Source organism: Lytechinus variegatus, chromosome 3 (genome assembly GCF_018143015.1).
Source record: "Lytechinus variegatus isolate NC3 chromosome 3, Lvar_3.0, whole genome shotgun sequence".
Lineage (NCBI taxonomy): Eukaryota > Metazoa > Echinodermata > Echinoidea > Temnopleuroida > Toxopneustidae > Lytechinus > Lytechinus variegatus.
This window is the reverse complement of record NC_054742.1, coordinates 56,356,873-56,501,051: the sequence shown is the minus strand read 5'-3', so window position 1 is coordinate 56,501,051 and position 144,179 is coordinate 56,356,873. Positions and strand designations below refer to the sequence as shown.

The following is a 144,179-nucleotide window of genomic DNA, read 5'->3' as shown; positions in this document are numbered from 1 at the left end:
CAGTTCTGGACCCAGTGACACAAAGAGTTCAGTCAACTACACCTTTCAAACAACAATTCTGATTGGATGGTAATGGTAATGTCAAACAAAGTCAATATTCAACTGCAAATTTGATTGGCCATAGCGAGTTCTTGAAAATATCTTAAAACATCAGGGCTGAATACTTGGTAAGCTCATACTTTTTTTTCTAATTATACTGACTTTATCACTTCTTTCAATTCATCATTATTGTTGTTATTACTATCATTGTAGTTATCTACACCAACAAGAAGATTGGTTGAAAAGCCAACGCTGGCCTGTCTTTGATGCTGTTGAAAACAGATCTTAGGAATTTGAATCAACACAAAGGGGAGGAGCCGTGGAATGAATACGACAAAGGAGACTATTTTGATTTGACCATTGTTTCCTTGGAAGTGGGGATGAGAGAGTAGGAAAGGTTGCATTCAAGACTTGTTGACGAAAAGACAGTCCAAGCATGACACAAAAAGAACAAAAAAATCTTCCTGTTTATTTCCAATATTTTTTGCAGCAAGAAAGAAAACATGTTTTGCTTGAAAAGAGAGGCTATGGCCATTTCACACTTCATAAAGCAATCATAATTGTCTTGCTATATAAGAAGCGAAACGAAATGATATGTAGTAAAGCTATTTCTGCAAAGCATGCAGAGAGAAGTAAGCTTACAAGGAAGAGAAAAATTTGCAAATATAATGAAAAATTCTGACAATTTTCATTTGAATGTTGGTGCTCCATTCATTCTCTAAACAACTATATGGAATATTACTTATATTTTCTAGAAACACACAATAAAAGGACAGCTTATACTTCCATGCATGTTATGCCACCATGATGTGATGGTCTTATACATAATTTAGCATGCTAGATGCGTTATGCAGTGCTATATACCCAACTCCGTCAGGGCCACTTTCCAAAGCTAATACAGCGATCATCTCCTGGACTATCTCGGACGTAACAATTGTTGAGTTGGGGGAGCTCTCAGGGAATGATCACGTCCCGAATGAAAGCGAGTCATACGGAGGTCATATTCATGATCACCAATTCGAGGGAGAGAAGGATCTTGGTGGATACGAGGGATGCGGGGTAATAGGGAGATGACAAGAAAAAGATTGGCATGGCCCCCTTAATGAAACCCAATGGATTCGGTAATGAAGGATGAAGTTTGCTGGAAAACAAGGAAGACAATTGCAGAAACGGGAGGGAACGCATTGGGGGTACCTGCTGACTCCATATTGAAAGAGAGGACGTTTGGTACGAAAACAAAGACGGGTGCATTATTAAAGACAATTTGTTTGATGATGATTTGCTGAAAATAACCACTAATTATGGTCAGATTCACTGATTCATAATGCTGGGAAACAATGGACACTTTTTGGACAGGTATATTGCATAATCACATGGATGAGAAATACAATCAACATTGTGCCAATGTTAATGGTGTAATATGATTTTTTTAAAGTTGATTTATTAGATTAATATGTGTTTTCTTCATAAGAGAGCCCATACAAAGAGAGCAAACTGCGCAATGAGTGATTTCATGAACTTTAAATACCAATACAAGAACCCAAGTCAAATATATTGCGTTTGAAGCTTTTTCCAATTCAATTCATGAGCTGAATGTGAATTCGTTCTACAAGTTAAATGCATCAATATTTAGGCCCATCTCTTAAAATTTTGAAAATCATTGAATCTAAAAGCAGTCCGTTTCATCCTTGCGAAATCCTTATAAAGATGTGAATGACATTGATCAGAACAGTCTTTCTTTTTCAACATATCAAAGTAAAAAAAAGACAACAAAACACAAAAAGAAACATCATCTTCTCCCCCCCCAAAAAAAAAAAAACATAATAATAACTAAATAAAAATAATAAAATAAATAAATAGATAACTAATAAATGAATAAATAAGAATAATAAATAAACATACCCAAGTAAATTGAATTAAATTTAACACAAAAAAAAAAAAATAGACAAATTAATAAAACAACTTGAGCCAGCCAAAGTTCATTTCAAGGAAATACCTTCAAGGAGACTAAAGGAAACAAAGAAGTAAAAATAAGATTTGAAACAAAATGTAAAAGCATGCATCAAGTGATTACCAGCCTTTGCATCAAAGATGAAGTTTAATCAAATATTGTTTTTCAGCCAATAAAAATGCCATCTATTGTATTGGAGAAAAGGTTAAGATCCCCTCTGGCATGCGTGGCTTGAATATTGAGAAGGCTGGTTGGAAACTGATTGCATGGAATCTTATTTTAGAGCTCTCTTTTTTTGGTTTGAGGGTGGTGGAACAAGAACATATGCTGTATCTGTATCATCCACCTTTCTTATATCACAATAAAATTCTTAAATTGAATGTATAAATAACTTTTAAATTCATGCCTGTAGCTACTGATATGAAGATGATGGATCTGAAAACAAAGGAAATAGTCTCAACAGAGATAAACTAAGCAAATAATAGAATATTAAATATGAAAAAATATGATATGATAAATTTGGATTTAAGATTTTGAGTAAAAAAGATTTATTACTGAGAAGCTGCTGCAACTACAGTACTACATGTAATAGAGCTTTTTCTGAAATAATGAGGAAACTCAGGTAACTGTGTCTGTGATGCAGGCATCCATGTCCAATATCAAAATTAATTGTATAATGATAAGAAATGAAATAAAATGAAACTTTTTTGTCATTATTACTGGTGGATTAAGAGATGCATAGGCCTTTATGATGGGTAAGAATGCAAAGCGAGAAAGCATTCTGCACAACAAAACTATTTCACAAAGATATAAATCACCCATGATCTAATATCTGACAGGTAAAGCTGGACAGCAATAATAGAATATATTCAAACGAAAGATATGAACAAATAGATAATAAAGCAAAGTCAAGAGCATTGCAAATTTGGCGATGGCTGGGTCAATATGATAAATCGGCCGGGACAGGGTGTTTCGAGCCTCGGACATCCATATTTCAATCACCTACAGGCGTTTAAAAAGATGATGGACATGTATCGAGAGGGTTCTGGAGAGCTGGGTGTTGTGTCCTGGCCAATTATTCATGAAGTGGCAATAATATGCTTTGTGTTGCTAATCTGCTTTGATTGACACCTCTACAGTGTGAATCCTTACTAGTAATGACATGTGCATATATCATAAAGGACTGTCCTCACTGCTTCTTCGCTGTGTTCTGTAGCAGATCACATAACGGCCTTCAGAGCAATTACTGCGCAAAGTATTTACTTGACATTACGAAAAGGGAATGTCGAAAAAACAGTGAGAAAGAGTGACAACTTCTAATACAACCCCGTTCCAACACTGTGATGGATGTCATTTGCAGCAGTGCAAACAGATCAGAGTCTGACCAGTACAAATCTCTTCATATCAGGTCTATCAAAGCCACTAAATTTTACCTAACACCTTAATGTCCCAGGGATATATTCAACGCCAACCTTCATCCCTCTTCTCCATTTCTTTCTTTTGCCTTCCTTTCGCCTTCTCCAATCCACCATAAACCTTCAGCAGCGCCAATAGCTGCAGTGGCCAGCTGCTGGCCGATCAAGTCCATTACGACCCCACAGTGGACAAAGGAAGACGGACACTAATTACAGGCCATTACCACTATCCCTCGGCTAAGCCTATAATAGCTTCCCACATTGGACAAAGCATAATAGGCTGTCTGAATACTGTTTGGATTGTTTCTCCATTATGCACAGTATATATTTATGCAAATTAGGATTTATGGTCAAGAAGCTTTTGTTTATACTTTATTTACGTATAATGTGGATGTGATATAAGTGAGAGTTAATAGGCTGTGGTTATCTGTCAATCAAACAAAAACATAAACTTTTGATTAAAGGTTTCCTTCACCATCATTTAAGTATTAGGATCTTTTGATTGACATGTCTTTGAACGGCATAACCACAAAGAAAACAATGTTGCATATGCTTTTGAGTCATTTATACTATGATTCATGGAATATTATTGTCCAGTCTTCAATTGCAAAACCAAAACAATGGAGAGCTTCAAGACAAATGCTAATCAAGAACCAACTATCCCTCTCAAGATATATTAAAAAAAAACTAAAAAAAGATAATGATTGTGCATAATGTGAATTGCAAACCAAATAAAATGCTGAAAGCTAATCAAAATGATGAAATAAGGTGAACATTTAAAAAAATACTAATATTTCGTACTGTAATGTTACATCATGCTTGGGGCTTTCCTTTAAATTTTTTGCTAGGCAATCATTTGGCACATTCTTTTTTTTTCATTCTTAATGCTAGTTAATTTCTGTCATCTCAAAGTCAATTCTTTTTTAATATTTGAATTTACATTTTTTTTTCAACCAGAACCGACATAGAAAACTATGTTATAGTTATCTTATTTTTATTTCATATATTACACTTACCTGTATTGACAAGTTGGGACCCATACATCAAGGAATAAGGCAACATGAAAGAGAAAATATAAAAAATAAAAATTTTATTAGAACTTGTGATAATCCAATCAAACAAACATCTTGAATTCAAATATCAAAACCAATTCAGAAAGCGCCAACTTTCAACAATGGCTCGTTTTCAAAATGATATATTAAATATATAAACATGCATGTAGGCCTACATTACCTTAGCATTAGATTAGTAGCATTCACTACAAAAATAATGAAAACACAGCGACAATACAATCTCCAGTCCAACCCTCAACACATAAAGATGATTCAATTTAATAAGGTAACAAAATTCTGTTGATAAATAATCTTAGTGCATTCCTCTTGCAAATTTTGAAAAAAGAAATCCATCAAGCAAGTAATTGAAATTGATGACAATTCTGGAATAGTGGCATTACCTCCACTTTACAACAGACTCAGTTCTCAATGGACACAAAAGTAAAGACAAAAGAAACCAAACTTCTCTTCCTCAAAAGAATTGACTTTGCGGAATCCATGAAGATGCGTTATCCCCAAATCGGCACTTTGCGATCAATAAATTTATCTAATTTCATCTTGGCTGGATGATCAATTCCACCAGGGGTGCGACCCCAAGATGATGCCCACGGTGCTGGGCTAAGCATGGCTCCTGATCGATCTTCATGTGATGTGATGAGAATAAATGTTTGGATTAAAATGCACAGAGGAACACATCCCCTCTAAATGTTTGCATGGCATTGCGAAAGGCTGACATACATGAGCAAATCAATACCCAGCTCTAGAGCAATGATTCTCTTCCATTATTGCTTTTCTTTTTCCAAGAGTATGTGGCCGATAAAGACTCACGTCAGGTGAAAGCGAGAGGTGTTGTGCCTTGGGCTTCATGGCTATTCTTGCCGTTTATCACAAATCTATTCATAATTCATATTGGGAATGAGAATTTTATCATGTTAACTCACAAAAGAGACATTCTTATACATCGCAAGCAGAAAAACCTGGGCGGATAGTGTCATACAGAATGTGCGATGTATGAAGATATTTTAATGAAAAATATATGGGCCTATATTAAAATCTGGAGAATAAAAAATACAATTCTTTCAACTCCCTTGTGTAATAGAATACAAATCAATTTATTCCATCTTTATTCCAATGAGAAACACAATGCAATGTTGAATATGTGGCACAAGAAAATAAAACATTGAACGACTGATTTTTTGCACCCAAACAGTATCCACACACAAGCCGAGCAAGATGCAAAGTGTATACCATCACGCTTCCATTGCTGCAAAGTGGTGGTGTCCATCCAACTCCAAGACCGTGAAATATGACCATGGATTTATGAGGATGCACCATAGAAGACAGAGCCCTTGGATGCTGATGATTGATGATGCACTTTGTCTGTGAGAGCACTGTCTTGCCATCATGTCATTATTGAAGATCTCCATAAAAATTGGACGTTGACTTGCTCAGCAGCATCATCAAATGCTTCCAGAGAGGTCCCTGATTTTAAAGACTTTTTTTCAATTTTCAAAAAGAGTAAGATTGCTTAAAAAGCAGAAAGTTTTACTCTAATAGGTAAAAAAAAAAACATTTTACAGTATTTTTTTTAGGGAATTAAACCTGTAATAAACAGGTCTTTACCTTTGACCCTACGTATGACTGCAACACACAATTAATTTTTGTGGAAGTTTATATAATAAGATGTGCAATCAAATCATCAAGTTCACCAAAACAGAAATAATAAAGAGACAAATATCAAGTGAGCTGAAGACTGGAAAGACTGGAAATCTTAGGGGGCTTCTTTTTCTTCTCTTGTTCACTAAATCAAGATGATTCAGTATATGAAAGTTGGGTTATAATTATAAATGAAAAATGATTTTCCTTGATATTATACCTTAGCAACACCATATGCATATAGAATTATCTACATAGATAGCGCCAGTAGCGAAAAGGACATCATAAGACTTTAAAAAGAACAAACATCCTTCTAGCTCTCTCATCATTCGCTCTCACCTTTATTGAATTCTAGGCCACTTACAAAATATCTCTTGACGACACAGTTCTCTAAATATATATAATTCAAGATTACCCCAAAGGAACAGGTTTTTCAATTAAGCACCACCAAGAACGGAGAAATCCAAGCAGAGTATCAAAGTATGCTTCGAAAGACCCTTCAAAAGCTGGCGGTTGGATGCAAGGAATAACAGAGCGGAAATCAAGAGCTACTGACTGATTCTCAGAGGAGCAGGGCTCGCCTCACAAATTGTACAAAAATAAACAGGAATATGCCCCAGATTCTTTATAATTGGCCAAACAAGAAAATTTAGACTCGGGAGTATATGGCAATGCCTATATACTCTGTAGAAGAAATCGGGTCCCCATTACATAAAGCTTAACAATTGATCATGGAGCTGATTTTGTTATGATTTATCACACAAAATACTCAATGTAATTAACTAGAGAACAGCCCATCAATTAATTACTGTTACAGGGACTGGATGATATTGTTGATAATACACCTTAGACACGTTAGAGGGTGGGACTTTGAATATCAGTATTCAAGTGATTCCAACAGAGGGAGGAAGTAAAAAATTAGTAAAAACCCATTTCTTCACAAAAAATTGTTTGGTTTAACATGAAAAGAGACTAAATGAGCAAGATCACCTAATAGTATATGAATAAATAATGTTTACTAAGTAATTACTGACAAACAATTCTAAAGCAACAGAATATGCAAGGGCACGAATAGAACCTGACTTACCCCAGGATGGGGAGGGCCGACGTCTCCAAATCAATTTGCAGTTAGGCCTACTACTCGTTTCTTGAGAGATTCAATGACATGCCCTCACACATCCTTTGCGTTTGTCTGTCTGTATCTGTTGCACTTTGGTGTAATTATGTTTTGGTGCCATGGAATTAGAGCGAGGGAATAAGCCCCTGCCTCTGCATGGGGCTGCTGCGGACTGTTTAAATCAAGGCGGCTCAATTACAACAGGACAAGAAGGATACAGCGAAGCAACTGATCCGGTGGCGATGGTTGGTTGGAAAGGGTATGTTTGGACTACCTCTTGTCAGGGTGTTTATTAGAACCTTACAACTTCGGAATGGCTACACTTTGATTCACACATGATGAACGTGGGGCCTTGAACTATCAAAGCAGATCGTAAAATCAAAATCTTTCAACATCTGAAATCAAAACATTTTATGCGTGATACGTAAGGTGATTTCATTTTTTTTTCTCAATTACATTAAATCAATTTAATTAATCAATTATTAATTTTGTGTAGAAAAGGGATCAGCTGGCAAGGTATCCCCCAAAATATACATTTCTATTCATTATCATTAATATTCAAACTCTATAAAAAGAATGAGAACCCAAGAATGTATTTTTATCAGTATATGAGCTTTAAATTTTTTATCTTTACATGATTCACAAATGTTATGCATACATGACTTTATCAAGTTCAGACAAAGATTGGGGCTTCTTGCAATATAATTAATTTGAAAAAAATTGCTCTCAAGGCATAACTTCACATCACTGGTCATCAAGTCCCACAGCATGGAATTAACCAACAACCCAAGTTACAGGTACATAACGATATACCTTCCCATTTCTGACAGAGAACTTGTGTCATCAGCAAACATTTCATCAATCTTAATTAGCACTGCCTGCACAAGCAAAACTCAAGGATGGTGATGTCCGTGGTACCTTTCGGCAAGTAGAGGCAAAGGCGCCTTTGTGGGATGTCAATTTGCACCATCTGAAAATTCCATTCCCAGTTCTCTGACTTGCGAGAATGGAGCCAGTCCACCTGTTCTCCATCGCACCCTATTACACCCGGATAATTTGAATTCGCTGGTAAATGAATCAAAGTCTCACCGCAATATGCACAGTCTAATATCCGTGCCGTAGCCCCCCTAATTGGGCATTTCGTAATCATGGCAGCATACAAGCTGTGGAATCGCGAGTGCAGACCAGTGTCATGTCATCGAGGCGTTTAAGATTCAAGACGTCCTTCCCTGATCCTTGGCAACAGACAAGGGGGTCAACGTGAATACTGTACCTTTGTCAAGTGCCGACACTAGAGCAAAATTACACAGAGGTTGAAAGGATGTGAAACATGCAAGCGGACACATTTATTGCTGCTTAAGATGACGGATGCTCTCCTGACATCCATCCAATTACAATGCCAGAATGAATTATAGGTGCACAGAGCAATTGCAAATTTGATTCCTTTCAGCAGTATAGAGGAACCCTACATAGCAGGTAATAAGCAAAACTGTCACGTAAATGTGGCATCCAACAACATAACCTTGTAATGATACAAAAGTACATGGCCACAACACTCTCTCTAATCTAATTAAAACAAAATTGAGTATTTCTTTGATCACAGTATTAAGAGCATAGACTGTACATTACTTTTCTTCTTTTTTTAAGTATGTGACTATTCTTGGGTCCTTTACAGACCAATCAAATAATGCCTTGTAAAAGTCAAGGTTCAAAACAAGTTGTTCATATATTTCAGGGTGCTCTTTTGTATGATTGCTTTGGCTACATCTTCCAATGAAATATCTCACTGATCTCTTTTTTTATATCTTACTTACTGTATTTACACACAACTTGCACAGAATCTTTTTCTGTCTAATCAGGTGAGTTTGTAAATGAGTGCTAATTGGTCTTTGCTGATAGCCAATGAACCTGACATTTTATATTAAAAAAAACCTAATCAATTCTTGTGTTCAGTTCTATCCAGTTCAGTTTGTTCGAAGAACTTCCATTCAGTTCAGCAGGTCAGCTATACAGCACAAGTTTGAATCCATGATCTTCAATACATTCTGGCCCAACAAACCACCCAACACAAAGACGAACAGAGGCATCTAAATTGTCCACAAGGAACACTTGCTGAACAAGTCTCAAAGATACTGCAGAGGATAACATATCCCTTGAGCATCCCAACTCTTGCACAATGCACATATTAGGAGCCTCTCTCTTGTAACGAGGGCCAATCAAAAATGTATGAAGAGGGTTGATTGAGAATATTTAGAAGCATTGGAATTTAGGATGCATTTAAGAGATGTCATATTCATGGGGGCACTAACCCTTCAAGTCCAGAATGCAGGTCAATTGTAAACGATTTGGAGTCGATTTACAATATTGGAATAGGGTCAGAATACTACACACATATATTTTCATTTGGACCATGAATAGTTATTACCTTATTACCTGTGCAATAAAGTTCATAATTTGTTCGGAAATGCATATAGTTTCTGCCCTCTTGCTTTTATGGCCAGGTTGATTTACTTGATGAAGAGTACACTGCTCAATAATCCAAACTATAATAATCATAGTTTTCTGTTTACTACAAGTCCTTTTCAACAACAAAAAGATACCATACTCCATGAAGCAAAAAAAAAAAAAAGAGACAGAGAGAGGGAGAGAAAAGGTGGTTTCAGACTGCCTTGAAGTTCGTCAGTTCCAGGTATTTTCTGATCGGGAAATTTACCCCGATCAGAAAATACCAGGTAATATTGGCAATGTATAAGCAAATTACGCATAATCTCCCCGAAAGAAAATACCTACTCAATAGTAGGTAGGCCTACTTGTCAAAATTACGAGAACTTTCACAGGGATTTTTCGAAGGTTGCCTGTATTTTGGCAATGTGAAAGCAATTTACGGGAACTATTAGCCCGGTATGTATTTAGCCGTGGGCGCTGGCTGAGCTGAGGATTTAGAATATCGCGCTTAGCTTGCTTATCAGACCATACTGCGCATGCTCGTAACTTCAAGAACTTATCCCAAAGGCTATGTTTTAGGGCGATGTGAATGCTGGACTACTTGATGGGCATTTTTTAGCCAAAAAAAGTTCTCGTAATTTAACAGGGATTCTTGTGATTGAGGCGGTTTGAAAGCACCTAATGAGACAAAAAGCCCCAATTATCTCATATTGTATTGTATTCTACACAATATTTGACACAATGGGTAGAAAATATTACCCTCTTCCTCTTTCCTCTAATTGTATCAAAATCGTGCAGCTTTTTTTTCAAACAGATTTGCGTATCCCAAATTTTCCCACAAGAACCAAACTCATCTAAGCATGTATGACATGATCAAACCCACCCTACAAATGAATAAACTCCTGATATCAGTTCTCTTGAAAAAAAAAAATCACTCGCTTGCAAATGTATCTTTCCATCACAGATGTTCACAGTTGAAAATTGACACGCATCACATACATATACACTAAAAAATGTCACAAAATTAAAACAAGATTACCATCTTGTGATTTATTTCTCAGAACACATTTCTGAAACATGATATCTGAATAGAATTGTAGATGGAAGGAGTTCATTTATGCTATCACATGATGCAAATGAATGCGACTGAACACAATTACATTGTGAGAAGAAAAAAGCAAGACAGATACACAGATTTCACACCCGTGACACGTGTACATTTTATAGCCTGTCAAAGAAATTGAAATAAAAAAAAATCAGAAAAAAGCAGATGCTACACATTAAATTCAAGCATGAATAATGCGTCCACTTTAGAGTTTGAATAAAAATACAGTGACGAGAGAATAATCATGTAAACTTTTTACACGTGTTCATTGAATGAGAAGTGTAGACAATAGAATGTGAAGAGTAAGTAAAACTGCAGACATATGAGGTAATGAGGAATGTATTTAATTTTTTTGTTCATGCCCAAAGCTTTCTATTTCATTTAAATTTGGGGAAAATATAACGTGTACTCGCAGCCCTGGCGAAATACCTCTTGGCCATATTCATTACGATGCTGAGAATTTCAAAAGAGGAAGATCATCACCATCAAAAGATGAAACTTGAACGGGAAAGGGCACTAATTTCCCATCTTTTTTCCAAAGAATGTAGCACACTAACTATCATCGAAGAAGAAAAAGAATATTAGTATGATGATGAGTCATCATCCATTACAATTACCCTCCCTCCGAATCCGACGATCCCCCCTTTTTCCGACAAAAAGACAATAATTGCTAAAACATAGTGACAATCTATCTGTGGACCAATTTCAGGACCCAATGACAAAATTGATATTCTGCCGTGTCCCTCTTCTCAAAATTACAGCTCATCATCTTCTCCGGGAAGAAAAAAAAATAGCAATTGGAAATCATATTTGCATGCACTTCTATTCAAATTACGAGAGATAATGTCGTCCTAATGAGGCATAGAATGAGAGTCACGCACAGACAGGGACGCATGGCCTCACACAAGGGACAGACCCAATGTCACGTTCCTTCACTGATATCTTAATATAACAAAAATTGCCCTTTTTTCTTTTCTTTTCATTTTGATTGCAAGGGAAGCCATAAATTGCAGGTCACATGAATGAAGATGAACTGGGAATCTTTTGATTGTTCCTGACAGCAAGCAATAATTCGGTGAGCCAAGGGGGAGAGTTTTCTGTTATTGCTGGGAGGAAAATTTTTATTACCAACAACTGTCAAACCTCGCAATCTGTCCCCGAGTTGAAAGCATACTGTAATCGAATGTTCATATTACTTATTCGTTCATTTGAAGCAAAAGACAAAAAAATAATATTTCATGTGGTATATCTGTGTCATTTGCAAATTTATGTACAGCTACTGCACTCCAGTATAATTTAATATCTATTTTATAATAGAATAGAAATACACACATAAGAAATTAGATTTAGATATCAATTCTTAGAGTTGTAAAAACCTATCTGAATTGAAGAATTCACAAATCATTTTTTTTCAATCTGCAACGGATTCCATGAACTTAAAGTTAATTTTTCCTTCTTTTTTTAATTTTAATATCAGACTATCCCATTTATGTCTATACAACATCTCAACAGTCTTATATATTATTTATGATATTATTATTAATATTATTTATTATATTTTAAGATATATCATACACCAGATAGGGTAGGAAGGCTCAAAATACATGAAAATGATGAAATTCACAAATTCCCAACACCAGAACATGCCACCTCAATAAATAACATTTATAATATGATGGAAATTGAATTAAAACCTAACTTTATTACACTATCAAATGTAATTGACAATGTAACTGATACTGAGTGAAACTAGTGAAACACTCCCAATCTCACCAGTGAAACATGTCACCTCACTAAAACAATACTCATCACTTATACATGTAAATGTCTTTAATAAGATGGAAATTGAATTAAAACCTAACCTCATTACACTGTCACGTGTAATTAACAATGTAACTCATATTGATTGAAACTAGTGAAACCAGCGCATGTAATTCATTAATATTTCATTATCAGATGACGGCTTTGAAAATTGTACAAAAGTTCACTTTCAAAGGTTTTAAACAAAATAATGAAATTCAAAGCGACAAGGGCATATTGCCAATTAATTACGCAGGAAAAAAATTGTGAAAATATCCAATATCACATCTAAGTCTTTTGGAGCCAGTGCATGCAATGTGGCCATTGTTTCAATTGTTTCACGCAAAATAATACAATTGAACTTATTTGGAGTGCCCCATATACCATAGAAAAGAAAACAAAGCAATTGATTGGATAGCGTTATTTCTTACGACCAGATAGGAATGAAAAGACACCGAACAATGGGATGAGACAATCGTCTGGGGGTTGTTCGCAGCTAATCAAACACAATCACCCAAAATTGTATTAGACAATACATCACAATGTAATGGATTATTGTGAATTAGACCACATTTTGAGGGTGTATAGTTCAATTCACAGAAAAAGATCATGTTAGAGAACAAAAGCATTTTCATTTAACACAGGCTCCAAACAATTCTATCCACAGTATGCAAACTTCACAATTCTCAGCCCACTTTGATCTTTAATGACAAGGTTACATTACAAAGTTGGAATGTAAAACATCATCAAAGACTTGACATTTTTGTCGACATTTACAATTCATTCCAAAACACAAACATTGTTACAAACACTACTGCAAACATTCCAAACTGTCTTGGAGCCAATGTGAATTTTATTCTATTCCTATATCCCTGACCTCCAAAAATAAAAAAACTAACCTGCTCAGCTCACATTTTTCAAACGTCAAATGGGGTTTCAAAGGCAATTTTCTCAAATTGTACCCAAGTCATTGTCTCAAATAACGACTTGATTTCAGATCATAACAAGAAGATAAAGTTCGTTCACTGACCTGCCACTGACACAAATACTTCGGGTGCAATTAAACGCTCCAACCACACGACAACAACAACAATTATTGTCTATGTATTGTGGACAAAAGTCAGGATGTCTAAAAACCATAAAATGAAACTATGGCAGAGTTATGATATTTGTGGTTTGTAATTACTGTGAATGGTGGTTTGGGCATGGACCCTATGGTTACGGTATGCATGGTATCAAATTTAAAGGTTGGGATGGGTAGTGGAGGGATGGTAATGCCCTCTATTATGAACCCATTTATAGGTATAGGCTCCACAGAGCTCTTTGGAGAATGAGACTACTTATTTCATAATTGGAGAGAGAAAAATATCACCATCCATATAAATAAACAGGAAAGGGAAGGAAACAAGAAATTATAGCAATGTGAGAGTAAAAAAAAAGATCAAATGCAAACATTTTGTAAGGATCACAACAGGCATTTTGAATAGAACACTTTACAAAATACAGACTATGAAAGGAACTTTGGCCCATCAAAGGAATATGTTTTCAATCATGATGGTTTTATTTTCACAGATTTCATGGTACCCATCATCACCTATAAATTATATATAACCCAAAATATTGTCTTAATACACAAAGTTGTTTGAGGAGATCCAAATACCCACTGCTTTTGCCTCAATCAAGACACCAATTTGAATTTGCCACACTTCAGCCTGGTAAGTGAATGTCAATGAGCACAAAGCAGGAATAGATATCTTTAAAGTAATTGTTGAACATTTCTGTTCAGCTTTTTAAAAGCCAATTATGAATGTTACAGCCAGGCTTAACTGTTGCATATACAGCAAGGTTCCTGTCAGCTACCCTAAACCCTGATCTACATGTATCACCTCAAGTCTGGTTAGGCTCCCTCTCATGTCCCTGGCTGTACCTGCACCCTGAGGAGCAGAGACCAGAGTCCAAAGTTGTTGCTGATACTGCTACTGCTGCTTTTTAATTTTCTACCTTTTTAACTACCTTTTTTAATTATGAGAAGTGCCAATGACTGGTCTTTGGAAATTTTCTTTTAAAAATAGCTTGCCTTTAAAGTATACTGATATTATGTAATTAATGTCATGTAAAGGTATGATGTGGTAAATGCTTGTTCGGTAAATTTCGTATTAACATGCATTAATGCTAAGAAAGAATTTAAAGGGTTGAGATGATAATATAAATATGTATAAATTTGTTAAAGATTTCGAAACACTTCTTGTTCATCCCTTTCAACTTTAATTTGATACTGAAAACTTTGAATGAAGATTTCAGCATTCTCTACAAGTCAAATTCACTCATTAAGTGGTAATATGAATCAAAGATCAAGGCAACATCAAAATTAAAAGATGTCATAAAAGGACTGACAATAAAAGAGGAAATGGCAGAGGAACGTATAACAAATCAGAGTATTGCTTCAGAGACAACTAGTCTGGTCTCCCTCCAAAGCTATATCATCAATCGATTCAAATCATGCGAAAATTGTGAAGAGAAGAGGAAAGGGACCTTGCTCGGTTCAACCAAATTGGAGATTAAAAACCAATCGCTGGCTGCAAAGAAGAGCTGTCGAGGAGACAAGCTGGCTACATTGACTTTTATTCAACATCTACGGAAGGGTCAGCAAGGTTGCGCCTCAATGTCATCATCATTGCTTCTGCCCAATTAAGTGGCATAATATGATATGAAAAGATAGCACAAGCCACACGTTACTAACTACGAGATCTGACAGAGGACCAGCTTGCCAGGGGAAAATGGTTTTGTCTATTCCGTCTCTCAGCAGATGTCAACATCCTGGATTTGGTGTGCTGCTGCATTTTTAATATTGATTTTTTGGGAGGCAGGTTGCAAGCCCATTTCCTTCAAGAATTGTTGGAAAATCACTTTTCTCTCTTCTAAAATATAGCCTAATTTGCCACATGACAGTAAATGACACATGCCCAAACAAAAAGCAAATGCTACCCTCTACATCATGTAATGTGTCCAAAGTCGAGTCTTCTCATGTTGCATTTTAGGGTGGGATTTTTCATGAACAAAATGAGAAAAACGTGAGATACAAGCACAAATATTATCTGGATGAAGGTGGATAAAATTCAGAAGAAGCAATCCGGTGGGTCCACAGGTCTTCCGCCAAAAATTTGGATTGCGATTGTTCCTTCCTTTGAATGAATCATCAATTCAACTCTCATCAAGCCATGGGCTTCCTGAATCAACCATGACTGTTCATGTTCATAAGAAATCTAACCCACAAATACTTGGGGAAATGCTACCTTGATTGAATTAATCAAGGGTACAGACTGGAAGAAACATCACAGGTACATTTCTTTTGGGGGAATAAAGGCATGAATAAAGCATAACTAATGCACTCAAACTCTGTCGAATGGTTCTTGGCAAATATGTATACACTGGCCTACATGTTACTTACTTCTAATAAAAACCAAAAAAAATACCAATTCTTGTTACATTTACATAATTTTGACACGATTCAACCAAGTATTACTCGATAGGCCTTACTTTCCATCTTTGCACAAACTCTCAATTCTCTTAAAATAAGGTAATATGAAAAAGGTATAAAAATATCTCAACATCAAAATTCAAAATCCAGGAGAATGTTTTTTACTGCCTTCAAATAATTTAACCTCCCAATTCTATTAAACATGTGTAGAAAACTGAATCTGATCCAAATTAAAACAAAGTTGAATTTATTTCTACACCTCAATCTGCCCTCATCTTCACCTCTAGCATCTAGAGAAAGAAACCCCAGGTACATGACCCTAGTGGCTTCATGCTGTATTGACATCATCCCTTTGCACTATATGGTGTTGATGGGTGGACAATAACAGCATTGTTTGACCCCACAATGGCCAGGTGAAAGGTTTTCCCATTCTTCTCACATTTGGTGGATATACTGTTTCTAGGTGGTTGTGCAACGGTTTTGCATCCACTTATGGCATAATGCATGATCAACACAGAATTCTATGATAACGATACCATGGACCTATTACGAATAGGCCTGTTGAAAAATAAAGAGCACTATAGTGTCTATTATGTAGCTGTTTGCTGTACAGGGTATACTTTGTAAAATGTACTAAAAAGCATCAAAAAGTACACTCAGCTCAGGTGAGGCAAATGGGGAGGCCTACACCTGGCAGGAATCAATTTATTGAAATGAAAATCAAAAGATTGCAAAAGACCGCAATGCTATAGCAAGGGTCATAACATCCAAGTTCTTAAAAAGGATACTGAAATGTGATCACTTCAGTGCAGAAACACCCTTTCACTAAATTTGTGCTTTCACTAATGCATAAGGCCGAGTTTTTTAGGCCTACATTCAGTTGTGGTTTGTATCAGAGAAAGGTGTTGGATTCCAAATTTCTTTATCCAGAAACTCTATCATTTCTTAAATTTGGGAATTAAAGTACGGGCCTCAAAATTTACATATATCTTTACAATATAAACAATCTTTGGCTGTGAATCATGATGGTAAAATAGAACGCAAGGGTATGTAATCCAAATAATCCAACTTAAAAGTAAAACCAGAAAGAGAGCATCTTTCATGAAAAGATTTGTGATTTTCACTAACAAATTTGCTCTCAGCCAAACAGAGGCAATGACTTGCAGTAGCTTAACAATAGTCAGTGAAACACCAATGTTTGTTTCATGAAAAGCTCCCAAAATCAAAATCGGTCCATGACTAGATTTACCAATCATCTCTGTCATATCTCATACAGATATCGCCAACCAGAGAGAGATGCATGCTCTGAAAGCAACATCTCCAGCTTTTAATGAATACCAGCTACATGTAGGAATAACTTACCCAAATGTCCAGCAAAGGAACAAATTGTTGTATAGAGTTATTCAGTTGATAAGAACCAAACAAAAATCCTTCGGGGATGGGGTCAATGTTAAAAAGGCTGCAGTATTATCCAAATTAGGCAGTGCAAAATAATCACACTGAAGTGAAGATACTCCATTCAATTTCCAGCTATATGCTAGCTCTTGAATCACAGACCGAAAGCTGTTTAAAAACCTCCTGGCCTGGCACCCGTGGTAGTAAGCCTGGTGATGCCTGACAGAGCGCAAGATGGTGTTATGATCAAGCTCTGATAGATGCCGCAAGATTTTCCTCCTTCAGTAAACCAGAGTAAAACAGCACTGGTGAGAGTTCCTCCCAAAGGGCCTCGGAGGGAACACCCTGTTTGACTACAATGAAGTCAGCCCAGGTTTTCGCCTCAGTTGGGCGCACAGCTGGAGACACTGGTTTCGCCAGTGTGTGAAAAATACACGGACTAATCCATTTGACTTTAGGGAGGTTTCCACCACTGACTTTCCAAGAGAGGGATAAAATCCCTGAGTCAATATATGGAGTTTCATTTTAATTGCAGCCCCAGGTAGGGTTTACTAGATGTGCAGTCAGAGTCGAGATCAAACGAAAATAGGCACACATGTGGAAAACATACTCCAGGAATGAAAAGTGCATCTCGACCATTTCATCACTCCTTTCTCAAGTTCAAGAGTAGAAACACAGCAAAGGAAAAATTCCAATCAATGAGGCACAGTTAACAGAGTGATACCATGGAGGTTTATTTTTACTACATGGTGATAAAACAAATTGGGAAAATTTTATACAACATTGGCAGAAACACAAAGATCAAAAGAACTTTATATCCATAGTACTCAACATTAAGTTGTTGGTCTTTCCTAATTTACAATGCATTTGCTAATTCATTCTGCTAATTCATACAGATCTTGTGCAGTATAAAAGCACTGCTATACACTCCTTGAGATATCAATTTGACAATTAGCCCACATATATTTCCATCTTTATCCTCTGGAGATTCAATAAAAAAAATCACAATCAACGGTTTCCCGTTTTGTCAAAGAACAGATCTGACTTGTCCCGCAGGAAATAATTTCACAGTTGGGGAGCTACTACAAAGCCTGAATCCCAATGAGATTTAAGTTCTCACCAAACCACACAATGGCAAACAAAGAAAAAGTCAGGAAAGAAAAGAAATAGAAATCAAAAGAAGGAAATGCCAGCCCAAAGAAAGAATTAATAATGAATTAAGGAATGGTATTTGGAGATGACCACGATTCATGAAAAAAAAATATTGGATGAGGTGGAATGAAGGAGCTACGAGAAATCAAGGCAAGTATAACAGATAATTTGTGGTTGGTGTTTTATTCAATGATTTTTTACAATGATTTTAATAAATTTGCTGCATGAAGAGGATCTTTAGTTTCAGACAGACAGTTATTGATATGACATTAAGCAGGCATTTACCACAAGGAACGAGTGGAATGAACCATATATGAATAGACAGTTCATCATCAGCCCAAGCTTCCTCAATATCAAGATTCTAGCTTAATCAGTACTCCTTTGATGTTCTTGAACTGACTTGGATTCACAAAAATACCTGTAAATTTACAAGAGCTTGTTCAGGTCTCAAAATACGCAATTAATATTTCCAAATTCTTACCCACCCAAATCAGACCTTTTAGGGTTGGAGTAGCAGATGAGCCAAGCACCTCAATATCACTTTGCACTTCTCTTGATCAGATAAACCTATTCATAATCATATAAGGGAAAACTGAATGGATCTTCATCTTTAATCAATAAAAATAAAACCATATATGCATTTTTAAATAGGACTTAATTCATCCAGGATTGAAATCTAGACAAAGAAATGGTCCACTAATCATCTTTTTTCAAACTTGTTCTAACCATGCGAGCATGCTAGATCAGAAATAACAGGACGATTCCAAAACTCAAACTTAGGCTGATGTCGACGAGACCTAATGAGGGGAAGTAGCGGTACAGTACAGGGAATGATAACACATCCATCATTTCTGACAACATTTCACCACCTGCTCAGCTTGGGAATTCAATTCAATTTTTAAAATGGAACCACATAATTAGCAGGTTACAGCAACTCCATAACACCTGAAATTATCATTGCCTTTTATTCAGCATAATTGGGACAATACACCAATATTTATAGTCTGATTGCAGAAAAATGCACAACTTTTTAGATTTTCATTTAATACAAAAGGCTGACATTCCACTGGATGCAATAAATTAATAAATATAACTGTATCAAATGTCTTAATCAAAACACAAAAAGTGGTAACTGTCGTGGTAATTTTAAAAAAGAATTGTTGCATTTCCTGTAGGCATTCCGCTAAATACAATAAAACAAATATAATTCCAAAGAAAAATAAGATTTCCTAGTTATGTCTGAAATTGATGTTTGCTTGGTTTTGAGGGAAGGAGGGCAATTTTTTTTTTTCTTTCCCTCATTCCTTTTTCTCTCATCCATGTACTGAGTTTTTCTCATATAATTAGGGCAGTTCATTAAGTTTAGTGTAATAAAAGATGCTCTTTTGCAAAGAGGCAGCAAAGCCTTATGGCATTCCAGTGATAGAGTTATTAAGATTGCTACTGTGAGACTCGCCTGATTTCGTGTTTTTGTCTTTTTAAAAGGGAGAAAAACAAAATAAATGGCATGAAATTTATGTCGCAATAGTTGGTACTTGATAACATGCGTAAAATTATAATCACTGAATGGCAAGTGTTTTCTTCTTTTCTTAATAAGGAATATGGGGATAAGATAAACACCCTAGAAAATTTATGATTGCTCCATTTGGGCCACAAAAATTTTTAATAATCATATATATATATTTTTTCATAATGGTGGTAGATGTCTTTTTTTGTATGTAAAATCAGGGATATGGAACTGTAAAATCATGTGTAAAGTTCTGTGTACCTTGGAAACAGCTTTACAAACCGCCACCCAAGAATGATTAACTTGAAGCAACACCTGCGATGACCACATAAATAAAACCATCCATCTCCACATTTATGACCAGTGGTCATTACAGTAAATCAACCATCATAAAAGTGGTTTGACAATGGACTTTAAAACTGGACATCAAAACCCCCATGACCTTTTGTGATGAGCCACCATTAGCATCGTTCACATATCGTTGAGGTGAAGCAGAGGTTGGTTAGTGTTAAGATTATCGGTTGAGAGCTTTGACGAGTGATACGATGAGAAATGAACCTCTGATGTTTGGAGAAAGGGGGTGGACATACATGTCTGAATGATGTATCATCACACTGTATACCTACATGTATAAATTCATAGGAGGTTAAGTAGATGTATGTAATTCTCAAATAGAAACACTAGCCACAAAGACTCTGAAAACTCTGGGGGTAAAGCACTGTACTTCAGTTTCGAATTGCACCTTTTTCTTTCCTATTTTTCAGCTTATTTCTCAATACTCCATCTATTCCCTCTGTCCAATATACATAGACCTATATCTAAAATAATCCAAAAATGATCATCCTAAGAGAGGCAAAATTACAAAACCGACCTCAATATAGAAAGGGTCCTGATTTACCAACTGCCTTAACAGGCATTCTGTGAGTTTGCGTCATCTAGTTCAAAATTGAAGTAAAAATATCAACAATATCTAGCCACTTTGTTCAATCTCGAAGATACGCACTAATTGCCCTCTGAATGACAATAGGTGCTTCAGGTGTGTATGCACAAGTAAAGTACACTTGTTCATTGATTCTTTAACTATCAAGAGAACTCTGGGTATATCTCGAGGTCATCAAGTATCTGTTAAGTTACAAACACAAAAGAAGCCAATTTGCGGTCTACAACTTATTCCTTGATACAGTCGTGCCTATTCAATAGTCTCATATGAATAAGGCATGGCATTCAAAATGAATTCGAAATCTGGATAAAACAAATTATTTTTTCAGGACTACCTTTTCAGCTTTTGCAGTTTTTTTCTCAGTTTCTACAGTTTTGTGTCAGTTTCTGCAGTTTTGTTTCAGTTTGAAGGTAAATGCCAGTTTTGGTAACGATATCAAAATGAGTTCGTACAGAATCCAATGAAATTACCACCAAAGTGTCTGTTTGTATAAATAAAGAATATGTGACAAAGGATTCTGGAAGAAATTGTGTAATTGCTGAGAAATTAGCAAATAAGCACAGGATTCGGGTCAAGCGTTGGGCACGACATTCAAAGCAATAATAATACACTGTCCCACATGCACTTATCTGTGTTGGTGATCTTCAGTGTGAATATTTTTCAGCGTAGATTTCAAGATTTCACAAAGTTCAGTTCACGTGACTGTACCAGATCTACATGTAGATCCTAGATATACTGACAATTAAGCCTGGTTTTACAGACTTTCTCATGAAATCAGTGTTTACTGCAACTACTGGCATTTCTCTTTAAGCTCATCCCCATAATAATAAATTAGTAATAATGTTTTATTTACCAAGGGTAGCCACTTCAGTTAGGAAACTGCTCTACCAGCGGGCCCTGCATAACATAATATTACCCTTCTCCAATCTAAATGCTGAGCACCTAGTAAGAAGACAGAAGGTCCCATTTTTATAAGTCTTTGATACGACTCAGCCCATCGAACCTACGACGATGAGTCGGATGCACTCCCACCGAGCCACCATTCCCGGTGTTGGAAGAAGAAAAAATGTTATAGAACAAATTTAAATGAATCATGAAGAATGGCAACCACAACAAAAAATGAAAAATTAAATCATGAATAAATTATCAAATTTCTTACGCCACAGAGAAACTCGTCACATCTGCTTTCTCCATACCCAGGTTCCCTGCAGCCTCAAACTAATAACACCCCGGAGAAACAGGCATCATTCTCCCATCATACCCCCATCAGACTACAACATAATTCCTATTTAGAGCACCCCTCGTCCTTAATTCCTCCTGATTAATGCAATTTACCTTGTCTTCTTAACCGTCTTCTGCATGTATATAGATCTACAAAGGGACTACATGCACTTATAAGGAATATATTCTAATGATGGAAACAGCCACAAGAAAGATGTTCCCTCAGTCGCACTCATAAACCAATATTGGCCTTCATGATACAACATGAGACAAACTCATTCCTGAAACATTATAATATAATTGAAATAACATGCAAGCGGAAGACATCCTGCAAGTACACTGAGCTAATATTTTAGCCTCTTTTTTTATTCATATTAGTACAAACTTTCCAATTACACAGGCCTATATATCGTCCTGTTTCTTTTTTCTTTTAATGAAATAAGCCTCCCAACCTACAGGCTAATTGTATATACCTACATCAAACTATACAAAATAATCATTAACCCAATGTAAAATATCACCAAATAGGCAGGGCTCGACATTAGCAGTGGCCCAAAAATGAGAGTCGGGCCACCAAAAATTTGTAAAAGCCAACACTTGGTGGCCCGGTTGGGCTACCAAAGTTTTGATAAATTGTAATGTTTTCTATTGTTTTAGGGCCACCAAAAATATGAAATTGATGATTTTGGTAGATTGTTTGGGCCACCAAGAAAAAAAGTTAGTGTGGAGCCTTGAAATAGGTCAGAATAATTAAAAGGATTGTTTTTACATGTAAATCTATATATTCTGAAACTTCCTGATCAATCTAAATTTTCTTTATTTTTCTTTTCTATCTTTGTTTATGAATGATTTATTGAAAAAAATATTCTTAAAGAAAAGCTGCCTTGCATCTCTCATCTCCCAGAAATAACTGGTGAAATCTTTCTTGGTCAGATTTAATTTCCTCTGTACCTTATCATTGCAAATTCATAATTGGAACACTGGGCTTTTCCACCCCGGTCAGATTTGGATCAAATAATTGAAGAAACAAAATAAGAAAGAGATACACTCCATCCTACAATCAGCTAATATTAAAGGGGAACGAAACCTTTGTGTAGAACCAGAAAAATCAAACAATAAGAATAAAGAAAGTTTGAGATAAATCGGACAAATAGTGAGAAAGTTATGAGCATTTGAATATTGCAATCACTAATGCTATGGTGATCCTCACATTGGCAATGCGACAAGGATGTGTGATGTCACTGATGAACAACTTTCCCTTTGGTGGACTATAAAATACCCTCAAAATGTCTATTTGTGCTTTTTCTTATGATGATACAAACTCTTTATCCATGATGTATTCTTAAATGTATTACATGCCCTCATGAAAACAGAACACATTATTTATGAATAGATGTGATAAAAGAGGCAATTCTAGTGAAATATATACTAAAGTAATGGGAGAGTTGTTCACAAGTGACATCACACATCTTTGTCGCATTGCCAATTTGCTATCTCCATAGCATTAGTGATCGCAATATTCAAATGCTCATAACTTTCTCATTATTTGTCTGATTTTTCTCAAACTTTCGCTGATCTGTTTCTTTGATTTTTCTGTTTTCACACAAGCTATCTTGTTCCAATGGTTTCATTCTCCTTTAAAGTATGAAATCATGTAATTCTAAAAATTGAAAAATTACTTGAAAAATATTCTGATTTTATTTGAAATCATACCACCACACACTGCCATAATGAAAATCACTGATAAAATTGGAATATCTAACTTTGATAACAATTTATGATAATTATAACCCAAAACAAAATAGATTCATGAACTGAACATATCTATATTACACCTAATTCACTTACAGTTTCTATCTTCCAAAATAATGCATAACTTGTAACATGAATGGTCCCAGGTAACAAAAAGAAATTACTAAAAATATTGTAACAATCCTTTGAAAGGACACAGATGTCCTTGCCTGCATCATTACACATGTATAAATTATTCTAATTGCAGGCGATATGCTTTGATAGAAAACACCCCTTGAATTCCCGCCCTTTCCACAATTCTTACAACACTTTCTGAATGAATCAACGACAATACTACAATAACATTGATTTTACAAGCACTATGCCATAGAAATGAATGAAAAAGAAGGTTCAACGCAATGAATAGTTTAGATGATGTCATGAAGAGCTCATTGTAGATGGTGTGAAAAAATGATAATAGAATGCATCTATACTTTATCCTCAAATTCATTTCAGTGACAAAATTACAAAAAAATCAATTTGAGCATCAAATACAAAACAGCAATGTACTAGTGAGAGACTTCTTTGTGGGGTCACAATTTTATGGTAATACAAAGTTTTTCTTAGGCCAAGTTATTTGTTAAAATAAATTGAAAATCATGTAATAACTACATGTATCTGACAATGGCAAATCTTTGAAATTAAGTATTATAAAATATAAGAATGATTGTTAATTAAGCAAATAAAACAACATTAAAGACAGAAATTAAAGCAAACTGTGTGAAAATACCTTGAAATTAGTGTTGGTCAGAAGCAGTTTCAAACATGACACATTAAATGAAGTTCCAATGCTTCCTACTACCAAGAAGCTTTCAAAGGTCCTTGCGGTTACAAATTTTTGGATACTCTGTGCATGTACATGTTTGATGGAAATTATAACAGGTATAAACTGCTATTTCAAAATGTAAATATACACATGTATAAGTCTATAAATTATATACAATATAAATTTTGAATATACGTGTAATATAAATATTGTATGTAATTACATACATTTTTAATTCAGTTGTTAATATGGAAGCTACATGTATGTCAAGACCATCAATATGGTGACTCTTACTAGACTTCAACATAATGGTTATAGCTCGACTGAATGAAGATTAGCCATCAATGAACTTGGCCCTCTATCTAGATACAATCTTTAATACATAAGTAGGCAAGTCAAAGTGACATGATTCACCAACCCAGACAGATATTTGAATCATCACTCAACTCTAACTTATCAAAAGAATAGCCACATGCCGCTGTACTTCCCATCAATTTGCTAGCAAAACAATTAGATTACGACTCTCAACCGGAAAAGCAGGAGAATTCCCGAGCCCATAACAAATTCAATTAATTACAAAATGAGTGCAGAACTACTTGGGTATATATACATTCATGAATTACGGTGAAAATTTGCATGGCTTTATGATCAAGATGATGTGTACCTGCCTGTTTCCTCCTCGTTTGGGTTGCGTGGGGGAAAGAGGTCCAAGCCGAGTGTTGATAAATGAATGAGAGTTCCCAAACTCGGAGGGACTAATGGATTATTTAATGGGGCAAAGGGACGTGTTGCGATGGCGCAAGTCCTAGATTCCATTCACAATGTAGTACTAGCTCTTCATCTGATTCTCCGCTGTGACCAATCTCAATGAAAATTCATAAAAGTGGTTCATTCAGGTCAAATTAGGCAACAGGAGAATAGACGTCTCCTCTGTACTTTGGTATACCTCCAAAGTGCACGCAACTTCTGACATGTTGTAAGCAAAATTTGTGAATTAAGTTTGAGATTGAACAATGGACAAACCTTTCAGCACCACTGTATGATAAAAAGAACGTAACAAATGGATCAATAAGCGAGTGAATGCAATTGATGAGGGGAATAAAGACAATACTCCAATCATCTTCAATGTTGTCGGAGAGCTCAGCTGGAAATGTCCTCTTAATGTTGCAAGTCTCAGAGGAAATCAAAAGTAACTCATGTTCAGAGTCCCTTCGGAAATCAGCTCTGCAGCCATAACTCCACACCACTCCCGCCAATTATCCTAATGTCAAATTCATTGCAGCATGTACCCGTTTGGTATTTTCCAATCAAGAAACAAATTGCATTCCTTGTCATCCACTATTAGTGAAGTCTTACTTTATACTATTACAAAATGTGAATCGCTGATGCGTGGATTCACCTTCATTTCACACCTACATGTATTTGCTCGTACGCGAGAAGGTAAGACATGAAATATTGATACAGAGCAAAGTGGGCCAAAGAATGTGTCAATGTTTGAGAAATATGTTTTATTTGCATAGCTGTTGGAATCCATCCAGAAAATGGCATTGAAAATGGGAAATCAATCAGTGTTCAGTCAAGCGTGGATCGAAATGGCAATATTACATGGTCTCAGTGTACGACCTACGAAATCCCTGGTTAACAGCCTTTTTCTTGGTAATCATACCCTATTTCATACTTTCAGAGCTGTTCACATTACAGTAAGCTTTATAACTCTTGTTCAAACATATAATCTGACCTTCATGTACTGTACAGCAGTATGAAAAGATTGCTATTTGTGAAATGCCAAATCTAAACAAACACAAAAGTGAAGTACCAGTATTATGTATGTTTCTCTGAATAAAAATAGCTTTCTTACATTTTCTTTACCACATTTTATGTAAACATTAAAATTATACCTTGATTTATTCAAAAGTGAGCTCAAATGATGAGATTACTTTTGGCAGGATACAAGATAGGACAGGAGCCGCGAAACCAGGGGGGGCTCTTCTTTCAGTAAACATGTAACTACCGGATTGTAATTTTCAGTCCCCCCCCCCCTTTCAAAAACATTCCACAGCCCTTGACTGCATTGGGTCTGCATATAGAGGTTACAAGAAAAAAGATATTGACCATGAATTCTTAGAGTATTTTCTGACTTTTGAAATCTAATGATACAATTTTGCCTTCATATAGTATTTTAATATTCATGCATGGCTCATCATATTAATTTCAATTTTTTTTAAACAGAATTGCAGTTAATTAGTGTACCGGAAGACTGTGACAGAAATATTGCTCAAACCCTTTTAATGTTTTTTTTTAATGTGATCGCAGTTTGATTTAAAGGGAAATTTTAGATAATTTGGAAATGAAAATTAGATATAAAAGATATGACTGAAAGATTGAAGACTCTGCACTTTGACTGCATGCAAATACAAAAAGATCATTATTACTAAAAATACTAGAACACCACACTTACACCCTTCTGTCAGGCATCCTGATTATGATTAGGCCCGTTTCGGGTACACGTGTACACATGTACACGCACGGTCAAGTCAGTGCACGTGTACTAAATTCCATCACCGTGTACACGGTAGCATCTGCATAAAGCTTGCATGGGGCTACAAAGTAAGTGAACAAGCTCACAGCCTCACATTAAATCTTAGTTCTCAGACAATGCACATGTTTTAATTACTAATATGTCAATATATTTCAATTAATCCAGAGTGAGTTCACTTCCAAAATCGCCAATTTAATCCACATTTTTTCTGGAGACTCATGTTTTTGTACCATGAAATGGGTCTGCTCCGGTCTCGAAAGCTTGAAAGCGTTGCTCAATCACACTCAGAGTCAATTTGAGAATCACCAATTGCGATAGCGATCATCGCTACAACTTACGTGTTACACGCTCGCACACATGTGCTACAAGCCTACAAACAAACTCTCTTCAAATTGGCAACATAAAAATGAAAATCAATCGATAACTTCAGTTACACTTATTCTGCAGCGATCTGTGCATGCATGTACGGTACAGTATACAAAATGCGCATCCAACGAGCGTCGGCGCTAGCTAGGGCCCTGCACTGATTTTCTTTTGCATTCTTTATTAATTTAATGCGCTGCTAAGCCGAGTAAACTTTTAATTTGCACCAATTTTTGTGGATTGATACTTCAAACTTCTCAGGTAAGCTTTAAAACCGTGACTTAGGCCATATAGACCCCTTTTTATGACATGTTGATGCGGGTCCGTGTCGACATGAAAACAGAACTCGCTCTCACAGTGTTTACAACGTGTACACGTGTACACGACCGAAAAACACGCCGTGTACACGTGCATCAAAAATGGACTTTCAAAACGGGCCTACCTGAGATCTCTCTGAATTATTCCAATCTTCCACTTGCATCCCACCTTGACCTAAGCTGGGGACACATTCAGCCTTATCCTCGGGATCAATATAAATTAGATAATACTTGTAATGATGGCCCAGTTTAATTGGTACATGTCTCCAAAGGGGTCTGTAATTTCTTTACATGGTGGGGGAGGGGTTTCAACCTCTCCACAGGGCATGGGCCGATTACCACCAGCCAGAATATTTTTTTAAAAATCTGACAGGACACCTGTCAATTTTGATCAGGGCTAACAAACCTGAACAAAACTTAGTCAAGTTGAATATTTTGCAATGAAACTGAAACTGGCACACTGTTTCATGGGTTTATATTTGAAAAAAATAAAAGGCAAAGTTAATAGTATCAGACTGTTTGCTAATTTGCTCAATCATAGCATAAAAATGATGAGTATTGTGTAGGATAGGTAGATATTGACCTTCCCATAAATAGGACTTAAATTTATAATTTGAATGAAAAATACCAATAAAAAGGGGCAATCTGTAAATAGATCCATATCTCCAACTCCAGTTTAATTTCTCAACTATTTAAAAAAAATCAAACAATTCATCAAAGATGATTTCAGTCTATCAGCAAGATGTAACACAGTGACTGAGCTAGCTGCTCAAGTCAATGCCCACACTAGTCTCGGAATAATTTTAGAAGTCCTGACAGAAAATTAAAACCATGTCACTGATGTCAGCATTCAGGTATCATCTTCAAGTTCAATAACATATCTTGATCTGTTTTCCAAATAAACACCACCACGACCACACTCTGAGCATGTTGCCAATTTCATTGTTCACCGAATTTCAATCCCAAATGAGATTACAAACAACGCACAGCTAGGGCACTGGTTCCAGATTAATCAAGGCAGAGAGAAAAAAAGAGGATTATTATTGAACAAGACCTTGTCTTGGTGACATGCTGTCTGCGTGTACCCCTATCATATATTTTTACAGTATATGCATCAGAAATATGACACTTTTTAGAATACGTACTATTCCTATACATATGTATCCTTTCTCATTTTCTTCTTTAATTATACCAGCCAAGTGTGGATGGGAGTTGATTAGCCGTGGCCAGACAGCTAATTTCATTGAAGAGTAGATTGCACGAAAATAAGACGTCTCATCACCGTCGAATGGACATATTTTAAGCCTGGACGTGGCGTCGCTGAATGCCATCTGCAGCACCAATGATGGAGATTATAACTACAGCTTAGCATCTTTAGTGCCACTGATTTGGATGAACACATTATTTTACAACAGAACTTGATATCACAGATTTTTAATTGTAGGCCTACATATTCACTTTCATGCATAATTCACATTCATACTCCACGGGCCAGTTTAACACAAAACTTAGCAATCATCATAGAAGAATATCTTTATGATTGATTCCATTGACTACTGTGTACGATCAATCATGAAAATCAAGCATACAATCAATTGCTAACCTTTGTGTTACAGGACCTAGGAGTAAAGATCATTTATTTTTATACTGTCAAGCAAACTTTTAATTAACCAAGGTAAGAATATTGTGCCCTACTGACAATCATAAAGGCCCACCATCCCATAAATTTGTTTTGTTTGTTAACAGATTACATGCATTTAATTGTGTCCATAGGCTTACCTACATCCCCATTCTCCTCTAAAATTACCAATCGTTCATAATCAATTATCTCATGAAAACTCACACAATAACACAAGGAAAAATCACTTAACAAGCAACAAGCTCTTGTTAATAGTGCACACTAATTTGTTTTTCTATTTGACGAGAAGACACAAACAGCGCTTTTACTGCGGCACACATTCTTAAAGAAGTGACGTAATAGGAAATGCTTAAGGGAATGTAACACTCCCAGGTCAATCATAAGGGTTCTATCAACAAAAAAACTCCAAGGATGTTTAATTGGATACTAATACTTAATTACCAATTCAAAGAGAAGTTTGTTATGAACACTAAGTAGATGATTGTAAATCCAAATCTTTAAGTGTTTAGAGATCTATATTAAATCCCTTGGAATTACATGTGTTTTGTTGAATGAGATCTTCTAAAAATGTATATTTCTTTTCGTTTTGTTCGTTTTGGGAATGAGGGGGGGGGGGTGGGCTGATTAAATTCATTCTAAGTTAGTTTGAGAGGAAACATCAAAGCAACCTTATGAAAAAATAAAAGTTCTCATCCATGATATTCTTGGATTTTTATCAAAAAATAATGTGAAATTTACAATATTTTCAATAAATATCAACTAATCATTTATGAATAAATGTTCACTGAATTTAACGAAAAATTACTTATTTTCTTTGTCTAAAGAAACGTAAATGTTTTTTAAAACTGGAAAAAACATGAATGAAAATATAATAAACATTGTAAGGACCATGAACCCCACTTAGGACCAAGCACTTGCTCCATCCCCCCCCCCCCCCTTCTGTTATGCACAGTCTGCAATCTTACATTCTAAAGACAATTGATATTATATATAATTTTTTAATTGTTCAATTAAGGGTTGCCAAGCAGTTTAGCTCAGCTTATAGTGGCAACCTCTGCAACCTTCTTCAATTGACATGTCAAAGAAAATACAACTTTATTTATTTTTTAGCTTCATCAGCTTGTCAAATATTACTACATGTACATACATGTGAATTCTTTTTATTGTATTTTCTTTGTTAATTTGTAAATGAAAATGTTGCAGAAATCATTAAACAAAATGAGTTGAAATTAAGATTTATATGGCGTATTCTATGTATAGTGACCATGATTATTGTATGGGAGTGTATTAAATCTGTAGATGTGACAACTGATGACGTCAATCGAGGAACAAAGTTCTCTTTCTTTTCTTCCATGATTTCTCATAGGAATGGATGTTGTTACATTGGGGACTTTATATCTAACGAGGTTGTTCTGAGAGTCAGAGATAGGGATTCCTTTTCGTACTGTTAATATATATGGTGTCCAGGTAAATGAATCTGTCTACACCTTTATAGAGAAGAAACCTGTCATTACAGCTACAGTGCTTTAAAACATACTTATTCTTCATTGTTAGGAATTCCATTTCAATATACCCCACAGACTAATGGTATGATTTTATTCCCTCGACTATTCATTTGTTCATCTTTCTTTTAAAGACCCATACCAGAGCAACAAAGGAAATCAACAAATGGTAAGCTACAAAGTACAACTAAACTTTTAAGCATATCCAACGCTTGACAGCAGAGTATTTTGTGTAAGAAAACTCAAATTAACAAGTTTTGGCGAATAAGCTTTATCAAGCTTTATCAACCTGAATCATGTGATGTCCCACTGTGCCGGGAGGGTTGGGATTCATTAAATTGGTACATAGAAATTTTTTTTTTTAAATTTCCAGATTATGAATTCAATTTCTCCTTCGATTTGCAGAGAAGAAAGGCATCAAAAATTATTCAGTGGTCAGATCGATAGAAGCCTGCAACTCTTCACCAAGCTTTTTACAATGTCTTTGTTTGCCTGTTCTTGGGCTATGTCAGGAGAGGAGAGGGGGGTAGATTCCACACGTCCTTCAAATCATAACAAGGTGGAATTTCTAATAGAATAGGTATAAAATTATATTCCCATCCATAAGAAGGCAGATATGCTTTTACCAATCCAAAATGTTTTAGATATGATGCTATATTTTTCTCTCTTCCCCCCCCCCCCCCTCTCTCTCTTTGCTTAGCTTTTTGCTTTTACATGTAGATTAACACTAGCTGGCTTGTAATAACAATTTAGAGCTTGCATGAATTTCCACATCATGTTTACTGTACTACCGTTTAGCTTTAAATATCTCTCTTATCAAGACATTATCCGAGATTCTATCTTAATGGATCAGTTGGTCACTAAGCACAGGTCTTTATTCTTATACTGAGCAGTTTAGTTGATGCCACATAACGCAATGTCACCCACAGACCTTTTCATTAGGGCATAAACACACAATATTTCCATGTGACTTTGATTTTATTTTCAATAGAACATGGAGAAATCAAGTGAAAATATGTATGCTTTTTCCATTTTTTTTTTTTTTTGGGGGGGGCACATAAAACATGTATCTTTGTTAACAGTAAAACCTCCAATCATATTCATTCATAATGGACCCAATGGCTATAGAAGTCTAGTTTTCATAAATTTACAAACTATGATTTGTATAAGGTATAAGCAATGGACATTCCTCAGGATATGACAACCACAGGACAAATTCCTCATAAAATAGCTGATACCTCTACAAGTTCACATACTTCATTTCTGAACATAGATTCACCTAAACAAAGCTTGCCAAAAGAGGGGGTATAACCATAAGATGAAATTTTCACTTTCACTGCAGCTTGGTGGGATGTTTCAGTGAATCACAAAATCTCTCCAGCCGAGATTAACAAGTTAGAGATACGTTTTGAACATTTTCACAACACTGAAAATTATGGGTAACACTTGCATTTATTCATATTACTTGCATTATTTTTTTTTTCATTTTCATTTAACATATATCATGCACTGCCATAAAGGTCACTTGATATGAAATTTGGAGACAAAGCAAATGTTTGTTTAGTGAAACATCAAATAGATTCCCCAGAATTGATTGCTAATTGTGCACAGAGAATTATCTTGATCAAACACGGCCTTGCCAGTAATACATGTACTTCTACACGTATTTACTGATGAAGTAAGACAAACAATGGACTTTGAAAATAATTTTGGTTAGCTTGTCAGTGTCAATATGTACCCCAAATCAAGAAATCACATATTTCCCGAGATATTCAAAGAATTAAGTATGAAGTGCATGATATCAAGTACATACTAGTTGTGATTCAATTCAATACAGGTCTTGTATTCATGTGAATGTACATGTATTTATGAATTAATCTGTTTTCATTCACAAGTCAACAGCACCTAAATTTGTTTCTATCCATTTTTCTATATTTGCAATTAAATTGATTAATACCATTTTTATTTCCTTTCAAAGAAACATCCGATTCTCATCTGACAACCACAAAAAGATCCGCAAACATCTCTGACATCGAGTACTTGCAAATAATGTCAACGGCCAAGGAGACGTAAGAGACATATCCGTCATATATTTACAGGGATTAAGGGCAATTATTCCCTTCAGAACAACCCAAATTACAAGAATGCCCTTTAAAATCACTGATATTAGAAGCAAATAATAGGTTCATCAGAACTGCATTTACAAGGTTTAATTGAAGGCGGGGAGACAGTTTTAGGTCCTTTTGGGCATGTAAGCCCCCTTCATAAAGGACAACTAATAGGTTTCCCACGAGGGAACTCAACCATACCAAGGCTTCCCCTTCCAAACAGTACTTGCTAAATCCTTCAAAATACAATACTCGAATAAACAATATCATATTCTCCTTTTTACCTCTTTGAATTTTATTGTCAATCTCATGACAAAGGTCTTTATTGATCTAATAATTTCCCAAAGAAGTGGATTAGCAATCAAGTGTGACCATAGGCCAGTGGGATATCTTTACCTAACCTCATCACCCTTCACTTAAAAATCATTTTCAGCAATTTACTGCCTTGACAAAAATGTTAGAGAAATTCTAGTACAATGTGTAATGAAATCATTAATCTTTGAGAATAAATGTGATTACCAACTACCAAGGAGTACATGTTTGATGAACTAATTTCAATATTAGCCTTACATGTATGTCCTAGTTTCATGAACTACATGTAGACTTACTGTTTAATTTATGATGTCATATCATTTAAAAAAACTTAACCTTCGATTAAGATTTCAATGCTGACGCTGCCGCCGATACCGTCAGAAAAGAGGCACCTACAGTCTCGTTCTGCTATGCAGGCAAGACAATAAAATGAATTACTAAGATATTAAGCATTAGACAAGTGTGCGTTTCAACTATAGGCCCATACTCCTATTTAATTGTATGACATATCTATCCTCTATTGTGTTATCTAATAGCACACAGTTCAACAATTATCGTCAATACTACATGTAGTAGTAGTTATCAACTGAAAATGTTAACATAATTTGGAAAGTGCAGTTTATTTCCAATAAATTACATGGGTATCTGATTTTAGGTATCTCATACAATATCAATTATGGTTTTATTCATTCTATTTGCAAGTTCAATTACAAACATGCATTAAATCAATATTACTGATATACTATTTCAAAACATGCTACTAGTTTCTTCTAATTCATATTAGTGCAGTACTAAAACCAGGAGTTCCCTTCTCTAGTATATAAGTGGTGGTTAAAACTGATTATTATTATTGTTGAATTTAATTGTATGAATAAAAAATTGGGGGGGGGCATACCGTGGAATAATCTAATAATTAAAATTGTTGAGAGTTGCCTCTTTTTCATTCACAAAGTTTAAGTTTCACCAACGAGGCTTCTATTCTGATTCACTGATGAAAATAATTATCTGGTAATTATTGAATTGAATGGCTTTCCTGGAGGTCTATACAATGCCCCACACAAAGTTGTAATTATATTAAAAGTGATTTATTTTGCCTACATCTAGATTCATGGTGCATACAGCACAAAAATGGGATAAGAAGTACTCAGCAATAATGCAATTTATGCATACATGTATATGATTGTGATAGTGACATTTTTTTCTTTAATTGGCATATTAAAAGGCAAGTCTACCCTGACATCCATTTGGTTATAATAAATGATGAAGATTTAATGAAAGAAACATATGAACGTTTCATGAAAATCAATTAAAAAATTTTAAGTTATAGATTTTGTATGCTTGGATATTGTAACATCATGCAAGCAGCTGCCACAAGTATACACATGTACATGTACTATCATGTAAAAGAAATAAATATAATAATTATGTTCATGGTTCAAGGTGACTAAAATCAATTTTATCAAATGCACAAATAAAACAATTATAGAATTGTATAACATGGAAAATGGAGGAGCTACTCAAATTAGATGCCATGAAGTGAAATCTTGAAATACAACCGTATATTATCTTATGCATTTTTGCCAAACCTCACATTTTATTTTGTATTTCTGCTCTTTGTCAAGACCAAGTTGACATCATGTTGGAATCCACTTTAATAGAAATAAAATAATGAGTCAAAGTAATTGAGACAGATAATTTGTGAACCCCTGCTAAGATACCTTTGTTAGATAGGATAATCCAGGCCATTTCAAAACCAACAAACCCCCCCCCCCTTCCCGGTGAAAATTTTACAATAATGCTGATAATTCAAGATAAAAAAAATAGCAATAAAATGTACAAATTTATTCAATTTATTATTCAAAGTCTATAATCAACAAAATTAGAAGTAGAACTGTAATATAAGTATCATCTTTTTGACCAAAGAGGTTGATGTAAAAAAAAGGGGGCCTTTCAAAAATGACACAATTTTATGCATTTACATTTGGACAATGACCTAAAGGCAACATCATTCCTGTTTTTTTTTCTCAATTGAATAAAAGCGATCATACATGCAGGGTGCTACATAATTTTTTACAAGTGCTTGCCTGGTTGGGCAAGTAAATTTTTAAATAGTTGGAATATACTTGCCCAAAAATCTATTTCACTTGCCTGAAAAAAATCCTTGAAATTTTTTTTACCTCTTCAAAAGAAAGTTTTGCCATTTTTTAAACCATTGACCTTTTTCTCTGTTTTGACATGAAATGATCTACCATGTTATTGCATTTCTTTTTCCAAAGTGATTTTATCTGCAATGACCAAAATTAGGGTCAATATCATATCAACCCTAATTTTGGTCATTCTACTGTGAGAATTTGCTTTCTACTGTGTGAATCTTGTTTGCCCAATTCCGGCAAGTACATGTAGTTTTGTTCTTTATATCAAAACATTTGCCTGACTTTAGTAACTTTTACTTGCCTCGGGCAATCGGACAAGTGCTTATGTAGAACCCTGTACATGAGTGTAACGCAACCAAACTCTGTTTTCTATCTACATGTATTCATTTATTAAATTCATCTTTCTTTCTGGTTTTCTTCTTTTTCTTCAAGACTGGAAACAATCACAGAAGATAAAAAGTATGTACTTGGAGCAAAGTCTGCTTGAAAAAAAAATACATACATTACAAGCATTTGCAGGCTGAAAAGGGAACACTCAAATACCCTTTTTAGACAGGCTAAAATTTCCTTAACCCCGTACTATTGGTGGGGCTAAATGGCAATTTAGCCCCACCTATAGTACGGGGTTAAGCTTAGCCCACTTTCGTTTTACACAGCGTTTTTGCAAAGTGGGCTAACCCCACCTATAGTACGGGATTATTTGGCCCTGCAAAAAAAGCAGGGTTATCCCACCAATTGCGGTGCTAAGAGCAATAGTACGGGGTTAAGATCGCATGTGTAAAACGAAAGTGGGCTAAGCTTAACCCCGTACTATAGGTGGGGCTAAATGGCAATTTGGCCCTACCTATAGTACGGGGTTAAGGAAATTGTAGCGTGTGTAAAAAGTGTACGAGTGAAGCACTTGTACTACGAATGATCGACAAAAACCACTAGTCCGGGGTTAGCGAGTTTCGTGTGTAAAAAGCAAGCATTCCTTATCCGGGGTTAGCAATAACAATTTGGCATGTGTGAAAAGGAAAAAAAATAGTACGGGGTTAAGGATAGTACGGGGTTAGCGATAGTCCGGGGTTAAGAAAATCCTGTGTAAAAAGGGCAATAGTAATTCCATTCTCTGGGTAAAATTTGCTCAAGATTTATGGAGATATCTGGGATGTGAAAAGTGCCATGCCCAATTTATCACAGATCATTTTTCGAGTAGTATTCACAAGGTCAAAAAATGAAAATGAAATCTATCTGAATGGAAGCAATCCTGAGATACATCATTGTAATGGAGAATGCTTCATTACACACCACACACAAACAAAGACTTCCTACAATAGCACTGCTTTACATCTTTTCTTCCTTTATTTCCATCCAGTCCAATACCTCTTTTCTGAACAATATGCCAGGATTGGCACTTTTGTCTACTTCACTTCTTCCAACATCAGCAGGACATCAGCAGGGTATCATAACAAATCAACGTGCCATTCTTTCATTTAGAATAGATATTCGCACCTTTTGAAGTCTAATTAGTAGTGGGTCATTTCACAGATCCTGAGATGTATAATTGGGATTGCATTTAAAATCCAAGGAACTGGACTGGGACTGGTGCAAGGTACATCTAGTATACTACATTTACACATATAAATCTATTTTCATTTTTTAGAAATCATTTATATTATATACAGAATAAAAAACACATTAGTTTCACTTGCAAATTGCATTATGTATAGTTGAAAAACTTTATGGCCTATGTACTTCTGCCATAGTTCTTCTATTCAGCGGATTGTCTCTCATCTATTCAATTTACCCCCCCCCCTTCTTATTTACAGGTAATTTCTGTTGCTGTTCTGTGCAGTTTGAGGAAAAATATTTTTTCCATGATTTTGCGTTTGAAAAGCCACTTTCAAAAGGCTGTTTCCGTGAATTCCGTGAAATCACGGAAAATCACTGTGTCCCTACATAATAGCAGGTATTATCGACAACGAGAGAATGGTTATCAACATTGCTAAGTGGCAAAAAACAAGCGATTATTGACAAGACTAGCAATAAAGACGTTATCGATAACAGCCCTAGTCCACACCCAGTCTGCACCCACTAATTATTAATGAAAGGGGGATATGTATACCCAAGTATGCATTATAACTTCCCAATTCCCAGTTCCTTTCATAAGATGTACAAAGCTCTAATTGAGTGATCAAAGCTGCCTACCTCCAATAATGCAGTGCAAGGCCAGGGCACTTGTCGCCACACTTCATGCACGGCTGGCCGCGGTCTGCATCATGGACCAGAGCGTTCTGTTACAAGGAAGAATAAATTGAAAGAAAATATATAAGAAACATCTCTGAGTATTAGATTTCATAACTGCAAGTGTCATAGTACATGTACATGACTTAAGGTTAAATACATTTTACTTTAATACTGCAAACAACCCAGCACCTTTACATGCTAATTGTTCATTCCAAGCAAAAGTGGACATTTTCAATAGCTTTACACAATATTGACTCTATTTCAAATCAAAATCAAACTTGTGAATCGAAACTAATAAGGAAGTTTATAAGCACAATATAGTTTACCATTACCACTCAAAAATACAAAATTCTTATACATGGTAAATTCTAACCATACAAAACATATGGGAATATACAATTTTTTTTTAAAACATACTATGAAATTTTTCTGAAATGGTGTAAAAAAAATTGCCCTACCCCACCCCCCCCCCCCCCCTTTCATGTCACCTTTTAAATGAATGAGTTTTTCGTCAAAAGTGGCAGACAATTCCAAAACACCATACTCTACACTAAATTTTGAAGATTTGAATCTTATTGATCCATAGCTTATTTTGACTCTGTGACCCCCTTTTTCACATAGTTACCCTTTTTACATTATATGCAAAGATAATTGCAAAAGCACAATGTATGTATGAACAAACTCTGAAGATCAGATAATTTTTGGTAATGACATGTGAACAAAATGCATAAAGCAATCTTAAATTTTTCATTATAATGCATCTGATTTAGCATATATGTTTTGCGATAGTGGAATTGTCATAATGGTCAGAAGTTGATTCTATATATTGCTATTAAAGATAACCACTATGCACACTTTCAGCCTGAACATCTTACATGTAAAATGTGATTTTTCAGACATACAGTCAATCTGAATGGTGTAACTTCATATCATGCCATGGCAAATGTTTGCACTCCCGATTTCTTTTACTTTATAATCAGATAATAAGAAAAAATGAAAGCTTGTGACATTTGATATTTTTTTTTTTTTTTACTTTCCCCACAATAAAATTTTTTCACTTTGTCGAACAAGTAGATACATGTACATGTAGTCTCCATAAAAACATCTTTCACAGAATAGGGACAGGATACAGTACTATGTTTAATGTTTGTTGGCCTTATAAACCATTACTATAACCCTGCATCACACCATAAAAGATGTGGGACTTGTTTGAATACTCTCTCACTACAAACATTGACATCACACTAAAGTATGGTCTTGTTCAACCAATTAGAGCTCTACCATCATTTGCTCAGCATAAAATAATCATAAGAGAGCGCTATCGAGCAAACAATGGTGGAAGGGCGCCATTGTGTCCTCCATTTAACGATATTATCACAAGCATAACCTTGAATTTGAATCAACACTATTCCAAACCAATCCATGATTGCCCGTGTGTCTCATACATGTTCTGTAACTTACAATCCTGGAAAAAAAATCATCTGTGCAAATATCTGTGACTGAGAGATAAATTTTGTGGGTGTTTATTTCTTATTCATTGGTGTTTACAGACACTACATATTCTATTTACATACACTGCATATGTTATCAAACAACTTTACAATGACAAAAAAATCATGAAGAAAACATATTTAGTTAATTATGGTGATGCCACCGTTTAAAAGAAATTCACATCAAACATATATCAGCAAAAATCATGCTGATAAAGGCAAAAGCCTCAATTTCTGCTGAATACATGCTATAGGCATACCGTACATAGTAATAAGAATCAAATCTTACAAAACTCATTAATGACAAAAGTTTGAAAGAAAGAAAATGAGATCACATGAAATTTGGCAAACTTAATAATGAGAAAGAAAATTTATAACATTGTATTCCTGGTTTTGTGTTTGAACCATATGTACTCCTGTACAGTACGTAGGTTATGCTCCCCTCTTTTTATAAATCTTACAAAACTCATTAATGAAAAAAGATTGAAAAAAAGAAAGAAATTAAATCACAAGAAATTTGGCAAACTTAATAATGAGAAAGAAAAATTATAACATTGTATTCCTGGTTTTGTGGTTGAACCATATGTACATGTACTCTTGCACAGTATATAGGTTATGCTCTTCTCTTTTTTCACTTAAAGGGGAATCCAACCAATGTAAAGTTGCTTTTGTTAAATATAGAAAAAAGAAAAATCAGACAAGCAGATGGCAGAAACGACATTGGACAAATTATAATAAAGAACTAGAATTTTAATTCGTCATGAGGACGAATTAGGTGATCTGTCTCTGATTTTATGAACACGAAGACAATCAGCATGTTTATTGAGATAAATATGATCATCATGATGAAAACTGAACTTTTCTTACGAAAAGAATATGTTGAATACTCTTGAAAAAGAGGGAATGAGAATATGTGAAATACATGTAGGTGTAGGCGATACACATTGTACATGTTATAGGCTTATTAAAACGATTTTAATCTACTTAATTGTGCGATATTTGAACTTATATACCTTGTAATGGTGATTAAGGAACATTTGCGAAATGTTGAAAAGAAAAAAAATTTATGTCCATTTTGGGGTTCGAACGGGGACCCTAAGGACACAAGTCTGATGCCTTACCCATTGAGCTACACGCTTCCCATAGACTTAACACATAAGCAAAACGAGAAGATCTGAAATCCAATTTTGCAAGTGAAATACGGGCATGATCCCGGCATCTGATCGGAAAATGGAGACCACACTAGCGATAGCTTACAATCTCAGCTACAACATACTCAAAGCTCAGAGAAAACCAACAAACAGAAATGGAGATATGGCTCACGAAATAGAGGAATGTAAAATCCAGTTTTGAGAAAAAGTCATTTCCCATAGAGATTGCACACAAAATGAGCGAAAATGACATGCCACTATAACTTGCCATTTTTCAGGATGATCCATTCCTTTAAAAGTGAATAAAGGCATCAAATTAGAAAGAGTATGTCCTCAGCTACAACATATTGAAAACTGAGCGAAAATTGACCAATATTTACAGAGTTAAAGTCAAATTTGCATAATTATGATGACGTCATAAGTAGCAAAATGGGAATTTTGAGTTCCGACGCCATTTTGATGACGTCATGATATAATTTCGGGTCAAATGCGACATGAAATCACATCTCCCATCCATACTCTATTCGAATATGAAAAAAAAAATGGGGGTCACCGTACTACTTTAAAAGCTATAATGAATTTTGTATAGGCATGTTTTTGCACATATATTGTCTATGGTAAGTGCGCGCGCGCGCGCGTGCTGTAAACTTTGATGGAGGCTAATTCCTTTATTACTTGTCGTAGAAGGTTGATCAAGGTATCAAATTGTTCAGAATTTTATTATCGGTGCATTGATATGAAAAACATGGCGATCCTATGTTGTATAGTGCCGTTACGCGCGAGAACGCGCGCGTAACCGTGCGCGCGCGCAAATTTTTGAAATGCTTAAAATCACCTGAAACGTACTCTGTTTTGGTCAAAAAGCGATTTTGAGCATTTTAAAATTTTGACGCGCGCGTACGCGCACGTCGTGACCTTTACATGACCTTTGATGACATGGACAGTTGACCCTTGACCTGAAGTTAATGTGATGTAAATATGATTAATTTTTGATAATTGATAATGGAGATATGATTGATAATGTGAATTTACAAAATGGCGTCTAGATGACGTCATGATGACCTTTTGACCTTGAACTTGTTTCGTTCACATGACATGATAAGTCCCCATATCTGATGATATTTTGAAGATAATTGATAATGTACATTTGGAGATTTTATGGTAACAAGAAAAGGGTGGAAAAATAAAAATTAAGAAATAAATAAATAAATAATAAAAAGAAAATTCTTACGAAATTAATAGTTGATCTGTCGATTGACAGATCACCTAAAAATATGGAAAAGTTATAATCACAAAACTTATAGAGACTTCATTTTCAACATTAGAGATGTCACTGTGATATACTTTGAGACTACTCTCACATTTTGCCCCACTTCACAAACAGCTTAAGGTAATCTTCTTTATAAATATTTTACTTCTTTCCTTTCATGAGTACATGTATGTAAGACAATAAGTTATATTTGGATTGCTACCTCATGTTAATAGAAGCCACAAATTCATGGTGATTGAATATATGTAACCTATGGGGATGCTGTTCCTATTACTTGTCACTATTTACTTACAAAATTACCAGTTTATTTACAAATCTACATTCATAGTGAATAAGTGATCTCATTTTTAAAAGAAACATAATTTCCCTTAGCCGATTTCTTCCAAACTTTCATGATTCTGTTCTTTTTTCTATCTCTTCTATCTCACACATCTTTTTATACCCAAAGTTCCCTGTAGGAATAATCTCCTTTACGCATATTTTCTGTTCCGGATTTCCCCAACAATTAAACTAAGATAAACAGATATACAGTCTGCTTGCACGTATCAGCAAAAAAAAATATATAATGTATCAGATAATGTACATTTTCATGTGCATGCACAGGTACTGTATGTTCTTGAGCAAAGTCCATAGATTTCAAGATAAAAGTGTGCTGCATTTATCACTTTGTCATCAACTAATATGTGTACATAATGTAAAAAAAAAAACGCATACAAAATTACAAGCCGTATTTACACTAACTGTGATTTAATCTTTTTCACAGTGAAACATTGGGATGACGAAGGAATAAAGACAGTGTTATCAAATGACTGATAATACACTCTACAATGTGTGATATTCAAGTTTAAACAATGGATTTGTGTAGCATTTTAGAATGCTAATCATGTGACATACTGTACTCTTCTGAGTAGATCTGAGCTATTGGTCTAATTCTCTGACACTTGATATGGAATTTGACTGATGACTAAAAACATCAAGTGTTTTGCATTCATAAGTGCAAGAAGGCAGAGAGGTCAACCTCCCAGACCACTAATCAGTAATGCTGAAGCAAAATATCACTAAATATCAGTGCTTTGGGGTCAAATTCAGTAATTTTATGCCATTCATAAAACTAGATCCATGGATTCTCATCTGCACACATTTGTAATTGTCTCTGTCACCGCAAGATCAAGAAGTATTACATAACCTAACAAGTTTACAACTGATTATTTTTAATTAGTTGTAAAATACCAAGGAAGTGGGGAATACTACCTAAAATACACTTTTTGCTTCATCCTCCATTCTCTACAGACGCGGCGACTGTAACGTGAGCAATCAGCAATGACAAACAAGATGTTGGCGTAAAAATTTGGGCAAGTCTCCCCCGTCTTTTCATAATATTTTTCTCATTTTTTCAATGAATTCTTGATTAAAAATGAAATTGATAGCGTAGAATGTCAGAAATGGAAGTTGTATCACATTTACATGAATTAGGGCTAGAGTAACTGCGTCTGTGCGCGGCCGTGGGTTAAAGTGTGGCCGTTCAGCAGACTCAGCAATATTCTACTGAAATCACACTCTCGACATGTACACTACACATTCACTAACTCACTCCCACACTACAAAATCATCCAGCAACATAGGCAAAATCTTGAATAAAAAGTGAAATTTTCATATCTAAATCACCATATCTCACATAAAAAATATCACCATCGGTACTTCTTAACAAGGTAGTTAAAAATAAAAAAATAAAAAAGTGGATTTTTCAAGGTTTTCCCAATGTTTTGGGATTTTGAAAACATGTCCTCACTAAAAACTGGCACTTTCAAGAGCCAATGTCGGCCGCAATTTTTTCCGGAAGTCAATGCTACAGTGTAAGATCGAAAAAATAATAAACAACATGAAAAAACGACAACACCTCAAAATGTAGCACCCTAAGTGCGGCTATTGCGTGTACGTTCACTATTTTCACATGCGTTTGCAATGGAACTGCGCACCTACATGTAGCAGCATTCCCGCGCCGTTTAGAGGTGAATTGCAGCTGCCTCATGGAGCTTGTAGGAGTGTACATCGTAACGCACACTGGAGACAGGGTGGCCGCACACAGAAGAATGCTATCGCGGTCAGAAGTGGTGGTCAATCTTGACCACCGCGATTACTATCGGCCAATTAAGGCGATAAAAAGGTAAGTACCATCAGCCCATTTTATATACATGTATGTATAGATTAAAAGACATGTAGTTTGTTCAAAATAGTTACAGGATGGTAAAACCCCTTAACTTAAGCGGCTTTCACACCAGCGTAGGTATTCTAGATCTTTAAAGAAGTAGAAATCCTGGGGGTGAAAGTTTGAGGTTTTTGACAGTACACGCAGATGAATGGAATGGAACATCCCTGGCTCCGTGGAGAGCAAGCCTACATTTTAAATGATTTTACTAATTAATTTTTACTCTCTAGGAGCCTTCTGGATAAGTGAAGTGGAGCCTACACGAACATCACTTGCTTGAGGTACCGGTAGCCAGGCGGCTTCTCGAGAGTAAAAATCATTTATTGTACAACGCCTACTTGGCTTGTTGTATGTGAGAAAATGGGAGGCTGAATGTCACACATTCGTACCGTTGCACACAAAACGTACCATCTGAAAATGTACCATTGCACGCCTTTAGGAGGTGACGTCACAATGCGATTTCATTGATTAAAATGCTCATACAGCTCGCTGGCTAAATGCGCAATGCTGTCAAGGATCATGTGCGCTTGTGGGCCCGGCTTGTGGGATTTTGCTTTTCGCTTTCAATATTTTTGCTCCCTTTTCATAGATTACTGCAGGGAAAAACTTTTTTTTTCATTTTTTCGCTAGATTCCGAGGCGTTGTACAACACAAATACAAATATTCTTATTCGTGTAATGGTGCGAGATTTCGCATTCGGTGAAAGAAACGCTCTATTCAACTCGGCTAACGCCTCGTTGAATAGAGCATCTTTCTTTCACCTCATGCGAAATCTTGCACCATCGCACTCATGCCTATACGCTATTTGTATAGACGTAGGCTACAGGTGTTCCTTCCAATTCATGTGCGTGTACCGCCAAAAAACCTGAAACTTTCGCCCCGAGATTTCTACTTTCCTTCTAAAAGATCTAGCCCTAAATCATGTACATGGGATACAAATTCATTTCAGACATTTCTGCGGCATCGATTTTATTTTTTTCACAAGAATTTAATGCTGTAACCGATTTTTATTCCAATTCCCGATCCGATCCGATTTTCCCCTTTTTTCTACATTTTTCCGAACTCCGATTTTTGACCAGTGGGGAAAAAATCGGATCGGAAAAACCAAAACATAACAAGACAAAAAAAAAAAAACACGTGGCGACATGTTTGCCGTCAAAATGCGCTGGTGATTTGTTGTGATCTCAGACAAAAGCGGTGGGAGGAAAAGAAGATAAAGGGGAAGAAAATTATGATTTGTTTTTATCTCCGATATTAGCGGAAAGGCAGGTGGAGAAGAAGATTATGATTTGTTTAGATCTCCTACATAATCGGGGAAGAACAAAACGATGATGATGATAATTGGTGATAATTTGTTTTGATCTCCGACAAGAATGGAGGAAGAAAAACAGCGAAAAGACGATATGTTTTGATCTTAAGCGGAGGCAAATAAGATTTAGTTGAACACGCTGACATGCGCGGTAATATTTACGACTATCTGACTATACGTCCTCTAAGAGTTTACGATTACCTCCGCTATCACTACGATGTTGTAGAGAAGGTGAAAATCATGGTAAACAACTCTGGGTAATAATGCGTCTTTTTCGGGAGGTCATGCGACCTTTCAGAGTTTACGATTACCTCCGCCATACGATGTTGTAGAGAAGGTGAATATCATGGTAACCAACTCTGGGTAATAATGCGTCTTTTTCGGAAGGTCATGCGACCTTTCAGAGTTTACGATTACCTCCGCCATCACTACGATGTTGTAGAGAAGGTGAATATCATGGTTAACCACTCTGGATAATAATGCGTCTTTTTCGGGAGGTCATGCGACCTTTAAGAGTTTACGATTACCTCCGCCATCACTACGATGTTGTAGAGAAGGTGAATATCACGGTAAACAACTCTTGATAATAATGCGTCTTTTTCGGGAGGTCATGCGACCTTTTTGAAATTACGATTACCTCCGCCATCACTACGATGTTGTAGAGAAGGTGAATATCATCGTAAACAACTTTGGATAATAGTGCGTCTTTTTCGGTAAGTAATGCGGCCTCTAAAAGTTCACGACGGACTCCGCCATCACCACGATGATTATAGAGAAGAGGCCTATCGTTGATCGGCGGTAGTGTCGCGCGCTGGAATGTCATTATCTTATTTTCCTTCCTCCGATTATGTAGGGAGATCAAAACAACTCATCATCTTCTTCCTCCGCTTTTGTCGGAGATCAAAACAAAATTCTGCCATCAGTGTAGCGTGCCGCATTTGTCCACGCGCCGGCCACATACAAATTTTAATGTATTTTTTTGTTTTTGAATATCTTCCGATCCGATATCCGAACCGATTCCGATTTTGGAGCAAAAATTTTAGGAGCCAAACCGAACGAACTCGATCCCGTAATTGCTCTAACTTACAACAATACAAGAATTCATCAAAAAAATTAGAAAACTATTATGAAAAGACTTGCCCGTGATTCCTATGGTTCTTCGCCAACATTACAGACACGTGCGTCACGTAACGTTGGCGAAGAAACAACAGACAAAGCCAAGGCAAAGTTTTGCAAAGGCAAAATCATTTCGCATCAATTCTTTTGAAAATGCTGAAGGTTTCTTTAGTTTAGTTATTGTCATAATTGTGCAGTGAAATTGAAAGGAGGTACAAATTTGATTTGGTAACCAGTTCCCAAAAGCACGGAATGGCCTGTCGTAATACAGCCTTATTGCACTGGCACTGAACACAACTTTCACAAGTGCATGATTTTAAATTTAATGCAAGTGCAATGACTTTCCTGAACGTGACCATGCAATGGTCGCACTATCGACTTCGTGGTTTCCGCTGCAGCCGAAACCTCCGGCGTCGGTGCTCGGTATGAAGGGTCTCACTCAAGCGTAAACAAGGACTTATGCAAGCATTTGTAGTAGTATACGTACCATATCCCTCTTTTCTTTCTTTCTACCGCCGCTGCCTGTCCTGGCTAACATTTTTTGATAGACTACTGATGTACTTCTTAAAGAATAATACTCAAATAATGCCTTGAATCTTTGTTTCCTAAATCAGCTCAGTCCGTCCGCACAGGGCGTCTAGTCAGCCATGGCAATTTGACAAATGACAAGGCGAAGTAATTTAAATATGAGCTAGTCGTGTAATGCGGCGCTCACATTGTAAACAAAAAGTTGCTTTTCAAAGTTGAACGTTCGCGTCTCGCATGTAGTTCTAACATTGATTAGTGTATAAAACCCCAAAGACCTTATTACTTTACGAATTGTTGTTTAGCAAGAAGTATATATCCCAGTAATCGACGACCGAGCAACCAATCAGATGACTATTGTAAAAGTTAGTTGTCATGACAAAATGGAACCATGCACCCCCGCCCCAATCAATTTTTTTTTCCATACAGAGTTTGGCAACTTCAGAAGTCACCCCATCTGTAGGCATATATCCTAGTTTTGGTATACAAAACACTGCTTTTCATCTCTACTTTTTTGTTGGTTCATGATTATTTCGAGGGTCCTTACTTTATTATCACTCTGAGTTAATAAACAATACAACAAAACCCATTTCAGATAAAGTGATTCGAAAAGTGTTTATATTAATTGGAGATGATTAGGGGCCTATATGGATCATGCATGGATGATAAGTTTCTCGCTGCTCGAAAATATTCACTTAATTTTAAATAAGGGCGTCCATATTCAGATTATGAACAGTATATAGGGGCTGGGCAGTGGCGGCACCAGGATTTTCAAAGTGGGGGGGCAAATGGGGGGCAAAGAAAATATTGGGGGGGCAAGGGCAGTCAAAAAAATTTTTTGCATGTGTGGAAAAATCGAGCGCGAAGCGCGAGTTTTAGTGGCCCCAAAAAACATTTTTTTGTTACACTTGATATATAAACAGAAATTTTTGTAAAATCAGGTAATGCTTAATGGAGCAAAGTTATTGATCAAAACTAGATCATGAACTGAACATTTACATATATGTAATCTTAAGGCGTAGACCTATTCTACTTTTACATTTTTGTATCACATCAGAAAAAATGCACAATATTCCATGAAATTTCAACGCATTCTCTGGCTGCCATCTTCAGTAGATAGTCAATACGTAAACACTGACACGTACAGCCACGTGTGTAGTTCAGTAGTTTAGCCACATTTCACTCTTGACTAGCCTTCATCACAAACTGTATGTACCATTGAAGAATGCTGATCGCATTGTAAAAGACTTCAATATTTAATTTCTGTTCTCTTTTTCATATCTTATTTTTTTCATACATAGGCCTAATAATTTTCTTCCGAAGACAGGAAAGTTTTTAATACACAGGGTAAAGTTTATTTTCAAATATACTATAGTTGGGTGTCTTGTTATGAGAATATAGCCTAATAAATACAGACATTCCCCTCGTGGAAAGGTCGAAAATTTAAGAGGGAGGGGACAGAACACCCATCGCAGATTGCACATCTTTACATAGCCTATTTACTTTTTCACTAAAAACCATGACGGTGACAAATTATGAACGAATAGTTCAAGCATTCTTATTTGTTAATGAAGCAAATCGATGAGTTTAATCCAAATTTTACATGAGTAGATGCATATTTATTTCAAGGAAGGGGGCAGACTTTGAGTATTTGTCCTCCACGCCCCCCCCCCCCAAAGAATAAACATTGCTGACGACAGAATACACGCCATGTACTGTAGTTTAACACTTACATTAGCTTGTGTATCACACATTGAAATGTCTGCCTTAATGCAAGATATAACAAGCGATATAAACTTATTACAAACTAATAGTGTGCGAGGAAGCCAACAGCGACTAAGTGAGAAAATTTTCAAGTTTTGAAGAGCAGAAAATGGTATTTTAGAGCACTTCACAGCTGAGCTTGAATATGTAGTACGACAGCATCTACTTATTTACAAATTACTGTATAATTTTCTTTTAAGTCCTCAAAATTTCTGGGGGGGCAACTGGGGGGGCAAAGCTTCTGAGTGGGGGGGCAAATGCCCCCCCATGCCCCCCTTGGTGCCGCCACTGGGGCTGGGGAACTAAAAAGCGAGGGATACATTTGGAAAGGATTGGGCCCTCCTCCCTTGGACTCTCTAAAGTTTATAACCATTCTTTTACCATCGAAGGTATGCCGTATATGCACTATGTAGGCCTACGATTAATTCGATTTTCAAGCTCAAAGCGCGCGAAGTGCAAGACATTTGGCTCTCAGGTTTTCAGAAATGTGTTTGATCCAAAAATTCAGGGGATATAATAACATTTCACCACACGCTTTTAAAATGTGAGAGAGGGACACGGGACACCTCCCCTCCCCCATCTGTTTACGCCCATAGACTTCACCTGAATAAGATTTATTCTTATTATTTTATGTATTTATTGAATATGAGATGAGAATTTAAATACTTTACTCACCGTATCTACTCTCAAGGAAATAGTTCGATGACCTGCCTTGTATCCCAGAGTATGATAATACCATGGAGATAAACGTCTGTTTTCACCGTAATACATTCTGATTCTCAAATCGTCTGTATATGACTGCATTCGTTACTACAAAAACGAATGCTCTGATCTAAAAGTCTGCTTCCACTTTGAATAAGTTTTGAATTCTGTCGCAAAATTTACCTATTTGCAATCAGTTTTTTTCCCCAGTTTTTTGTTTCCTTCTTCCTTTTTTTTCCTTAATCCGGATTTACTTGGATAGGCCTACTTGAAGATCGATTATCTGCTTGTCCGAGTCTTTTGTACCAAGTTTAATCCCATCCTAACAATCGAAGGCATTTAGACCTCTTATTTCTTCAAGTTGCCGTTTTCTTTGGAGCAGTAAACAAATTAGAATTGCACCTTTCGCCTATTTGTCTAAAAAAAAACCTACTTATTGATTTTCACAGAGACGAAAATAAAGACGTCACAATGAGTTCTATGAATTTAAAGCGCCGATTTGAAGAGTTGTCCCATCCTTTAACCTTTCAGCCATGCCGCTCTCTGTGAATGCACAGCGGGACCCATTCTGCACTTTTTCGAGACAGACAAGGAAGAATGCTTTGAATAACAAAATACAAAATGAGAGCAAAACAGCTAGATCAAACAAACCGAAATTTAAAAGGAAAAGGCGCCTTATTTTCTTAATTGCTTCGCCAAAGGGCCATTTTGAAGAAAAAGGTGTCGAACCAATGCCAATGGCACTCTGCATTTATACTGGAAGTCTTTTTTCTATTATTTTTTTTTCAGAAAGGGACAGTGAGACACGCTGGAAGGTAAGAACAGAAGATGAGTATAGAAAAAAACGAATGAGAGAAAAGACCTTATTTCTACATACGAATGACGATTAAACACGAAGATGGAGGAGAAAAGAAGATGAAGAAGATAGAGTAGGATCCTGAAGAAGAAAAAGAGAAGAGGAGGAAGAAGGAGAAGAAGAAAAAAGAAGAAAGAAGAAGAGGAGGAGGAAGGAGAAGAAGAAAAAAGAAGAAGAAAAAGAATGACAAAAAGATGAAGAATGAAAAGTGGAAAAGAATTAAGAAGATGAAGCAAAAAGGGGAGAAGAAAGGGATGGACAAGAAGAGGAAAGAAAAAGAGAAGAGGGAGACTGAGGAGTGGAGAATATGATAGGAGGAAGGTAAACAGGACAATAACAATATTTTTGAAAGTTATAAAGAGAAGAAGTATTATTAGCAAGAATGAGGTGTGGGAGGAGGTGGTAATTATATAGAAAAAAAAGAGGATAAAAGAAAAATAAGGAGAAAAGAGAGAAGGAAGAAAAGGAAGAGAAGACAATGAAGAACCCGGACTGGTGTTCATGAAAGTAGTCATCACTGACTAAATTATGAGCTTTGACAATATCAGTGAAATCCTTGGTTTTGATTGGATGATAAGTTATGGTCATATCTGACATTTTAGTCAGTGCTGAATACTTTCATAAAACACCGCCAGAACCTTATGGATTAAACCCCCATTCCACAGAGAACAAGACCGCTGAAAGACCTTTAAAAGATTCTGGTTGATCTTTCAGAGGTCTCTCAGTGAACCTACAATGGTCTTTGAGGTCTTTCACGAGTCCTGACCAATCTTTCAGTGGTCTTCGTGGGCTCCCAAACTTTTTGAAACGGTTCAAAACAGTCTTACAACGGTCTAACAGGAAAATGGTCTTTCAGTGGTCTTTCGATGAACTTTCAAAGGTCTTAATAGTCTTTCACTGATCTTTCGGCAGTCTCTCAAGATTTTTGTAGAGATCACTGTAAGACTCATGAGAGATCATTGAAAGACAAGGGAAAGTCCATGGAAAGAATTCTGAAAGATCCCTTGTTTCATACTAGATCCCTGAAAGACCATTGAAAGATCTTTATAGGACTACTCTAAGACCAGTAAGGCAAGAAATATCCATCAGTCTTTCAGAGTTCTTTGAGGGGTCTTTTTGAGCCATTCCACAGAGATGATAAATTTCAGTGATCTTGAAGACCGCTGTAAGACCTCACCAATTTTAAGTCTTTCAGTGGTCTTGCAATGGTCTCCATTCTGTGGAATGGAGTTGGTCCAAGCTGATGTAGTGATATGAATAACAGGTGCAGGCATAGCGTTTCGTTAGATTTTTCGTCCATAGCAGCACCACTTCATGATATATTACCTCCAACTGTGAAAGGAAAGTCTAACAAACCTAAACAATCCTTCTGTTGGACGAAAGAGGCTCAAAGAGCATTTGATGAGTTGAAAGTAAGACTGGCAAATGTTCCAGTGTTGAAATACCCAGATTTTTCAAGGCCATTTATTTTAGAGATTGATGCCTCTTTGAAGGGACTAGGTGCATGTTTGTTACAAGAAGATAATCAAGGTGCCCCACATCCCATAGCTTATGCAAGTCGAGGATTGAGAGGGGCTGAGAAGAATTATCCCGATTACAGTTCCTTTAAACTTGAACTCCTCGCATTGAAATGGGCAGTTGTTGATAAGTTTCGCGACTATTTGATCGGAGGTTCGTTCACGGTTCTGACAGATAATAACCCGCTTGCCCATATTCACACTGCTAAGTTAGATGCTTGCGCAATGAGATGGGTTGCCCAGTTAGCAGCGTTTAATTTTGATATTAAGTTTCGTTCTGGTAAGAATAACAAATGTGCGGATGCCTTGAGCAGGTATCCCGAACATTTCTGTGCAGTAGAAGTAGAGCAGGTAATGTGTGCAGTACTTGGTACCACAGGAACAGGTATTACTAGAGCTGAACCTTGTGTTGCAGCTGTGAATCAAGGAACTTGTAACATTCCTCCAGACAAATCTTCTCCAGGGATTTTCCCATCTCTATCTCCAAGTCAGGTGACAGCATTACAAAGGTCAGACCCCGTCCTTAAGTATGTTTGGAAACGTTGGGATAAAGGCTTAGAGCCAACAGATGTAGTTAGTGGTATCAGAGAGCCACCAGAAGTTAGACGATGGTTGTGGCAGTGGTCAAGGATTGTTGAGAAGGATGGCGTTCTCTGTAGGCATGTAAATGATCCTATACACGGTGAAATCTTTCAGTACTTACTACCAGAGTGTCTTCGTGTAAGGGTTTTAGAAGGAGCCCATGATGGTTGGGGTCATCAAGGGGTCACTAGGACCTTTTCTCTTCTTAGAAGGCGTGTTTATTGGCCAAGGATGTCAGCATCAGTGCATAAGCATGTTAGTAATTGCACACGGTGTGTAATAGCTAAGGCCTCCCAACCACGCACCAGAACGCCAATGAGACATCTAATAGCTTTTCGACCACTAGAGGTAGTGGCAATTGACTTTGTGAAAATTGATAAAGGACTAGGCGGTGTAGAAGATGTGTTGGTAATCACTGATGTGTATACCAAATTTACCCAAGCAGTGGCTTGTAGGGACCAACATGCTGTAACAGTTGCAAAGGTACTTAGAGATCATTGGTTTACAAAGTTTGGTATTCCTAACAGAATACACAGTGACCAAGGCAGAAATTTTGAAGGGGGGTGGTTAAGGAGCTTTGCAAATTGTATGGGATAAGAAAGACTCACACGTCCCCATATCATCCAGAAGGAAATGGTCAAACAGAAAGATTTAATCGTACATTATTTGGATTGATTAAATCCTTAGATCCCAAGGCAAGGCATAGGTGGCCAGATATGTTGTCTCATTCATGCAACCATGTGCCAGTATGCCTATACATTGAAGAAAAAAAAATGCATATCAATTTGTAATTGTCAAAAAAAAAAGAGAAGAAAAAATTCCTGAAATTTATTGATCAACATTATTTGTTTGCATGTTTGACTTCACCATTATTCCATTTTGAAGTTATAGGAAGCAGTGTCTATATTTGAAGTTGAAGCTTTGTAATGTTGGGAAAAAAAAGAAAAAAAAAGTCACTCAGTTTTTCACTATTCCAAACATTTATGGATTAATAGATTACTTTTCTAATTTTACAACAACACAAAAAGAGGTCATAACACCTGTGAAAAATAATCAAACCATGCTACAATATTGAAAGTGTATGTACTATTAAATATTGTAGATTATTATGAATCATATTTCTTGTAATCTCCAGGAGGAGATTATTATAAAGTAGGGAGAATTGTAGTGATATGAATAACAGGTGCAGGCATAACTCTTGGAAATAGAGCCTGAAGTGAATGATGGAAAGTTACAGGTCAGCCTGTATTGTGCCTGCACCTGTATGCCTGCACCTTGTAGGCAAGGTGCTTAGAATGAATAGAAACAATTTTTGGTTTGGTTGCTAGGGCGTGTCCTGCATGAACAGGACCATTGATACATGTATTATTGAGAGAGTAGACAACATTTTTACCATGCTAAGAAACCTGGCAGTTGACTCTTCATGCTCTTCAACCTTGTACATGTACATGTAGTTTGTCTGAGAGCTGAGTATTTGTGAATTCTGAAGACCATTAAAAGTTAAAAGCTGAATAAAGTGAATATCCAAATGATTTTCTGCTTTCTACACCTGCATCGTTATTTTGTACCCTGTATGTTTCACTGATGTTACTGGCACAACAACGAAACCAACTCCAAACCGACCATTGAAAATGGTGTAATAACTTTGATTGGTCTGGAGTCGCTAAATTGGTGTGCCGACTGTAGCATTATTGAAGAGATACATTACTAGTTTATCTCTATGGTTTCCTATAGTGCCCATACACAGAACATCATCCAATTCACCTCAACAAAATAATTGAAAAATAAAATAAGCACAAGTTTTAATAATATATTCAAGCTTTTATTGAATGATTATCTTCTTGCATCATTCTTCATTTGACATTGAAGGCAAAAATCATATTAGACAATTTTTGAAGACATTTCTCATTGACAATGATAGCAAAAATTATATGAAAACAATATTTGAAGACATTGATTCCAGTGCAATTACAGACAGGCAAGATGTGGCAGTGCATTCAACAAAGAGCATGTACATTAATGTATATCAAGAATAAAGAAGAATAACATCATAATTGTAGCACTACTGGAATGGTATTATGATTCTTAGCACTGTTTGAATGAAGATAATGAGCTTTGTGAGACATTTCTTATTTTTGAGCATGCGCCATGAGCACCCAGCAGAGGCGGATACAGGCACCATGCAAGAACCCATCATCATGATCATGTATCGATCGCATTGTAAGAAAAATTTGTAATGTTTTGAAGTATACTTAAAACTTGAATTGTCTGATAAAAGGCAAGAGAGGGTAGCATTTAAAAAGTTTACATCTAAAAATATTCCCTCTAAATTAATGTGTCATTAATTTCACAAATCAGAATCTATGGACGTTCATAAAACCATAAGCTGGTTTACAACTTTAATTTAATACCCAAGTCTCTATTTAAATAACTGACAACTTTTCAAAAATATATCAGTAAAACCATACATTATTATACATTTCTCCACAAATAATCTTCTCTAGAACATTCATATGGTAATGATGTTGACTTGTGAGTTGCTTGCAATAACATTTTACACAGTACATTTAAGTGTTAACTAGGATATTATATATACTTCATGAATTTGGGCCCTGATTTTTCTAATACAAAAAAAGAAAACAATTCTTGCAATTTCACATTGAGATTTTTAAAGTCAAAATATGGCATGAATTTGGCACCTCACAAATTAAAGAGAAATTCCAGTAGTTGCAGTAAACACTGATTTCATGAGAAAGTCTGTAAAACAAGGCTTAATTGTCAGTATATCGAGGATCTAGATATGGTACAGTTACATTAACTGAACTTTGTGAAATCTTGAAATCTACGCTGAAAAATGTTCACACCGAAGTTCCCCAACACAGATAAGCGCACGTGGGACAATGTATAGTTATCGCTTAGAGCGTCGGGCCCGACGCTCTACCCTATCCAATCCTGTGCTTATTTGCTGATTTCTCAGCAATTACACAATTTCTTCCAGAATCCTTTGGCACATGCGTTTTATTTATACAAACAGACACTTTGGTGGTCATTTCATTGGATTCTGTACAAACTCATTTTGATATCGTTACCAAAAATAGCATTTACCTTTAAATCAGAGAGAGAAGGGGGCAAAACAGACTTCATTTTAGGTATAAATGGGGGACACAATTACAATTTATCAATAATACATATTTGAAAAAAAAGTCATAGAAATAAATAATGCATAAGAAACATGATCAAAACCATGACATGAAGCTATTTCAGAAACAACAGAATATATTGCCAAGAATAAAAACAAAATGTTGTTCTTCATAATGAATGACAAATATTGAGAAACCAAAGCCAAAGAAAACTGATTTTTTTTTAATGAATACTTAACCAGAATTGCAGCATGCAAAGAACTAGCAACTTAACAATATTGGTACCTTTCAAGATACTATTCAAAACGATAATACTTTGCCTAGTAAGCTCACTAAAAATTTTCTGCAGATTGACAATCAGTATAAATTTGAGTGAACAGGATACACAAATATGTGTTGGCATACTTATATGTCACTGATAAGGTCAGTGCATTGTTAGCATCTTAAAGAGCAAGTTCACCCTGACGGTATTAAGTTGGTTGTAAGAAAAGCAGAAAAAATAAAAAAAATGAGGGAAATGGTAAAAAAAAGAAATCCATCAACCATGGAGTTACGTTTTTTTTTAAACACTGTTGAGAAGAACACAGGCCACAGTTTGTATCCATGCCAGATGAATATACAGTGCAGTGTTGTAGTCAAGGCTCAAACCTCCAAGGCCGAGGCCAAGGCCAAGGCTTTAATACCCAAGGCCAAGGCTTCAATAACCAAGGCTGAGGCCAAGGCATGGAAACCCAAGGCCAAGGCCAAGGCCTGAAAACCTCAAGGCTAAGGCCAAGGCCAAGGCATTTTCAAATTTTCAATATATGTAACATAATGGGACAACAATTCTTAGGCGGCAGACATGACGCACAAGACAAAGTGTATAAAAGGTGTGAGCGAGTGAAAATTTTGACCCTTGTACATAAATGAAAATAATTTCATGATAGATTTAGACATATGTTACTAAAATAATGATCCTTTGTTCATTCAATTATTTTTCTAGGCGATTTACATTGCATTGATTATTATTACCAAAGTGATCTGATCCTGCCATCCTGGCATGACCAATCTCAACATATGTCTTTCTCTACTCCCTGAGACAGGAGAGGCAGAACGTATTTTTGTTTGGGGGAGGGGTCAAAGCTAAAAAATAGCATTTAGTGCAAACAGATATTTTCAAATGAGATTAACAACTGCATGAAGAAGTTGTGTGTTTTGTAGAATTTCAGTTCAGCAAAGCCTTTTTAGGTGATTTCTAATTGATATTACAGATATTTTGACTTAGGCTTTACTTTTCTGCAAGAAAGCATAGCGAGCAAGCGGTTTTGAAAAAAACAAATCAATTCTGAAGTTGTAAAACTTGATTTTTGGTCAATTATTGCGATAATCACTGTTAAAAGCTAGGGCAGCCTTGCGAGATGTTGCCAGCACAAATCACAAGCTCAAACTTCTGGACATTTCGTGTAATAAGAAATGAAAATGAAATATTCTGAGCTGTTATTGTAATCATGAAAAAGATGTGCATCTTACTAAAGAATTGAGCGTGAGCTTAAATTTTTAGTGACCAGAAAGGAAGCTGTTCTTGACTACATTCAGTGACTCATAAATAGGATACTTATTTCACCAATCAAATTATGCGAGCGCTAAGCGCGAGCTCCAAAATTTACAAATTTGATAATTCCAACCTGAAAACTGGACATTCTTAGCGTTTTTTGTGTGTGAACAGGAACAGAAAGAGAACCTTACTTTAAATAATTTATGCGTCCGAGCGCGATCCAAAAATTTGGTGATTTTGTAACCTAAAATGTATCATGTTTTACTATAAAAAAATGTATTTCTTTTTTAAAAAGGGCATATATAATTTGGGAAAAAAGGTATTTTTGATTTTGGAAAATAAGCATTTTTTTCCTACAGAGAATTTTCCGGGGGGGGGGGGGGGCAAGAGAGCACAAAGCACAAGTTGAAATGTTCAAATGCTGACCTGAAAACGAGTCATTTTTAGGAATCTTGTCAGTTTTGTTTGTTTATTTCCGTGAAACTAGTGAAATGAAATTCACTGTCAAACCATATGATTAAAAATAAGTAGCTTTTCTTTATTATTTTGTTTTGTCAATCTGAGACACTAGACCCAAAACAAAATATAAACAATTCAATTAGATGTACTGTCAATCAACATATTAACCGATTTTGCAGTATTTTCTGCCAAACCAGCCCCCCCCCTTCTCCTCTCTATCTCTCTTCCCATTCCTCTTTCTTGCCTGTTTAATAAATAACAGGACCCCCCCCCCCCCCCCGAAAATAAGAGCGAGACAAGAAGTTCCACCACCAAGAATAAATTTTAAAAAGAAATTGATATCATTTTCTGAACATATTGTCACAATATATCACAAAATTAGCTTTTCTAATAGTATAAGGGTGAAAAATTGTGCTCGCTTCAATCGCTTTCAACTTTTTGGGGCAGAAATTTTGCTCTAGATGCCATGCTTAGCCTCTCAAAATTTTGGCTCATCATGCCATTGACATATCCTATTTGGAAATGACAAAATTAAAGATTGTGTTCAAGTTTACAAAATCTTTTCAGATAATCATTAAGACTTAAAACATTCTTGTTGGTCAAAGAAAATAATACAAGGAAAATCCTAATGGAATAGAAATCAACCTTGTTATCATTCTTTAGAGTTAGCTATTTTTAAAGTCTGAAAATTGTCGAAATTGCAGTCGGATCTGTTACAATTATTCCTGTCATAAAATCACTATAATCTTTATCATAATCATTATTATCATTATTATTAATATTGTCATTATCATCATTGGTCATGATATTACCAATAAATAATGTTATTTTCATCACTTCTCTTTGTTATATAATTATGTGATGATAATTCTTGATAATGGTGATAATCACAATTGATGGCCCTGCTAGTATATTACTACTACAGCTGCTACTACTGCTGACTGGTAGTATTGACCATTTGTGTCATTAGATATACAGAACAATTCAAACATTTATACTTACTTTTAAAAAAGCAAATAAAAGTAAAAAATACAAAATGCCTTGAAAAAGCCTTGAAAATGCCTTGAAATTTCAAGGCTCGAAATCCTCAAGGCCAAGGCCAAGGCCCTCTTAAGGCCAAGGCTTGAATGTTCAAGGCCAAGGCTTTGAAAAAGTAGGCCTTAAGGCGCCTTAAGGCCAAGGCCGAGCATCAAGGCACTACAACACTGATACAGTGCATCCCAGAAAAAAGGAAACAAGGATTTCCACATCTTTTTTCTTCAAAGGCAAATTCATGAGATTTAATTTACGCCATCATACAATTCAATTATTCCTCTACATATTGATACCTATTGTGTGACAAACACTTCACGCATTGATGAGCAAGACAAGTTTGAAATTTTAAAATCAAAATCAGATTGCGCGGAAATATTGGACAAGATTGGTTTGTGATATGACAACCATGCTAATTCAACGATTGACTCATTAGCATTTCCTTTGTATTCTTTAAGTTTCTCTCACTGATCCCTGAAATGAGAGTCGATTTAGATTCTGACAAGAGTTTCTGCGCAAATTATTTCTGATAGGCCTCAATATTCATTGTTTGTACCCTGTCATGCGTAAATGATTTGCTAAGCTGTTGGTCTCAAATTAAACGTGAGATTTCACTCTTACCATAAGTATAGAATTCATTATCATAGTAAAACATGTTTAATAATTGTGAAATTTATTTCTGAAAACGGGTTTCCTTTTTTGTGAGACGCACTGTATATGCACCTTACTGCAGATTTGTGTTTCCAAGGATTTTTCAAACAATATCAATTTTATGAATATCATAATGTACTGATTTACAAATCTTCCAAACAAGTTCATGCACTTAAAACAGAGCACTTTATTATAAAAAATCATTGATGTTCAATGCTTGAATGCTTTTACAAGAATAAAAAAGTACTGCATCTACTCATTAAAACACATATTTTAAATCAATACTGAATTCATCTTGTGGATCTAACTAGATCATCTTTCTCAATCATATAATTTTCATTCATGTAAGTTTTTAGAAGAACTGCATTTTTTCATCAATTAAGTACAAGTAAAATGTAAATGTTAAATCTTTGGTTTTACTGTTTCAACAAACAAAATCTACATCCGATCAATGACCAATTAATAGTCCTGTTTTTTGGGTCTAACTTCCCAGAATAAGGAAAGGCTGAGCAGGGTAATAAAAAATGCCAGTAAAGTGATAGGTTTCCCAATAACCCAGTTGGAAGATGTAGCTTACAAAGCAGTCTTGGATAAGCTACATAGTATCATCAGAGACGATGTGTGTTTTTGGTGTGGAGCTTTTGTAATGTGTTCATTAGTATGGTATGGTGTGGATGGGTTTTTGTGTTTTTGTAGTGTGATGTGTTGTGATTGTTCAATGTCGAACCGGGGCCCATGGATGTGTTGGACCGGCACCGTGCTTGGGGCGTTTCCCCCCTCCGCACCAGGTAAAGTTCCAGTGCAGCTGCCCTTGCAACGTATCATATTGTTTTGGGTTAGCATTAGGTCACTGTGTAATTTTTGCTTTGTATATCATTTAATGCCATTGTTCTTTGTACACCAACAGCCGGAATATGATTTTTATGCCAATGTAATTTCTTTTTATTTTGAGCATGACAATAAATTTTGAATATCTGAATATATCTGTTAAATGAGCCTTTGTTGGATCATTTTTTGGTCTCAGTTTTCAATAATTTTAGTACATTTTTATACATACAAGTAACTTATGTAATGTACATCAATCTAAAAGTTTATCTATTTTAAAAAACACAATGAATACGTGCAAATAAAACCAGAGAAAAGGAGGCATATCAACAACCACACAAGATCTTGAAAGCCGAAGTCCTCCTACAGAGAACATGTGTACGTTATAATCTTGTAATGATAATTGTTTTAAAAGTAACAAATACTCATATTTTCTAGAAAAGAAAAAGAACAGTGTGTATGAATTGGAACATGAAAAAATCTCACATTATATTATGCTTGCCTTATAAATGCATTGTGCATTTGAGTAACGGTATATTTTTCATACTTCATAATTGGTTTTAAAGAATGGTTCAAAGTTCAAACATAGTTAAACTATTCAGTTTAACTACTGCACTTCTGTGAGATTAGCATGTCAGATGATACTTTTGCATCATTCACATTATTTATTGAATCTTTTGCCAGGCTTTAAAGGTCCAAATCATGCAATTTGACAATGATTTTTTTAATATACACGATGGCAGACAGCCAGGAAGACTATTATTTCAACAGAATATTTGAATTAAAATCTGGTTTTAGCTATATTAGTTGTCAATCTTCTTAATCAGAATGGCAGTGAAAATTGCCGGTAACCTGACTGGTGAGCGCATTGTTCTTGAAATGTTATCTCTGCACAGCTTAGGCACTGAACTATAGTTGAATTCGATTAGAATTCAGTAATACATGTGATATCATTTACACTTGAAAGCAAAATAAGCTATAAAAAAAAAGTAACCTTTAAATAACAAAAATATAATTCTTGTTTACAAAGTTTACTAGCTCTTAACCCACTGGGGGAAAATAGTAACTGTTAGAAATCCACACTAGTTTTGGCAATGAGGCTTAGCTAACGTTCACGTAGGTTTCATACTTAGTCTCTATTCAGCCTCTTGATGTTTATATGAAACATCAGACACAGAACCCTGTACTGTCTTATATGATAAGAAATATTTTAATAATAAATATGCCTTGTATTATCTAGAGGCTACATTTACCTGTAATGTCTTATATGATAAGAAATATTTTAATAATAAATATACCTTGTATTATCTAGAGGCTACATTTCTATAATATAACCCCCTCATAAAAAGTTCCGCAACTCAAGTTTGAGTGCTAATAAATTTCTTAGTGTGCCATCATCATATGTAAAAGTGGTATCATTGGAAAGTATGATTATTCCTCTTTACGATCATGATAAATATGCAGCAATGCAAAAAATGAAATGTTGCAAAATTCGTTGCCATGTCATGTTTGAGTTCTGCAACTCAAACTGCAAGTTTGAGTGCTAATAAATTTCTTAATGTGCCATCATCATGTGTAAAAGTGATATCTTTAGAAAGCATGATTATCCTTCTTTACAATCATGTGTCGTTTGTAATGCTAGTGTTATCATGAAATACACAGACATGATAATACGCAGCAATGTTAGACATGAAATGTTGCAAAATGCGTCGTTTGCAATAGCGAATTTACAATTGTTTCGAGGATGGACCGAGTGCATTCACTGTCACCTGCATGGTGGAAATTCTATAGAAATGGAGACTCTTGTTGGAAATCAATGCATTTTGCAACATTTCACTTCTGACTTTTCTCAATGTTCAGGGTGATTGCATATTCCATGATTACATAATCACAGCAAATGGCATGTCATTGTAAAGAAGAATAATTCAGCTTTCCAACGAAACCAGTTTATCTTTCAAACTTCATTAACCAAAAAGATATCATCCCAAAACTGAGTTGCAAAACTTTTTTTGAGGGGTTTATATGCAGTGAATTAGGTCTCGAACTCAGGAAATAATTTTGCATAACAAATCTGATTGGCATTTTGGTCATAAGAGAAAATATCTCAACTACAAAGTTCTGCACCTTTTGTGCAGCAGCTTGTGATACAATACAAAGAGAACTATCCCCTAAAACTGATCTAAAAATAATTCATTTTCATTTACAGTACTGTATTTTACTTGAGTTGTTAATGTAACACTGACATTGTACTGAACACATTGAAATTGGTACAATAAAGAAATTGGATAAACATTCAATGATATTATCATGTTAGCATAGCACCATCTTCTAAAATTACAAGATGGATTTTCAAAATTTAACAGTATCAAAATTAATCTTTGCAAGATCAAAAATATATGGCTATCAAACTTTAAAACACTTTATTTAAAAAATAAATCTGACATTTTCATATTTAAAAGAAGATGTAAAAAGCTTTACAACACATTACTAAATTAAATAAGATTCATAAAAAGACAATTGCACTTAAAAGTAAAAGAAGCAAAACATTAACCCATAAATGATGTAAACATAATACCATTCTTTAAGAGTAAACAGTAAACTTGAAATAAGATACTTCTTGGTAAAAGTATTTGGATCTCTTGCTTACAAAGTTAAGTTAGACTGCAACTTTCTTCCTGATTTTGTCTGGTTGGCTTGCTTGTCTAATTATACCATATTGATTAATTAAACTATTATATATCAAATTGAGGGTAAATTCTAATTTGGTACATACTTTGTTTAAACAGCGATTGCACCTAAGTTTACTTTCCCTTCCATGCAAGGGATTGAATCCAGGGCCCTGTTGCATAAAAGTTTTTATTATGGTAACTTTGCAATCCAATGGTAGCTACCATAGAAACAATGCTCATCAACCAATCAAAATCAAGGATTCCATGAAAGTTTCAATATGATGGCAAAGTTACTGAATAGTAACTTTTATGCAAAGGGGCCCAGGCAAGTTCCAATTTGTGTTCTTCATTATTATACAGTGCGTATCAAAAAAAGTTTACATTTAGAAAAAATCCTGTAAAATTATACATTTGTAATATCCTTAAGATTTTTCCACATGTTAGCATTGGTACAGATCCATGTAAGCAAATGACGATATAACTGTCAAAAAATATTTCTGCTTGAGTGAGCACCACTTACTTTTGAAAAGTGAGTGAAAAATTATTTGCGCAGAACTTTGAAATAGTTATGCGAAATAAAGTAGAACTTAATCATGAAGAACACATGGAATTTAGCTTGTAAAATTGATTTGAAGATATATTTTACCTTTTTAAAACTTGTTTTACTTGTTTTCTTGCCCAAAACACTTCAAAGTGTGCAATGCACCCCACCCCACTCCCCCACACACCGAGGCCATTGTGACGATATTTGCTTTACACTGAGCTGTGATTTACATGAAATGATTTAGGCTTGATTTTTATTTTGATAATCATTGTCAAGCTTGGGAAAAGTGTGGAAAAACAAGTATTAAATGTAAAATGAAATGTTACCCCACTTTAAATGATAAAAACTTAGTGAAAACATGCTGGAGATGTATGATATAAACTTTTGTTCAGATTCAATTATGACTTCAGATCCAGTTGGCACAAAAATGGAAAAGGTTGTGATTACCAAGTGTTAAAATTTCAATTTGGGTGGCAAAATTGTTACAAAATGCTTGAATGTATCCATTTTATTACAATTGACTAAAAGTGCAAGAGAAAATGTATGAGAAATGTTTGACAGGGTAAGTTTGATTTCGCCCTTTCCCTTGACACAGCGTGAAAATGAGCATTTCTGCGCAAACAGATTTCTGCGACCTTTACGAAAAAAAAGACAGTGCTCACTCAAGTGTAGCATTCTGTCAAAACATTTACTTTCATTGGATACATGAGACCCAAACCCAAGATTATATGTGAAAAATTACCCACATGTTGTATATTTTTTAATTCCCAGGGCTTTTTCAAAGTGTAAACTTTTTTTGATACGCACTGTATGTATGCACACAAGTTGCACTATTAGATCAATCAACATCAGTGTACTGAACACAATGCATCATTTACCCATTCCTCTTCAAAAGTTTTGACAAACCTCATTTAACCTTAAAAGTTTTCCTGGGATATGACATCACTTGTAATTTTACTGATTTATCCGTATTCTCCCCTGCACCATTCCTGTTAGAGAGAGGACGCCTCTTGTTGCCACATAAATGATGATCAGACATACGCATGGGCTGTGATACTGTAAGAGTATGACAAGCCATCTCCTCTCATTCATTCCTTCTGTTTCTCCTGCACAAGGTGGTTCACCTTCGGAGGCCAACGCTCATCTTTGATGCAATAATTCCAGACGATATGATTTATCAAAGTCAGGCTACACGGCATCAGCCCCATGCAACCTGCAAAGATGAATGCCATCTGATAGCTGTTGGTCTGGTCTAAAATGTACCCTGTGATGGAAAGACAGACACAGAGAGAGAGATGGGGGATATGATCAAGCAACAACTCAACTACAGCTATGAACCAGCATAAGAGTTACTGGAGGGCAACACAAAATTTTGACCTCATTACAGCCAAAATCAACTCTAAAATTCCCCCAAATTGAGCTTTTTGGGGCAACCATCTTTTCTTTAGTTGCCCAAGATCTGTGATAATCAATATTCAAGAGTAATTATAATATTATCAATAGTCTAAATATAGCAGAACACTGATCTGCCTTTACCATGTAACTGCTTGATGCACACAAGAAAGAAGCCCTTCAAATTGAATAAATACATAAATTCAGGTATAACTATTGTTTCCTCATTTGGCATTTCATATACCTGTCATTTGAAAGCTATGCTGAAATACTGATGACTTCTACTGTTCACAAGTCTTCTAATATAGCTACACCTAGCTGAAATATCTACAAGCAACACAACACTGAATATACTGATGAGGTTGAATAATTTGAATGGATATTATGTTGATAAAAGTTGTTAAAAAGAGAAAAGAATTATTTGAACAAGAATAACCTTCATGACTTATGTCCACTAGCTTTATCAAAATCAAATATTTGGATTATATCAATAAACCGAGTAGGGTAAACATAAAGCTGTACATGATCATTATTTGTATGGAAGGAATTGTTCCGGGTTCTGATCCACAGTAACATCTACATTTCAAATTGTTTTTGTGCAACATTAAAGGAGAATGAAACCATTGGAACAAGATAGCTTGTGTGAAAACAGAAAAATCAAAGAAACAGATCAACAAAAGTTTGAGAAAAATCGGACAAATAATGAGAAAGTTATGAGCAATTGAATATTGCGATCACTATTGCTATGGAGATAGCAAATTGGCAATAGGACAAAGATGTGTGATGTCACTTGTGAACAACTCTCCCCATTACTTTAGTATATATTTCACTTGAATTGCCTCTTTTATCACATCTATCCATAGATCATGGGTTCTTTCTACATGAGGGCATGTAATACATATTTTTTAAGAATACATCATGGATAAAGAGTTTGTATCATCATAAGAAAAAGCAAAAAGAGACATTTTGAGGGTATTTTATAGTCCACCAAAGGGAAAGTTGTTCATCAGTGACATCAGACATCCTTGACGCATTGGCAATGGGAGGATCTCCATAGCATTAGTGATTGCAATATTAAAATGCTCATAACTTTTTCATTATTTGTCCGATTTTTCTCAAACTTTCTTTATTCTTATTCTTTGATTTTTCTGTTTCTACACAAGCCTATTTGTTCCAAAGGTTTCATTCCCCTTTAAGTATTCAATGATTTAGAAGCTGATGACCTCCTGAGCCAAAGCCAAAATGTACTGAATATATATTTGTACAACATTATTGAGAATTTGAAATACTGTATTCAGGGTCATTGCAGCACAGCAAAGGAGTTTCTGACATTCTTACCTGACACAGTTGAGCTGGTCATAATCCCGATGCAAACCGTTAAAAGCACCATTCCAATCCCACCAGGAAACCGATGCTTTGGAACCATATGATGAACCAGAACAATCTGAAGAGGAATGTATATACCAGACCCAATGCCAACACCCGACGCACAGGCAACCATCACAGCATAGCTATCAGTACTTGGAACAACGAAGACGGATGCTGCTGAAAGGCCATATGCGAAAGCTGACAAAAAGACCTGATGCACGCGCCCTGTGTTGAGAAGCATTCCGTGCGTTGCCCGTGCAATCATGTTTGTCAGTCCAACGATAGAGACTAAGGACGCTGCCTCAATCTTGGGGATGCCTTTCTGAACAGCGCAGGATACAGCATGAGCCAGAAAGGTCCCAAACACAGCACCTCCTGTTGATGATATTGGTAGGTAACAGGCAAATATGCGATTTTCCCATAAGAGAGATAGTCCTGTAGATTGCACGCACGATGTCTTCACACCCTTGCCAACGATCGAGGCATGTCGACTCATCCGACGGACCATCGTAAGGCGCTGAGTGGATGCATTCGGTTCGACGCCATTGATTTCATCATATGGCTCTGCAATCTCCTCTTCAGGTTCATCTAATTCCTTAAAATCCACCACTTGAATTTTGTCCTCCTGTCCTTTCACTCCTCCGCATTCTATCACAATTCCATCATCACTGTCATCATCATCACGGGAAGACAGATCCACTGCATATGTCACGACATCATTGTGATTCAGCTCTGCCTCTGAAACGAGCTGTCTCAGACCAATCTGTTCTGTTTCTGTCAGCTTCATATGCCCCTGCTTGTCCGTCTTTTTGGAATGCCTTGTCATCATCAGTGCCAGTGGTACTAGGTGAAGCTGCATCCCCCCTACGATCATCATAGCACCCCTCCAGGAGTATTGGTCAACCAGGAGCTGAAAGATGATTGGCCATACTACCATGCCGATTCCACATCCAGATGATGCTACTCCATTCAAGAGGGTATAATTCCTCTTAAAGTTTTGAGAAATGCAGACTAAACAGCCAGAATATGCCATGCTGCTACCAAGACCTAGGCATAAAAATAAAACAAAATGTTTACAAACAAGAAGTTGAAATATCTCCCGATGCGCAACTTTTTCTATTGGAAATTTGAGACCTTCACCATTGGGGGGGGGGTGAACCACACAAAATGAAAACTACTGTGATTAATATGCCTGACTCCAGAATACCTCAATCCCATGATCAGATTGGATTCCAGTAACGTTATTCCCACTTTTGTGTTTTGGCAAAACAAGTGACAGCAGCACTAAGAACATTCTATCTGAAAGTGAATGGCTTGGTATTCACTTTCATTGTAGTTATCTCACAATATACTGACAATCAGATTCAAAACTTATATCAATGAAATTTAATGACAAATTAATTTTTTTTTTCAAAATCCATGAAAATTCATATTTTGTTGCTCGAAAAAGACATGAAATGAAATACTCTGAATATTTGCTTTGCCCAATTGATCGTGAGCCCAGCAGCCACTGTGCAGTCCCAGATCGACGAAGCTCTATCCCTTTAATCGTTGAACACCAAACTGGATAGCAGCAACTCCTATCTTTTAACATCTTTTGGTTTGACACGGCCAGGATTCGAACTCCCAACCTCCCGGTTGTGAGATGGACGCTCTACCAACTGAGCCAACAAACACACAGGTATTAACTCTGGTAGTGCGACTGACAAGTCATATTTTCATCAGTTTCATCTTCCGTGAAGAATGTCCGTGGTTGCCATTGTTTGATGCATGCTTTTTTGGTACAAGCGATCTCAGTGTAGTTGATCCACTGAGCTAAATGGAGAGATTTCTCTCAATTTAGCTCAAGGTCCCAATTCATAAAGACTTGATAAAATAATGATAACTGCATAATTTCAACAAGTGGAATGCCTCTGGCCGTCTCACCTGCATCACGCGATTCAACATAGCAGCAGTGCTGACTTTGAAAACTACTATAACTCACACAAGATGTTCAGTGATACTTGGTTACTCTTATTTCCACGTTTTATGAATTAGACCAATACACTTACAGAGATAGGATGGTAATTCAACAAATACCCCCAATGCGGCAAAAGTTCATTGATCTCACATGACCTTTGACCTTGATCATGTGACCTGAAACTTGCACAGGATATTCAGTGATACTTGATTACTCTTATGTCCAAGTTTCAAAAGTCAGGTCAATAAACTTGCAAAGTTATGATGGTAATTCAACAGATACCCCCATTATGGCCAAAGTTCATTGACCTTTGACCTTGGTCATGTGACCTAAAATGCGCACAGGATGTTCAGTGATACTTAATTACTCTTATGTCCAAGTTTTATGAACTAGACCAACATACTTCCAAAGTTATGATGGTAATTCAACAAATACTCCCAATTCGGCCAAAGTTCATTGACCCTAAATGACCTTTGACCTTGATCATGTGACCTGAAACTTGCACAGGATGTTCAGTGATACTTGATTACTATTATGTCCAAGTTTCATGAATCAGATCCAAAAACTTTTAAAGTTTTGATTGTAATTCAACAGATACCCCCAAATTGGCCAAAGTTCATTGACCCTAAATGACCTTTGACCTTGGTCATATGACGTGAAACTCATGCAGGATGTTTGGTGATACTTGATTAACCTTATGTCCAAGTTTAATGAACTAGGTCCATATATTTTCTAAGTTATGATGACATTTCAAAAACTTAACCTTAGGTTAAGATTTGATGTTGACGCCGCCGTTGGAAAAGCGGCGCCTATAGTCTCACTCTGCTATGCAGGTGAGACAATAAAAACTCTGTCAATCTGATTTAGTGTTTTCAGTTACTTTTAACTGTAGACTTGTCAGCTAAGTATAGTGTATAACACATTTTATGAAATGGGCCCCTGATCATGACTCTGCAGTAATCAAATTATATTGCAAGCAGTACTGTTATTGTAATGCATCTCAATGTATTATCATAAAAACTCAAGATGAAATAAAAACTCTGTAATGAAAGAATGTTCATGAATTTCATTAGAGAGTTTTTATTTCATCTTGACATTATATCTATGTAGTTTCACGTATTGGCTTTATACAGTGAAAACAAACCCAAAGCTGCCTATCAAATCATTATTCAAAATTACTCAAATTTTTTACATTCCCTACGCATCCTCAGCCAGCAACGTCTATCTGAGGATGCGCCCTCTTATTATGATTGATCTGATCATTGTCATTTACTCCTGATTAAGACATAGGGTACATAAAATATTTGACTACCTTTAATTAATACACATTATTCATATAGGCCTATTTCTCAAGATATGACATTATTTTCAATAAATCTTTAAAATGATTCAAAATAAAAAACATATATGCACACACACAGAAAAATGTTTGAGAAAGTGAAGTTACATATATTTAAATGGCATTGATAATATTCTTGACTCTAGCCTATGAGTGAAAAATCTTGGATATAAGACAGATGTAGGCCTACCAATGATTCCAGGAATATTGTTATTCATACTTGTGTTTTTAAAAAGAATGCAATAGTCCTACTTGCTAATGATAATTTTAAGAAGATGTATAAGTTGTAAATTTAGAAGCTAAAAATCTATTGTTTTATCACCATGGTTCACATAAAAAAAAAATTTGTTAGGAGAATGTGAAGGTAAGTCTCAAACATGCACCTAAAATGTAAACATTTCCTATATCCATCAAAACCTTGGGTACACAGGAAACATTTAATCTGTTTTATTGAGCTTTTAAACTTTACACTGATTTTGAATGACAATATTCAAACCATGTTCTGGCCTCATAAGTTAAAAAAAGTAACCTGAGATACAAATCACATTACAAATTACACAAACTGACAGATAGTCTTACCAGATAGGAATGGAATAGTAATGAAGAGTATGGTTATGTTGTGAGCATATGAAGCAGCAACAAAGCCAGAAGCTGAAAGGATAGCACCGGCAACCATTACACCACAAACACCAAAATGTCTGACGAGTGCACCGGCCAGAGGAGCTTGATAGCAGATATGAGTGGAGAAAGGAGAGATACAATTTGTTTCATAAATGGAATCATTAAAACAATGTTGATTGTTAAAAGAACAAAGCAAAAAAAAATAAAATAAGTTCTCAAGAAAGTTCCTTTCGATGTGATGAATCTACACAATCACACCAGCCAATCACAATCACCCTGATAGTAAAATATTGTATGATGTCCATGAAACGTCCCAAAAATATCAAATTTGAACTGCAAGAAATTCATAAAAGACTTCAAATTCAAACATGGAGAGCTATCGTAGGAAACCATCCTCACATCGACGCACCAAAACTCAACCAAAGTTGAATCGATCAGAATTACAAAATGAAACAGTTGATACTCTATCAAATTTTGTAATAATATAATAATATGTCCATTTATATAGCGCAGTTACTATGTGCATATACTCAACTGCGCTTTGATACTTGGTATCATATTATCCTGGCTGTAGCTGAGCCGCCATATTAATAGGCGCTAAAGCGTTCAAGGAAAAATCCTACCAGGTACCCATTCACCTCACCTGGGTCGAGTGCAGCACAATGTGGATAAATTTCTTGCTGAAGGAAATTACGCCATGGCTGGGATTCGAACCCACGACCCTCTGTTTCAAAGTCCGGAGACTAATCCACTGGGCCCTCAACCCAATGGAACGACCCAGGATACCCAAACACTTACATGTAGCAAGAAGAATGGTCAACACAGATGTAGCAAGCCAGCTTATCAAGGCGGCTTGCTCTTCAAACTCCCTCTTCCACTCTCCATAGAACACCCCCATGGAGGTGGACAATCCGTGTGTGAATCCTTGGGCCAAAAGGTTGCAGACCACCACCATGGTCCCACTCAGAGTAAGCTTCATGACAATTCTCTGGGTTGTCACCTATGGTCAATCATCTGAAACCGTCTGCTAGATTGTATTCCAGACACGCAAGATGATCCACCTGCATATATAAGAAATAGTTGTGAATGATTTTTTGCTTGAAGGCTGATTTATTGATTATTCACTGATTTTATTTGCAAAGTCACCATAAACCTTACAATTAATTTCAAATATCTGAGAATAAACTCAGTTGACTTGAACAGGATAAGTCACAAAAGCTTGAAAGCTTATTTCCTGTGAGGCCAACATACTTTGAAAAGGACCCAATTAAATGAAAACGAGGAAACATTTAACCAGAAAGACTAGATTGGTTGAAAAATATGATATAAAAGATGGATCATAAAACAAAGTATTATTAATAAAGATAGCACCAGTCTTATTAAAATAAAAGATAATTTACCAGACGGAGTATTGAGTGGGAGTGTGTGGTTTATTAACAACACGGCCAAGAGGCCGGATAATCGGATATCTGCGCACTGTACAATGTAGCGACAATGCATTCATAATCAACACATTGGCGCGACTCATTTTTCCTTCATATTATCTTCTCCCTCAATATCTAAACTATCCAATCATAGTAACAAAAACAACTCTTCTAAATCTAACATAACACAATTCTATGTATCACCAACTAATCCTTTAACAAATCAAAAATTGTTAAGCAAATCTCATTTGTTTTACTTTCTCTTTACAGCATAAGATATTAAATTGCCTTTCAACACTTTAAATCATCTACAAACTAAAAACCGATCAAATGTTTTTCAACATACAAATCATTACTACTTGCATATAACTTGCATATAAAAAAATCCCATTAAACTTCAGCAATCATCCAAAAATACACATTACAAATCCTCACTATTATTAAGTAGTTTTAACAAACACATAAGTCATTTAACATTTTATCTTAATCTCCTTAATATACTGTACATTCAAAAATGGTGAATGAGGTAAGTCTGCTAAAATAATAAAACACAGCAATAAAATACAATGACACTCTAAAAAGATCTAAAAAGATCACCACATCACCTGAAGCACTGGCAGCACCTGACACAGCACAACCCTCTCCAGGACAGCGTGTACGCTTTTTTGGGAGAGTACTTCAAGGTTCAACTCTTTCTCCTCAATGTTCTCCTGGTTCTGGTTCATGGATATCATTTTCTTCCTCTTTTTGCAAAATATGTTTTTTCACCCTTTTTTTATTCAATTTCTGAACATTTAGATTTCTGAATTATTATTATGAACAATTTACCTTTTCTGGCTACAACTATGCATTTCTTTATTTTTAATTTTCACCAGATTTTCCTCCAGTCCTCCTCCCTCTATGTTGTTTGATAGGAACACAAATACAAATTACAAGGACACTAAGAACAAGAAGAATATGCATCGAACCTAGAAGTAGAACTGATCGCTACAGGAACAGCCCAGTCCCCTTCTTTACGAGACTTTTAAACTCCCATGGACTGTGAAGAACTATGTCTATATACCTTTGTTTTATTGTAGCTTCTCTTAAACTGTAACTGACTTTTGAAAGATTTTTCTTATTGTTAATTTCTGCAGTAATCAACTTTCTCTTCCGAAAAATCACTGGCTAATCATGTTATAACCCACTTCACATTCATATTTATATTTTTGTTCAGATCATATTACTTCCACGTCCTCTTATTTTTAACCTAAATTCCTTTTGAGATAATTCATTCATTACTCCGATTCCTTCAACTATTATTATTACCATCAACACAGTGTTTATTTCGAATCATTATCTAGCATATCGAGAACAATCCCAACCCAAATTACTGTTTCATCTATAATGTTTATACATGTTTTCCTCCTTCAATTTCACCCAAATAGCTTTATTTTTTTTTCTTTTCTACAAAGCAAGTATTATTTCATACAATCCACTCTTCAAAGTTCAACCTACATGTATTGTTATTCATTCAAAATTGGTTAAATATATATTTATGTTAAAATGTGCATTATGTTAAAGGTATATACATTTAGTCTACTCCTAACCTTTCCCCATTCCTGTATTTGACATTACTTCTCCCTCTGTATACTTTTCTTTTTGTATCCCCTTTCCAGTATTATACTGTAACGATCCCGCAACAAGGATCGTGACGTAAACAATCAGCCCTGCGCATGACTATTGTTTACTCATTATTCATAGCTGTCGCGAGAACTCATTCAGCCGTGAGTATTATGTCTTTCGGTTATTATTAGAAATTACTTGTGATTTCATATTCCAAAATGATTAATGTATTAGCTAGTTTGTAAATGAGGCCTGAGTTTTTAATGAAGAAATGTTAGGAGATAAGTTGATTTGCAGTTTTTATGATCGAATTGGTGTAGATATAGATTGAATAATTCATCGCTGGCTGTGTTTATGAACGTACATAATTCGCATAAGAGCACAGCCGGCGTATTTGCATAAGTGCGGATGAGCGTTTGGAATGCACAGTACGTCCGATCGCAGCGCTGGTCGATTTTGATAGATTTTTGACTATTTCATATCTTTTTGATTATTGATATGAATTGTTCTGTATATATTTCAGTGCAAAAAGATATATCCTTTTGGAAATGTATCGACTTATTGAATGTTTTGTAGTAATAAACGAGAAATTGTGAATAAACTGGCTTCGATAAAGCACAGTTCGAGTTCTCTGTACATTATACGCTGCGCGTAGACGTGTGTGTGCTATCCAAACCCGCTCGGCGCACCGTTTTCACCTACGTCCGCAATTTGTCCATATAAATAAGATACGTTTAGTCGCCGGGGCTGGCACAAACAACGGAAATCTGACTGCGGAAGGCTTGCCACGGGGAAGACTTGGAAAACTTGGAAAGGTAAACAGACGCAGGAAACAAGCCTATAGCCAAGGCATATAGACGCTGGAAACCTCGATATGAATTAAGTCCCTATATTGACCTGTATGTTTGAATATGAGAATTCCCCAATAGAGGTCCAGATTAATAAAAGTATAGATCTTGCTATGATATAAATTTTCTTAATAATTATTTTGGGCGAGCGACCTGAAGTAAATAGTCTAGGAATCAATCTCTTCGTATATATCGACGCCGGAATTAACAGACGTGGAAACGAATGTCGAGACTGGGAAGCTGGAAATAGAAGTTTTTCTCTTAAGCTAGACGCCGGTTATAGATCTGGAAAATTCTTATACTTGGATGCCCGAAATAAAAGTTTAATAATTAGCCCTTATTTCTCTGATAACAAAAATATCTTAGAGCTTATCTAAATATTAGACATTGTTTACCTGTAACAGTGGCGAGTAAAGTACATGTATATATATATTTATGTAATTTGAATAATAAAGTGCACCATTTTTCTTTTTGCCATTGAAACTAAAATCTGAGTCACAAACCCCTGTGTCTTAATTTCTTTGCTGTGTACCCCCATAGTCATATATTTTGACGAAACGACCCTTAATTGCAAATAAACTATAGCGAGCCGCTCTAGCATTTTCTTCCACTCTTATTATAATTATCTTGGAAACTGCATGCTCGGAAAATATTGAGATAGACAAAAATGGAAATAGAGAAAAGCTCAGGTGATCCACCACAGACTGAACACCATCCTGACGTAGAGGTCGGAATGGAAGAAATAAGCGAGAGCGGCGGCTGCTACAATACTTTAGTATACTTTGTTTTTTTTTAGTTTCGCTTGTTTGTTTACTAAAATTTTACTATGTACAAATTCATGTAATTCAGCCTTTAACTGCTAATTGAATTTTTATCACAATAAATACCATTTATCTATCTATCTCTTCTAATTCTTCTTCTCCACCTCTTTCTCCACTTCTATTTCTCCTCCTCCACTACTCTTCTTCTTCTCCTCCTCCATATTTCTTCCTCTCATTCTCAATCATGTTTGTTTTTATCATCCTCATGGTCATGCATCATCTTCTCCGATCTCCTCCTTTATTTTTGGTACTTTTAATATGTTAATTACCATCAAACTAGTCTGCACTCTAACTCTACGAAACTCCGAGAGAGAGAAAAGAACACAGGTCAGACCTGGCGGTCGACGGTCGACGGTCCGGCCCGCTCAGCTCAGCAGACTGGTGGCAGCTCCAGCTCATTGCGAGAGTTGACGACTGTCGACTGTCTTGCGCAGGTTGCGGTCTGTATGCCCGGTCTGTGTGACTGTGAATAATGTGAGTGATGTTATTGTACTGTCAGTAGTACTGATGGCAGTTCCGACTGGTCATGTCGATGGGTCCATATATAAGACCACAAGAATTCCAAATGTAACCTTTCAAAATTTGAAGTAATTTTCAAAATTGATTTTATAAGGAAAATTCACAAAAATGTGCAGCCGACGTCGTCGTTGCCGAAGACTGTCTTGACTATGGCACGCCAAATGGGCCGCGCCTGAGCTGACGTCATAATTCTCCGTCACAATTCAGGCATATTTTTATTTGAAAAAAAAAAATGTATACCTCTATGTCACACTTCTCCGAGCTCGTAATGATTTTGTGAATAACACTCGTGGTTATTCAAATCTTCACAAAACTCCCAGAAGAGGCCAGCAAGTCGCTCACTTGTGTTATTAACGGGTTACAACCCCCCCTCCAAAAAAAACCTGCCATACTAATCAACATGAAGATGGAAGTGTGGCTCTTCGAGGTACTTTCAAGCACTGGCGTAAATCCCGGGGAGATAGGGGGATATATATCCCCCACAATTTTCGAGGAGGGGGGATGGCCTATACAAACACCCCCCACTTTTTTACGAAAGAAATGAAGAAAAAACCACAAGAGATTATTTTATTGGTGAAATTACACCGCTTAACAAATAAAACAATATTATTGAATCACAAAATGCAAATAAAGAGCCAGTTCACCGGGGGGGGGGGTCTTATTTTTATTTGGCAACCAGTCAATTTGAATATTTTCGCCATAGTATATATCATATTATTAACGTTTGTTTTCTTAAAATGGAAAAAAGTAAAATTCAAATATTTCTTTTTCCTTTATTTTTTCTTTTTCTTTTCTATGCTTTTTTTTATTTCTTTTTTATTTATTTTTTTTTAGGATACTAGGATTTAAAGTCGAGTAGGTGTGTCTCACCATTTCCAAACGAAATAGCCTTCTTATGTCCTTATTATAACATTGAAGAGAAACCCCGTTTCTTCCAATTCATCAATGTTGGGGTCTTTGGGAAGGGAATAAGATGGAATGTTATTTTTTTTAATGTAATCTCTAATAAAACTATTAAACCATCATGGGTAAAAAGATATTGGAGGGGTATTTTCCATACGGACATACAGTGGCGTATCTACGGGGGGCATAGGGGCACATGCCCCCCTCCCCCATCGGCTGACCAAAAAAAAACGGGGATAAGGAGAAAAGAGTAAGAAAGGAAGAGAAACGTAGTGGGGAAAAAGAAAATAATTTTATATTATAATTATGTTATGTTACATTACATAAGAAACATTTTTATCATAATACTTTATGAAACATAATTTGCCCAGGGCCTACGTCTTCATTGTTCCTGGTGCTCGCATTTTTGGTTTAACGAGATTTATTGAATTGAATTGAATTGAAGGTTTTATTATCATTTCATCGCAGCCAGTGGCTGAATTGAGAAAGATTTACAAAGTAAAAGCATAATATATAAACATAAACAGTGAAATATTTGATGTAAATCATAACCGCAACAACATTGATAATAAACAAATGTTTTTTTAAGAACGCGAAATAAGGAAATGATAGGGCATGAAAAGAGCGGTTTTAATTAATTCCTTAAAACCGCTCTTTTCATGCCCTATCATTTCCAGTTTTCCTTATTTCGCGTTCTTATCCCTTCTAAAAGTGCATATTTAAATAATAAAAATCCTTTTGAAATGTTCCTCTCGCCCCTTTAACCCTATAAATGCCCTCGGAGGCCCCCCTTCCCCTCAACGAGTCGCGCGATATTTTCGTCGCGCAAATTTTTTTGACCGCGCTGCTCGCTGACTTTTTACTTTCAAGTTTTGCGCAACTATTGAGACCAATTTTGCGTCACCCGGGGAGCGTTTCATGAAAGGACTTGTCGGACGTTTTATCCGACAAGTACCACTATATCCGACAGTTACCATAGGAACAGTGCCTCTCAGCCAATCAGAATCAAGGAAAGATGTCAGATCTGACAACTTGTCGGACGAAAATATTGATGAAACGCTCCCCAGGTTACGCGGTTCCGAAGTTACACAATGTTATGTAAGTGCATGTCAGACCAAAAATTGCTAAAAAAAAACGTGATTTCGTGTACAAAGTCAATGTAAATTGTGTTTTCAACCAAAAATCATAAATGTATGATTATTTTTAAGTTTACTGGCCTAAATGCCTGTATTTTATGCTGTTTACAGGGTGACCAGACGTCCCGTATTTCCGGGATTGTCCCGTATTTTGCTCCTGTGTCCCGGCGTCCCGACAAACCCTTCCCGGGACGCCTATTTGTCCCGTATTTCAGAATATTGAACAAAATGTAGTTAACTTAATACATTTAAAAGTGACGAATTTTCATTAAATAACCAACAGCTGACGAAGCAGGGACAACAATTAAATCGATAACTGTAAACCTTTGCAAGTTCTGATTTCTGGCTAACCCAATACATTGCAAACGAACTGGCCTCCTGCCTGTGTGTGGCAGGCTACTAGCTAGGCATGTAGGATCGAAGCAAATTCTCAATGGTGAAAACAATCTCACATGATAAACAGTTTTTCCACCAAAATAATCACAAAATTGGCGGGAAATTCTTATGATTATACTATGGATTCTCAGATTAATGATTTGGAGATGTAATCGGAGGAACAAGTTATTGACTTTTTATAGATCTAGTTGTTTCAGCTTTCGTTTTGAGTCTTGGTGTGCACGATGCCGCGATGTTTCATCTAATTTTTAAGTTTGACAATATATTTCACTTTGAAATTTTATTCATTTCTAAAACATTTTATTTTTTAGATTTTAAAAGTACATTTAAAAAAACACCACATGAAATTATGATTTTGATTAGATGATTGGATTGTTTTGTTTAGTTGAAGTTTGAACTTTTCCCTTTTTCTTTCTTTTATATATACCATATCCTTTCTGCTTGCCCTTTTTTGTTTCATCTATCTTTATTTCCAATACCATACTTTATCCGTATCAGTGGCGTAACTACGGGGGGGGGCACTTGCCCCCCCCATCGGCTGGCAAAAAACGGGGAAAAGGAGAAAGAGAGGGAAAAGAAACGTAGTGGGGAAAGAAGAAATTATTGTTCATTATAATGTTATGTTATGTTATACATGTTATGTTACATAGGAAGCATTTTTTCATAATTTTATAAAACATTATTTGCTTCATTGTGTATTCATTGTTCGTGTTGTTCCTGGTGCTCGCATAGACTGTTTAACTATATATTAATCCTGTTGTACTAAAACATCCCGTTTTCAAACCAATATACAACAAATACATTTCCTCGTAATTCGAGTTATTATTGTTTTATGTAGTGACATATTCTTCTTTTTAATGACTTCATGTCATTGCCCTAATTTAAGGTCTTAATATAAAACATTTCTTGTCCGTGCTAACGTTCGCATAAGTAGATTGGTGAGATTTCTGCTCTTCACGAACTTAAATCAGTCCTTAAAACGTCAATTTTTCTGATCTGAATTTAAAAAATGTTCAGCTCGCGCTTTGCTCTCGCATCACTTGGTTAGTGAAATACGTAGGGTCTTAGTGAATTTCTACAAAATAAGCCTTAGAATGCCCCTCTCCAGGTCTGAATTTCCTACATAATTTTTCAGCTCGGGCTTCGCGCTCGCAGTATTTGATTAGTGAGATGCGTATGATAATCATGATTACAATTACTTCAAAAAGTACTTCATGTATTTAGATGTAATTCTAACAAAATCAGCAAAGGATGGCACTAGCATTAGATGACTATGGTGCGATATTTATACTCCCAATGGATCCTGAAATATAGTCCTTAAAATTTCCCTGTTTAGGGTCAATATATATACAAATATATATTTTAGCTCGCGCTTCGCGCTCGCACTGTTTGTTTAGCGAGACAGTTCCGTATCGTGATTGAAACAAAATTGCTTATAATGTCCCTTTTTAGCTCTGAATATCAAAAATTGCATGTCCATTATCTCTGTTAGGATAGTATACCTGACAACTGAGCGCGCTTCGCGTGGTCCCTAAGTGACTAAAATTTTTTTGCTGGTGCCCCCGCCCGCCCCATGCCGTGACCCACGGTACGCCACTTATCCGTATTATTTTTTTTGTAGTTATCTGTGTTATTGTTTGAATATTTTATGTGTCTTTATTACCTTGTGAATACATCGCACTTCGGCCTTATCCGCGATGATGCCTTGATTTTTATTGATAAACCATTTATCTATCTATTTCCTATCTTTTTTCCTAGACATTTCTTTTCCTCTCTCTCTCTCTTTTTTTTCTTTCTTTCCTTCTTTCTCTTACTTTTATTCTTTATCAAATATCCTTTTTCATTTCTTTCATTCTTCCTTTCCTTATAATTACCTTGGCTTCCTTCTTTCTTCGTCTCCTGTTTCTTTTCGTTCTTTCTCTCCTTCCATTATTTTCTCCTTTTTTTCGTTCTCTCCTCCCTTCATTCTTCCCTTCCACTGTTTCTTCCTTTCTTTATTTTTTCCCTTCTTATTCTTTTCCCTTATTCTTTCTTTTGTTTCTTTCTTTCCCTTCCTTCCAGTTTTCTTGTTCTTACCTTTTCGATCTCCCCTTTAATTTTCTCCTTTATTTTGTCTTTCAGACATTTATTCATCTTCCCTTCCTTTCTTTCTTTCTTTCTATATTCATTTCAAAGAGTGGCGGAAACCTTTTTTTTATTATTTTTATTATTTCTTTCATCCTTCTTTTATTCTAACTTTCTGTTATTTTTTCTGTTTTCCTTTATTTTTCTTTCCTTCTCAATCTTCTCTTTTCTTTCTCTCCTTCATTCTTTCGTTCACCTTCCCTTCCAATTCTTTATATTTTTTTCACAAGTATAACACTGTGTAGCCTTCTTTGTTGATCTTCGTTTGTCAATTGTCCCGTATTTCATTTTGTGAAATCTGGTCACCCTGGCTGTTTATGATCTAAGAAGAGTCCCCAACGATTTTCCTTTAAAAAACAATAAAAAACAAAAGATCCAAAAGACAAAGAAATACACAAGAAATTGCAAAAAAAATAATACATAAGAAATTGATTTGATATCACATTTTTTTTCATGTACACTTGCTAAGTACATCACAAAAGGTTTCTAGGCCAAAAATTAGAACATTTGGAGCTTTATTTATGGAATTAGAGGAGAAAGTATGATTTCGCATACTAATTTAGCATAATTACGTAATAACGATTTGCATGAAATAAATTACTATACAATTTTGTAGGTTATATCCCAGACAACATGCGTGCCAATTTTCGGTGCGATCGCGCGATCGACAGCCGAGATCTCAAGGGGGCCTTGGAGCCCCCCCCCCCGGACATATGAACTCCAAAAATACCCTGGCCTAGATAGGGTTAAGTTGCCCCTTTTCAGAATGAAATTCTTCTTCTGGAGTGTGTACATTTTCACCTTTGATCAAGTGCCCCATATGAATATTCTGATAAATGCCCCTTCTCTTCTGGTTTGTTCAAATGTCCATTTGCTAATATAAGGTATATGTATTTGCAAGTAGCGTCCTTTCTTTTATGCAGGGGCATCTGAGCCGAGGGAGGGGGGCACTTGCCCCCTTAAGAAATTTGACCTCGTTCCATGGACCCCAAAAGTTTTCAAGACCAAGAAAAAGAAAAGAAGATAAAGGAAAGAAAAGTAGTGAAACATGATAGTGTTCTCTATGTCAAAATCTATCACAAATGTTTTTTTTCATTAAAATTTTCAAAATTTTGCTCGCTCGCAGCTTTAAAGAAATTTTGCCCCATACGCCATGTTTGCCACCCTCAGTCAATTTGCTCATTTCCCTACTAGGGTACATATACTAAATTGTTTTTAAAAAAGTTTTTTGTTTCAAGTGCCCTTATCAAAAGAGGAAGTGCCCTTTTTCGCTGTGCCCTCCCCTCCCCCTATCAATTTTGCTCTGCCGACCCATGCTGGTAGTCTCCTTTTCCAGACCCAATGCGACCTTACCCTACAAGATGAAGGTTATTAGTCTACTTTTTAATACTCAGTCTTGGCCATATATTCTTCCAAACAACAGGATTAACGCTGTACGTTGTTGTTGTTGTTGTTTTAGCTTATACGGCGCGTGTCATTCAGTAGTGAATATTTGCGCCAAACCTGGACGTGGACTAGCTAAGCGTAGTCTTTACTCAAAACCCGGTGGTTAAAAAGAGAAATAAACTTTAAAACTTAGACCTCACCATCTTCTAAACCATTGCCATGTAATCAAGCATATTGATATAGAGTTATTATTTTCTCCAGACCCTGTCATTTGAATAATAAAAATCAAGAATCTTCGAAACTTCAATCCCGTCATCTTCAATACTAAGACCCTAAAAGCTCCATGATTATACAGTGGGAGTACAGTGTACAGTGTGATTTTTTTAATAAATGGGTATGGAGTAAAGGCTATGCTATAGGTACCCGTGCTTTGTTGTAGACTGTTAGTTTGGAAGATGATGGGGTCTTAGTATTTAAGTTTTATTAATCACCAGGTTTGGAGTAAAGACTACACTCTATATCCATTTTTCCCACAGAGATGAGACGGTGGGTTTGTCAAATTGAAGATCTCCTATTTTTTTTAATAACAGCGTCTGGGGTAAAAAAAAAAAAACACCCGCGTCTGGGGTAAAAAAAAAAACACCCGCGACATGGAAAATTGGCCAAAATAGGGCAAAATAATTTTTTTCCAGAATTGCCCCCGAAACCCCCCCAGAGCAGCCGTCTTCGCTCCCTGGGATGTTTTAGCATCCTAACCGATTATTATAGCGAGAATCAAGAAGATCCGGGGAGTTTGAATTTTCGACCCTCTCGCCCCACCCGCGACATGGAAAATTGGCCAAAATAGGGCAAAATAATTTTTTTCCAGAATTGCCCCCGAAACCCCAACAGAGCAGCCGTCTTTGCTCCCTGGGATGTTTTAGCATCCTAACCGATTATTATAGCGAGAATCAAGAAGATCCGAGGAGTTTGAATTTTCGACCCTCTCGCCCCACCCGCGACATGGAAAATTGGCCAAAATAGGGCAAAGTAATTTTTTCCAGAATTGCCCCCGAAACGCCCCCCCCCCCCAGAGCAGCCATCTTCGCTCCCTGGGATGTTTTAGCATCCTAACCGATTATTATAGCGAGAATCAAGAAGATCCGAGGAGTTTGAATTTTCGACCCTCTCGCCCCACCCGCGACATGGAAAATTGGCCAAAATAGGGCAAAGTAATTTTTTCCAGAATTGCCCCCAAAACGCCCCCCCCCCGAGCAGCCATCTTCGCTCCCTGGGATGTTTTAGCATCCTACCCAATTATTATAGCGAGAATCAAGAAGATCCGGGGAGTTTGAATTTTCGACCCTCTCGCCCCACCCGCGACATGGAAAATTGGCCAAAATTGGGCAAAATAATTTTTTTCCAGAATTGCCCCCGAAACCCCCCCAGAGCAGCCGTCTTCGCTCCCTGGGATGTTTTGGCATCCTACCCGATTATTATAGCGAGAATCAGGAAGATCCGGGGAGTTTGAATTTTCGACCCTCTCGCCCCACCCGCGACATGGAAAATTGGCCAAAATAGGGCAAAATAATTTTTTCCAGAATTGCCCCCGAAACGCCCCCCCCCCCGGGCAGCCATCTTCGCTCCCTGGGATGTTTTAGCATCCTACCTGATTATTATAGCGAGAATCAAGAAGATCCGGGGAGTTTGAATTTTCGACCCTCTCGCCCCACCCGCGACATGGAAAATTGGCCAAAATTGGGCAAAATAATTTTTTTCCAGAATTGCCCCCGAAACCCCCCAGAGCAGCCGTCTTCGCTCCCTGGGATGTTTTGGCATCCTACCCGATTATTATAGCGAGAATCAAGAAGATCCGGGGAGTTTGAATTTTCGACCCTCTCGCCCCACCCGCGACATGGAAAATTGGCCAAAATAGGGCAAAATAATTTTTTCCAGAATTGCCCCCAAAACCCCCACAGAGCAGCCGTCTTAGCTCCCTGGGATGTTTTAGCATCCTAACCGATTATTATAGCAAGAATCAAGAAGATCCGGGGAGTTTGAATTTTCGACCCTCTCGCCCCACCCGCGACATGGAAAATTGGCCAAAATAGGGCAAAGTAATTTTTTTCCAGAATTGCCCCCGAAACCCCCCCAGAGCAGCCGTCTTCGCTCCCTGGGATGTTTTAGCATCCTAACCGATTATTATAGCGAGAATCAAGAAGATCGGGGGAGTTGAATTTTTGACCCTCTCGCCCCACCCGCGACATGGAAAATTGGCCAAAATAGGGCAAAATAATTTTTTTCCAGAATTGCCCCCAAAACCCCCCCAGAGCAGCCGTCTTTGCTCCCTGGGATGTTTTAGCATCCTAACCGATTATTATAGCGAGAATCAAGAAGATCCAGGGAGTTTGAATTTTCGACCCTCTCGCCCCACCCGCGACATGGAAAATTGGCCAAAATAGGGCAAAATAATTTTTTCCAGAATTGCCCCCGAAACCCCCCCAGAGCAGCCGTCTTCGCTCCCTGGGTTGTTTTAGCATCCTAACCGATTATTATAGCGAGAATCAAGAAGATCCGGGGAGTTTGAATTTTCGACCCTCTCGCCCCACCCGCGACATGGAAAATTGGCCAAAATAGGGCAAAATAATTTTTTTCCAGAATTGCCCCCGAAACCCCCACAGAGCAGCCGTCTTAGCTCCCTGGGATGTTTTAGCATCCTAACCGATTATTTTAGCGAGTATCAAGAAGATCCGGGGAGTTTGAATTTTCGACCCTCTCGCCCCATCCGCGACATGGAAAATTGGCCAAAATAGGGCAAAATAATTTTTTTCCAGAATTGCCCCCAAAACCCCCCCAGAGCAGCCGTCTTCGCTCCCTGGGTTGTTTTAGCATCCTAACCGATTATTATAGCGAGAATCAAGAAGATCCGGGGAGTTTGAATTTTCGACCCTCTCGCCCCACCCGCGACATGGAAAATTGGCCAAAATAGGGCAAAATAATTTTTTTCCAGAATTGCCCCCGAAACCCCCCCAGAGCAGCCGTCTTCGCTCCCTGGGTTGTTTTAGCATCCTAACCGATTATTATAGCGAGAATCAAGAAGATCCGGGGAGTTCGGTGCTTGGCGGGAATCGACGTGAAATCGTAACCTCTTATTGAAGAAAACTCTTTACGCAACCCATATTTAACCTAACTCGGGTAAGATTACACAGAAAGAAAGAAAGAAAGAAAGGAATAAAACAAAGCTAGGAAGTTTCGATGAGCTAAAGAAACAAATCATGGAAGCCACAGGGGGAAAAGGGAAGGATACGCAGAAAAAAAAAAAAAACAAATAAAGAAAAGACGTATAACAGCTTTCTAAGTGTGGGGGGGGGGGGCTAACCATGCAAAAAATCACAATCATATGGTAATTTTTTTGTTTTTTGTACACGGTTTTGGAGAGAAGTGGAGAGCCGAAGCATCCAGCCCCCCCCCCCTCCAAGGCCCTGTATGTGCCAAGAATCTGCAAAGAGCAAGTACCGGTATACAAAATACCCCGGCGCGGCGCCCCCAGCTAGCGCTAGCTACCGTACCGTACACAGTCAGTTCGAGTGACAGTCTAAAGTGCGAAAATGAGTACACCAAATGATTCAGTAAGTGAAATTTCATAAGAGTATTATAATTTTTGTGACGAGTGTGGTACAAGAATAATGACTGAATGAATTTGAAGCAGTAAAAAATGTCCAATTTGAGAAGGAAGATGTAGATCTAGAAGGAGTTTTTGACAAGTCGGATCTGAATTGAGATCTGTGTGTATGTCCCATGTATTCATTTTTGTGCTGTGTCTTATTAACGCTTGACAAGACGACATGCTTTTGCAAGTCACCTGGATACACTTGCTCACTGCAAAAGTTATGCAAATTTCCCCACCACTAGGCCACTACAGTAATTGTTTGTGAATGTCATAGCAAATCTCTCAGTTACATTTCAAGGTCAATATGCCCACTGCTTTTCCGAAGCTTGATCGGAAACGGCTGTATTTTTGCTTCGATTTCGACATTCAAATTCTCAGAAATCGCTTTGCTTGGGCCTTGGCTAGGCATGGCCGTAGTCACTAGATGGCGCTGTCGCGGAAGTGCTCAAAATTTGTACGTAAGTTTCGTCGCTTGTCAATGAGTGAAATCGCATAGCGATGCGATATCGTCAAAATTAAGCCCCTGTCTGTCAGCGCGGATGAATATGATATTTTCTCTTTGTGATTGTCCTCCCGTGCGATGAAAAATATGTCATCGTAATGCATAGGACTTTCGCGAGCTACCGAAGTCATTTTCGTGCCCCAAATTCCATGAAATCTTCCAAAAATAACCATGAAAGTGTCGGTAAGTCAAAAGTGTCGTGAGTTGCTCTCAATTCTTACCTTATTTAGTTGTATTTCTTGCAAAATGGGTCTCGAAGTGTTCTGGATTTTCCGTTGATTGTGAAACTTGAATTGATTTCCTTTCTGTGTCTTGCAGTTAAATTGCAGCGCGGGGAATCGCAAGGGCTGTGGAAGCCCTTCTCAGTGAGGTTTACAAGCTGAGCTGCCCTTGAATTTGGTCGAATTTCGAGCCATTTTAATCGCGCGCACGGGATGATTAATTAACATAACAATTAGCAGATTAGAGATCAAGATTACGTCACGTACGTGCGTACGTGTGATACACAGAAATGAATAGAACTTGAATCACATGGAATCACAGTCAAGAAATGCTTTGTTTTCTTTGTTTGCTAAATGATTTCCTGAATTTAAAATCATGAATAAACACCAGAGTAATGACATGAAGGAGATAATCATGGTCATATGAGGAATAACTAAATATTTTCTGAAAACGAGTGAATATGATGGGGCAATAATGTGCATGCACTGGAAAATGAACATTCACCTCACTGTCAGTGCCGTGGTGTCAGTCACTCAGACACAGTGCTTTACTGCCTTTTACTGGCATTTTCTTTGCACTGCCGCCGCCACTGGTTTTTCTTTTGCCAACTAGATTAAAACTCATATATTAATATGTTTATTGCAATTTTTGAATAAATGGTAATACAAAGTGGAAAAAATGAAGATAAAAATAATTTGGACTAAAATATGCCATCACCCCCCCCCCCTCTAAAAAATAAACACTATCTTGAATGACTCGTTTATTTAATTTGCATTGAAAAAATAAATAATTGTATTTATGCACTTTTTTATTTCTCATTCTTTCTGCCAGAATATCAGATGCCATCATGAATAACCTCACCTCCAGATTGAACTCCTAAACATCTTGACAATGACTATCTACTGAGATATCTTGCCTTCTTGAGATTGGAAGTCTTAAGTTCAAGTCAGAGTGACCTAAGGCCCTACTAACAAGAAGAATCCAGATTTACATAAAAACAAATTCCACGAAAGATACAAACTGATTTTACTCTTAATGTGTAGTGTGTATGTGAGACTGTGTTTATTTTGAGGAGGACTATCTACTGAGATATCTTGCCTTCTTGAGATTGGAAGTTTTAAGTTCAAGTCAGAGTGACCTAAGGCCCTACTAACAAGAAGAATCCAGATTTACATAAAAACAAATTCCACGAAAGATACAAACTGATTTTACTCTTAATGTGTAGTGTGTATGTGAGACTGTGTTTATTTTGAGGAGGACCTCCTGTCTCTGTTTTTATTATTTTATTGACTGAATGAATGATCAATACCTAAAAGTGAGAACTGATTTTTGAGGAGAGTACATTAGTGTATGGTTTTGAGTGAATTTGATTTGAGTAACTGTTTTTCTTTATTATTTTTCTCATAATTATTATTTTGCCTTTTATTTTCTATTTTCAGTTATATATTGTCAGTTACATTAAGTTGAACTTCCAAATTTGATCAAAGTGTTCAATTCTTGGGATAGAATTTTATCAGGTAATAAAACTGAGTTTGATAAATCTAAAAAAGGACACTGAAAAAAATATGAACACTTGGAGATGCTCACTAAGAAGAGGAAAAAACATGAAAGGAAATGGAACTTAAGTGGATGTTATAGCATGCCTTTCGCAGATCTCCAAGCACCAGGAATCATAGGCGGCGGAAGTGGGGGGGGAGTATCCCCCTAAATTTGAGGTGGGGAGGGGACGATTCCATCCCCCTCAATTTTTTGTTGATAACCTTATTTTTTAATTTTTTTTGGCTTGTCAATTTTCAATTTTGTTTCCTGTGTCCCCCCCAAGATATTATTTGGTCACTATCTTTTTTTTTTCGGGGGGGGGGGTCAAAAGATTTTGGCGGTTCCCCCCTAAAATTTTTGGCTTCCCCCACCAATGCCAGGAATGTTGATGTTCAACTGAGAGTTGCTGAAGTGGAATCTCCGTTTGTCTGTGAACTTGTTATAGAGAATGATTATTCCAGGACAAGTTAGATGATATTACCCAGCCCATAGCATACATCCCAACAATGGAATGGAGGCAATATACCCCTGTAATACATGAAGTATCATATTATCTTTAGGTTGGTTTGGAAAGTAAGTCCTCTAGTCAATATTAATGTCTGCCCAACAAAATGGTACTATCTGGCAATTTGGTGGTTCAATCACAAGCAGAAAAAGTTTAGTAAATTGACACTAGTAAGACAATTAAACAAATATAATACAGCCAAACTGTCTGACCCCTTACTTGACTACTGACTTAACTAATTATTGAAAAATGACAAGGGATGCTTAGGCCCTTTGTAACCATTTCATTGGGCAGACTGAAGCAGATGACTAGAATTCATACTTTCATGAAGATGAAGGAACATCAAAATGATTATTACAATTTAGCAAATATGAATTTATAACACTGTCATGGTTATAAAAAATAATGAATTTCTATCAAGTAAAATGACAATACAATGTAAGACATAACTGCAATAAAGTAATTTCATTTCCAAAAGATATCTTCCATAATTTAATAACCAAATTTCTCAAGATAATATTTCTTCTGCACAAAGTGTATGAAATGCTCAGTGTAAATCATGCTGTTTATAAATCTCTAGGAATTTTCTTTTTTTCAAAATGAAAATACATGTAAACTTAATCAAAACCAGGGGTGGTGGATCCAGGATTTATGGGGGGGGGGGGGGGGCAATTTTCAGGATGAAAATTTGTCAAGCAAAAAAGGGCCTTAGGGGGGGGGGGGGGGGGGGCATTCTTTGATGAAAATTGCGTATTTTCATTACATCTTGACTGTAGCTCTCAAAGGGGGGGGGGGGTTGAGCTAGATGTGCCCTCCCCCAGATCCACCAGTGATAAAAATCAACATTTATGAAAGATTGCATACCTTATATTCTGAATTGGTAAATTCAATGCATATGTCTACAAAATGAAACTGACATGTTTGGATAAATTGCTTATTTTTGTTTCAAGAAAGAATTCATCAATAACAGCTTAGAGTTATTGAGAAAACATCAGGAAAAAATAATATTCTGATATGCAATAACTATATCTATTTTATATATGCTTTTTTTTCCAAAAATTTAATCCTTGACATGGGGGGGGGGCTGGTTTAGTAGTCAAATTCACCCCTCCCCCGTTAAGTAAAATGCTTTATCAAAATAAGATTATGCTATCATTTATAAATTACTGCATTTTGGAGCCCATTAATATTCAAAATGAATCATAGAGGGCAGTGCCACACCTTATTCACTGAAATTAAGGAGGGGCATGCACAGCTGAAAAACTATCAGCAGGGGCAATAATTTTCACTGCAATGTTAGATATCCTTAAAAAAAATCCTGAAAACACATAATTAAAATGAAATTAAACTCCCAGGAAGTGCCCCTGTATACTATTACAGCCCTTGACCTGTATATTCTCAAGGGGTTCAATAATTCCTTCTCTTCCCTTGTAGAGTCGGTTCGGGTGCGAATGTGTCTGAAAAAAATAAGTAAAAAAAGGATCATTAGTAAAAATTGTAGATAGAAGTCAACAGAACATATAATTTTTTAAAAATTTAGCAAGCAAAAACAAAGATTGATCTGGCATTGGAAAATAAAAGGAAATTAATTAACACCGCCCCCCCCCCGCTTCAACATTTTTTTGTTGTTTGCTTCTGCTTGCAACTTTATAAATTTACCCGATACACCTTTCAAAACTTTTGGCTCCATTATCATGATTATGCCACTGTTCAAGTATTATTTATTTGGAAACCAATGCTAAAACTATAAGGTGAAATGAAATTATATAAAGAAAAAAATATATATTTCACAAAGTATAAAATCATAATGATGTAGGTCATGTTGAAATTAGACCCTGGACTGGACTCAAAATTAGATCAAGTGTAGTGTAGACCAAATGTAAATTAGACAAAGTGTAGACCAAATGGCAATTAGAATTTTTTTTAACCAAATGGGTCAAGCCCATTTGGTATATGTATAAAGACTAAAATATATGTATATAAGTTAAAAAATATAATTAAGTAGCCTAGGTTGTGCTGAAATTAGACCAACTGGACATTTCACAAAATGAGAATTAGACCAAGTGTAGACCAAATGGGTTTAGCCCATTCGGCATTAGACTAAATGAGAAGTGGGCAAATTGCATGTGAACCAAATGAATATACATATTTACAATGTGGAACTGCATGATATAAAGCCAATTTTATGTACCAGTATTTGACAAAGTAAAAAATATATAATTATGTAGGTTATGCTGAAATTAGACCAACTGGACATTTCACTAAATGAGAATTAGACCAAGTGTAGACCAAATGGCAATTTAGTTGACCAAATGGGTTTAGCCCATTTGGCATTAGACCAAATAACAAGTGGGCAAACTGCATGTAGACCAAATGAAAATACACCAGAAACACATTTCACAAGTTGGGACTGATATAGAGAGCCGTAGCAGACGACGGAGATGGGTACATGATCTGCGTCCGCAAAAAACGCGCACGCATCTATGTACTAACATGAAAAACAGCATATGGGACGATCTGACTAAAAATCGCACATGCGGGGCTATTTGAGAGTCACAGCAGAGGACGGCTAGCAGACGCCGACGGGCGCGCGCATTTAGCGAGCACATCGTGATCGTTTAAACTATCGATAGTAAGGACAGTGCATTAACAGGGACCCGCGATGTCTATGACTTTTTCGACCCATGTTGGTGCTATGAAATTGCTCTTTTTTGCAGTTTAAATGAATTTTACGTAAGTTTTAAGTGGTTTCACATGACAAATTAGATATTAAGAAATTTTTTGATATCATTCTTGGGGACAACAAACACATTTTGAAATTCTTGTTGTCCTGCCTACCTTGGCTTTGGGTCTTAAGTTTAATATATGATTTTGATTTATAACTCTTATATGGATTAAAGTGACCAAAATCATGCAAACATGCAGTGAACAGATGGGTGAGCTGCTGCAAGCAGATGTTTTGGTAGCTAACTTTAATCAATATCCAAATTATGGCAAAGCAAAGCGATGGCTGACTGAGAATTTGAACGATGACATCGAGATCGGAGCCAAATAAAGCCGTTTCCAATTGCGATATTCGGAAAAGTGGTTGGCATATTGATTATTGACTGAGAGACTTGCTATTACATTTGCGAAATAATTCTGGTGGGGAAATTTGCTCCAAGTCAGCCAGGGCGAATCTGCATTACCGCTCAAATTCCACTCGATCAAAATGAACAATATTTTACACGGGCTAGCTTCTTCCAGTCTGGTACAATCTGCCACTGGCATATTATCGTACCTTAATCCTACCTCAATCTCTACTAAGCATACATGTGTCATTAACAGTGTGTTCAGATTCCCGTGGGATTTTTGTGTGGCTGTGCGATTGTTCCAGTCATTTTGAAAGTTTGATGTTGATTTCTTTTTGCCTCTTTGTGATTGAGATAATTGCTAAAACATGCCCATGAAAGACATGTGTAATAAACTTTGAATATTGTTTAATCCCATCTCTATTTTCATTGGTCTTTCTTTTGCCATTTGTGACTTTAGATTTGAAACCACTAATTGATGTGAGGGGCAATAGCCTCTCTGTGTTTGAATCAATCTCATTTATTGACATGTGCTTAGTAAAAATTATTGAAGCTAGCCTACATGTATGTAAATATATTGTTTATTTTGACTGAGTGGAATTTGTACAGGGTCCTTGGAAAGTTTGATCAGTTTCTTTTGGATCCAGTTTAGTTATCAACATTGTGCACCACCTTGGTATAATTTCATAACAAAATGATTATTAATCACTGTAGATCAGATCTAAAGTTAAATCTAGTAAAATCAGAGATTGTCTTAGATCTATTGAACTTAATGATACTTGTTAGGCCTACTGTAATTTCTGGTAAAAATTAAAAGATCAACATTACCCAAGAAGAAAATAAAACAAAACTCTCTAAATTGAAAATACTGGTGTGATCCAGTTTTCCATGCACCTCTTTGTTTCACCTCTGCTTTTTGAATGGATCCTAAACTTTAAGCTACTCACTCATTTTTTCTTCCAAAAGAAATTGTATTTCCTGTGCCTCAAAATATGTTCATATTGTTGTAGGAGATTAAGTCTCTTAAGAAATTAACCTGAATATAACTCCAAAACTGGAAACAGTTGAAGGTTTTCTCTGTATTTTTATTTTTTATTTATTGCAGCCTCTTTAAAAAATCTGAATTGTAATTACAAGTCACTATATCATTCATCCTTCAGTCAAGATTATTAATATAACCTCTTCCCCCAACGATGACATTTTCATTATTCAAGGTCTAAATTCCAAACTTCATGGATTTCTAAGTAAAATTGAAGCTGAGAAATCGGGGATAAAACTCACTTATTTTCCTTCCGTTTTTTTGTGCTCCCTTCTTCTTCTCATGTTGGTTTGAATGGCGATTAGTCATATTTGACTATTGTCACATTGACTCTATCTATAAAAATCTCACTTCTCACTTAATTATATTATTACCAATATGAAAAAGATAATTACAGTATGTACAAAAGTTTGTTGTAACTCTTGTCAAAATGGCATATAAACAAATCTTCACCAAAAAGAAACTGCTATCTTCAGCTCAGTTCCAACTAGTTGCGCTTGCCCTGCCCTTTCAAAGATGCAATCATACCGGTCAGCACGGTACATTGTGCCGATTTATCGGACATAAATGCCTAGGTCACCCATGCATAGACGAGGGGGCGCTAGTGTACCTGTGCTTACAGATGGGTTAAACATTAAAATAATTTGTTTCTTTTTTTGTTTAAACAACAACTACAACAAGGTGAAAACACTTGTGGGCTTTGTTAGTTACATGTGCGGAACATATATTGTATATACAATATACATGTATCTCATATATGGTGACAAAGAATGGCCAATACAAAAGGAATAAATGCACTTGAGTCTCTATCTAGGAAACTTGATAATTTTTGTTTATAATCATTACATTAATGCCACCATGATTTCCTAATGTATTCAATTTGTAACGATGTTAGCGCAGACAGTGTTGATGATCTGAATAATTTAAATCCATATTAAACTGAAAAGGCTTCAAAGGAAATGTGGTCCATACCATTACTGTTTGCATACATTCTTGTATACAGTGAAAATAGATATAAAGCCGTTTTCTTATCATTGTTTTAAGGTTATTCAAGACATTATATGTTGACCATTTATCATTGTTGTTCTCATTCAATGCAGACATTAGATTCCTTGCTTGTCACCTTGGCCAGTATGGGATTTGACTTGGACCAAGGCCAAGCAGCGATACAGGCAGGCAAACTCACCGTACATGAAGCTGTAGAATGGTAAGAAAACTTCTTGCAATCATCCAGCATGAACACTCTTTACTTTGCCATTACATGTATGTCAACTATCTTGATATCCTTGATTTAGTTTTGATGCTATTAAAGCCCTGTTACGATGGTGGTTACCATGATAGCAATTTCGCAAGGTTTAACTTTAAAATAACTCAATAAAAAAAATCATTTGATACCCTATACCACAACTGTCTTGCACTGTACACATCCAGATCCAGAAAATGAAGTATCAATTTGATACTGCATTGTAAGTTCCTGACACAGACAGGGTGATTAAAATTTCAGTTTAATGAAATTCCTGTATTTAAGTAGCAAAAGAAATGGTCCCCAGTTTGAACAATGCTGGAGTTTCACATTTTATCAATGAATAAAGAAAATGGGATGTATGACATTTGTTGTACATTTACCTTCCAAATTCTGATTGTGAGCTTGGCATAATAAGAAGATATTAAAAAGCTACAAGCACTTTTATTTGTTCATTCTTTTTTATTAATGTCATCACAGGGCTGTTCAATTTGTCAAGTATTTCCTAGGCTGGTCAACAATCACTTTGTTTGAATTCACACCCTGTATACACTTCTTGTTTTGGTATTTTAGTCTCTTCGGTCTCGGGCATAGCTATAATTTTGTATGAATGAATACACATTTTTCTTTTTAATTTCAAACAACTTTACATCTATACCATTAGTAAAGGAATGAGTAATCACGTATAAAATGGATTTTTATTTTTGTCTTTCCAACAAATGCTGTCTTCAGACACTATCAAAGATGGATTAAACTTGAAATCATTCAGAATTATGATTATTCTGGTAATTCCCTTTTCTTCAATATTGTAAAAGCAAATAAAAGTCTTGTATTCTGTCACCATCTGATAACAGTAGACATTGAATTTATTCACCCCTTGTGTTTAGTTTTCCAGGGCTACCGTTTGACTTTGGGTTAACATTGATATCAAAATATATGAAAACAAAATATTTCATTTTATTGCGTGTGTCTTGTCAGGTTATTGCAAGGTGGAAACAGAAACCAAGAATTATCTTCGAGACCGACACCTACGCTCTCCCTTAGACCATCATCACAAGCACAGGTCAGTGTAACAAATCAACATAAAATACCATTGAAAGAATTAAGTTTGTGCTTTAAATAATTTCGAAGATAGGTATAATAATAATATGTAATGTACCCAGGGTAGCCACTTCAGTTCCAAAAACTGTTCTCCAAGCGGGCCCCGCTATTATTACCTGGCTAAGCTAGGCTACCCATTTGGTGCACACAGCTTTTTGAGGAACTACCGTCTGCCGATACCCATTTACCTCACCTGGGTAGAGTGCAGCACACTGGATGAATTCCTTGCTGAAGGAAATTACGCCATGGCTTGGATTTGAACCCACGACCCTCACAATTTCTTTGTCAAACAGAATTAGTTTGTGATTTCAGACATACATAACATTCTGTGTATGTAGCATTATTTTATGCTTTTAGTCATTGAATTTTTATTTTTCACTTATGTTAAATATTCATTGGAAATAATAGAATTAGTTTTGTCTCAAAGACTTGAAATTTTCAAGTTTTGATTGGTGGCACTGGTAACTTGGTAGGGTTGTCCAGTGCAATATTTAGTTAGTCCCGAGAAGAAGTTGTTGGGATTTAAAGAGTTGAAGTCGGTAAAAATAGGGAAATGAAATATTGGAATATGTTAAAGACTAAGAGCAATCCCATTCTTGAAATTGGATGAACAGATTGTCAACCACATGTCATCTAGATATAGATATGAATGAATCATGAAGACGTGGAACATATCGTCAACTACATGTCATCTAGATTAGATATGAATGAATCATGTACACGTGGAGCTGGCAACAAATTGAGAGATCTCAGCCTGATAGGTTACATTGATTCAGCCTGTCTCTTGACCCCTAGATGCACATGTGAATCCAAGCAAACATACATGTACCAATAGGTTGATGATAAAAAAAAGGAATATCCAACACACTTCTAGACTGGGCGTTAATGGACCAGTGGATTAGTCTCCGGACATTGGAACAGAGGGTCGTGGGTTTTACTCCCAGCTATTTCATATTTTCCTTCAGAAAGAAATTAATCCAGGTGGGTAAATGAGTGTGGCAAGAATTTATTCCTAAAGAAATGCAGTACACGTAAAAGCTGCTGTGTTAATGCTAGGGTAAGTGTGCTCCTTTACTGTAGACCTATTAGAAACTTATGATAAAGTCAGTGTTGATTACCATAAAGCAAGTATAATAATCATTATTTTTTAAATATTTCATACTTCTTCTGTTTATGTTGCATTCACAGCAGTCTTCAAGCTCCAGCTCTCGAGACCAGAATTATCTCCCCTTCAGTATGCCACCAAATTCTGTACTAACTGACCCATCCCCTCCCAGTTCTGCTGTTTCATCTGCTGAGCAAACCCCCACTGGAAGCAATGACTCGGAGAAGGTTGTAAGCAGGTTCTCCCTGACAGACAAGAAGAGAGAGGAGAAGGACAGGTGGGAGCGAGAACAGAGGGAACAGCTCTCCGCAAAGTACAAGGAGGAGAGAATGCGAAAGAAAAAAGTGAGGTTTTACATGATTTTAATAATACTGACTGAAATATATCTCATCTCTCAGAATATATGATAATAATTTTTGAAATTGATGGTAAAAAGTTGTTGTATATAAAGATAATTGTTGAAAAGGAGCACACTTACTCATTGAGCGGGTGTAAATCAAAATGCGTGTTCAACTAACATGACCACAAACATGGTCCTTGTAAAAGCTTTATGTAATAATACTTTTCTTTTATTTCTGGTGTTATGTCAGTGCGATCCAAGATTTCTCAAATTCCATTTAATTCTCCATGTATCATCTTCATTTATATTTCTTTATAACATGTTATAACTACATACTATCCTGAAAACTTGCATGCACTTTCAAAGAACCATTATTTGTTGTCATTATTGATTGTGTACATTTACATATTTGAAAAATTATTATCAAAGCCTTTTATTAATAGTCCTAATTAATTGAATTTTTTCTTTTATTTTTTTTAAATAGAAAGAATAGAATGGGAAGATAAATAATGAGTGACAAATTACAAACTACTTGGGAATTGACTTTTCTCGTTCAATTCAGGCACATGACAAAGTTCTGAAGGAGATCGAAGATGACCGTAAAGCCAAGCAACTCAGAACACCTTCACATCCATCACCAACAAGCCCAACTGCTCCCGGGGCACAGCCAACAATGTCATCAGTGGTCAAAGACACACCAGTAACAGCGTCATCCAGTTCAGAGACCCCTCTAAAGCCCAGTTCACAGAATGTATCTCCTGAGAGTAAACAAGCAGAAGATGCAGCTAAAGGGAAAGAGCACACTGCTCCAAAACCCCCAGTGAATTGCATTCTCCAGGTAATACTTTCAGTTGACCATCAGCTCAATGGCCACCCAGGGGTGGTATTCTCTGGTGCCGACATAACCTTCTTTATAACCTTTGTCATGACTCTGCAAGATAAGAGCCCACTATGATCATCATAATATCTCTCTAAGTACCTGCCTATTTTTTCTCAGACAAATCAATCAAATTAACAGTTCATAGTGAGCTATGTTTAGCATTATTGTTAACTTCTGTGAAAAAAGATTATGAAATCATTTCTGTCTCACCTGCATAGCAGAGTGAGACTATAGGCGCCACTTTTCCGACGGCGGTGGCGGCGGCATCAACATCAAATCTTAACCTAAGGTTAAGTTTTTGAAATTACATCATAACTTAGAAAGTATATGGACCTAGTTCATGAAACTTGGCCATAAGGTTAATCAAGTAATACTGAACATCCTGCATGAGTTTCACGTCACATTACCGAGGTCAAAGGTCATTTAGGGTCAATGAACTTAGACTACCGTAAGTAACGGTGTATTAACCGCACCCCCAACTTTGGACAAAAAAAAAAATTCTTCTCACATTTACATGCATATTTGAGGTACGAAGAAACAAAAACTAAGTTTAAGATTTCAAAGTATCCAAAGAGATTACTGGTATGCGTAAATCTGCTGTTCTTGATCAATTCATCTACAAATGTTAGAAAGAAAGAACGGTCCCGACAATATTGGCCACTTACACACTCACCTCACAGTCACAGTGTACACACACACAGCACTGCCATTGCATTGCAAACTACAATACAGTATCAGTCATGCCAGTACATCTTATCAAATTATGATCTGTGTCTTTCCCAGCGTAGCCGTAGGAGGAAGAAACATTCACATTTCTTGGATCACAACCTCACAATCACTTTCAGAAATTTGATGTCTTAGCATGAATTTTGGATACGGGATTACAGGAAGGTTCAAGAAACAAAGAAATTGACATTTTTTCCAGTTGTTTTTTACGGCTTCATGCCGTCTCTATCGTGCGTGGTTTACATGGTATCTTATGAAAAGCAAACAGGAAGGAAAAAAAAGCTGGCGCGAAACGGGACTTTGAATAGTGCCAGCTTAAGTCGCACTATAACATATTACAACGCAATCTCTAAGCTCACTCAACTCTTGCTCAGCGGTGACAAAATATTACCGAGTATGCTTGGCGTCTCTTTTAACTTAGCCAGGGAACTTCACTACTTTGAATAGAGAATAAAGTCAAAATTAGTGTCATGAAGGTGGGTGCGTTTGTTTTGGACAATATTTAATTAAGATCGTAATAATCGCTTCCCATTACCCGCGGCTCATACCCCTCTAAACGACATTGCCTGGGCGGCTATGCCCGGCCACTTGATGTGTTGTGAACTGGCAGACATCGTACATGTACGGGAGGGGTTACGGCGGGCTGGCTCAAACCCGTCAACGTGTATAAACCGCACCCCGGACTTTTGCTTCTATCCCGCCGAGAAAAAGGTGCGGTTAATACACCGTTACTTACGGTATGTTGGGGGAATCAACATCAAAATCTTAACCTGAGGTTAAGTTTTTGAAATGTCATCATAACTTAGAAATATATGGACCTAGTTCATTTAACTTGGAAATAAACTTAATCAAGTATCACCAAACATCCTGCATGAGTTTCACTTCACATGACCAAGGTCAAAGGTCATTTAGGGTCAAAGAACTTTGGCCGATTTGGGGGTATCTGTTGAATTACAATCAAAACTTTAAGTTTTTGGATCTGATTCATGAAACTTGGACATAATAGTAATCAAGTATCACTGAACATCCTTTGCAAATTTCAGGTCACATGATCAAGGTCAAAGGTCATTTAGGGTCAATGAACTTTTGCCGAATCGGGGGTATTTGTTGAATTACCATCATAACTTTGAAAGTATGTTGGTCTAGTTCATAAAACTTGGACATAAGAGTAATCAAGTATCACTGAACATCCTGTGCGCATTTTAGGTCACATGACCAAGGTCAAAGGTCAATGAACTTTGGCCATAATGGGGGTGTCTGTTGATTTACCATCATAACTTTGCAAGTTTATTGATCTGACTTTTGAAACTTCGACATAAGAGTGATCAAGTATCACTGAATATCCTGTGCAAGCTTCAGGTCACATGATCAAGGTCAAAGGTCATGTGAGGTCAATGAATTTTGGCCACATTGGGGGTATTTGTTGATTTACCATCCTATCTCTGTAAGTGTATTGTTTTAGTTCATAAAATGTAGAAATAAGAGTAACCCAAGTATCACTGAACATCTTGTGCGAGTTATAGTAGTTTTCAAAGTCAGCACTGCTGCTATGCTGAATCGCATGATGCAGGTGAGACGGCCAGAGGCATTCCACGTGTTGGTTCTGAATAACCCCACATTAAACTACACAGTGAATTGTCCATATGTTTAATATGATTTCGTTTGTGGATTAAATATATATGGCATGCACTTGTAAAGCTATTGTATGTCAAGATTGGGGTGTGTTTTCTGCCAAGTTGAGGTGCATAGGTACCCGGCAGGATTAATTCCTAATATCCACATCACTCATGACGAAAAACTTCCATTTGAGATCACTATACCCCTTCTCATCAATTCTCTTCTCCAACCCTAACATGCCCCAAGCAAGCAATTTAAGTATCAAAACACCTGTTTCTTGACGTCGGTCCGAAGATAACACAAGAGCCCCTGCATATACAGTCACAGCAGGGGGCCACACACGATGGGATGCATGCGCAGCGCTGAGCTCAGTTTCTGCAAAACATGCCGTCATTTTTATTCGCTTACTTTCCTTATTTCGAGGTCGATTTTCTTCATTCGAAATTGAAAATGGACTAACATTGGATTACTGAATACAATATGCCTTTGAAAACGTGATTAAATATCGAATACAATAATTTCATTCGGAAGGTCCTACTACAGGCAGAGAAGTCTTCCGTAATAGCACAGCTGTTGTTTATCTTTTGGTCCTTTGCTCAACGCTCATATACTGGCCTGTGGAGGTGAAATTGAGACAGCAGGGATTATCCCTGGATTACCTGGCCAAGCGCGGGTGATAAGGGCTTGGAAATGATATTTGGGAGATCCAAACGAAAAATGGGGTATAACACCGCAGTTTGCAATCCGAACTGCGGTCTTTAGCCAAAGGGGGGTTTCACGTAATGTGGTAATGGCAGCTAATGTTGAACCCATTGTTATAATAATAGTGCACCTTGGAATAGATTATTTCTAGATAGATGCCACTGTATAAATGCTTGTTATTATGATATGAAAAAGTGAGTCTTAATCTACATCTCTTTGCAGATCCGTCTTCCTTCAGGCCAGCACATGAGGGAGACATTCTCTTCCAGTTCTTCCTTGAGTGATGTCATCACCAAGATCAAAGAACATCACTCATCACTGGGTGACAATTTTGAGCTAATACAGGTACTGATATTGTGAATGTGTTACATGATATGATTTGATATAATTACGCATAAGAGCATTGTGGCCTTCTGGATTAGTCTCTAGCCTCTGAAATTGAGGGCTATGGGTTCAAATCCCAGCCATGGCATAATTTCTTTCAGCAAAATAGATCTACACTGCAGCACTCAAATCCAGGTGAGGTGAATAGGGACCTAACATGATTCATACCTTGAAATTCTATGTGCTGTAAGAAGCTGCCAGGTGAGGATAGTAATATCCAGGTCCTTTACAAGTATATAGAATAGTATATCATGATATGATGTGTGCTATACAAGAAATGATTATCCAATTTTCGATGATTAGGTGTTAGCAACAGCCTTAGTTACCTTAACGTTGAATGGGGGGGGTCCACTCCTAGGGTGAAGAAAAAGGACAAAGAAATTTTCTCTATTTGAATGTGCTTGTATTGAAAAATAAAGACTCATTTGAAAAAAAGAAATGTCTTAACATTGTCACATCTAACTCTTTTTGAACAGTTCCTATAGCGCGATAGCTCAGATGGTAGAGGGGGGGGTCATATTCCAGTGACCCAGGTTCGATTCTCGATTGGTGTGCTTTAGGCATTTAAATCCTCTGAAGCCGTTGGTCCTCTGGTTGCTTTGCTTTCAAGCATTCATGCTTTCTTACCAATCAGGTATAAAATCACTACCATTCACATATTCACAACTTCACTTTTTTTATCTTTCAATCAGCCTTTTCCAAGGAAAGTGTTTTCTGCAGAGGAGGTAACCAAGTCTCTCCATGAATTAGGCCTTACACCGAGCGGGAGTCTGGTTGTCACTACAGGTAGTCCCTCACAAGGTGATTTTATGTTTGTATCCTCTGATCCGTGAGCGGCGAATAGACTCAATACATATCCTTCCTGTTCATCTGTTGTTTGTGGTAACTCCTGTATGAACTCGGCAGGACAGCATTTTGCTGGTAAACGCCAAGCTGGTATATAACCAATTACCTATGAAACGTTCTACATCTATAGGTTTATCAGTCATAGTGGCTGACGTTATAGACGACATATATCACTCTCGGGCCTTTTTATCAAAGTGGACACAATGGCAGAGTTGGGATTCGAACTCACAACCTTTCGATTATGAGTCCAATGCTCTAACCACTGGACCACACGACTTCTTTTAAAGTAGAAATAAAGAATAAAGATTTAGGGAGATTTGCCCCCACCCCTCTCCCCCCCCAAAAAAAAAAGAAAAAATAATCATTAAACCACTTAACCAGACCATGGTACTTGTAATTTTTGTTTTAAGTCTTTTTGCAATAAGAATGCATATCACATGAAAAGCATGATGCCAGCTTATATGTGTTTATTTTTCAAGAAATTATGGTTATATTGATTTAAACTGCATAGTTGTATATGATAAAAATATTAGATTTCTGATTGGACTTTACTTTCTTATGCTTGTTATAGCTCAAGCACCTGGTTTGCCTGAGGACCTCAACACAGGTCAACCATCTTCCGGAAGATTACCTGGATTCAGGTCCGGTGGGCGGATTGAACCCATGCCCCCTCTACCACCTCAAGGCTCGCAACCACCGGTCCACCGATGGGGGCAAGGTCATGCCGTGGGAGAGGCAACGGGGGAGCGAAGGGTGGAGGAAGAGCCTAGGGAAGAAGACGGTGAGATGGAGAGAGCAGGAGATGCGGTTGCCATGGAGATGGAAGAAAATGCAGGAGAGAGACTCTTTGGCAGAGATTATGGAGATGAACGGATGGCGGTGGATGAGGCCGGATTGGGGCGAGGTCTGCAGGAGGATGGGGTAGAGGATGAAGAGATGGAGGAGGATGACGGGGGCATGGTTGATATGTGGGGCCAGGCGGTACCACCTGAGTTGGCTGGTATAATAGCAGGTGGTGGTCGACCAGGAGGACAAGGTTGGTTGTGTTCTATTTCATTATTCATTTTACCCAGTTGTGTAACTATATTGTGTATGGGCACCCTTACAAGTTAGAGTGCCAACCTCTGAGCAGCAGCAGCTCCTTGGTTTGATCCGTTACCAAGTTGTATTAAAGACCCCTTTGCAGCTTTAGCAATCCAACCTGAAATGAACCTAGTTGTATGTTTTGAATAGATGTTATTCAAGATGAAAGCTCTAAAGCACAATTCTAGATGATTCTTTCAAGAACGAGAACCAGCATGCAACCTGTTTGAATGTCAATCATAACATTCCAGGGTCCTTGCTCATAGGGCATACCCATTCATATCATCTAGTAATGAATTGGAATAATCATAGATACATTTTGAGGACTTTCCACAGCTATAGACCGGCTTTAACATGAATGATCAAACTCTCTTGTTAGGATTTGGTCAACACGTATGGGGAGAAGGGCGGCGGTTGGATGCTGATGGACCAGGAAGGTTCGATTACGGATTCGCCCAGGCACAGGGAGAAGCGGACGGAGAAGGAGAGGAAGTGGCGCCAAGTCCTGCTCGTATCGGTAATACTTTGTCCTTTAAAGGAGAAGCAGACTAACCAACACTTTGGTCTATCATTGACTGTGTGTTGTAGATTTAGTCTTAAAAATATACATTTTGAAATGACCATCAATGACACAGGAAATGAATTAGACCATAATTTTATTCAAAATTAAAATGTTTTTGAGAGGAAATTACTTGTTTTTGCTAGTTGGTAATATAATTAATGTGGTATGAATGTACATTGAGTGATGAACTAGTATGTTGTGATTCAAGTGGGCCTGAGTTATTTGACTGCATAACTCATAATGCTGCATTATGCTGGCCAGATGTGAGTAATTAAGGACTTGAGATTGCGCCATTAGGGCTGCTGGTTCGTTTCTGCTGTAACAAAAATTTTGAATGTGAAAGTGGTCTATTACGAATTAGGAGATACATATAGAGGCAGTTTGAATAATGTATTGAATTTATATTCATTTGGTCTACAAGCGATTGGCCTACTTCTCAGACAGTCTGGTAATACCACATGGAAAAATCCCATTTGGTCTACTATCAATTTGGTGCCATTGCCATTTGTTCCACTTTACACTTAATCTAATACTCATTTCATTTACATTTGTATCCACACAGCTGCTGCAGCGTTACAGAGGCTGGTCAACGTTGCCCCCCCCCCTCCCAGTCAGACGTCCCCACCCACGGAGAGACCCATCCCCACCCTCCTTGACATGTGTGTCAAGTGTACATCCAAGCGTTTGGAAGGACACCACCAGACAGGGTTCAGCCGACTGGAAGCGGTGCCTCCCATGGTGGCGGAGAGGCTGCTGACGGAGCTGAAGAAGTCGGGACATCTCAGACCAAAAACATTGATGATGTTTGTTCCTTGGTAAGTTGTTCAAGAATTACTTGAAATAGCATACTTGCCAACTGTCCCGTTTTTATCGGAATTGTCCCGTTTTAAAAATGTTTTAGAGCAGAAAAATCGGAATGTTCCGATTTTTGAGCCTAGACAAAAAAAAAATCAATAAAGAAAACAAGAGAAAAAAGTGTTTGCGCGTGTTCAATATTACGAAATGTACAGTATTGTCTATGACTTCCGGGTTTGAGCTATCGATACACGTACTGTTACAGACCCACCAACGACACTGACCGATGGTACATGTACGGTCATGTGTACGGTATGTCAAGTTTCGATCGCTCTCCCAAGTCGATTTTCCGCTGTGTGACCGGTGTACACATGCGACTGACTAGACTGCGAAAACGTGGTTTGTTTGCATGCGATGCTGAGTGCCCATGTACTTGTGCACAACGCATGTATGCACAGCACCGATCTCTATATGTGGGACATGTATTAACGCTTGCTGAGCTGTTCACGGGGTATGCGACGATCGTGGATTTAACGGGATTATTTCACAAAACTAGAGAGGATTTGATCAAAATGAGTGGAAAACGGTTGCAGAAATTTAAAGGGGAGTACAAACAACGATTTCATGTCATAAAGCCAAGCACGAAAGGCGTTGAATTTGCATTTTGCATGTGTTGCCGGCAGGACAAAAAATTAAAATCTCGACTCAAGTGGAGGAGCTAATGATATAAGAAGGCACGCCGAGAAGAAAAAACACATCGACAATGAAAAGGCGGATCTCGATGCGACTCGCATGTCCAAAATATCTTCCTTTATGCCCAAAGAGGATACCTCTGTCATTGGAGCCGAGGTAAGATTTACTGATTTTTTGGTGGAAGTTCGTGGAACATAACATTGCAATTGATGTTTCTGACCATGCTGGTGATTTGTTCAGAATCAGACAAGTTTTTCCCGACTCAAAAATTGCTAAGGGTTACAGTGCTGCTCGGACAAAAACAAGTAACATCCTTTGTACCCTAGCAGACAGCTATGCGAAAGCTTTGGTCAGTAAAGTCAAGCATCAGCCTTACAGACTACAGATGGCAGTACCGATCAAGGAGCCGTGAAACTGTACCCAATACTGAAAACTTATGACGATAATATTGGTCAGGTAGCATGTGAACTTTTGTCACTGCAACAGTGCTCTGACAGATCAACAAGGGAGAATATTTTCAAGATCATGGATACTGAACTACAGAACTGGGGCATGTGTGTAGAGTGTCTATTAATATATATATTATGTGATTCTGGTATCATTTTAAGCATCTAATGGCCCTCCATAGTGCTATTTTTCTTTCAGCCTCAAGGGGGCAACGCCCCCTTGAGGCCCCAATTGGGGTGCTGCCCCTGAACCAAGTCGGGAGCCTAAGCTAAGCGGCCCCCTGAACCCCCGGGGGTCCAGGGGGCCGCCCGGCCAAATTTGTCCCTCTTTTTAGATTTCAAATGTTGTGCAAGTACTTGAAATAGCATTTATTCTGAAATTAATAAAGTTATACTTATCAATCTGTCTATAATATGCCAACTCACAGTCAAGTTGTCTAATTTGACCCTTTTGATATTTGATGATAGTGATAATAATGGCAGCACTTATTTATTGCTTAATACAGATGCTTCTAAGCACTGCTTATTACTACCCCGTCTTCAGCATAGCTGCCCTGCATATTATTACCCCAGCCATAGCATCTGTACCAATAAGGTGCTTTTTAGCATTTCAAGGAATAAATTCCTAACACATAGCCATGTACCTCACCTGGGTCAAGTGTGGGAAATGCCAGAAGATGTTAGTGCACTCAACTCAGGTGAGGTGAATGGGTACCAGGCAGGATTAATTCTTTGAATGTACAGCAGTTGTAATGGCAGCTCGAGCTAAAGCCGGGGTAATAATAATAGTGCACCTCGGAATAGAATATATTTATATGAATACCTATTGTTTTCTCCTGCAGCCACTTGCAACGTCTTGCCCTAGACTGCTATAAGTACACGACCAATGAGCTTCTTCAGACTGTACGTCCTCATATCCATCTATCTTCTCTCAATCTTGCCTCGTGTCCTCTCATCACTGATCAGGGTCTACAGCATATTACAAGTAAGTGGTGGTATCAGTTGGTCTATAAACATTGTGTAGAGCTGTCAATCATTACCTTTATACAGTAATCATTTCTCTTTTTCAATTAGATTACTGCATTACATTTTTTCCCCATCAATTATGTTTCTATAAATGGAGAAAAAAATATTCATAGAATTTTTATGAGTGTAGGCAATTGGATAAAAGTAAGTTCAGGTAACCAGACCAAGGTTAAATGTGATGTTGGAGTAAATATTGAAAGGTTATTATTTGTGGTGAAAAAAATATGTTTAGGGGCATGGAGACAAATCTGAACTTATTTACAAAGATTCTCACATCACTTTGAGTTGCAGTAATTGAGAGTCACATTGCAGTTGTAGAATACAGATGGGCTCATCATTGTCTAATGTGTTTTGCAGGTTGTAGTTTTATGGCAGACCTGTTGTTAGATTCTGTGACCTGTGCACGTACTGTCCATCGTAGGCCAAGTCTGGCTCTAATTTTTGGACTAGATCTGTGTCATTTTGAACTATTTCCTCATCTGCTACAGATACCTCCCTTATTTGAGAGTCAAACCATTCCATCTCAAGATTGAGATGAAAGTTCAGTTCTTCACCAAGATCATGTGGTTCTGGACGGGGTTGTGCAAAACTTGCATTAGGACAAGCGATAGCATGAAGAGAAGGTTTAGGGCATGGCCTTGGTTCAGAATTTCGGATGTATTTTTTCCCCAATTTCAATAGCTTGAGACAAAGCGTCAAGACTCTGCTGCTTCTTAGTGTCAGTTACTCTCCCAGTTAAGAAACAAGACTGGACTCATTAGCATGACATGAAATCTTTTATGTCTCTGTTTTAAAACCTTTTCCATCCAGAATGGAATTACACTTAGCGCAAAGACAGTGATTGGTATATGTTTTTGACTGTTCAACATTTTAGAAAGTTGGACCATAGCTTTGAACCACAGATTGTCTTTGGGACTAAGGACAGAAGGCTTTGTAGTTAGGAATAGGAATTTGCATTCAGGGTTCAATTTTGAAAGGTTATTTTCAAGCAAACCGACAGGACAGTTTTTATTTTCCGTCTTGTGCATCAGACCGGCACCTGCTCTAGCTAATGTGGCATCTTCTCCAGATTTTTTTGTTGACTCAATGGCCGCCTGTGTCACATTTTTGTGACCATTTTCAGATCTTTCTTAAGTGCCTGTAAGTTTTTTTCTCCCTCTTCGACATATGCATAACATGAGTTCAAATCAAATTTTGTCTTGAAGCTCAGGTGGTAAGCTCAGATTGAAGACGTGAGATTCATATAGCTTCTCTAAGTCGTTATTGGTTTGGATTTAGTGATGCTTTATGTTCTCCTTTTCTAATTTTCTTTAATTCCACAGATGAAGTTTAAATGCCTCATTGTCCTTTAAAAATTCTGAATCTCTGATAATATTAATCAGATCGATCTTGGTGCTCTTTGTTCATGTGCCAGTTGAGTGCAGTGCGTTTTGCATTGTGTTGCAGTCTTATGGAAGAGTCTCCATAAGCTTTCCTTGCTACCAAATGAAATTTTCCCAAAATCTTTCTAAGAGTTTCTTTATCCAATGTTTCAAAATCGCCTGGAAGAGATTTCTCATGCAGAAACTCAAGGAACACAGTGTCTTTGTTGATCACGATATTATCAAATTCCTCTTCACCAAAACTTGCAAATCTCCTAGAAGTAGCCATTTACTGTGATAAGGTTTTAATCGGACACATACACGCTGCGCTGCTATGCTGTATTTACATTTATGCATTATGCTCTGCATAGAGCTACCCGTTCTGCCCAACATCTCGAACTGCATTGCTTCACAACCTGGTTCTAACAGGCTTTCGCAAATACTGCCTGCTATGGAATTTAATGCAAAAGTCAATGGGGAAAACCAAAAGATCCCTCACACCCAACATATTACAATACCTTTAAACTGTTTATTGAAGTATATTTAAAACATACAATACAGTGACACAGTGTCTTTTTATACTGCCAAAATATTTCCAGAGAACAAATTTCATGATTTCTGTTTTTGTCACCACCATAGGTCTGAAAAAGCTTCAGCACTTGAACCTGAGCAACAACAAGAGTCTCACTGACAAGGTCTTCCAAACTCTACAGGGTATGTTATACTGGAACACTCCCCAAGGAGTGGAGAGGGTTAATTTTCACTGTGTATTGGCAAGGCAGAAACTGATGATGGGGGTGTTGATTTATTTGTAAAGGGACATTTGTAGAGACGTCACAGAGGCATTGGAAGCTATAGAAAAGTGAAATGTTTTTATAATTGAATATGAAATGCTCCCCAGGGGGGATTGTAGAAAGTGTATACATTGTGTGGGCGAGCCAGAATCCTATAGCAGGGGTAATAATATCTTTAAAGCACTGAGAAACATTGTTTGGATGTATTATAAGCACTATATAAAGTGGAGCAATATCATTGTTACAATTATCAGCTTAGACAATATTCAAATATCAGAAGAAATGTGTGCTTACAGAGATTAGCATTGATTTGTTCTTTTGGAATACATGTACTCCACCTTGTGTTCAATGAAAGTTCTGTATGTCACCCAATGATGGATAGTTCAATCATCCTTGGTCTTATTTTCTTACTTTTTGATAGTGTTTTCAAGTTTGTCAACATTGCTACTTGAAGGGACCTCAGTGACGGATGCTGGTATCGAAGCCTTTGTTGCTGTCCCTCCTCCCAACCTCACCAACCTGAGCCTGAACAGGACCAGTGTAACAGACCTCGCGATACTCTTCCTAGCAAGTAGGTATTGAATCAGTGGTGGCTATTTCACTTTATTGCTATGGAAACAAGTATGTTGCTCTCATAGACTTAGTAATGAGAATTGTATATCAGCCAGTCAGAGACTTCAGTTGATTTGGATTGGGCCTGAGACATAGATTCCGGAACATCGGAATCCATTCCATGCAAACAGATTCTGGTGTTCTAAGGAAACCAGTGAAAGTAGCACAAAATTCATGCTTATAGAATTTTGTCCGAGAGTTAAATGTCCAATGTCCTATTTGTTTTCTCAAAATATTTATATTCAAGTCCAAACATAATATCAATGAAATTAATGTATAGAAGCATGATTGCATGCCATATTTCTTAATCTACTCATCTGGCTTTTTCAGTATTGTGCAGGGATCATCCGGTTCCAGTCAACATCAGGGGCCCATTTCATAAAACTTGTTTTGACGAATTTGCAATAACAGTTCAAAGTTACCAAAATCCATTGATTTGATTGGCGAATAGTAAGCTTATTATAGAAAATAATGCATTTGTTATTATAACAAATCTTTGTTAATCATGACCCAGGTAAATTTACCTGTTTGTGAAAGAGAATTAGTATTATTCAATGGGATAATTTTCCCTGCAGAGGGAAATCTATGACCTGCCTCTTTATTTGTAATTATTCACGTTTGACCTTTATCTTATTTTTTTTTTTTACCAGGATTATCAAAGTTAAAGAACCTTGGTCTTGAGCAGACACAGGTAAGTTTGAGTGAGTCCTGTTTCTCAAAACTTACCACCAGGCCTTGGCCCTGTAACTTAAACTTTAGCGACTGATTGTGGGATGAGATTTTACAAATGATCATACACAATAATCAGTGCAATCAATAATAAAAATCAGCCATATTATCAAGATTTATGTTACATGGCCCAGGGGGCTGTTTCATAAAGCTGTTCGTAAGTTAAGAGCGACTTTAAGAACGACCGATGAACCTTTCTTACGCGCCTAATCATTGCCAAAGACGCCAATGAATGTACAATTTTCCACAAGAAAGGATCACTAGTCGCTCTTAACTTACGAACAGCTTTATGAAACGGCCACCGGGAGTTGTCAGATGATAGAGCTTAGACCAAGCAACCAAATGTGAATTTAGATCACCTCCCCAAAAGCTCAGATAACATTGCAAGCACAACCATCTCGACAAAAAGCTTGCTATTGGCTATCAATAGTTAGAGACATAGATTAACATTCCAAAGGTCCAATATAACAAAATGTCTTGATTGTGATGTGTGTTATATTTTTCAATATAGTTCATATGGATTTTAAGGACCGTAGAGGAAGGGAAAAAAAATTGTGCAGATATATTCAAGATATCTGTGACTGAAATATCATTTAATTCATCTCCTTGGGAGTCTACACATGAAGTATATGGAATAAAAACAGGATGGTGCTTCTAATTACTTTATTTTTCACTTTTTTGAAGCACTAAATGATTTTATGTTGCAAGTTTTCAGAGCCCATTTTTACAACATAATTACAGCCACATGTGACAAATGGGATCTTGCAGCCCGGATATTTTAAGGTCAAGTCAATGTTAATCAGTCCCTTTAAACCGTATATTTAATTCAGGTTCCTTGACATTTGCTCCAGCGTCAATTGCTCCGCTGCAAATTCCACATGTTCATGCAATGACCAATTTCAACCCTGGATTTATTCCCTATCCTAAACCTAACATCAAACCCTATTGCAACCCTAACCCTATATCTTAGACAAAATAAAGCATGGAGCAATTGTCGTGTCACCTTAATTAATACCCCTTTGTGCATATAGTTGTTTTTCTCTGGAATATTTGAGACACACTGATTGCTATCTTATCCATCAGGTAAAATCCTTAGAACACATTGGTCACCTGAGTCAGCTGGTGTCTTTGAACCTGTCAAGGAATCGTCTAGAGAGTGATGCGTTGCTCCGGCTTCATCAGGTCCCTAATCTCAAGGTACTTCATATTTCACATGTTGAAGGTATCACCGGTGATCAAGCTCTCGTTTGTCTACAGGGTAAGAATATTGCTGGCCTTTTTATTCCCTCTAACTTTTCTCTCTCGTTTCTCTCTCTCTCTCCTGTGAACTGTGCCACAAACAAGTAGTCCACATATTTTCTGATCTTACTTGTGATCTTATTTACCAAGGGTAAGCTGGAAATTGTATCTATAGAATCAAACTTCCCCAGCAAGCCTTTAATATTCCAGTATATATTTTCTGAGGAAGTTAAAACAGGATGATGTATTGTAAATATTGTGCCATCAAAGTTTACAGTCAAGTGAAAAATTCATTGAAATTTTTTGTAGTATTGTGTATGGAAAAAACAGAAAAATGAGTATTCAATTCAATTCATTTTCATTTATTTTTTTTAGCTTTCAATCTTTTAAATATTTACAATGATAGTTCAATTTACACATATACACTATAAGACAGTAAAATCAAATCGTACAATTCAATAACAGCATGAAATTGACAGGGAAGAAGACCAATTTTTTCAGGTATTCAGACACTTAATCAATCCATAGAATCTTACCTTACTCCTCCCCCCTCCCTGTATAAACAAGGGAAACAATGATTTTGAAATATTTTTCAACTTCTAGGGTTACAGTTGCTGCAGTTATCTTTGCCAGACAGGCACACCACTACAGACAATGGTCTCAAATGTATTGCCGGTAAGCTCCTTTCTGTTCTCTAAACTTTGATGTAACTGCCAAATAGCCCTATGTACATGAAAAACTATTTAATTATTTTCTGGTAGTTGGATTTCTACCACAAATTTGAATTTTGAAAAATATCCAAAAATTCTCAGCACTAACAAAATCAGACAGTGTGAATATGAAACATTTGAAGACTTCGAAATTAGTTTTGAGACTTCTTTAGCAATAATCATGTAATGAATCTGATTATTTCAGTGGAGTCTGTCTTGAAAGTCTTGCCCTTATCAATGCTTGTTATATACCCTTCCCAGAGATGCAGCATTTACCTTTATATAATAAAAAAGATTGCAGGTTAATTGAAAAATACCTTTTTTGTCAAATATGTATACACACGTTTCTTGGAGAAAATTGAAAATAATCCTTTCACACCCAAAATCCTTTTTTTCACCCCTCAAAACTCTGCAATTCTTACGGGCTATCCTCTTTTTCTGATTGATTGCTTCTTGAATGTAGTCTACAGTTGTCTTGCCCTTCCTTCTGTTTCTAGGAATGTCACTGTGTTCAATAGACCTGACTGACTACATTCACGTCACTGATGCAGGAATACACCATCTTGCAGATATGACTAGGTAAAGTCCTTTCACAGAAAATTTCTAAAAATACCTCATGAGAAGCAAGTATCCATTCTGTACAATACATGGAGGAGTAATTGCTGTTTGGCTCCTTGCAATTTGCATCACTTTGCTGGAGTTGCATTCATTCCTGTGCAGTTTTGTCATTGCTAGCCCTGGTGTACAGGGGGAGGGGCTTATGTGCCATGCCCCCCCCAAAAAAAAAAAAAAATAGGGAAAAGAAGTGAAAAGGAAAGGGGTAAGGGTTAGGGTTATGCCCCTCACATTTATTGGCCCATTATGCATTAGTGATTTCTAGGGCTATGATCAATCCAGAGTGTTACTATACATCTGTATGAAATATAGAGGGGAGAAATATATTTGAATGGGTGCCTCTTATAAAGGGGAGATCACACTATGTCACATCACGGTCGTTAATAGGGGGCACACCACCATGAACTGCCCTCTTGACAAGCGTGTTGTGTGATTGTCTCGAGAGAAGTGGTGCATGGTGGCCTAGTGGATTGATCTTTGGACTTTAAAACAGAGGGTCATGGGTTCGAATCCCAGCCATGGTGAAATTTTCTTCAGTAAGAAATCAATCCCCATTGTGCTGCACTCAACCCAGGTGAGGTAAATAAGTACCAGCAAGAAAAAATTCTGTGAGTGCCAGAATCAGTAGTCTTGCTTAGCCAGGGTAGTATAGGAGCACCTTTAGCACTAACAATTTGAATAAGTGTTCTAAACAAGTATCCCATATTATAAGTAGAGTGAAAAAGAGGGGGAGGGGGTTGAGCAAGTGAGGAGGGAGATAAAATGAAAGGGGCAGACTTCTCAAGCTTTTTTTGGGGAAACCTATAAAATCACTAAAATTCTTGGTATCAGATGTTTCGTATTGTGTTTTTATTACCTTCTATTGTGTCTCTCACAGTCTTCGCAAACTGACTATCACAAACACCAAGGTGACCAGTGCAGGCATGCAGTACTTGAATGGTGAGTTAAACCCGGCACACACTACATGATCGATTGTGATTCCAACCTATAATATCTTAACTTTCAAAGATCCAAACAGTAGTATGAGAAATGTGGAGGAGGAGTTTAGGAAGGTTTGGTCAAGGATGGAGGATGCACTGAATTAGGCAATATGGAGGGAGGGGGTAAGGGCGATTACTGCAAGTGTGAGGTGAATCAAATCACCCCGTTCACTGGGACAAAACCAGATTTTAAACTTTGGATTAATGATGAAGGTATAATTACAACAACAAATAAAAATCCAGTCTTTTTTGACCCGCCCTGTAGGGGGAAAAAAATCAGTTCCAAATCATAATGATGTCATCATTAGCTGCAACATGAAACAATATGATTTTTTTTACTCTGATCACAAGGCATTCAGCAAAGTAAAATTCTGATTTTATTATTGTAGTGTTACACAAACTCCAAATGAAATCATTTCTTGGAACTTTCACATTTAATGAAAAATGTAATTTGTTTAGAAATGATGTCATAGTGGTTTGTGAAGTGTGCAACAGGCTTTGCGCTGTCATTCTAATCTGATTCAAGAAGTGCAGAACGCATATATTTATTTGCCTCATCTGAGACAATAACGGGTGTAACTCGACTGTCCAAAACTGCTTGAATTGTCTTTCATATAAAACCTAGATGTGACTCCTTGTAAACAATGTCACAAATATTTTGTCTTATTAACATGGGTTTAGAATGTATGTGACAGAAGAACATGTACAAAGGAGTTTGGTGTACAGCTGTGGTGTGTATTACACAAATAAGTAGTGTATTGTCTAACTCTTTGCCTAAAATGTTCTCATTCCCACTTGTTTTAATACTAACAATAACAACATTCATAAAGCAATTAATACATATTGTACCTAAGCACTAGTCTAGGTTCTTGTTAACAAAATTCCTCTTCAAAGTAACTCCTCATCTTTTTTCCCCCATTATGAATCCTCTTTTAGGGTTGCACAAGGTTGACAGCTCTGTTGATCCATCTCATGTTTGTGTTGCACATTTTCTTTCTTTCATTTGCCTCCGTCAAGGTTTGACAGATTTGCTTGAACTTCACCTCGATCGTACTTCAGTAGATGACCAAGGGGTGATGGTCATCGGTCAGCTGAATAAGCTTCAAGTTCTGAGCATGGCTGAAACTAAGTAGGTGTTTCCACATTCCACCTAGTTGTCACTGATGGCATTGGGCTCGTATTCTCAACTTGGTTTAATTTAAACTCTGGTCTAAAGTTGTGGTGTAATTATGGCTAGCCGATTGGGGCACTATTAGTAAATGTTCAATTATCAACTCATTTGACTCTTTATTGTGTGGGAATGATAATTGAAGAGTTTTTATGTCTTCATCATGAAAGCAAAGGGTAGCAAAAACAGCAAATGTGAGAAATACACAATGTTAACAGATTGTGTTTTTTTTTTTTTCCCATAATTTAAGAACAGCATTAGATCTTGGTCTATAAATGGGACTTCAGAATACAGGCCTATATGTTTTGGGGTTTGCCGCCTATCCAACTATTTATCCTGATTTCGTTCTTGCAATAATTTTAAAACCACTTGACAAATAATTTTTTTTTAATTGGATCATGTATTAATGTAAGAGGGGATGGTGGTTAAGGGGTCATGAGATGGGAGGACCAGGGTCATATAGGTCATATATGACAATGAATTCTTTTCTTGAAGAAACTTAATGGATCCATTAGAAATTGAGATTTCTTGAAAACTACTAAGTTAAATGCACAGTAAGTTTCAGATCCGGCAATCGTTACAGGATGAATTTTTACTGTAAGTAGTCAAGAAACCATTTTATTCAAACACTAAGAAATTGCTTGCTATTTAGCTTTAGTTCTTTACTTTGCCTTTCTGTGGTGCAACAAGATGCCTGTTACTTAAAGAATGTATTAATATATTGATTTGCATTATAGTAGAATATGATAATAAATTTAGTATATCTGAGAGAAAATGAGCCATTGCAGTATCTAAAAAGATTTAAATAGAAGAAATAGTCACTAAGAAAGGAGACAAACCCCCCTGTTTTCTACTTCTCACTCATCTGAACTCTCACTTGTTATTGCAAATGATTTTACTAAAGAATTGTAAACATTTTTTTTTTGCAGGATAACAGATAAGTTTCTCCTCTCTAATGCGATCAACTCATGCCCTCACCTATCACGACTGAATCTCAGTAGAACAGACATATCAGACAAAGGTAAGCATAACTATGTATCTTGTCTTTTGAAATAGATAATAATCATTATCCCTTCAACTTGTTTACAGTGCTTATTATATGTGCTGCTTTATCTCAGCAAACAGAGAAAGGAGGTAGTGCAGCTCAGGTGGTAAGAGCACCTGTTACAGATAAGATTGTACAATCTCAACATGAGCGGGCTTGAATTCCGCTCATGCCGGACGATGTCTTACATAGAAATTGATACTAGCGTTGAGTGTTCGCGTGCCTCACCGCTGTATTCAGTGCAAGTGTGATAAAAAACACTCCGTCCATTGGAAAGGATGCAAATGTTGTTCCCATGTACAAGAGAGTCACATCATATGAACATTAAAAAACAATAAATTATTTGTAAAAGGAGAGGGTATTCACTTGGTGTATTGCACCTGCTGATCAAAGGCTTCTATCTTTACTTCAGGATGAGGACCTGGGGGTGCCTGGGCACGATCTTCAGGAGGCACAAACAATGCATAAATATATATATATAAAGAATTTCAAGAAGACTTAAAAGTTTAACTCTGATAAGACCAGGGGGCCTGTATCACCCCTCCTCCCGATAAACCTGTAACACGAAAAGCTGACAACACATCGTTCCAGCACTGGTGTCAGATTTTGGACGAGGGTGTAGATTCCATGTTTGCCCCTGGGTGTCTTTCTAGATCTGCCATTCTATGATACCTGAGGAAATATTTATTTTAGGAAGAAATCTCTTCAACTCAAGGAGAAATTATTATGGGAAAATCTTTAGTTTGTGTGTGATCTTTGATATAATGTTGTACCATGCTTTTTCTTTGAATACAGGTATCATCAAGTTGTCGTTGCCTTATCTCACTCATCTTAACCTGGACTATACATGTGTGTCAGTTGACTGTGCACAGAATCTTACCAAGTGCCCTAGCTTGAAGGTTATCCGTACCAATAATCTCAGACATCCAAGAGTTCTAGACCAGAACTAAGACCTGGGACCAACATCCCTCTTCAAGGTTATCCATATCAACACTCTCAGACTCCAACAGTCCTCTTGATCTATATCTATACATCCAAGAGTCTTAGACCAGAAGTAAGACCAGGAACTGACAGCCCTCTTGAAGGTTATTCATACCAACAATCTCAGACATCGAAGAGTCTTAGACCAGAAGAAAGACCATTAACCAATAGACCTCTTGAAGATTATCCAGACATTCAAGAATCTTAGACCAGAACTAAGACCAGGATCCCACAGCCCACTTCAAGGTTATCCATATCAACACTCTCAGACATCCAAGGGTCCTAGACCAGGACTAAGACCAGGAACCGATATCCCTCTCGCTTAGTGGGACAGAGCTTGAGCCAGGGGTGTTGCAGAAGTGTTGAGATGAACGCAATTTACCTCCGGACCCACTGTCTAACCATGATATAATCAATAACATTCTGAGTGTTAGTCCAAAAACCAAGACCAAGCTCTGAAATCATGGTACTAATTTTACCCAATATGCAATGCGTGTTCCATGGTGTCGGACACGGCAGGAACCTTGGACTGCTAGCTAATAGAACTAGGTTAAGATGAAAGAATATATTTACTGTATATTCTCTCCAGAAATCTGTTACATGGTTGCTATTGTTATTTAGGTTTTGGAAGTGCCATGGAAGTACCTACCCCAGCAGCAAGAATATATAACAAGAATATAAACAAGCATTATATTTATATATCACTTATTTAAATAAGAAACAAAAGGAAGTTCAATGAAAATAAGCTCATGTTACTTGCTATTTAGGATAAAGTACAGGACTTATTATAGTAATAATGAATTGTCAATAAAAGATATGACAAGAAAATGTACATGAAATGATCTATCCACTTGAAAAAAGGCTATTGAAGAAAGAATGAAATGTTGCAAATTTAGGTTGTACTTCATATCAAGTTTTGGTTCAGAAGTTTTAGATTTGTTGCTAGTCTTCTTTCATTAATTGTGCCAAATCCTAGATGTGCTTCTGAATTTCCCCAAAATATGTAGTTAAGAAAATATTAGTAGTCATGTTTACTACCATGTTTCAATCAAAGCCAAATGATGATAGTGATATGCAACATTTATATATACAGGTACCCTGATATTTTAATGTCTGAAGTAAGATTTAATTGAATTAAAATTTCCTTCAGAAAGCTATTTATCCACGTAGGGTCACTTGGCTGCACCCGGTGAAGTGATTGGGCACCCGGTATGATTTATTCCTTGAATGCTTTTACGCCTATATAGCAAATCAGCTACAGCCGGGTAATAACAAGTATCAAGCTATATAGTATAGTGGCTTCACTAGGTAAATGGACCTGTTATCAAATATTATTATTGATAAATTAATCATACACACAAGTGAAATGTCTAATACATTGAAATTTACAGAATTTTCCATTTCGAACATCTGTTGAAACTGAGATTATGTGAATCATACTATGTTGTTGTATAATGTAATCCAGGGAGTGTTTCACAAAGATCTAAGCGTGACTTTGATAGAGTCGCACTTATTTCAACTTTTCAGTTGTGTGTGGTATATAAAACATCATTGTATTGGTCAAATCATGCGCAAGAGATGTGCACAACGCATATTCATCAATCAGATTTCACATTAAATAATGTATGTGGTAAATAGCATGACATGTGCATTGGCGTTTAAGCATGACTCTTAAGTCCCACTTAAGTCTTTGTGAAGCATTCCCCAGATCACTTTTATTTTCTCCATGCCATTTTCGTTATTAAACATTTCATTGAAAAAACAGGATTGATAATGATGGTCAATGATCAAATGTTGAAAGTTTTTTATTGTATCTTATGTGTTATGTCTTTAGGTCTTATTTTACCCTGGGTAGCCACTTCAGTTCCAAAAACTGTTCTCCCAGCGGGCCCTGCTCAGCATATTAATATAATTATTATTGCTTCTAGTAGTTGCAAGTTTCTATGTTCAGAATAACACAATGATATGGGATGTTTTTCTTTAATTTCTTTCTTTCAATCAAGTCCACCTTAAAACAGAACATTACCCACTGAAAGAGAAATCAGTGAATATTTTTAAATATTTAGTCATTGTATTGAATTCATTGTTCCATAGTTTTTACAACATTTTCAGGAGTAAAAAGAAGCAAGAAGAGGGCTTAAAAATACTCCCTTATGGATATTAAAGTTCCTATCTTAGATTAATTTTTAACTCATTGAATGCAGTAGTGCAGGTTATCACCTTTGCTAATGATACAATAAGGTATGATTTTGTTTATTGTACTGATGTCTGATATATTTTGGTATTATGATACTCATAAGTGTACATAACTTAGATAAGGTTTGTGAAAGCCTAGTAATGGTTGTCCTTTCTACAAAAATACTCCTAAAATGGATTCTTGTTGATCAGCCTTTCTCGACTATTCGCTATTATATGGATTATTTATGATCAAGGTAGTGTTTCATAAAACTGATCAAGGTACAAGTGACTTCACAAACGACTGATGATCCCTTTTTAGAAGCTGCTTCCACACCCATGAAACTTTGGTGAGCATAACTTACCTTAAGAAAGGATCACCAGTCGTTTGTAAAGTCGCTCGTAACATGTGAATAGCATGGTGGGTGTTTCACAAAGCTCTTTGTGAAGTTACACACAGTGTTATGCACAAGTAAAACATGCTCTTAGTGCTAAGTCATATATAATTTAGCGTAAGAAAGGATCACCATTCATGGGTAACTTTTCAACAGCTTTATGAAATACCCCCTGGGCCCTGTAACACAAAGGTTAGTGATAAATTGCTACTCTGAACGAGCAAATCTGATTGGTTCCTAGTCGGTCTACAGAGCCACATGCGCATGCAACAAGTATCTTGATAGGCCATTTCATTTAGCCATTGATTGCTAACCTTTGTGTTACGGCGCCCAGAGTGTCTTATACTGTTATTAAATGAGGATTAGTGTTTTTTTTTCACTCTTTTCATCCAACTTGATTGATTCTTTGTTAATTGTATAATGTGATTATATATGTGATTGAATCTTGCATAATTTTTGTGCAATGGAAGAGAATATACTTCTATTATTGATTAAAACTATATATCTTACTCATCGAGAGAAAAAACAAAATCATACAGCATTGAATGCACATTTGTTTGTGTTGGTCGCTTTTTGTATGGTGTATGATTTTGATGTCCTAGTATGAGAGGGGATCATTAAAATGTATGATATTTAGAGATGTACTAATGGAGGTGTATCGATGGAAAAAATAAATCTATTTATCTGGACTTACTTGTTGAAGCAGAGGACAGTTTCACGTCCGATCCGGGATGCTTCTTCAGCTCTTCTGAATTGGCTGGAAATCGTCGTTGCCGATTGGTAACGAAGCACAGTCGATATTATTGTCTTGAAGACGTCAAAGAATTTTTCGGATTACAGGATTGTAAATCCGAGAGAGGTTATGTCGTAATCCTCCTCCTTTGTTGAGAGATGGGTTCTCACTCGGATTTAGAATCCTGTAATCCGAAAAATTCCTCGCGTCTAATAATATCATACCACTTTTTAGGAATAAGATTATCTTTCATACAACAGCTTGATACTTTCCTTCTCTTTAACGATTTACAATTATTCTTTTTTTCTTGAGTATACCTCCATAAAACTGATGTATGTTTTGAGCTATGATTTTCATGTAAATATGACTTATGGTCATTGTTAGGTTTATCATGTATTGGGCATAACAGTGGCATGGTTCTGAAGGGGGGGGTGACAATGCAAAAAATCACAGTGAGATGGTCATTTTTATGTTTTGTCCAGGGTTTTGGAAAAACACCCCTCCCCCCCTCCACCTTTCCAATAATGAAAGAGAAATCATGATGGGATGTGAATAGAAACATGAGGATTTTTCTTTACCTTAATATTGAAATCTTAATATATTTTAATTCTGTCTACCAAAGTCGGTATTTCCACTTTTCATGATATTCTTCATACTTCGTCTTTTCATAAGAAATATGATATGAAATTCTCCAGTTGCATTCCAGGAATTGAAAGGCAATGCAAATGTCTAGTTTTAAACTTAGAAAAAGTGAGTTAAATTCATTTTTCTCTTGTCGGTTACACAGGGGCAATGGTTTTGAAAGGGGGGGGGGATAGCTGATAGAGCCGGAGGGCGGCTTACCTGGGGCTATCCATGCCAAAATCATAATCAACTAATTTTATATTTTTGTAGTTTTAGAAGTGGGGGCTGAAGCAACCCCGCCCCGGTTCCTGGATAATGCAACTAAGCAAAAATAGATTTACTGCAAGAATACACTACAATTCTAAAGAGGATGCCGAGAGGATGTTGCAACACCTATGATATAAATATGTTTTTAATCCTTCATGCATTTTTAAATAAATATATAATTACAATTATTACTATTTTAATTACTATCTCACAGGTGTCTCACTATAACAGTGGACAGTCAAGTTGCATTGCATTCTAAAAGTACCTCTAGAAAATGTACTAAACTATTCTGTTTTGTTTTTGTTTTTTTTTTGAGGGGGGGGGGTGCAGTACACAGTTTGTATTTCCAGTGATTGCGCGAGATTAGGCACAGTTAGCAGCGCCGCGCCGCATAGACATGTATACCGTATGAGCGCGGCGCGAGCGACTGCATCAGCATTTCGTGCGGCAGTGTCAGGTGGAGCGGTCAGGCAGTAAAACAGATGGTAAGTTTGAGTTACGAAATAACATTATTCCTGTCAGGGTGTTGATTAATAATCATTCACTATTCTATGTTCATCTACCATAAGTTGAATTATACAAGTCGTTTGGAAAATGCTTTAAATCGGTCTATTGTTGAGCTTGTTTGTCAATGTGACGCTTTTTTAGAAAACGTGTCGTGAGAGTGAATCAGTGGGACCACAGTGTAAAGGTCGAGGACAGACGGGTTACTGCTGTTATTCGATTACAGAGATGCCAAGTTGAAAGACCAGCTACGCGTGAGATTTTCTGTGAATCTGAGTGAGTTCACAGAAATTGTGTACAATGTATATGGGGATAGGCTGTGATACTGATAGTTGCGTGAGACAGAGATTTGAGGGGATGAACAAGAGTCCAAAATGTTTTTAACTTGAGTCATGTGAGTCTCACGCACAATGCGTGAGACTTGGTAGCTCTGCGATTAGAGAGGAAAAACCTGAAACTTTTGCCCCCGAGATTTCTACTTTCCTTCTAAAAGATCTAGCCATACTAGACAGCTGGCAGCCGTCTGTTGCGAGGAGTTATTCAACATTTTTTTTTTAATACCTCCTCGTACACACACGGCTCGCTATCGTGCAGCCACCATTGGGGCAGTGTTTCCACAGCTCCAAAATAAATTTCCCGAAATTGGATTCCAAATTTCCTGAAATTCATAAATATTTCCTGGAATTTTCAAGTTTGATTTTTAATGAAAATCGGGCAATAATACAACAAGTGTAAATTTGTTCCAGGTGGCAAAAATCAGGGAATTTAATTAGCCCTCTTTAAAAATAGGAACAACATTACAAAATGCGCGCAAAAAATTTTGAGCTACATATGGAGGTTAAAATCATGTAAATATAACATGAATATTAATAGTTGCTAGATCTATATTTAATTGTTGTTTCATTGTAATTTTCTGATTTCCCGGAATTTCCTGGAATTTTTTCATTTCCAGGAAATTACCTGGAGAAAGGTCTGGATTTCCCGGAATTCGGGTAATTTCCTTCAAAGTGGAAACACTGATTAGGGGACTTGCAATGCAAAATCCCCCCGTCAGGGCTCTTCAATTTTTGTCTTTAATGAATAAAAATTTTGAAAATTAATGCGACCAAAATGCAAATTTATACTCCCTCTTAGCATTAATTGCCAAAAAACAGAAAAAAATGAAGTTGAAAGGAACAAAAACAGTGACTTACCTCGGCTGTCGCGCAAATTCACTTCCCCGTTTTATTCGATCTTAAGTACATAAACATATGGCCATTGAGTCCCCTATACAGATCGCGCTAGAACTTCGGTCTCTGTATTTGGTGAGTGAAGCCAACGGAGTTCAGCTGAACAACCAACAAAACAGAGACCGAAGCTTATAGTCTATAGTCATACATGCCCTAAATCGTGATGTCTGGATGTAACTTCATTTTCAACATTTCTTCTACATTATCGATTTAATTTTTAAACAATAATTCATTTTAAAACACGAGAAGAATTTTATGAAAAGATGGGGAAAACTTGCCACCTTGTTTACATCACCATCTTGATTTCATTTGGTGACAGCACGCAAATCACGCGATTTGCAACATGCATGATACCTTTACCTGTAACCGATCGGACAGGTGTGTGAAACGTACTATACCATATTTTTTCCCCCTTTTGCTCTAGACCTTCTCATGGCCCACCGGTCGAGAAGCGCGGTATTAAACAATATCTGACATTTTATTATCAGCCCCCATTCAGAAGAACAACCAATGTACAAAGACTGATGCTTTTGGTCTAAGAAATATTATAAAGTCCATTTTTAGACAGCTGGCAGAAATCCGACTATTTCATATTGAAAGTTGAAGGAGCTAGATCTAAATGTTTGACTTTTTTTTACTTTCTCCTAAAGTAACACAGGTAGACTCAAGTTTGGAGAAGCAAGGAGTGTAAAGATAATTTGCTAATGCATAGTTACTCTCCAAAATGTTTGGCACTTTTTTTTTATTTATATGTCGCACAGAGACATTAACCAAATTATTTAGCAAGGAATAACTTCGAGTATACATGTAGTAGTGATTTTATTAGTGAACGAACACTTTATAAAACTTTGCAACATTCTGTGAAATGGAATTTGATTGAAAGGTGATGAAAAAGGGCCAAAAATACAGTTTCAAAGCCTGTGTTTTTCTCAAAACAAGAAATAGCTGATCAGTATTTTTTTTTTTCAATTTTCCATTTTTTCCCCACAGAAAACACACATTCAGTAATACGATATTATTTACAAGTGACCAAAATATTTCACATGCTAATAACGGTGAGATTGGAAACTGATATCATCAAAAAGAAAATTGATCTCAGCAAAATTTTTTTTGCATGTTTATACTGTTTTTTAAGTAGGTATTTGTGTGTTCATGATGGAAGTTTGATGAATTTTATGAAAATATTGCATTTGGTATGATTGAATTTATGAAAAGTGTTTGGTAATATGCTCTTACGCATTGCATATTATCATATATTTTTTTTTTTTTACCGAACTTCCGAACCAGGACTTTGCGTTCGATTCGGTCTGGTTCGGAAGTGCCAAGTTCGGCAAACTTCCGTTTGGTTCGGCGGTTCGGCTGCAGCACTAGATTGGAAACTGATATCATTAAAAAGAAAATTGATCTCAGCAAAAATTTTGCATGTTTATACTGTTTTTCAAGTAGGTATTTGTGTGTTCATGATGGAAGTTTGATGAATTTTATGAAAATATTGCATTTGGTATGATTGAATTTATGAAAAGTGTTTGGTAATATGATCCACTGAGATATTTGTAAAAAATGCAATGATTATCATTCCACATGTTTGAACGAAATTATTATTTCTTGGATTTTTAAAAATAGAATTTCTGTCCCTTGCAGCTTTGTTGTGTGGCTATTTTATTGAAATGGAATGGTAATAGCAAAATTTTTTTTTTCTTTAATCTTTTTTCTTCATATTTCAGATAAATGTAGCACAATATGAGAAGATCAAAGATAAAGCCAAGTATAAACTTGGCATCCAGACGTTCGGTGTCGACACCTTCGCACTCCAAGGATAAGGGGAACATCGGAGCACCTGTGACATCAAACACCACACAGGGGAAAGATGCTGTACCCAAACCAACTCAGAAAAGTGCTGACGAACCTCCTAAGCCATCAAGGGAGAGATCAGCCAGTCAGTCCGAAAGGACAGATGCTGACTCAAAGAAAGAGGTACATGTGGTGTGATTATGCATACATCATACAGCTTTGGAAATAATTATTAGACCATATTGTATGGGAGCTTAGTATGAAAATGGGCAAATGATTATTCTCTTAACTGTAACTAAAATAAGAAAACTTGCTCATTACAAAACTGCTCCGTCTTTAAAGCATAAAAAAGCGCCAGCAAATAAGCAATGCTTACATTCTTAAAAGTAGTATGAAGATGAGACTAATGACGACATTGAGAAGAAAATTTGGCACTGATATCTTTTGTTGTCATTAGTAATGTCGGAAAGATATTTGCCAATCAAATTGTGAAGTCAGGGAATCATTTTGTGGTGCCATGGCTCATTTCTTTATGCCTCCAAATACCCTAGGTGAGATCAATCATAGGTATTATGTTTTTTTATGTTTTGGGGTTCAAATGATTTCCCGCAGGTAGTTTAGAATGATCTATCTAGTTTCTTTAGTCTGTAATTGAGGAGAATTTTCTTCTGTCACTTTTTAAAATGTTTAATGTAACTTTCTTTTGTACATGCAGACACCAAGACTCAACCCTGAAGTCACCCAAGAACCTTTGCCATTGAAGGATACAACAAAACAACAGGATGATACAACCCTTCCTGCCAGTGCTCCGGAAGATAAGGATGAGCAGTCATGTGGTGCTACCATTCCATCCTCTGCATCATCAGCTCCTGCACTAGCCCAGGATGCAGGCACCAAGATGGGTCCACCGTCCATCCGAAGGAAGCGGTTTTCGGCCGTGCCCAACCTGGGTCAGCCAAGGTTACGACCCGCAGGTCAAAGGTCACAGGTTACCCCTGCTGGGCCGCCTCCAGAGACCAGCAGTCGCCAGGAGCAGAAGGAGAACGAAGAAGCTGTCATGAGACCTCCCCCTGTCCAAAGAGTGCTCTCTGTACCTACAGCCAATGATAAGAAAGGTTGGTTGAACTTTTTCTCCATGTATTACATATTACTCACTATTTTGATGGTAGCATCTCAGGGATGGGGCCGAGGTCACATTTTCCTGGCCTTTGCTTTGTCTTTAGTCATGTGTGCAAAGAGTAGATGGACTTGAAACTCAAGGAGAGAGATAGAGGTAAAGAGAGAGGAATTGATTCACAATGTAGTAAATATATGATCATTTCAAACAGGAAAAATCCAAATATTTCTCTTTCCATTTTAAAGCATACATTTATATTGCATATTGCGAATTGCTTTTAACACTTTCATAAATTTTTCTTTTTTCACCCTAAAGTTGGTTCTGCCAGTCCACTTGTCACATCAGTAGTACAGGATGTGCAAAAAAATGCAGTGATCAAGGGCCATGAACCTGTACCTTCACAGAAGCCACCCATAGCTCCATCGGGAGTGGCTGCTAAGGTAGTGACCACCAAGGCACCGGAAGTACAAGCATCGGGAGACAGCAAGTCATCTGAGGTTGAAGGCAAAAAGAGTGCCCATCATTCTAACGTCTACAGCAAGAAGCTGAAAGAATTGAAAGATCAAATGGATGAAGAGGTAGGCATTTGCGTGAAGTATTTAATAAATAGTTGCTTCATTGCAAATGCAGACCTTCATTTTTGAGGAGCGCGATTGCGCCGGCGCTCCTACCGCACTCCTTAAAAAAATGAGGAGAGCAAAAAATTGCGCTCTAATTGCTAAACTTTCACATTTCACATCTTTAAATCCATGAACTCCTTTTTTCCATAATTCCTTGAAATTACTTTGATTTAGTTGAAATCTATCAGAAAAATTAAGAATATTCATCTCTTTCCCTACTCTGATTTTTATTTAATCTTGGTAAATATTGCAGTCCCATATAGTCCCATATGTAGATTTTCATGGCAACACCATGGAAGTCTACATGTGGGACTACAATATTTACCGAGGTAAGTTCAAATCAGAGTTGGGAAAGTGGTGAATATTCTTCATTTTTCTGATAGTTTTCAACTAAATCAAAGTAATTTCAAGGAATTATGGAAAAAAGAAGGCCATTTCATGGATTTAAAGATGTAAAATGTGAAATTTTAGCAATTTTTTTTTTTAGCAGGAGCGGGTACATCTTGTAAACATATTGACGTGACCCAGGCCTAGTTTCACCACAGATTAATTAATAGCACAGCTATTGCATATATACAATGTTAAGAAAAATCTACAATTTATCATACATGTATTGTAATGAATTGATTTGAGCTCCTCACGGAGAGCGATTCTGAGGAGCTCAATTGAGCTCCTCAAAAAAATAAGGAGAGCGATTTATTGAGCTCCACGAAATTATAAACGTGAAGGCCTGCGAATGCAGAGGGAGTTGTGTTATCACTTCACTTTCATCTATCAGCCATACAAAGTAGACAATAAAGAATAAGAGAAAGAAGCTGATCTCTCAAATCAATTGAATATAAAGATATGATAACACCTGTATCAACCTTTCATTGGATTTAATATTTTATTTAATAATTGCTAGATGGCTGGTTGTAATAAAAATCTTTCGTAGTATTGGGACAGATCTTATTTTCTTATCATTTTTCCAGACTCCCTCTAATAGAAGAAAACGGCATGCAAGAAGCACCAGTCCCGACCGAGCTACAATGACCATGGGAGATCTGATATATTACAACCCAAGAACAAACCCCATGAAGTAAGATTGCACACTCGTGTGGCACCCATTTTGGAACAAATAGGCTTGTGTAGAAACAGAAAAATCAAAGAATAAGAATAAAGAAAGTTTGAGAAAAATCGGACAAATAATGAGAAAGTTATGAGCATTTGAATATTGCAATCACTAATGCTATGGAGATCCTCTATTGGCAATGCGACAAGGATGTGTGATGTCACTGATGAACAACTTTCCCTTTGGTGGACTATAAAATACCCTCAAAATGTCTCTTTTTTCTTTTTCTTATGATGATACAAACTCTTTATCCATGATGTATTCTTAAAAAATATGTATTACATGCCCTCATGTAGAAAGAACACATGATCTATGGATAGATGTGATAAAAGAGGCAATTCAAGTGAAATATATACTAAAGTAATGGGGAGAGTTGTTCACAAGTGACATCACACATCTTTGTCGCATTGCCAATTTGCTATCTCCATAGCATTAGTGATCGCAATATTCAAATGCTCATAACTTTCTCATTATTTGTCCGATTTTTCTCAAACTTTTGTCGATCTGTTTCTTTGATTTTTCTGTTTTCACACAAGCTATCTTGTTCCAATGGTTTCATTCTCCTTTAACCTTGTTATGTATGAAAAATGTTGAATTATGACATTCATATGCGTCATGGAGTTCAACATACAGTTGAACCTGTCCTTTTAGGCCAGTGACACAACATTTGCTCCTGCGACAATTGCTCCGGGCTTAATTTCATCTAAGATGTAGGATTAGGTTGGCAATAGGGATTTATGTTGTGTTAAGGGTAGGGTATAGTATTGTACCCAGGGTTGAAGTTGGTCAGTTGATTAGTGCGTGGCGTTTAGAGCGGAGCAATTGTCGTCAGAGGAAATGTCATGGAACCATTTAGGCCACCCAAGGAAAACAGAATTGCTACTGTAGACAGGTTTTGTTATACATGTTCTTTTCAAAATGGAGACAATGTTGGTCACCACTAAAGACAGTTTATTCACTATAAGCAGTTGGCCACTAAGATCAGTTTGACTACAGTTTTTCATTCCCAGAGGTTGGCAGGTCTGTTTATGATTCATACTCCCCGAAGATGAACATTTTTGGCATTGCTTGTTTTCTGTAGTTAAGATTGATTTGAATCACTCACAGCTGTATAAAGAGTGCATCCCAGAAAAAAATGAAATCGGGATTCCCTTGTCTTATTTTTTCAAAGGAAAATCAAATATATTTCATTTACATCATCATACAATTCAATTAATGCTCTATATTTTAATACTTAATATGAGACGAACACTTTACACATTAATGAGCATGACAAGTGTGAAATTTTAATGTCAAAATCAGGTTGCACAGAAGAGTTGAACAAGATCAATTCATGATACGATGACAGTGCTTATTCAATGATTGGCTCACTAGCAATTCTTTTGTATTCTTTGTCAAGTTTCTCTCACTGATCTCTGAAATATGAGTGGATTCAGATTCACACGTGAGTTTCTGTGCAAATCATTTCCGACATGCTTCAATATTTATTGTTTGTAATTTGTCATGCACGAACAATTTGCTAAGATGTTTTTCTAATATTAAAGTTGAGATTCCATTCTTACCATAAATATAAAATTTATCATAAAAAACATTTAATAACTGTGAAATCTGTCTCTGAAAACGGATTTCCCTTTTTGTAGGACGCACTGTACAACAGGGCCCTACTATCGTACTGAAGATAATGAACCTTGTGTTTTTTTTCCCACAGAGTTTCTGAAGCAGAGAAAAAGAATAAGAAGAGCAAGACTGAGAATAACCAGAAAAAGAAGGTTACCTCTGGAACGTAAGTACGTCAGGGGTCCGTAACACAAATGTAAGCGATGATCGCTATTATGAAACGGCCTATGAAGATCATCAATGCATATGCATTTTGATCAGAAGACCGACTAGGAACAAACCAGAATTGCTCTTTCAAATTAGCGATTAATTGCTTATCCTTGTGTTGCGGGGTCCATATCTCATTTTACTGGTTTGGGAGCCAAAACGTTGTGCTGACAAACCCATGACAAAGCTCAGCAATAATTTTATATATAAAATCAACAAGATTACAGTATGATGTATGGAAAAATGTTGTAGTAGCAACTTCAAATGTCTCGCAAAAAAAATATTGCAAACAAATGATATTGCACAGGGAATTTCATGCAAATAAAAAAAAAATCATTCAGAGTTGCACACACAATCTCATGACATCATACCCATAATGGAATCATTAAGATGTTACAGGGATTTTTAGTGCGAATTTGAACCAAATAATAGTATTAAAAGTGTGGAAATTTTATGGTGTAGTTGCTCTGTCTCTCCCCTTCCAAACAGAAGCTTGTGGGTTCAAAATAAAATTCTAATTCTGGTGTTGAAGTTCAGCCACATTAGTTTTATTCGACCCAGGTGAGGTGAATGACTATGGACAGAACACCTGTTTAAAGATTGAACACGTGTAAACAAATAAGTAGGTGACCTCATGTCCGGCAATTTAAAAGAATTATAATTTCACTTGTTTATATTTACAACAGCAACAAATTAATGCTGATTGGTTTAACCTGATTAACGTCAGGGTCCCTTTTCATAAAGACTTGTTATTATAACAAATGTACAATTATAGCAAATTTACTCCCAGCCAATCAGATTAAAGAATTTCAGTAGCTTTTAACTGTCGTAAATTTGTCATTGTAACAAGTTTTATGAAACAGATCCCAGGCACTTTGTTGTCACAAGTAATTGTATGTCTGATTGTTGTATACAGTGATGAAGAGCCAGAGGAAGCCGTTGAAGAAGACACCTCGTCTGCCACTATGGCCCCGCAGGTGAAGATAGGTCCAGACGGTGAGATCATCATTGATCAGACCAGCTTGTACATCCAAGCTTCCCCCGTCCAGACCTTTGATCCCTCGGAGAGCGAGATCGTCCACGAAGACGCCTCCACCACCACCTACTCCAGCTTCAGGAAACATAAACGCACTTCCGCCTGGACACAGAAAGGTATGCCTTAAGTAGTCTGCAGGCACAGACCCTTTTGTTTTCGCAATGTGCATAATACAGAGTCTGATGTGGTGAGACTAGATTCACTCATGTACTATGGCTGCTTCTTATTTGGCATAGACAGAGTGCTTGGAGTCTTGTCTTCGGGACTTCTCAAAAGTCATTGGCTCAAATACTCAAAGCTGGTTTGGAGTCTGTAATTAGAACTTGTAGATTTCATTCATTATGCTTAATTCAGCACATATATTGGGAAAAATTGACAGGAAAAATTATAGTGTTTAAATTTGTTTGTTATATTTTTCACCTTGGATCCGTAACAAAAATATATTTACAGAATATATTATTGCATTGTTAATAATGATACATAGTAGGAACTAAACATAAACAAAAATATGTTTGAAGCTCAAAGTCCTTTAGATAACATTGTAGGTAAGTAAATCGTTTAATAACTAAAACATAGCTCAAATGTGGTTTATAGTCCCTTTGAAAGAGAAGCACAATGATTTATGTAATGAATGGTGTTGTGTACACTTTGGTTGATTAAGCTCAGGATTAATGCACATTATTAGCCTTACAATAAGGATGCAACCTGCGGCGTACGTAATGAAATGCACGATTTAGATAGATAGATTGAAGAACCTATTACAAAATGACCACCCACTTACCTGTCGATTACATCATTTTACCTGTCTCTCATTAGGCATTTTATATGCAGGTTTTACTTACTCCTTTTCTATCCATTCTTTCTAATTGATCAGATACGGAGAGATTCTATTTCGCGCTGAGTGCAGTCGGAACTGATTTTGCCACCATCACCGCCATGTTTCCAAGTAGAACCAGAGCAGAGATCAAGCGCAAGTTCAAGAGAGAGGAGCGAACGAATCGCCGGAGAGTCGACGGGGCACTAAGTGAGTAGGACTGTACCCAGGGGAGCTTTTCACAAAAGCATTTTGTCATTGACTTGTCATCGACACAAAGTTGCTATCAGTCAATTAGCTGCAAGGATTTCAATAATTCGTAACAAGTTTTCAAAGAAATTTCACAGTTAGCATGCTTTTTGAAAAGTTCCCTTAAGTGCATGTCTTGCCTGTGAATTTCATAGGAAACTGTTATGAACTATTGAAATCCTTGCAGCCGATTGCGATAAGTATCATAATGAAAAATAAAAACATAATGGACAATTTTCTTCTTGTAGATGATTGGATATTTGATTATGAGGTATATGAACTATTTGATTCCCCCCTTTCTTTTTAATATTAATACTAATACAATGACTACGAGGATAGAAAGAAAGCTTGATGAATCATCAAATATTGATAAAAATGATGAAGCTGCTTTTATCACTTGAATTTACATATAATAATTCCATTCGGGGACCTGATTCACTTCTTAGCTTTCTCATACCGTTTTCAGTAACTCAGGATTTTTTTGGACTACACCAGCCCTGCACTAAAATAATCCACACCACAAGCATTCAGTAACTACTTTATAGCAGAGTTGCGCTACTTTTACGATCACCCATTCAAATACTCTGGCAGATAAGGGATGATGCAGAGCTGGTGCTGATAAAAGCAGCATCTCAATAGTACAGGCCTGGTGTGGGCTATTTTATGCTGCGCCATTCATAAACCTAAAAGCTTATGTTTTAGCCTGGAGCTGGACCGGACCAGCGAGTTACTGATAGCGGTATAACAGAGATATACAAATTAAAAATTGATTTAAACTTTTGGTTTGCCCCAGACTTATTCACTTGATTCTAGATAAAATCATACTGATTATTGCTACTTTGTATTATATTTGAATGGAAATTTGAGTTGAATTTAATAAATGTTTCAGGTCCCTACTATCCAAACCTATTTACTCGTATCTGTGACAACGTAAACACATTTTGTGGTTATGCTTGATTGCTTTTAATAAAGAAGAATTAAAATATTTCAGAATTTGAGATTATGAATGAAAATTATCTTCATGTTTTGTGACAATTTTATTGCCTCCAGTATCAGATGTTGGATACTAAAGAAAAGAAGGTATTCACCAAAGTCATTAAATCAGCAATATAATGGAAATGATAATAAGCCAGTGCACAGCTGTAGACTGTGCATGAACAGTTTGATTATTCATGTATTCCTTCAAATAAAAAATTCTTCACATCAAAAACTGAAGAGTAACAAAGTGTTCTTAATCATTGGCATTTCACAGTAGCCAAAACAATAGTTAATCTGCCAAAAGCAGACAATGCAGAAAAGATTTCCAAACTTGATCACTGACCTACTATTCTACTCTTTTGATATATGCCATGCCTTTCTTTCTTTCTTTAAAATTTGAATACTTTACCAGGAAAACTCACACAACATCTTCATTCGAAAGCGTTCATCCTAATGAAATATTGGAAAGGTCATTTGAGAAAAGTTGATCATGAGCTAACCATGTACTGGCCTATAGCTCTGTTTTCCATGCAATATATCAACAAATTTATTCAATCACTATCTGTTTCAGATACAAAAGTTAAATGGACATTTTAATGATAGTTTTGAAGAGTAAAAATTATTAAGATAAAGGTAATGAATAAAGAGGTAATTCACTGTAGTGTTAAGAATATCTGTGAAAAATATTTATCAGAGTTGCATACCTGTTAAACTGCAATCCTAATGAAAAGGAGCATTCCTTGTTCAAGGGGGCAATTCCAAATTTATCTAACGTTTGTATGTTTGTACAAAGAAGGCAGTTCAGAAATATTCCCAATTGTTTAAAATTCTTCAGAATTTGGTCCTTATGGCTTTCAAGGTGGGCAGGGCAGGTATGTAGTTGTTACTTTTGGTGCCTAAAGGCTAGTTTTAACATCATGATTGCCTTTTTTTTTAAATCTTTGTCAGTGAATCGGAAGGAGTTGAAGGAGTCTTTGTTCGATCTTCCATCGGACGAGTCTGATGTGGAATCAGCGGTCGATGCCAACAAAGACAAGAACAAGAAAAAGAAGCCAGCGAAACGCAATGAAAAGAAAGTTGCTTCTAAAGAGAATGGTGAGTCGTATTTCGTTGTGTCGGTGCACGTACGCCCATAGCAAAAGATTTTTCTCACACCACATCAGTGCAAAAATGCCCTTATGTATGCTGTTAAGTGCGTTTTTGCGTGCATGTGATACAGGAAAGTGTGGCGTTAGTTTAACCCTATCTAGGCCGGGGTATTTTGGGAGTTCATATGGCCGGGGGGGGGCCTCCCAGGCCCCCCCCTAAGATCTCGGCCGTCGACCGCGCGATCGCGCCGAAAATTGGCACGCGGGTTGCCTGGGACATAATCTACAAGATCGTATAGTAATTTATTTCATGCGAATTGCTATTACGTGATTATGCTAATTTATGCGTAATTAGTATGCGAAATCATACTTTTTCCTCTAACTCCCTAAATAAAGCTCCAAATGTACTAATTCTTGGTATAGAAACTCTTTGTGCTGTTCTTAGCAAGTGTACATGAAAAAAATTGCGATATCAAATCATTTTCTTATGTATTATATTGTTTTTTGCAATTTCTTATGTATTTCTTTGTTTTTTGACCTTTTGTTTTTCATTGTTTTTTCAATGAAATTTGTTGGGGACTCTTCTGTGATCATAAAAAGCATAAAATAATTACATTTAGACCAGCAAAACTAAAAATAATCATGCATTTATGAATTTTGGTTGAAAACACAATTTGCATTGACTTTGTACACGAAATCACGTTTTTGAGCAATTTTTGGTCTGACATGCACTTACATAATGTTGCGTAATTTCGGAACCACGTACCCGGGTGACGCAAAATTGGTCTCAAAAGTTGCGCAAGACTTGAAAGTAAAAAGTCAGCGAGCGGCACGGTCAAAAAATTTCGCGCGGCGAAAATATCGCACAATTTGTTGAGGGGGGGGCCTCCGAGGCCCCCCCCCCGGCCTAGATAGGGTTAAATCTGAGTCAGAATTAGTTTGGAAGTTGCTTACCTTGTCTGTTTAATGTTGTAGATATTCCTGAAGAGGAAAAAAACACTGCTTTTTACATTAAATTTCAGTCAAAACATCTCATAGCTTTGCAAAAATGCAATGATTTACTAGATATATGATGTTAAAGAGAAATGCCAGTAGTTGCAGTAAACACTGATTTCATGAGAAAGTCTGTAAAACCAGGCTTAATTGTCAGAATATCATCGAGGATCTAGATCTGGTACAGTTACATAAACTGAACTTTGTGAAATCTTGAAATCTACGCTGAGAAAGTTCACATTGAAGATCACCAACACAGATAAGCACACGTGGGACAGTGTATTATTATTGCTGGAATAAAGACCCGACGGAAGTGACCGAATCCGCGCTTATTTTGCTTATTTCTCAGCAATTACACAATTTCTCCCAGAATCCTTTGGCACATATTTTTATTCATACAGACACTTGGGTTGTCATATTAGATTCTCTAAAAAGTCATTTTGAGATCGTTACCAAAACTGGAATTTATCTTTAAGTAAAGAAAGGTTTATGGTATGGATGCCATAATTAAGATGAACTAAGAGTCACATTTACATACATGTTAATAGTTGTATGCAATATAGCACATCACTGCATTAGACATATCATGCTTGGATAGTCTATCCATAAGAATAAACACTATCAAGTTTAAACATGACTTGAAATCCAATATAACTCTATGTGAATCATCTTCCCTTTTAATGGTAGGATACAACAATGATCCTATTCTGAGTTGTTGGGGTTTTTTTTTGGGGGGGGTATTATAAAAATATTTGATTTCTTCAACTCTGTCATGTTTTGGCAGGTAATTTGTATCTATCTGAGTTTGTCAAACACATGACATTGTAATTGTTTAAGTATGATTTTAAAGGTTTATGCCTGTACTGGAATTTTCTTCAACAGCTCACGTTGCTCTAGAGGATATCGCAGAAGAACCCGAGGATCAAAATCTAGTAGTGGACGATGCATCTAGAAATGGTGATCTGGACTCCCAGGATGACACGGAGGATCAACCTAATCTGGAAAACATTCTAAGCATAACACGATCGGGACGTCAGCCGAAGCTTAGGACCTCATTCACCATTCAGATTCCGCCTAAAGTGAATCGCAAAAGGACTAGGGCTTCTCCAAGTCAAAAGGCAAATGACCTCAAGGTCTTTGACGACTACGCCAAACATCGTATTCAGAGGCTGCAGAGTGAACATGAAGCGACTTTGTCCCTGAAGAGATTAGCTAGGAATGAGGCCGCTCAAGATCAGGAGGAAGAATCGGATGATGATGGTAGGAGTGATATGACCATGGATATGATGAGTGAAGTTGGGAGTGAGGTACCCGATGACTTGGAGAGCGTTGACAACTTGGGACTTACCAATAACCTTCAACCTTTGAGAGTGTTACAGAGGAACAGTCCTTCTGCAGGACTGTCCAGCTTCCAGCTGGCAGATGGTGGATTCAGTTCTCCTGAAAGTATCAACGATCCTTCAGTAAAGAAAGTGACCCTGATGATCACCACACCAGACGGGAAACAGACATTAGTTCAAGTCAACTTGACATCGGGTGAAAGTAATCCCCTACCTGTAACATCAGGCAGTAGCCAACAGGCGGAATCTGGCGATGCGAGATTAAGAGACGGTGGAGTTGTACAGCCGTCACCGAAGGCAGGGTCAGCTCAGATACCTGCTGGTGCTACATCACAATCAACTTCAAATCTTGAGCCAAGTCCTGCTAGAACTCTGACTGCCCTCACTGACGTGTCTTCACCGTACCAAAGAGCATCTCCCCATAATAAGCCTTCTAAACAGTCCAAGAATGTGACCATTTTTAGGATCGTTAACGGGAAGGTAGTGCACGGTCCTTCACAGCCATCAACCTCAGCAACCTCTCCGGGAATGGAAAGAATTTCAACAGAGGTCACACCTTCAGTCAAATCAATTCCTTCAATGCAGCTTGCAACGTCCTCTACCCATTCATTACATCAACAAAGTACTTTTCTAAGTGGGAGTGCATTCCCTTCTGGTGTTCCAGAGGGAACTTCTCTCATCGCAACCAAAGGGACGTCTCAAATAGAAGCACAAAAATCTGTTGAATTAACTCCCGCGGAAGCACCTACTATTCCTGCCGTCACAGAGAATGTGTGCGCAGACAACTTACTAAGTATAGGCTCCCTCCATGATCTCGATATGAGCATGACCTTTGACCCTAGTATTGGAATCGCTGCTTACGAGGAAAGTATTGAAACTATTGGGGATAACATTGTTGCCCAGCAAGTTAATATAGCGAGTACAAATCCCGATGAGCCTAATCCTCAGACTAAACCTAGGTATAAACGTAATGAACCTTTCATTCCTCCCATTAAGTGATGGAGCACTCACATTTTGAAATTTGTTGTGGTTTGCAGTAGCAGTGGTGTGTTTTGTCCCCTTTCAAGCATAAAATATCAAATTCCCCAAATATTTTATCTATGCTGATGTTTTTTAATTTCTCTACATTATGTTTGAACTATCCATCTATTGAACAACCATAGAGTTGGCAAAAAGACATTCTCAACAAAATTTATTTGAATTTCAACAGAAAAGGAAAAAAAATAATTTGTTTTTATGCAGTATCAAAAAGTATGATGAATCTAGGATACCCAACTTTTAATTATTTTCACATGTTAATCCCCTCCCCCTGTCCTTTTTAAATATATGTTTTGCCCTAAAATTTTGTAGTTATTAAGGGCGATATTGCTACTCTCCTGATTGGGGAAAGTTAAATCTTTGTAAGTTTAAGAACAATTGGAGGAACAAGAAGTTTTGAGCATTTGAATGTTGCAGTCACTATCCCATTATCAATGCGACTAAGATTTGTGAGGTCACACACACTTTAGCAACTCATTCCCTTTGTACACTGAAAATATACCCCATTGCATCTATTCTGCTCATTGTAGTGATAGTATCCATGGTATCTTTTGTGAAACCTCTATTATGTGTCCTCCCATGATAAGAACGCTTGATCTACAACAGACAGACATGATGAAATGAGAATGTGAGTAAATTTTTTACAAAAGTAATTGGGGAGTTGTCCAAGTGTAACATCGCACATCATTGATGCATTCTCAAAGGGAGAATGTCCTTAGCACAGTGATCTCAACATTCAAATGCTAGTAACTTTCTTAATATTTTGTCCACTGGTTCCCAAACCTTCTTCAATCATATTTTTTCCTGCTATCCAGCTAACATTATCCTAGGTTTTCATTCTCCTTTAAGATTGTTTTAAATTTTGGTTGAAAAAAATAGTTTTAGAAGGTCGGTATGAAAAATGCAGCCTAGTACTTACAGGGTCCAGGGGATAAAACAGTATTTTGTTTTGTTGGAACCTTCTAATTCATGCATAGATAAATTATGCACATTATATGATAGACAATTGTGTGTTTGTTTAAATGCTGATTTTTATTTTTCATTTAAGTTTTGATGAATTCTTTTTAAACCTTTGTTTAAATCTTGATGTGTAAAAAAAAAATGATATTGTGGTGCATGCTTTTTTCTGGTTTCTTTATAAATATCACCTTTAAGTGCAATATGATTTGTAACACATAGCAGGGAATTATTTTCCTGGTATGGCATCGCAATTTGCTCCACATTTTTGAGAGACTGCTATGCACAAAGTCTTTTGTATAGCATATTTTTACATAGGACTGTACATTACTTAGTTGATAGCTTTTCTCTTATGACCAAAAATGCTATTCAGTTATGTAAGCAAATTTATTCCCTGCATAGTTTTGAAGTCTTTAAGAGGAAAAAATGTTTTTGAATTCCCCTTATTTCATGTGTTTTTCTGTTTGTATCCAGCCAGCAATGATACCCTGTAGATGGGAAATATTTATTAAAGCCCATCTTTAAGTTTTGGTAAAGTGTCAATAATGTGAACTATTAGGCCCGTATTTTGAAGTCAGGTTTAAATTAGACCATGGTCTAACTCCGTGCTAAAATTATGGGAAGTTTTGATTTGTGACATCATATATGCGCAGCTACCCCGTATTGTATGTTATGTAATATAAAAAATGCAAATATTTCAATTTGTGAACGGTTCATGATGACTAAACTTGTTTTCTTTCAGGAGCTTTTGTGAAATAACTTGCCTCTTGATATACTTATTAAAGGTACAATCAAAACAATTATGCAATTTTTGTGGACGATGATTTTTTTTAACCATACAATATATGGGGGAGCTGCTCACATTGATGACACAAACAAAAAAAATAAACATTCAAACAACTTTTTAAATCTTTGTTTGATTTTTGTCAAACCTTGACCAATTTTTTTTATTACATTTTCTGCTATTTTCACAATAAACTTTTTGTCAGGGTGAACTTCCCCTTTAAATTTCTACTTAGTTAATATTACATCCTCACACTGATCATATCATGCTTGAGAGACATGGGTCTTCTGAATGATATATCATTAATTGAGATTATGCATTAAGTAAATTATGTAAAGGGGTAGTCATACCAGGCCCCTTTTCATAAAAAAAACCTTGATGTTATAAAAATGAGTTTGCAACAACAGTTAAAAGCTACTAAAATCCTTCTGTCTGATTGGCTGATAGTAAATTTTTCCTAGAAATTGTGCATATGTTATTTGTAACAAGTCTTTGTGGAAACAAGGCCCAGTCAGCGTATGCAGACGGGCAATTCCATAAAATATGTACGTCCGACCCCCTATATGTGGGTACTCTGTGAGATTTTCTGTCTCTGATTTCTTGTTCATTTGACAGTCTGTAATGTTCTCAAAGGACCATGACTTGGTCAGTTTATGAAGTGAAGTAAGAATTGAGAAAAATGGGTTGTGACGTACAAAAAGGTTGATCATTCTATGGAAATGCCCTATTAACGTATACTGTACGTATGGCCAGCCATTTGCTACATTATTTAATCCCATTTCTTGATATAAGCCATTCCATTCTTGATGTTAAAAATGTAACTTTGTTGGCAACACAAAATATAAACAGTTCAAAAATTCTTTATATTAAGTCATTTGTTTTGGCAACAAAAGACAATATTTGATATCAAGAAATGCAATTAAGAAAATGACTTGCCATAGCCTACATACATAAGCATAGCTGGCTATAACATTCAGGTACGACCGCCCCTCTTTGTGGAACACCAAGCCTGTCAAGAACCAGTAAGACACTGATAATGTGCTTTTCTCTTCATACATGTACGTTGAGATTTTAAAGTAATGCCACAATGGCTCTCACACTCCTCATACTCAGTAAATGGATTCATCATCTTTGTGCAAGAGGTGATGTTGCAAGTAAATGGTTGCAATCAATTGCAACTTCATATTTGATAGATAAATTTTAGCTGCAGCAAATCACTTACACTTATTGCAAGATGCGGAACAGCAATCAATTATAAGTTTGCAATTAATTGCAAGATACTTGATTGATTTTTTTACCCAAATATCACTTGCAGTTGATTGCAGGTTTCTTGCAACGCCTCATATGACATGTTTTCCAGCAAGAGCAGAACTTTCTGTTTTGTTGTGTTTTTGCTTTCCTTTAAATTAAATATCAATTTAAGTTCTCTTCATTCTTTATTAAATGAAATATTACCTCTTGATCATGTAAGTTTTATAAAGGCTGTCTGTTTGTTCAAACAATGAGTATGAGTATAAGAAAGGTGTATTTAAAAAAAAAGCAATGTTCTAGAAGCTGTGTAACAAAGCTTAGTGATAAATCATGTAGTTTATTTCTACAATTTATTGCATCGATTATGTTGTGTATAATCGATCATAAAATTCCTCCCTGCTTTATGATGATACATTGGTATTTGATGATATTTCTTGCCATCAAACCAATTTAATTCTTAATCGTAAATCTCCCGGGGTATTTTGATTCTTGTCATTCCCGGGGGGGGGGGGGGGGCATTATGGCCTCCCCTTGAGATCTCTGCCGCGGATTGCACGATCAGGACAAAAATTTGCATGATGGTAGAGATTGATGTCATCTACGCTGTTGCATTGGTAAATTTCACTGAATTAATTTTTTTTATTTTATATGAATTAATTATGCTAATTTATTCATGAAATACTTTTTGCTCTGATTCACTAAATATAGCTCCTAGAATGCTATTTTTTGTGAAAATATTCTTTATAGCATTCCTAACAATTGTGAATGAAAAGAATTCTGGTACCAAGACCAATTTCTTATGTATTTTATTGTTTTTTTTATTTCTTATGTATTTCTTTGTTTTTTTACTTTATGTGTTTTATTGTTTTTTCGATGGAAATTGTTCCAGAATTAATTCTGATCATAAACAAGGCAAATTCAATTAATTCTAATCAGTAAAAATAGATTTAATGATACATTTATGAATTATGGTTCGATTTGTACATGAAATCATGTTTTTGAGCAATTTTGGGTCTGACATGCACTTACATAATGTTGCGTAATGTCCTAACCCAGTACCCGGGCGTCACAAATTTGGTCTCAAAATTTGCGCGAGACTTGAAAGAAAAAGTCAGCGAGCGGCGAGGTCAAAAAATTTTGCGCAGCGGACATATCGCGAAAATTGTTCTCCCCCCCGGAGAATTAGGGTTAAGTGAACAGGGGACCAACCCTGTCAGAGAAATCAGGGAAAATCATTTTACAACTTTTTTTTCCAGTCAGGGAATTTGATGACGATGCATCAATTCAGGGAAAAGCATTGGAATTTTGATTGACTTAAATGTCGAAAGTACAAAATTTTATGTTATTTTATACTGCAAATAATTTGCTGTTACATGTGAAACTAGAAAGGAGCTGAAATAGTTGCGGTATTTTGAGACTTCATGACAGAAAAATCAGGGAAGTTTGTTTTCTTGAAATTCTGGTAATGCTTATGAATTGTTGGAGCGGGTGAATCGTCTTGCGACTCTCTCTCATCCAGCGTGGAATCGTAAGTTGAATTATTTTATCTTAATGTGATATTTTTGTCTCTAAACCAACTGAATGGCAATTTTCTTCCTCCCTGAATGTCTTAGATCATTGTTTATATGAAGGGAATGCCATCAAAGTAACCAATGTTCTAATGAAAATATGCATGAATTATAACGTAAATACACTTGTTTATAATTCACCCACACAAGATATGAAATGGCATTTGAAGTTGCTTATAAACAATCTTAATTTAATACCTTCAAACTATTCCTGGTTGTAATCTTTTATATCTTTTTGTATATTCCTGGTTGTAATCTTTTGTATCTTTTTGTATATTCCTGGTTGTAATCTTTGGTATGTATGTGGGTCATTAGGAGGGGTAGTTGTTTCTCAAATCGCAATGCCATCAAAGAAACAAAAACCAATGTTCTATTTGTTAATGAAAATATACCTTTATCATTATGTAAATATACTTGTTTATAATTTCCTCACTTAAAGTGTATGGTGAAAATTGAAGTTGCTTCATACTAATGCAGATACTTTCTAATTCTCAGTTATTAATGTTTAATTATGAGGATAAATATGAGAAAAATCAGCCTTGTAGGAAAACCCCTTGGATCATTAACGGAGGGTAGTTTTGGATTTTTTTTTTACATTTTCAGATATTTCCTTTGATGGTGAGCTCCCTAAAAGTTACCCTACCGGTTGACGTCAGTGCATGGAAATGTCAATCTTGGCACCAAGATGAAGGTTGACACAATAGATGGATGATGATCATTGCTAGGAAAATGTTTGGTGTATGCAGAAAACTGGTTGGATGTTTGTCATTGCCAGTTTGAAGACTGATTGATGTTGGTCACCAAAATGCAATCTGTGATCTGTTGAGATGTGGTGTGACGTCATTGTTGACTGGCCATTTTGATTTCCTGCTCGAGATGGGACCTAGTTTCACCATGAGAATGAATAGGATGTGGATGGTGAGCTGGACTATGATCGACAAATATACCATGCTGATACCTTGGTTGGAAAGAACACATGGATCCCTTAACACAACTTAACAATGATCATAGAACTTTTTTCTACAATTGATTCCATTGACTTCAATGTACAATCAATCGTGAAAATCGAGCGTACAATCAACCGCCACATGTAACCTTTGTGTTACAGGCCCCTATGTCGTCTCATGGTGAGGAAGGATCCAAGTGGTCTTCCGCCAGCCCGGGACCGAAGGTCTTTATTTTACTATGACTGGAATGTTCAAAAGGACATAAATAAGGAATCAAGGGAAAATTGATACTTTTTTTCACCTTTACATGTGGCAATCTATCTTTATCTTGTGATCTTTGTTTATGGCGTTATTCAGCCAAAGAAATGGTTAACCCAATCTTTGTCTACCTTGCACATGCAGGAAAATGGGCATTTTATGAATTACCTGTACTTCGAATCTGATTGAATTCTATTTTATTATTAAGCGTTCTTGGGGACATTTCCATGTTGTAATGTTGAGTCTGTAATGGTCTTAAGGAGAATGTGGTATATCAAACTTACATCAGATAGATTGTAAAAAATCTTTCAAGACTTTAAAGATTATGTTTTGTGAAGCTTGGTTGTTTCGCTTCTTTTCAACATCACATGATTTCATTCCCGTGTTTTTAAAAATGCCTTTTTATAAGCATGATTGTGGTTTAATGTTCAGAGCATTCAAGTAAAAAAAAAATTAGTGGATTGTTAGCTGAAGGCAGTAATATAAGGGGTGCATAAACCCAAAGGAAAGGGGCCAAAGACTGTAACAGGAAATGCACCAGAAATGCAGCTTTGCCTCGCTTTCTCGGAAAGAGGACAAGAAAATTCATTTTGAGGTTTAAACCGCGAATTTGACCATACTTGGTTGCTCTGTCCCTTACATGGGAAAGGAGGCACATGACTTGGCCATCACTTATTTTTAGGGTGTGTGCAAAAAGGCTAAAGGGATTCTTTGTTTGAAGTGGAACATATAAAGCAAAGTGTATATGTATGAAAAAGAGTTGAAATATAATGAAAGAGAAGCAGACCAGCACAACCTTTAATGCTTTTATAGTGAAAAAACATTTATTTATTCTCGAATATTTATACAGAGTGGCCTGATCAGCATTAAAAGACATACAATGTACGAAACACATGGTAACAGGACACTATGAGATACAGAAAAAAGGAACAAATACAAGGTAAAAATACGAAAATGTGTTATGATCCTATGCCACTGATCTCCATCCCTTGTATTTATATTAGATTACCTTTTTATTTCATTTACATTTTTGGACGACCAAACTGTAGTTTATTCAGCAACAGGGTCACACTCAACTTTTACCTCGGCTTACAAGTTTGTCTTGTGTCACCGGATTCATAATCAAATCAATATTGAAATAATATAAACAAATATATAAAATCATTATTATCAGTATTAATTAGTATTAATTAGTATTAATCAGTATTAATTGTGATACATGTAATTCTATATCATCTACTTTATTTTTACGTAATTTATAGTTACACAGTTAGTGTGATTTCAGTAGGACTACGCCCACGTCCAATAGCTTTATGACAATATTTCGATGCCAAGGGGTACGTGGCAACATTTAAAGAACCGTCATTCCTCCGAGTGCTGCCTTATGCTTACAAATTTGTACATGACTGGATAGTATCCATTCTGGGGCCTGTCTTTAAGAGTTACGATTGATCAATCGTAACTTTATGGATATCGATCAGTGTCATATTTTCTACATGAAATTTGCAAAATGTCCTTTGTAAACAAAGGAGATCACACCAAGTTGTCAAGAAATCAATGAATTTATGGATTCATATCTAGAATTTTTTGGAACAAACTTGCATTTTATATATTGACTTTGCTGGATTTTCATATTTGCAATATTGGATCAATCTTAACTCTCAATCTTAAGACTGGCCCCTGGTATCTCCTTAACCCTATATAGTATTACTGATTATCTGTAGCATAATTGGTAAATCTGAACTATAAATTCCTCTACAAATACGATTTTTAATATAATTTTTTATGTTGCCTAGACGATCGATTATTAAATAATTGTGTTTAGGCCACCGCACACCCTACGACTGGTCTGCGACCTGATTTTGGAATGAACTGTAACATTTGATGTGAATATTGAGACATACTATAGAACGTCTTACCGTGCAAAGTTCTAAATCATCCTACGAAGACTTATTTTCAAATTTGTGACTATGCTACCCTTTCTCATTAGAACAAAAGTGAATTCAATATGTGATCATAATGACTCATAGCAAAACGATCAGTTATGATTTGAAACCAATTTGGCCTTTACTCCATAATAAAGGCTTGCTATTATCCAAATCTTTATTGTTAGTATTCTCACAGTTAATTTGGACTGCAAATAAAAATGCTACCCATTCATATTTTCAGAAAATAAGCAAAGTGCTATTTGTTCCTAAATGGGTTTGTAGATTGACCAGACGTAAGGTGTGCGGTGGCCGTACCTCCATTTGGCTACTTGTCTTTATTTATGTACCCATATCTTATAAAAATGTTGTCCATCTCTCACCCCCTTCTCTCTCTCTCTCTCTTTTCATCTATAGATTTGTGGGGGGTTTTTTCATGAGAAACCATATGTAATTCATCATTTCCTTATGTATTCCACAAGATTTCTTCCTAATGGTATTCCATCATTAACCCTCCCCCCCCCCTTCTCTCTTTCTTGTTCCCATTCTTGTCTGTTAATTTACATGTATCATTTAAAACTTTCTCCTTTTGTAAATCCTTTCAACTTTCTTTATCAACCCATTTAAACTACGCCCCCCCCCCCCTTATACATAAGGTGATCTTTTCTCTCAACACCCTTTTTTAGATATTAACTAGTCTTAAAGGTCAAGTCCATCTCAGAAAAATGTTGATTTGAATCAATAGAGAAAAATCAGACAAGCACAATGCTGAAAATTTCATCAAAATCGGATGTAAAATAAGAAAGTTATGACATTTCAAAGTTTCGCTTATTTCTAACAAAATAGTTATATGAACGAGCCAGTTACATCCAAATGATAGAGTCGATGATGTCACTCACTATTTCTTTTGTTTTTTATTGTTTGAATTATACAATATTTCAATTTTTACGAATTTGACAATTAGGACCTCCTTGCCTGAAGCACAAAATGTTAAAATAGTGGAATTCCATGTGTTTAGGGAGGAATGAAACTTCATTTTACTTGACAATGACGAGAAAATCAAAATATTTCATATAA

The 144,179-nt window shown here is 36.6% G+C and overlaps 3 protein-coding genes and 1 long non-coding RNA gene across 7 annotated transcripts; 2 read left to right on the top strand and 2 right to left on the bottom strand.

Annotated features, from left to right (window-relative positions):
* Nucleotides 1-64,189: 64,189 nt before the first annotated feature.
* Nucleotides 64,190-75,379, bottom strand: LOC121411443 (monocarboxylate transporter 6-like). 3 transcript variants are annotated; one of them, XM_041604182.1, is made up of 5 exons: nucleotides 75,047-75,379; nucleotides 70,813-71,075; nucleotides 69,973-70,116; nucleotides 66,065-67,141; nucleotides 64,190-64,598 (listed from the first exon to the last, which is right to left on the bottom strand). In XM_041604182.1, the coding sequence occupies exons 2-5, from the start codon at nucleotides 70,991-70,993 to the stop codon at nucleotides 64,423-64,425; spliced, it is 1,578 nt and encodes a 525-aa protein (XP_041460116.1). In that variant the 5' UTR covers nucleotides 70,994-71,075; nucleotides 75,047-75,379; the 3' UTR covers nucleotides 64,190-64,422. The 3 variants fall into 3 exon arrangements, with proteins under 3 accessions (XP_041460116.1, XP_041460117.1, XP_041460115.1); XM_041604181.1 differs by having other exon boundaries at nucleotides 64,192-64,598; nucleotides 74,982-75,379; XM_041604183.1 differs by lacking the exon at nucleotides 69,973-70,116 and having other exon boundaries at nucleotides 74,982-75,379.
* Nucleotides 75,380-84,706: 9,327 nt separating this feature from the next.
* On the top strand, nucleotides 84,707-118,565 carry LOC121411442. 2 transcript variants are annotated; one of them, XM_041604180.1, is made up of 21 exons: nucleotides 84,707-84,784; nucleotides 92,804-92,910; nucleotides 93,925-94,009; nucleotides 95,239-95,496; nucleotides 96,055-96,330; nucleotides 99,640-99,762; nucleotides 100,494-100,602; nucleotides 101,219-101,683; nucleotides 102,110-102,247; nucleotides 102,855-103,107; nucleotides 105,069-105,211; nucleotides 107,253-107,327; nucleotides 107,829-107,978; nucleotides 108,670-108,710; nucleotides 109,832-110,006; nucleotides 110,591-110,662; nucleotides 111,195-111,276; nucleotides 112,190-112,251; nucleotides 113,310-113,421; nucleotides 114,390-114,481; nucleotides 115,301-118,565. In XM_041604180.1, exons 1-21 carry the CDS (start codon nucleotides 84,764-84,766, stop codon nucleotides 115,453-115,455), a joined length of 2,994 nt encoding a protein of 997 aa, XP_041460114.1. In that variant the 5' UTR covers nucleotides 84,707-84,763; the 3' UTR covers nucleotides 115,456-118,565. The 2 variants fall into 2 exon arrangements, with proteins under 2 accessions (XP_041460114.1, XP_041460113.1); XM_041604179.1 differs by having other exon boundaries at nucleotides 95,236-95,496.
* Nucleotides 84,925-91,673, bottom strand: LOC121411444. Its single transcript, XR_005969467.1, has 2 exons — nucleotides 90,432-91,673; nucleotides 84,925-85,221 (listed from the first exon to the last, which is right to left on the bottom strand). It is a non-coding gene; the product is annotated as an uncharacterized LOC121411444 (long non-coding RNA).
* A 1,517-nt stretch (nucleotides 118,566-120,082) lies between the features above and the next one.
* LOC121411441 (transcription factor TFIIIB component B'' homolog) lies at nucleotides 120,083-136,871 on the top strand. The gene is made up of 10 exons (XM_041604178.1): nucleotides 120,083-120,165; nucleotides 123,138-123,387; nucleotides 123,920-124,319; nucleotides 124,637-124,899; nucleotides 125,913-126,019; nucleotides 127,761-127,835; nucleotides 128,793-129,028; nucleotides 129,787-129,936; nucleotides 131,902-132,048; nucleotides 133,917-136,871. The coding sequence occupies exons 2-10, from the start codon at nucleotides 123,154-123,156 to the stop codon at nucleotides 135,371-135,373; spliced, it is 3,069 nt and encodes a 1,022-aa protein (XP_041460112.1). The 5' UTR covers nucleotides 120,083-120,165; nucleotides 123,138-123,153; the 3' UTR covers nucleotides 135,374-136,871.
* Nucleotides 136,872-144,179: the final 7,308 nt, after the last annotated feature.

Bases quoted from the DNA above. Each gene is read 5' to 3' on its own strand.
- LOC121411443 (XM_041604182.1), bottom strand. From the start codon at position 70,993: ATGAAGCTTACTCTGAGTGGGACCATGGTGGTGGTCTGCAACCTTTTG. The intron at 70,117-70,812 runs GTAAGTGTTTGG...TCTGCTATCAAG, and splicing joins GACCATTCTTCTTGCTACAT to CTCCTCTGGCCGGTGCACTC. The intron at 64,599-66,064 runs GTAAGAATGTCA...TTTCCATCACAG, and splicing joins GACCAGCTCAACTGTGTCAG to GGTACATTTTAGACCAGACC.
- LOC121411441 (XM_041604178.1), top strand. From the start codon at position 123,154: ATGAGAAGATCAAAGATAAAGCCAAGTATAAACTTGGCATCCAGACGT. The intron at 127,836-128,792 runs GTAAGTACGTCA...TGTTGTATACAG, and splicing joins AAGAAGGTTACCTCTGGAAC to TGATGAAGAGCCAGAGGAAG. The intron at 132,049-133,916 runs GTGAGTCGTATT...TTTCTTCAACAG, and splicing joins AGTTGCTTCTAAAGAGAATG to CTCACGTTGCTCTAGAGGAT.
- LOC121411442 (XM_041604179.1), top strand. From the start codon at position 84,764: ATGAGTACACCAAATGATTCA. The intron at 110,007-110,590 runs GTAAGAATATTG...TTCAACTTCTAG, and splicing joins AGCTCTCGTTTGTCTACAGG to GGTTACAGTTGCTGCAGTTA. The intron at 112,252-113,309 runs GTGAGTTAAACC...GCCTCCGTCAAG, and splicing joins AGGCATGCAGTACTTGAATG to GTTTGACAGATTTGCTTGAA.